The sequence below is a fragment of the Manis pentadactyla genome, chromosome 6 (assembly GCF_030020395.1).
Source record: "Manis pentadactyla isolate mManPen7 chromosome 6, mManPen7.hap1, whole genome shotgun sequence".
NCBI classification, from domain to species: domain Eukaryota; kingdom Metazoa; phylum Chordata; class Mammalia; order Pholidota; family Manidae; genus Manis; species Manis pentadactyla.
Genome location: NC_080024.1, coordinates 19167547 through 19308223, shown reverse-complemented (window position 1 = coordinate 19308223; position 140677 = coordinate 19167547). Strand labels below are relative to the sequence as shown.

At 49.0% G+C, this 140677-nt stretch overlaps 2 protein-coding genes and 2 long non-coding RNA genes across 5 annotated transcripts; 3 read left to right on the top strand and 1 right to left on the bottom strand.

The window, feature by feature from the left end:
- The first annotated feature begins 18717 nt into the window (after positions 1-18717).
- On the top strand, positions 18718-24511 carry LOC118927605 (uncharacterized). Its single transcript, XR_005030897.2, has 3 exons — positions 18718-19117; positions 23117-23363; positions 24290-24511. It is a non-coding gene; the product is annotated as an uncharacterized LOC118927605 (long non-coding RNA).
- A 4455-nt stretch (positions 24512-28966) lies between these two features.
- IGFBP2 (insulin like growth factor binding protein 2) lies at positions 28967-52637 on the top strand. Its single transcript, XM_036916102.2, has 4 exons — positions 28967-29482; positions 49073-49302; positions 50054-50194; positions 52134-52637. Exons 1-4 carry the CDS (start codon positions 29062-29064, stop codon positions 52296-52298), a joined length of 957 nt encoding a protein of 318 aa, XP_036771997.2. The 5' UTR covers positions 28967-29061; the 3' UTR covers positions 52299-52637.
- A 5473-nt stretch (positions 52638-58110) lies between these two features.
- IGFBP5 (insulin like growth factor binding protein 5) lies at positions 58111-79140 on the bottom strand. 2 transcript variants are annotated; one of them, XM_036916081.2, is made up of 4 exons: positions 77840-79140; positions 64572-64801; positions 63789-63908; positions 58111-62654 (listed from the first exon to the last, which is right to left on the bottom strand). In XM_036916081.2, exons 1-4 carry the CDS (start codon positions 78171-78173, stop codon positions 62523-62525), a joined length of 816 nt encoding a protein of 271 aa, XP_036771976.1. In that variant the 5' UTR covers positions 78174-79140; the 3' UTR covers positions 58111-62522. The 2 variants fall into 2 exon arrangements, with proteins under 2 accessions (XP_036771976.1, XP_036771969.1); XM_036916074.2 differs by having other exon boundaries at positions 64572-64804; positions 77840-79135.
- LOC118927594 (uncharacterized) lies at positions 78006-114938 on the top strand. Its single transcript, XR_008998174.1, has 12 exons — positions 78006-78162; positions 78641-78672; positions 90356-90459; positions 100287-100430; positions 100558-100694; positions 105971-108210; positions 109415-109480; positions 109561-109583; positions 109868-109974; positions 110359-110625; positions 113418-113558; positions 114143-114938. It is a non-coding gene; the product is annotated as an uncharacterized LOC118927594 (long non-coding RNA).
- The last annotated feature ends 25739 nt before the right edge of the window (positions 114939-140677 follow it).

Below are 140677 nucleotides of genomic sequence, written 5' to 3'. Positions count from 1 at the left end.
TTTTTGGGTTGTTTTTGTTGTAAGAGTTCTCTACATAAACTGGATATTAATCCCTTTCACACATATGATTTGCAAATATTTTCTTCCATTCTGTGGGTTGCCTTCTCACTCTCTTGATAGTGTCCTTTGGTGCACAAAAGTTTTTAATTTTGATGGGATCCAATTTATCTAGCTTTTCTTTTGTTTCCTGTGCTTTTATTATCATATCCAAGAAATCATCACCAAATACAATGTTACGTAGATTTTCCCCTATATTTTCTTCTAAGTGTTTTATAGATTTAGCTTTTACTTTTAGGTCTTGGATTTGTCTTAAGTTAATTTTTGTATGTGGTGTAATGTCAGGATCCAACTTCATTCTTCCCCATGTGGACATCCAGTTTTTCTAGCACCATTTGTTGAAAAGACCTTTCCCCATAATGGTCTTAGAATCCTTGTTGAAAACCAATTGTGCATATTAAATATCTCTTCTCTTAAAGTCTTGTCTCTTCCACCTTTCCCCCTCTCATCACATTACTGGTATCCATCAGTGCAGAACCTCTGGGTCCCACTTTTGGCAGCATACTCTTCCCCTTTTGCTGCTGTTCACCTCGGGGGCCATCGCTGATGTAGACAATTCCCAATTACTTCCGACAGTGCCTTCTGGTATAACTGAAAGGTGGTGCCTCAAGATCCCAGGCAGTAAGCAGCAGCATTGCTCACACCACTCAGTGTCACAGAGGCCCCTAGGCAAGAGGCCAACAGAGTGGGACCAGGACTGAAGCCCTCCTCCCTCAGCGTTCAGACGACTTGGTGTGCCATTCCTCAGGGTGGTCATGTGATCCCTTGAGAGTGCTTCCTCACTCTGTCTCCATGCCTAAGTTCTCCCCCAACCCTGAGCAAGGGACAGACCTACTGCAGAGTAAGACTTGGATCTTCTTGTCACATTGTAACAGCGTAGGATGTTGTAGAAAAGGCCCGTGGGCTTCTGGGGTTCTGCGAAACCAATCAGGTTAGCTTTGTAAGACTCATGGGTTCTTACCTTATTCTCAAAAGTATGACCTTAATCTTGACTGTGTTTAATGAAATAAATTCCTCATTCCTTAGGGCTCAATTACCAAGAACAAACCTGTCCTCCACACACCATCTCTGCAATATCCATATCAATGATCCGTCTATTGTTCTGATCCATGACAGCACCAAGGGGTACTTTGTTGAAAGCAGGGAGTGGGTTTCTGCCTTTTCTCTGTAATCTTCCTGAATACCTCCCCTAAATCTAAGAGAAAACATTGTTTTCTTTGCAAACACAGCTGCAAAATACATCTACAAGAGCCTCTTCCCACCAGACTGCCCCCACTCTCCTCAACAATCATCAAATTGAGTGTTATGTAAGTTTCCCCTAGATTTTCTTGCTCACTCTTTAGAATCCTGGGGCCACCCTGCCCCACTAATGGCAAAGCCACACCATCTCCCTCTGCTTGCTACCATAACTTTGCTCCACTGTCACCCACCAGGCAGCTGCTCCAGCCCCACCCATGCTCTGGTGACACACTATGTACCCTCTTGCTTCCCTCCGTCTCCTCATTCTACCCTTCATAATCACTGGCATTTGTCCCAAGGGAAAGCAGCCTAAGGCAATGGTGGGGCATGAGGGCTATAATTCTGGCACTGACATTCATTAGCCATGTCACATCATCCATGCCACTTCCCTTCTCTTCCTCTCATCTCCTTCATCAGTCGAGTGAGGACAGTGGAATCAATCATCTTCCATTTGCAGCTCTTCAGGTTCATGGTGGTGTTTACATTTATATGTCAGTATCGTGTTTAGATGTTGCAATGACCAGCCCATTGCTGGGCCTCCATTGCTCAGAATGTTTTCGTCCCTGACTGTCTGCTGTGCCCTTCACGGCCTATGCCTGGCCATAGCTCATGCTGACCACCTGCATTTCCTGGTCTCACCTCTCAGACGGTGAAGTGTTTCTGGAATCTAATGGGATCGCAGTTTTGCTTAGTTAGATCATTACAGATTCACACCCTTGAATCTGAGCAGACTCTCACTGACTCCCTTTATGTATCCCTGAAGAACCATTATTAGACACCTCACCCTGTCTTTTTCAAAAGTTTTTTCTTAACCCAAGTTCCTGTCTCTCACAGATGCTCTTGGTGCTGGATCCATATCTTCTCAGCTGGTATCCTTTCCAGGCGTGCTTCCAAGTGCCTGCATCTGGCAGCCAGAGCCTGCTCTGCTTTCTCTGCCAGTGTGCGTGGCACTGTCCACTAAAGTGTCTGCACATTGTATCCCTCAGAAGCAGCCCTATACAGTGACTGATGGGAGCTGGTAGATAAATTCCTGGGCTCCCTCATCATTCTCGCAGGATAATTTTGAGAATGGTGCTCCTTTCCAGGCCCCAGAGCTCCCCGCCGCTCCCCACCGGCTGGAGCTCCCACAGCGCTCACTGCCCCAAGCGTGCATCCATTTACGGGCCCTCCCCTTCCTGGTCTCGCTTATCTGCTGCCTTACCGATGCTTCCTGGAATCACCTCCCAAATAAACTGCGTCTCTCGAATCTCGTCAGATAGTCTGCTTCTGGGGATACCCAAACCAAAACGTCATCTCTCCTCCGTCTATGTCCCTCTTGGCTGAGAACTTACATCCTATTTAGTGGAGAGCATTGAGGCCAGCTGAGGTTACAAGGAGAGCTCTATAACCCCACCCACATGCCTCTATACCCAAACCTTAAAACTTACAGATTCACCCGTGTGTTTTCACTTTGGAAAGGAAAGGGGAGGGAGAGGCCAGGCAAGCCCTGTCTACCTTTCTTGGGAGTCCTTTCGACCCTGTAGTCTTTCCACCTCTGTTCCTCCAGCCCCGTTCTCCCTTCTCGCTACTGACTTACTCCTTTCTGTATCTACCCTACTGGAGAAAAATACAACTTTCCGGGAGCCAGGGGCATAACCTATTGACCTTCCCTTCACTCCAGCGCTTCTTCCTAGAATTGTACTGCTCCTGTTTTCATTCTGGCACTGCCCGCGCCGCCCGGTATCTACCTAGGTCGCTCTGGGCACGCCAGTGCACGGCCATCAGCGGTGCCTTCTCTTCCAAACCCATTGATCTTTGCTTATCCCTATCATATTTTTCTCGACTGTTCGTCTTTTTCTGACTTTAACCTGTTTTTCATAATTGGCTCCAGGTAATATTGTAAAGCCTGTGGTGATTATATTATCTCCTGCTCAGAATCCTATGAGTAAAAAGATAAAAATACTTTTCTAACCCTTGCATTTCAAGTTCTCTGCAACTGGACTCTCACTTCCCAGTTTAACTCGCAAACTATCTGCTACAGACAACTGGTCTACTAACTTCAAAAAAACGCCCATTCGTGTCCATTCTGGCCTTCTAGAGCCCCCTCAATCCAAGATGCCCGCATTTCCTCTTCCGTCTTCCTTATGTGAGCTGTTCTTTGAGTCTCCATCCTCGGTTATGAAGTCTTTCCATTTTCTCCCTGCCCTGCTTCCCTAAACTCCTGTGGGCGTTGGTCTGTGCTTCCTTACTTGGCCCTTCCTTCTGTGTGCCTTGTCTCCCTAGTGAGGCAGGGCCTGGGTGTAACCCTAGAGGCTGAAAGAGGGAATTCCATGTACATTTGCTGCTCTTGACAAAGATGAGATAGAATGTCTAAGTCAGTCATGAGGAAGTCACAGATTTGCTGTCCTGCACCTCCCTGTCTGGCAGGCGGAAGCCTCTAGACCCCTCCCCATACTGATGACTGGCACAGAGTCATGGGGTCGTTAATGTTTGGAGCTCCCTCCCTCTTCACTCGTTGGGCATCACGCCAGGCTCCTGCCCTAGGTTCATTCCTACAGAGTCTGGTCTCAGCTATTTTCAATGACGTTCCTCTGGGGACTCACGGGAAGTGTGAGCCCGGTGTTATCTTTTGACAGATAAGGGTATAAAAGGCCCCAGGAAGAAGAGCAATTTATCCAGGGCTGCTGTGCTGATGAGTGGCAGTGTCAGGATGAGAATTCATGTCTCCTACATCCCAACCCAGGGGTGCTCTCTTATAGACCTGGGTAAAAATACAACTTCAACCCACACAGGAGGAAACGGGAGACTGCACCGTATCCAGGAAGAGGCTGCAGCTTTGAAGGCATATGGGTCTGTCACTTACTAACTCTTTGACCTTGGGCAAATCATTTAATTTCTTGACCGTCAGTTTCCTCATGTACAAAAATAGGCATAATAGCATCTCCCTAAAGGAGTTACTAAGAGATTTAAATTAGATGACATGTAGAACATTACACTGGGGGGGAGGTATAGCATAGTGTTGAGAACTCAGGCTTGATTTTGAATCTTGATTCTAATTTCTTGTCAGTATAACCTAAGGGGAGTTACTTGACCTCTGAACTAAGGACTTTGATCTCTCTACTGTAAAACAAGGATAATAATTGTGCTTCTTCACAGGACTAAAGGAGAATATGTGTAGATGACGCTCAGTACGGTGTCTGGCCCATGGGGACCCGTCTGCGGTCAAAGACAATCCCACTGTGTCTGGCACACACCAGACATCCCAGGAATGCTAGTTTCCCTTTTTCCTTTATAAGCAAATACTGTAAACACGATAATGGGAACCACACTTTATTAGAGAGAGAGGGGAAAATGTTTTCCGAGACTTTAGAACATTTTAGGCAACCACTGTTACTAATTACCAGCCCTGTTCCATTATTGGTGTTTGTGTTTCTCTCCCACATTTACCTGTGAGCAGCCCTGGGGTACGGTCGTGTCTGTTCATCTTTGTTTCCCCAGCACGGAGGACAGTATTGGGTACACAGCAGGTGATCAAACATGTTTGCTAGACCATTGTCATAAATTGGCTCTTTAGGGGGAAAAAAAATGGAAGCATTGCATGGAAGAGGTAATACAAAGTGGCATGAATATTAAGTTGGTGGACTAGGAATATAAAATAATAAAACCTTAGAGCGTACTGTGTGTATCTAGTACTGTTCTGAGTATGTGCTGTTGTATTTAGTGCCTGCCACAGACCCTCTGAAGTGTATACTGTGATCATGCCCCTGTTATGGAGGAAGAAACAGACACACAAAGGTTAGGAAACTTGCTGGAGGTTGCATAGCTGCTAAGTAGTAGAAAGGGGGTTAAAATCTAGACAGTTTGGCTATAGAGCCTGGGCTGCCAACCACCTGTTCTCCCTCGCTCCTGGTCCACCTCGGGCAGCGGTGAGGATGAATGTAAAGTGCCCTGCCCTGTACACAGCAGATGGTCAGTAACTATTAGCTCCGTACAGAGACACCCCACCTACTCACAGAGCTCAGGCCATGAGAGATCTGTTCTTGGCAAGCTAGTAAGGCAAGAAAGATTACTCTTGTCAGATGTGTTTGCAGCAGTAATAGAATTTCCTTTAAAAAAGGCATTTTTACAGACTAAGTGAACTCCCCTTGCACCCTGTATTTCCGTCCTGCACCCCGTGACCCACACTGCGCACAATCTAGCTCTGTGCTTCCCTGTCTGTTTCCCTGCTGGGTCCGGATGAACTGCTTGAGAAAAAAAGACCTGATCGGGCCTCAGTAATCTTTCCATTTCCTGCCGTGCCTAGGACAGTGCTTGGCTCAGACTGAGCATTCCATAAATAGTTGTGGAATTTTTGGACTAAATTAAACTTTCACGGTGGAAAAACAAGAATGAAATTGTCCACGAGAAAGCAGAATGTAATCTGTAACGTTATAGTGCCAATGATTTATAAGATTTTATACCTTTTCATTAAACAAATAGTAATGTTCATAGTGGAAAAATGAGAAAATATAGATAAGCAAAGAGAAAAATGTTGAAATAGGCAGCCTATGATTCCATGATCAACATTTTACTTCCTTTTATTTCCCCATTTCACTGTCTCCGCCCACTGGTGATCTTCCATACAGAGAATCTGCACGGCAATGCTAGGTACACTTGACCTGTTTTCTGGCCATTTTCCCCCCTTAACTAGGTGTTAGATAGGTTTTACTTCACACCCACTTGTTTAATGGAGAATCTTTACTATTAATATTCATTGTAGAAAATCAAAAGCTGGGGATAAAAAGTCAGAAATAAAAAATCCCAGCATCCACAGTTAAAGTCTGGATCTTCTCTTTCTCTCACACGCACGTAAATGCATATAACAAAGCTGAAATTATACACATAGTTTTATATCCTGCTTTTTTAGAAAAACAAAATACTCTTGCATTTATTCAGTGAGTATTTATTTTCCTGTGTTTTCAAGTGTTCTTCAAAAGCCTGAATGTGCATGCTTGTCCTTCTGTTAGTCAAATGTCACCCTGTGTATTTTTGAAGTACTGTAGGCTATTTAGTGATAGGCAAACTCTCAACAGTTCAAAGTTCAAAGGATGATTCTCCTGTGGGCAAGTGCCTTTTCTTTCTTAAACAATTGAAGTAGTAAATTTATGCAGCTATGCACCCATCTCAACAATCCAGTTCTCAAGTATTTCCATCTTCCCAAATGGGAAATCTTACGCACTTGAGCTGGCTAAAGAGGAGAGGGGTCCGGGACTGGAACCACCTTTCTGCAGATCCGAACCCCAGGCAGACCTCTTCGCCCCAGCAAGAAAGGCACCTGGTGCTGACACTGGGAGTCAGAAATCTGGCTTGTGGGAGTCCTGACAAGTGGCTCCACCACCTTTCTAGCTATGTTTTCCTGGGTTCCCATCAGGGAGGCAGAACTTCCCAAGCCCTGATTTTAATTTTAATTTCTACATTTCACATTCATTTTTTTTCCTCTCCCCTTTCTTGTCCTTCAGCATGTCCCTTCCCCACCCACCGAGGCTCAGACAGGTTGCAGCAAGCTCATCTCTTAGGCATCTCTGAGCATCTTGTTACTTAGACACCTGTTGCATTTTTTCTACTCTTGCCTCCCTGCAGTCTGGTCTTCACCCTGCAACCAGAGGGATCCTGGTCCAAACCTAATTAGGTCCAGTCATTCCCTGAGTCAGAACTCTCCCATGGCTCCCTATCACACTTGGAATAAAATACAGACTCTTGTCGTTTAGGATACCTGCCCAGTTTTCCAACCTATATAGCACTCTCTTCTCTGCTCACTTTTCTCAGCCACACTGCTTTTCTTGCTGTTTCTAGAACTTGCCACATTGTTTAGAACTTGCCCCAGGGCCTTTGCACTTGCTGATCCCGCTTCCTCATTTCCTTTGGTCTCTGTTCAAATGTCAATTCCTTGGAGTTCAAAGTTCAAAGGATGATTCTCCTGTGGGCAAGTGCCTTTTCTCTCTTAAACAATTGAAGTAGGATTTACATACCATTACATTCACCTCCTGGGAAGTTGGAGACTTGTAGTAAAGTCTTGACTTCTTTAACTTAAAATAGCTCTGCACTCCTCCCCCATCACTCTGTATGCTTTTACCTTGCTCACTGTATTCTTCTTTATAGCATGACTTGCAGTTTTATTTTAAGCTCAAACATTGAGTGAATGAATGATTAACTAATGCACAGTTTGCTTTGACTTACGGAGACATACCCATAAAAAGTATGTCTTAGAGGATCTGACCATGCAGTGCGTAAGAAGGCGGCTGTGACTCCTTGTGGTGGGAAGCAGGTCCCGGTGTCTCACTGTCTAGCTTTAAATCTACCACCACTTAGCTGCTTCCATCTATCATTACAGGCCATTCATAATGCCTACCTCTGGGGCCTTTGTGAATGCTAAAGGCCCTAATGTATATAAAATACCACATGCAGGAGGCATTTTAACAAGTTAGCTGTTATTTTCCTCACCATTGTCATCCTCCTCCTCTTCATCACTCTACCTGTCAAATAGGGACCTAGAATCCTGACAGAGCCTTGGGAGAAGCTGCTTTGGCATCATGTAAGTGCGAGAAACACACTCACTGGTCCAAATTCAATAAGTGGACACGGAGACCTAGAACAGTGGAGCGAGGCTTTAATGACGGTTTTGCAAGAGCGGGTGTCTGGTGGGCAGGCACAAGCTGGGGAGTTTGACGCCAATAATTTATTTCCTAGTGCGCAAGTCCCTCCTCTGGTTCCTCATTGGCTGAGTACTACAGGGTTCACAGTCTTCCCCGGACGTCGCCTAAGCCCGCTTTATCTTTCCTTTACATTTGTCTTATTCTTATTGGTAGGTTTAAAAAACTCAAACAGGTATAGCCAGGCCCTTATCAATTCCCCCACCCCCCCTTTCAGCCTGAGCAGCTTCAACCACGTGGCCCTTTGTTAATACCTTACTGTTAAAATGTTTAAACATCCTAGTGGGAATAAATCACATTGAGGTTTTATACTTTTTTCTAACATAAAGAAGCATATGGGAGAGTGGTGTATCCCTATAGCACAGAGAAGTGGTCCTCGGGGTATATTCTCTGGATCAGCTGCATCGGTACCACCTGGGAGCCTGTTGGAAAGGCAGTTCTCAGGGCCATCTCCAGACACATGGAGTCAGAAAGTGGCGTGGGGCCCAGAAATCTGTGCTTTCACAAGCCCTTTGGCGACCCTCATCCCTGCTTAAGTTGGAGAAACACTCGGATGAGGCAGAAAACTGGTACGTACAGGCGGCGTCAGGCTTGCAGATGTTTGGCTTGGCCTCCATGGTGGCTGAAAAATTTGAAATTAGGGCTGAACATTTACAGTTTTGGAGATACCACCCCAAACCTCAGCTTCCGGCTTCTCTGTCGGCAGGAGTGGTAACCACCCCAAAACAGAGCTTGCATCCTCCCGCTGCCCTGTCCTCGTCCTGCAGCTGCTGTATTGCACCCTGCAAGCTTTGCTTATTCCCTTCACCTGTCTTGCCCTGGTAACGCCTGTAACAGAAATGCTTATCTGCAAAGGGTATTAGCGGTCATTCAGCAGGAGCCCCACCTTGTACAGATGAGAAAGCGGAACGTGTGGACAGGAGGCGGCATAGGTACCCGTCATGACCAAGTCCAACCAGAGAACAAGGTGAGAGGACTCTCAGACCCGCACTCCTGAAGGAACGAAGGCAGGTGGATGGGCTGATGGACCTAGTCTCTGAGAGCCCCTTGCCAGCCCAGCCCAGCCCAGACCAGGACCCCAGGGCTAAGCCACTAAGATGTTTTCAAGGATGAGACTCTGGATGACACCTTTTCACTTTGCCTTGGATTTTGGGTGTGAGGAGAGAGCTGGCAATCTGGTGGAGGGGGTTCGTTAATATTCTCTGCTCTCAACCTGCCAGGAACACTGGGTGGGGGACGAGGAACGGGGAGAGGACTGTGCTAGAGGGCCCAGGACATCTGTGGGGGGCCTGGGCCCAGCCCCAGAGTTGGGCTTCACCATGCAACCTGGGCGTCCCTTGGTGCCCTCAGAGCTAAGGCTGGAGGGGGCAAAGCCGCAGGCGCCAGGGGCTAGTGATGATGGCTGCAGCCGAGACAGCTTAACCCTGAGCTTCCAGGTTATTTACTCAGTGGAGGAGGAGGAGGGGAGGAAAAGGGGGGCGGAGGCTCAGGCCAGGCCAGATAAGGTTTCCGGGCCTCCAGAATCCCCGTCCTGCACACTCTGCACGGGCCTTGTGGGGCTGAGCTCCTGCCCCCACGGAGACTGGGTTTCCAGCCTTTCCCACTCTTTCCTTTTGACACATGACTTCTCTTCCCAGCTTGCCTTTGCAGAGCGCCCCTTGGACTCGGAGTGTTTCAGGGACCCCCCCTCCGGGTATTCTTTCCAGGTCTTTCTCTCCTCTTCATCCTCCCACAGATGAACCCCACTCCCGCTGGGGGAGTGTCTTTCCCTCAGAAGAGACCCCAACCCTTACCTTTACTCCCCTCCATCACTTAACCCAGTGCCTGCTTCCTGCGGTTTCTTCTCCTTGCTCTGGGTATAAAAAGCCCCCTCCTCCCCTCTGGGCCCCAGGGATGGCCAATATTTTAGACAACTCCACTGTCTGCCCTGTCCAGCACCAAAGCATCCTCCAGGATCCTCCAGTGGGAGGGACAGGAGAGGAGGAAGGGGCCACCTAGGGACAGGCAGGGAGAGAAGGGCTGGCCTCCCGGGATTCCAAGGAGGAAGGGAAAGGAAAAGAAAGGGTGAGTGTGTGAGTGAGGAAAAGTACGTGGTCTTTGTTGGGGGGAGGAGGGGGCCGGGGGCAGAAGGAGCAAGGCTGCCGAAAAGCAGGAAGGGTAGAATTATGAGGAATGGTGATTTAGCCTAAAACAGTGTTTCAAGTACTTTCACCAGGAGCCACAGTAAGCAATGTACTTTCCATCGCAGTTCCACAGCACGCACAGGCCCCGGGCGTTCCTCCCGAGCACACAGCTGAAATCCTGGTTTCCTACAGTAATATGTACCCTTGTTACATGTAGTACACTAGTATTTTCTATTATTTTCCTCTTTTCTTACATACTTGTTTTTTGTTATGTAGTTATGATAAATACATATGATCAATATGTTTTACAACATATATGATACCTATTAAAGTGATCTCACAATCCACCGGTGGTTCATAACCCATTGGTTGAAAAGTGATGCTCTCTGAGCATCAGCAGTTGAGAGCAAATTTATTATTGGCATCTAACTTTATGAAGGATGATTAATAAATAATGACAGTAAGCAGTGATAGCAAACAGACACATTTCCAAGCACGGTTACAGGCACTATCTTATTCAGCCTTACGAACCTATGAGGTTCTATTATTTCCATTTAACCAATGAAGAAGTGGACACACTGAGGGTTAATAATAGTTTGTTCAAACTGGTCACTGGCAGAGCCAAGATTCAACCCTGGCAGCCTAATGCCAGAGCCGTGTTCCAGTTCTCGGCCACTCCGCACTGGGTGGCGAGTAAACATACAGGCCGCCCATTCAGAGCTCAGCTCAGGCTCCAGGGTTGCACATGACTGGAGGCAGCTCCTGTCACTTCTTGGAGGGCAGTCATAGGTAATCAGACATGCGGCCGAGAAGCACCCAAACGACAGGCGGAGGGAATCACAGAGCGGAGGCAGAGATCACGGATGCAGACCCTCACTCTAGCATGGGGAGCGCAGGTCCCAGGACCCGCAGAGCTGGAGGCGGAGCTTCGCAGGAACCCAAGGGCTCTGGGCAACTAAAGTTATTCTCTTCAAATAGCGCCTGGCGGGATTATGAGAGGCCAAGGCAAGTGGACAAATACTTGGGGTCACCTTCTGGGGATTCTTACAACATCATGAGTCCCTGAAGAAGGGACCTGTGTCCGATTCCATCCTGCCGTCCCCCAGCCCCCAGCACCAGGCTGAGCACCTAGTATACCTGCTGTAGATCTCACCCAGACCATCCATTTCCCACACGCCGTTAGCTGCCTTGTCAAGTCCCTGGGAGTCTTTTCTTGCATCTGTCCTTTACATCTTGTGTTTTAGTTAATGCTCACTGGGCTTTATATGGCCCTAATGGACCAGCACTGTAAACCCCTTGAGAATGCGGAATAGGTCTGTTTAACTTACTACCCTGCACGCAGTCTCTGTGGACAGTGCATACTCCTCTGTGAATTCTGGATAAAGGAGAAAATAGACATTGTGGGACCCGGCTGCAAGACGGGAGCCATATCCTCCTCTTCCCCACCGAAGCACTCCTTCTTGATTTCTTGCTTGAAGAGGCCCACAACTGTGCCCTTGTCTGCTGCCGTGGCAGCAAACAGCTAACTTGTCTCTCACGATCCCCGATGGACTGGGAGAGTTAGAGCAAGGATCTCGGAGGGACGGCTTGATTGAGCCGTGGGGCTTCATCTCAGCACACAGATAAAATAAAATTGTGTCACTGGTGCTGGCAAGTCTGGCCTTCCTAGGTCACTGAAAATAACTGCTTGTTTGCTTTTGCATCCTTTCCCTGCCCCTGCATCTCTGAGGCTCCAGTTGCCCTCTGGCTTCTGGGAGCTTTGGCTGATGGGAGGAACTGGTAGGTCACTGCAGGATGGGAGGGAGGGAGATGCCAGGCCACTTCTCCCTCCCTCCCTCCACTTCCTGCCATGTCCCCAGCAGCAGCTGTGTCTCTCTGCAGCCCCAGTCCCTTCTGCCTTTATTTTAGCTCCTGCTGGGTGTAGGGTGACCAGATTTAATAAATAAAATATAAGCTACTGGTAAAATTTGCATTTCACATAAACGAAATGCAAGCTTATATTCAATTGTTTTTATTATGGAAAAATACACATAACATAAAATTTACCATTTTAATCATTTCGAAGCATACAATTCTGTGACATCTAATCCATTACCTACTAAATATTTTAATAACAAAAATTATTCATATGAAATGAAAATTTGACTAGTGTCTTGTGTTTGACGTGACAGTCTTGCAGGAGAACCCTTGTTCCTCGGCTCCTCACGGTCCTTCTAGCCCAGGAACGCTTTCCATCCCCTCTGGAACCAATTTCCTTCTTCAAGCCTCTGAACAAAGGACCTAGAGAGCACCCCTCTAGTCCCCCGCCCTGCTGACAGACTGTGAGGAATGCCCACGCCCCAGTCACCAAGGGATCAAAATAAGGTCCCAGTGAGCGGACCGGTTCTCAGAGAGCCCTCCCATCTCACCCAGCCCTGCTGGGTCATCAGCCCCTTTCCTCAGCAGCTCCTAATCCTCCTCTGTTCCAGAAACTGCCAGGTGTTTTTTAATTCCCAGGTGCACCCCCACCCCACTGCCTGGGGTAATTGGTTCCATGTGTCCGTCTGCCTTTGTCACATGGCCCCTCCCCTCTCCCCCCAAGGCCGCCTGCCTTCCGCCCACCTGCCTTCCTTCCTCACAGTTCTCAGCTCGCGGAGCCCTTCCTGTTGCACGTCTGGCACGTCCCCTGCGTCCGCAGGCTCTCCTGCTCGCTCCCTGCCCCCATTCAGGACATGACAAAGGAAAGAAAGGGTGGCTCTTGTTTCATTCACTACTTTTATTAATGAATGCATGAACAAAAACAGCTGCCCCGCAAACGTCTCTGCTGAGCTGCGGTGTTACAAAGAAGGCGAATCCTAGTGTTTTGGTTTTGGAAAGGACCTTTAGAGCTAATTTATCTCACTCTCGTACAATACAGGGGGTCTCTCCCTAAGTCACCCAAACCGGGAACCCAGAGCCAGAGTCTCTCAGGAGTCCTTAAAGTTGGAGTGAGCAGTGGAGGTTAACAGTTCAGCCTTCGGAATCCAGACCAGTGATTTTTTTTCAGTACCCAACTCAGTCCTTTGCAGCCTCCTTGCATAAGCAAGTGTGTAGCCAGGCAGATCAGTGCTACTCAAAGCGTTGCGCCAGTGCTGCTGTGCACCCACCACAACCAGATACACGCAGGAACCGAAAGGGTAAGCATGCAGAAACTTTGGAGCATTTTTCCAGCCCTGCACCATCCAAGGGCATGATCATTTTTCTAGTAATTCCTTTTATGACTGTATTTTACAAAAGTGTCAGTCTGTGAAGAACTGGGGGAAACTGGTCTTTCACCAGAGGTAATTTGAGAAGCCCTGTTTTAGAGCACAAACTCTGGAGATGAGTTGGGGTTGGAAAAGCGGTTACAGGTCCTAAGGCATGTGACTTAACATCTCCATATGTATCTCAGTTTCTCTTCTGTAAAGTGAGGATACTAGTGGCTTCTTCCTTGTCCATTGTTTGGAGAATTCTAGGAGTTCACTATTCGAGCACCAAGTTGTGCCTGACCCATAGTGAGGGCCTGTGTGGTAGCTGTTCCTTGATTCTTAGATGCTTCTTGATTTGAGTTGACTGAACCACCCAGATCACGGTCCACCCACCCTCTTTCTGGAGGTCTCTGAGAGCACACCTCTATTCCTGCTCTTTGCTTGCTGTTATAGTAATTACTGATCTTGAAGTTCTCTCCCTAAATGTGGGAGCATTTCCATCCCCACTCCCTGTCTTTAGATCACAGGATGACACACAAAACCCGGAGTTGTGGGGTTAAACCGGACCAGGGGGGTCAGCAACAGGACAGGCTGGAGCAGAAGAGGGATGCCAAGGGCAGCTACTGGGGTCTGAAGGGAAGGGAGCAAGCTGGGGTGGGAATGGTCACAGAACCAGTCACAGAACAGGTACCGAAACAAGGGTCCAGTAGAGACAGCAGAGGATGGACTCAAGAGAAATGAACAGAAGGTGGCAGGCTGGCCTACTCACACTGCCTTTACATGTACCTTCCTGCTTGAGTTTCTGGAAGGCTGAAGATGTTCTTGGTATCTGGCAACTCCTGTTCACACCTCAACAGAGAACTGGTGTCACTTTGAAAATCACCCAGATTAGCTGCTTGGAGCCCTCATTCCTACAAGGCCACAGTCACTTGGAGCTGAGAGCTGGCTGACCTCCTTTGATGGCGTGTGCTCTCCCCTTTGCCACAGTCCCCTCACTCCTTATGACACTCTTTGCCTATTCAACATTCATGTTAGCTTTCTGGTACACATAAACGCTGGAGTTAGCGAAACTCTGGACTCTCACAACGTCCCCACTAAAATCTCTTAACTAATTGTCGGAACTTTCCCACTCTACCCTCTGTGTCATTCCTGGCCCCTAATCCCAGCTCAGTTGGCATAAACATCTGCACAGCGTATCTAAGATATTTAGACCCCATATAGAAGACTCCGGGCCTTCACTCAGCCTGGGTCCCCTACCTACTTGGATAAGTATAAAAAGGTACAATAATGGATGGAAAGCTCTCCACAGTGTCAGGCATGCAGAAGTAGCTCAGGAAATGGAAAACGTGGTTGCTGCTTTTATTATATCCTAGTTCTTCCTAGGACAGGTTCCTAAGCCCTTGAATCGCTCTCCTCTCATGCCTCCCCTATAACTCAAGACCACTCTCTTGTCTTTTCCCCACAGCCATGGCCACAGCTTTCTCACTGGCTTCCCTGCTCCCCGCTGGTCCCCTTCACACCCCTTCTCCCCACACTGGGATCTAGCTAAAATGGAATTTTGTCCATGTTACTCATCTGCTTAAAACCTTCAATATTGTTACACTGTTTTGACATGAGAGAGTCCAAGAGTCTTCATAGGATTTAAACATTTTTCCACGACCAGCCCCTCCCTGCTGTGCCAGCCCCATTTCTCGCCATTCCTGGTCTTGCACTTGACTCCTCAGCAACACCAAGCTCAGCAGTTCCCACAGCCCCGCAAGCTGTGCCTGCTTCACGCCTTTGTCTGTGCCTCTCCAGGGGCTTGGAAAGCCCTTCCCCACCCAACCAACTCTAATCTGTCTCTAGGCTCAGTTCTGGGGACTCACCACCTCCAAGAAGCCTTCCCATGCTGATAGCGATACCCTGTCACATTGCCCTGTGGACCTTTAGCTCTGCCCCCCTCCCCATCCCATAAAGCCTGCCTGCTTTGTTAGCGTGGCAGCACTCTGGGGACAAGAACTGCATGAGTCTAGTTCATGCTTATATCTCCAGAGCACAGTAGGGGCTTAAGCTGTGTATGGTGAGTGATGAATAAGTGAGGGTGCACCTCTGATGTCTCCAGTAAGAAAGTAGCTTTTGAGGCCCCGTCCTGCACTTTTCCAGTGGAAAGGTGAGTAGGTGAGAAGGAGCAGAGCTCTCAGCTGTGCAGATCCAAGTTTGATGAGGCTGTCAGTGTTTTTCTAAAATATGTTTGGCTAGTGACTCACTTCACCCCATTCCTTCTCCAGGATTTCCCATTGCAGTGGCTTCTAGTTTTCATCACAGGTGCAGTGACCATATGACCGGGATTGTCTGAGGTCAAACATGCCATCTTTGTCCCTATTATATACACCTATACTAGGAGGCTACAGGCCTGCGCTGAGGTTTAGGTGCCACTGGCACCTGCCCATCACCCTTCATCCCCTGCCCTTTCACTCTGTAGGGAAAGGATGTTTGCATAGGTCATATGAGAAAATTATAAGAAGAATGGGTGCACGGAATGATGGTAGGAAATGTCATTCATTCAGCAAAGCATGTTGGGCCAGGCCCTGGCTAGGTTCTGGGCACACAGTTGCTGAGTGCACCCGTGACTCCTTGTGCACAAGGGGGGTCCAGTCCAGTGTGAGAGACAGACAATCACTAGACACTTGTGTGACTTAATGAGAAGCTGTAACTCTGCCAAGCCTGTGGTGCTCAGGGATTTGTAAGGAGGGGCTTGCCCACAGGAGGCCAGGCCTTCGAAGGGACTGGATGACTGAGGAGACAGTTGAAGGAGCAGATGACTGGTAGATGGGAAGGGGCTGGAGGAGCTGGCTAGGGACAGGGGTGCTGGCGTGGAATGTGCAGGAGATGACAGAGACCCCCATGGAGGGCCTTGAGGGCAGGTTCAAGGCTTTGGGTCTTTATCCCATGAGCAAAGGGAGGCCACTGAAGGATTTTGAGTAGGGATCTGAATTGACTATGTTTGTGTCTGGAAAAAAATCTTCTCTGTTTACAATGTGGAGAGCAGACCAGAGCTGGTTTGAGCTTCCTTCATAGCAAGGCGATGAGAAGAAACCTCCTATGGTGCCAGCCAGTCATTCCTGTGCTTCCTCCCCACATAGCCTGGTTAGGGTGGGGAGAGTTGTCTGCTTTGTTTGCTGATCTACCTCAATGAAAAGAGTACCTGACATAGCAGGTGCCCCCAAATTCCTGAGTGCCTCCAAACCCCCCAGCAGGTGAGGGCAGGTTTGTGTCAATCTTAGATCCTTGGTTGGCTAAGGAAGGCATCGGTCATCTTACTCTTTTGACCAACTTGTCTTGGGGCCTAGCATGTGCTCATGCCAAGGATACAAAAGATCCCCTTGTCTCAAAGAGGAGAAAGAAGAATCATCCAGGAAATGGTTAAGGCAGGAAAATAATAGCCTGGCTGTTTCTAGTACAGAATGATGAGGTTATCAAAAATGTATCTGTTGGAAGCTCCTTGATCAAGGTCAGTGAGATCTCATTTGGTACCTGCTTTCTACAAGCTGTATGACCTTGGGCAAGTCGCTCTAACTGCTCAGAGCCACACTTGCCTTATCTGAAAAGTGGGAATAAGAACTGCTTTGTAGCATTGCTATGAGAGTAGAATAGGATAATTCAGTGAGACTGTTTTCATAAGTCACTTTGCTAAGGGACTGGTGCCTAGGCAGGCCACCCAGCTATGCCAGTGCCCTCCTCCTCCTCCTCATTCTCCTTCCTGTTCTTCCTCCTCTCTTGATGTCATTATTATTAGCTGGCCAGCCTCCCTGCTGTCTCCAGAAAACCATTAACCATGGTTAAATAAGCCAATCCCTGTTTCTGCTCCCTCATAATTATATAGAGTTGCCCATGTGAGAAGCAGCTCAATCACAACTTTGCACTTCCTCATGACCTTTGGTTTGGGGCTTTATTTGAAACCATGTTTGCTTCCTCTGTTCTCAATGGCTTTATATGTACAGCACATCTCTCCCGATTGGATTGCACCCTGGCCTCCCATTGCATCTCATGTGTAGCTGCATGGGAGAATGCCCATCCAGCCCTTGGGGGTGCCCTGCCATCCAGGCCACTTGAAAGGAAATCTTGCATACTCTTCATAACCTATATTTTAAGACAAATCCTTTGAGGAAAACCTTCCAGAATGGGTGAAAAATTTCTCCAAGCATTTTTATGTGACAATATAAAATCTTATTTTTATAAAAAGGACCACTCTAGGATCTCAAATCTCGTGGGGAAGTGGGGAAGAAGGGCCGTTGGCCTGGAATATGTGCTGTGGGAAAGGCCTGGAGGGACAGGAGTTCAGGCTGCCAGCTTCTGGAAGGCCACATAAAACTGCCCAGCACATCTGCCAGGTCCGGCTGAGAGCACACCTTCAGAAGCAGGAGGTGACTGACTCGGCCCCTCTTCCCCATCCTAGCCAGGGCAGTCTGGGTGAGCAACAGGACCAGCTGCTGTTGAAATGAACCCCCCAACCTCACCCTGGGACTGAGAAGGGGCCGGAACTCAATGGGATGGGGGCAGAGTCATAAACAGCTCCACTTGGCTGCATGACACTGTGCTTATCTCTGCAAATATTGACTCTGGAGGATCAAACAAGTGGCCAAAAAAACAATAATATTTTCCCCCAGAGAGAAGGTCCTGTTCCAGGCTGCCGGGACCAAGCAGGTGGACAGGCAGCAGCAGATGGCACGCCTGCAAGGTGAAGGTCTCCTGCAGGGGCACTGATCTGGCTCAGTGGGTCCCTCCTGAATCAGTAAGGCCAGGGAAGGAAAACTGGGCTCAGGGGCCAAGAAGTGGTCCTGGAGAACACCGGGTACCCCATGTTCTGGATAGGAGTTTTCGAAGTCAGAGGATTGCTCCAAGAAGCAAAAGCCCCACAGTAAAGACCAGCTCGGGTTTGGCAGCCATTGAGTGGAACCCACTCTTTGGACTAGACACCCTGCCAGACTACATCACATGTCACTGCACTCAATCCTTGCCGAAGCCCTGTGAGCAAGGTGTTCTAACCCTGTTTTACAGATGAGGAAACCGAAGCTCTCAGTAGTTCAGTGACTTGTAAAAAGTCACCTTGTAGGTTACCTGGCAGGGCTGGGTTTGGCACCCCCAGATCACTGCCTCTAAAGTAACCTCATTTTGGTTGTTTCAAGCTATAGAGTCCTTGGTGTTACAACTCAAATGTCCCTTTCTACACCGAAGGTCCAGAGACCAGGAACCTGGACAAAGACCAGGAACTAAGGTCATGGCTGAGTCTCTGGGTTGTTTACAAATTTGTAACGATGTGGATGGAAATAATTATTGATTCTCCATTCTGGCTTGTGGGCAGAAGGCACAGTTTGGAAAGTATTGGCAAGATGCCCAGTGTTCAGCCCAGCCATGCAGTGTGTGTGTGTAGTGGCGGTAGGGCATCTGTGACTCTAAACCTTCCCTTCTGCTCAAACCCCAGACAATGATACCCTACAGTCCCGTGGCCACTGATTGTCTTTATGATATAGCAGAGTCCACAGGACTCTTCTCTATAGAAGGAAAGGGCTGGGTCATAGAGGGAGGCGTCAAGCTGGAGGTGGACATGGGGATGAAAACTGATATCCTTAGTGAAGAGAACAGTGATGGAGAAAAAGAAACAGAGAATGCTGAGAGAAAGGCACTGACCCCAAGATAAGCTACAGTGTGACAGGGAGGAACAAAGAAACAGGAGATAGAAATAATTGCACTGCGACACGTTGCAGAGAGGAGAAATGCTTTACAGAAAGTGAAGAAGACAAGTTTCACTGGAGGCGACAGCTGGGAAGATTTCCGTAGGAGGAAGGTACACATGGGAGGGTGTGGGTACAAGGGGGTGAGTGGGGGACTGTGGAGGGCACTTGGAGCAGCAGAGAGTGCTCAGCACTGGGGGACACAGTGTCACTACCTCTGATGGCCCTGATGTCCTACCAACTATCAGCAGTCCCCCCAAAAGCAGATTTCAACCAGCACTTTTCAGCACCATAGCTGAAACCCTAGGAGAACGCAGAGTTGAGATGTGGGAGAGGGAAAAGAGATTCCAGAAACACCCTTACAACCAACAGCCAGAGCTCTGATTTCTGGTATCACCCCCAAGAAGCCTTCCTAGCCTACTGTTTAGCTGCAAAGCTCCCCACAATCCATCCAGAGGCTCACATTCCCCTTGCTTTGCATTCATAGCTCAAAAGAATTATAATCAGGGTTACAGTTCCCTATAGGCTCTTGTATTTGTGTGTTTCAAGTGTTGTGTATTGTTTCTTTTAATAGCCTGTACATTTCTCTACTATTCCTGTTATATCTCCTTCACAGTATCTGGTGCAGGGCTCCTGTTCTTTTGAGTATGTACAACACTCTCTACTTCTTCTTTTAGTAATTTATACTTCAAAAAAAGATTCCCATTCTTATTAAGTTTTATGCCATTCTCCCGGCCATGCCTTCCATTAAAATCTCCCTTCCTACTTGATAGTTCTTTACTGCCTTTCATGGGCATATATTATCTTGTGAAAGTAGAACAGCATTTTTATTCTCATTTTGTACATGAGGGGACTGAACCTCAAACACCTGTCTAAAATACTTAATGTGGCCAAAAGATTAAAATACTCTCTACATTTTGTACCAACATATGTCCTACAAGCTGATTTTAGTGGGTATTCCAAGGAGCATCTTTTATTTGACAAGTTATGTATTTTATTATCATGTGTAAAGGAAAAATAGTATAATAACCCTGTGTTTTCAGGTGTATTATAGCTTGCAGTATTTTATTTAAATAAAATAAGAGGGTTGAGTTGAAGAAAAACACTAAGGAAATAATAATCAAGGTGGTTTAAAGATACAGCAAAAATTAGAAGCAGGCTCCCTGATGACTGATGTTTGGGAAGCTCTGCTTTGTGTCAGCTCTGTACATAATGGCGTTCAGCAAGTGGGTTTTATTGCCTGGCTACAGCCAGGGTGAAGGGGAAGGAATGCCAAGTGGAGTGGCCAGTGCTCAGGGAGTGAAACCACAGGTTTGTCGAGGAGCTTCATTTCTTCAGGTGGCAGTTTTTCCATTTATGCAAAGATGAATCACCAAGGCTGCCCACGTGTAGGCTTGTGGGAAGAGTGGGGTCATCTCCCCCTACTGTGGAAAAGCCAGGTAGATGGGGGTAGGGTATAGCAGGGAGGGCTGTGGTGGAGAGGGGTGCGCAGGAATTGGAGATCAGTCTCTGCCATCTGGGAGAGGGAGGAGATGGATGGAAGACACAAAAAGAAACAAAGTGACATGAACTCAGATCTCAGGACAGCCTAGACTGAGCTCCATTCCCAAATGGAGGTGTTTAGCAGCAAGGGTCCAGGGACAGATGAGGTTTGCCTCACCTTCCGAAGAGTGTTCTGCCAAGAGTGCAGTGAGAATCCTATTAAAGAGAGGCTTCCTTCCCCAGGGAGCTTCCCTCACCTTCCCTCACTGGTTTGGTTTCCACACTGGATGATTTCATCACTTCCTCCCATAATCAAATCTCCCTCCCTGCCCTTCCATCTCCTGGGGGCAGTTGCAGTCTCCCCAGCTTGCTTCTGATTGGAGGAGAGGGGCTACATTTTAATAACAGAGCAAAGGAGAAACGAGGCCTGCCTGTACAATTGCAGTGTGTTCTCTGTACCACTTTCTCCCAGACGGGAAAGAGGTGGGAAGGCAGAAGGGTGTTTGTTTAAACTCATTTTTCACCTCTGCCCCCTGTAGCAATTTTGTAAGAGACAAAATGTGTCTCCAGCAACTTCTTGTTTTCCCTGACTCTCTGCTGAGACAACAGATTTTCTGGAAAGGGGGGAGGGCCATGAAGGGTGTGAGGTTGAGGAAAGGGTGGGAACACTGGAGATGGGAGGCCTGTGTGCTCAGTGGGGCACACAGGTTCTGTACCCAAATTGCAACACGCTTTTGTGGTGGACTTGGGGTTCAGCTGTAGGTGGGGCTCGGTTATTTTTGTTGTGACCACGGTGGAGGCTGGTGCCCTTGAGGAGCAGAAGGCAGGCAGGGCCTAAGAGACTGCGATTTCGCATTGCCAGGGCCTTGGAAAAGCTGGCGGGGTCCCTTCCCATCCTTAATTTTTTTAGCTTTGCCTGCTTCTCAGTGGCTTCAAGGTGGTGAGGGTGGAGGTAATGGGGAGATGGGATGACTGTGGGGGCTTGAGCAAGTTTGCTCAGACAGTTTTGTGAGGCTGAGATCCACTGAGCAAGCAAGAGAGAGAGAGAGACCCACTGGGAAAAGCCGAGGGGAGAGCTGAAAACCAAGCAGAGCCGTCCTAAAAGTAAACGTGAAGCTCAAAGTCAAGAATCTGTTCTTGTGGAGAGGGGCTGAGGGTGGCAAGTGGGAGCAATCTTTCTCCCAGTGGAAGGCCAGGCTGGGGGGGGCAGCAGGGATTTCCAGGGAGGAGAGGGGGTGCCTGCAGACAGATTTAGGATTAAGAAGTCTGCTGAGTTTCAGAAGCTGCCCCAACGGAATGAGATGGGCTGTTGTTTGCCAGGGCCTGAAAGGTTTATATAACGATTCCAGATAGAGTATCGCCAAACAGATGTAGTCTTGTTCCTCGAAAGAAAAGCTACAGCAGGGAGGAGGGGTGCAGGGCCCCTCTAATGGAGGCAGCAGCCTGCTTAAATTTTTTATAGATGCTGCCATGCTTGAAACCTTTTCAGGGAAGCCAGTTTTCTCTCACTCTGATCCAGGGCATCTGCCTCCCCTCCTGGTGCTGCCTGTCCTGTCTTCCTTCTCCAGGAAGTCTCAGGGAGCACCCTGTCTGGCTCTGAGCCCTGCCCTAGATGACCAGGACACTCTGGCTGGGTCTGGCCAAATGCCAGACTGAGACTGCTCTGGTGGCGGTGGGGACCCGGACTCCTCACTGTGGTATTCTGGGAGGCAGTGGGGACCCCAAGAGTGGGGATGGAGAGGGAAGCCGTGGGAGCTGGGTCCCTCATAAAGAACCTGCTGTGTATGGAGCTGGCCTTTCCAATGACAGGCCCCCTGTCGCTTCCTTGCAGTCACATCTAGGGTCCCTGCAATGGCTGTCAGTTGTATTTGGGTTGGGAAATAATGCTCTAGGTTCTATATCATCTCCTAGGCCTGACAGGCTTTGAAAGCCTGCTCTCTATAATTAAGGAGGCCTAGTGCAGGGGTCGGCGTACTGCAGACCTCAGGCCAATTCTGGCCTCTATCTGTCTTGTAAGTAAAATGTTACTGGAATACAGCCATGCCCGCTTGTTTGAGTGTTGTCTTTGGCTGTTTTGGGGCTGTAATGGCAGAGCTGAGGAGTTGTGATGGAGACCGTATGAGGCCCACAATGCCAAAAATATTGGCTCTAGCGTCTTTTACTGAAAACGGTTGCCGACTCCTGACCTAGAGAATTCAGGCTGAAGGATGCTTTGCTCGACACCCCCTCTTCAGGTGCAGTGGGTCCCAAGGTCTTGAATCCATCGGAGATTTCCACAACACCTTGACCTCAACAACCCTCCAAAAGGGGAGGGCAAAGACTGTGATATGTTTAATGGGAGCACCTTTGCCTGAGGCTTGGAGCTCTGCAGTGCTCGTCAAACGGTGAGCCCCAGAGGTTGGGAGGGGCAGGTGACCCAGTGGAGGTGAAACGGTTGATTCATTTTGTTCTTGCCAGCCTGCCTCTGGAAGGCAGCAGTGGCCCCTGCTCTTCAGGCCATGAGCAGAGCACTGGCCTAGCTTCCCCACGGATGTTCTCAGCGGGGAGCTGGGGGCTGTGCCCATTATGCTCTCTAGAGGCAGCCTGCACAGTACCTTCTGTCCCATGTGCCCTGTCTCCTCCCCCTTGAGGATGGGCTGGCCTGGGGCTTTTAGACCAGCAAAACGTGGAGGAAGAGGTGCTGTGGAACTTCTGGATGCCAAGAAGCCTCACACCTTCCACCTGGCCTTTCGGACACTGGCTCTTGGGACACTCTCTCTCGCAACCCAGCCGCCACGCTCTGAGAAGCCCAAACCACAGGCAGAGGGCATCAGAAGGCCTTGCTGTTTACCACCCAGCTCAGCTGCCGGCCAGCAGCCAGACTCCACTGCTGGCCAGGTAAGTGAGCAACACTCTGGGAAGTGAAGCTCAGTCAGGCCTTCAGAGGCCCCAAGTGCCAGATGTCGTCCGCTAGAACATGAAAGAGCCCCTGTGAAACCTATACAACTGAGCCCCCTCAATCCACGGAACCACGAGACATGATGCAAATGGCTGTTTTAAGACTTAAGCTTTGGGATGGTTTATTACACAGCAAGAGGTAATCAGAACAAGGTCAGTGGCATGGGGGCCCTGAGGGGCACCGGGGACAACTGTGGCCACATACCTTGAGGTTAGCAGCAGTTACTGAATTAGAGGTTTTGTGTTCTGGGGGAGTGGAAAGGTAAGGGTGTGACATCTGGCTGTATTATATACTACAGCCCTTTCTCAGTTTATGATCAGGTTATGATAAACCCATCAGAAGTTGAAAAATATCAGATGTTGAAAAATGCTTTTAAATACACCTAAGCTGCCAAACATCAGAGCTTAGCCTAGCCCACCTTAAACGTGCTTACAACACTTACATCAGCCTACAGTTTGGCAAAATCATCTATCCCAAACCTGTTTTATAATAAAGTGCTGAATATCTCACATCATTTATTGACTACTATACTGAAAGTGGAAAACAGAATGGCTACATGGGTACAGAATGGTTGTATGTCAGTTGTTCACCCTCGTGTATACATGTCCCACAGAGGGCTAAGGGCTTCTTGATTGTTTCGTTTACTCTTTGCAACAGCCCTCTGAAATAGGTGGTATTATCATCCCCTATTACAGATGAGAAAACTGAGGTTCTCAGAGGTGAGGTAACTTGCCTCGAGTGAGTGGGGGAGTTGGGCATGAATCCAGCCAGCCAGGCCACAAAGCCCTTTATCTTAATTCCTCCACCAGCCTCCAGGGCACACATTCTCATTCTGATTCTTTTCTTTTGTGTCCTCCCCATTTAGGCGCTTCACAGTCACCCAGTGTGATCCAGTAACTTCTAGAGGGCAGGGCCTCTGGGAGGAGGTGTTTTGTTTAGACATTCCAAAGAGAAAGATGAGGAATGGTGACCGGATCCAGTTGTTGGCCTGGCTCCTGAGGCTTGTATGCAGTCCTGGCCTCTTAGTTATCCCAGAGCACGTTTTTCATTTTTCATTTTTTCCACAGTGATGCTCCTCAGATTATGGAGTTTCCCACTAAGGACTTGGATCAAAAAAGCCAGAGGTCCTCATGCCTGTTTATTTTGTTTCAGGACTCACCAAGGAGGAGGTGGTGCTGGTCTGTAGCAATTCCCAGGGGTATGGATAGAACATAGAGGACACTTCCTCTGCTCAAGCAATACTCGAATCCTTTCCTACCTCTTCCCTTCCTCCAGAAACAACCAAAACTAACAGAAAAGCCTCCATAGTAAAAACGCCTGCAACCCATGTACACAAGATGTTTAATCATAATACATGGATATGACATTATATAGTGTTATATGACATGATTGCCTTTTAAAATTCCTCCTAGTCTACCATGAAAAAGGTGTGTAACTTTGTCAGTCATCAAGGAACTACAAAATAAAACCACAATGAGATACAGCTACATATCCACCTGAACAGGTACACAGAGAAAAAATGGGAAATGCCAAATGTTGGTAAGGAGGGGGAGCATGTGGAACTCTCGCATACTGCTGATAGGAGTATAGATTCATACAGTGAGTTGGCAAAACTTTCTGGCTACATCTATTAAAGCCAAACACATGTATGCCCCTTGATGGAGAAATTCCACGTTTAGGTATAGACCCAATGGAAATGTGTGCACATGCTCAACAAATGACATGTTCGAGGAGGTTCACTACAACTCTGGTCATAAGAGTCAAAATCTGGAAACCACCCAAGCGCCCATCAACAGCAGAATGGATAAATAAATGATGGTGTAGTCATACCGTAGAACTCTACCCAATCATGAGAAGGAACCATAACTACAGCAAGAATATGGACAAATTTCACAAGCATAATGTTGAAGAAAAGAAGCCGGAGACAATGAAAAAGCATATTATGTTTTTTTTACGGGAAATACAGAAACAGGCAAAACTCATCCTGGCTAAAAGTCAGGATAATGGGTACCCTTGGGGAATGGTAATAACTGGAGGGGGGCATGTAAAGAGATCGGAGTGCTGCCAATGTTTCATTTCTTCACCTGGGTACTGGTTATATGGGGTGATCAGTTTGTGAACATTTATCAAGTCTATGATATGTGTACTTTTTTGCAAGTAGCCTACACTTCAATACAATGTTTTAAAAAATATTCCTCTCCTTCTGATGGCTTTTTGGAGAAAAATCTCAGCTTGGGTCTGGCTTGTCTTTAATACTTGTCTTTAGACTGGCTCGCCTTTGTTAACCAGGGAGAGTGTGCCAGGCTCAGTGGCTTCAGTAAGCAACAGTATCCAGTTCAAATGAACTAACGTTGTTTTGTTTTCATTATGTTTATTTTTATGGTTGCTATCTATATAAGGTTGTCAATACTGGTTTTCCATTTATGGTAGTGATATAAAGTTTTTTTGAAAAATAGCTTTAGGTAAAAAAGAAAAAAAAAGGGAATTGACTTACACTGAAAAAAATCTTGCGTAAATAATAGTACAGGTGGTACTTAGTTAAGGTAAACCTTGTGAGGGTGGAGTTTGTGAAACACTTCGTAAATGGAAAAAAGCAGGGATTAGGGGGAGGGGAGAAAACCAGTTTCAGCCTGTCTCCATCTCTCAACAAGTCCTCACTGCCAGTATAGACAGGCTCTCAGGCCTAAGGACATATCCTTTATGAGGACTCTTAAGAAATTTAAAATAAGGTATGCTCCAGGAATGGTGGGCAAAACAGGGGCCTAGGATCAGAGAACCTGGGTTCCTTCACAAATAGATATCCTGACTGTGTGTCAAGCACTGTTATAGGCCCTGGGCTTGCAGTAATGAAAAAAGTGGTGGCCTTCTGGCCAGCCAGCGACCTGGCCTGGGCCTTGGTCAAGCCCCTCCACTTCCCTAGGCCTCAGTCTATGGAGGATGATCTGTGACTGAAGCCTCAGCAGAAGCCGGCCCTTCTGGAACAGAACTCTGAACTTTGCGGGGCTAGGAAAGGACCTCAAAAGAGTGGGACTGGTGGTGTGTGTACACGGTAAGGGGGATAAATTTGGCTGTTAACTGGGGAACTAGGAGAAAAGAATTGGGGTGTGGTCATCAGATGTAATAGGAAGAGAAATGAGTACTTCTGCCTTTGTCAGGTTAGCCTCCTTTGCCTGCTTATCTCCTTAAGTTCTTGGCTAAGTGATCAAGAACTTTAAATGGAGGTGAGGGGGAAGGAATCTCAAAAGATAAATGAGTAGCTGACCAAATGAGTCAATTAGTGACTCTTCTAGCCTCTCAACTGATTCATCACTTTCACCCCAGCTGCTGGGCACTGCAGTGGGGACTGAGAAGCACCTGCCCTGCCAAGAGTATTTTTTAGATGCTGCATTTCATTCATTCAACACATTTACTGAGTACCTACTAAGTGCCAGGCACTATATTTTTGACCTGTGTCCTGTCCAATGTGTTAGCTACTAGTTGCATGTGGCTATTGAGCATTTGAGGTTTGTTACTTCAAACTGAAATGTGCTGGAAGCATGAAATTCACTCAGAGCTTGAGGATTTAGTATGAAAAAAGGAATGTTAAATCTTTCATTAATAATTTTTAATGCTGATTACACATCGAAGTGACATTCTGAATATATAGAGTTAAATGAAGTATAAAAATGAGTTTCATCTACTTACCATATTTTAATGTGGCTACTAGAAAATCTAAAATTGTACATGTGACTCACGTTTGTGGCTTGCATCAGATTTCCACTGGGCTGCATGGGGCTAGACATTGTCCTTACAACTGAAGGTAATCAGATTCTAGTGGGTGAGACCAACGGAAAAACTTACTAAGGCAGGCATGAGACCTGGGGCACACCAAGGAAGGGTGACCAGCAGCCTCCCCATGACCCTTTTGTACTTCTGACAGAAGTGCACAGCTGTAGTGGTTTCAGGAAGTCCAGCACTATTTCACTCCTCTGCTCAAATATGGATGCAGCACCCCCTGCCCACTAAAGTCAGACCTCTACACAAGTCAGCTGGATTTCCTGTCCCGCTTCCTGCCCGCGCCAGCATTCTGCCCGTCAAACTGGGCCTCCTTCCTCCAATCTCACTTTTCCACTTCTGTGTCTCTGCTTTGATTGGTCCTTCTGCTCAGGGTAACTTTGTTTGCAGGGCAATTTCTGCATTTCCCCTTCATTTCCGAGCTTCAATTTCAGTTCTGATTCACCCATGACCCCCAAACCTCCATCACCTATCTAAATATTTTCCCTTCTCAAAGCCTCCAACAACCGGTTATTTGTTCATCTTACCAAACTCTCCCCACAGCATTTTTAATTCCTTAATTAAGATCAGGAACGTGCGTTCCCGGGGCATCTAGCTCACCTTCAGGACCAGGTGGCCACTTAGTAAGTAGCTGTTGAGTCGAGTCAGATGGCTCTGAGCCCTTGTTAGAGCTGGAGTGGAGGGAGGGCTCCGTTGGGGGCAGGGTGGCACAGAAGTACTGAGAAATTAAACCTGGGCTGGAGGCAGCTCCACAGGCCGTCTCTCACCAAGAGAATCTCTCTGACAAGGGTCTTTGTTAGGGGCACAATCCAGGGAGATGGGTGATAATTAACGCCAAGTCCAGCCTGGAATGCTGGGGGTTGGGGGCAGCTTGGATAGATGACTCAGTAAATCAAACGGAACAATGAAGGGAGGCCTTGCCCGGCTGCGTTTTCGGAGAGAGCTATAAATGACTGTACCCCAGGGCGTTCTCTTACACCTGGAAGGCTGATCTGACCTCTTCAAGACCCTCAAAGCAGGGTGTTCTGGGATCGCTCCTGCAGCGAATGCCTCCAGACCTGTGGATGGGGGCTCAGGTCGCCAAGGGATTACTTTTGTGGGGGATGAGGGTAGGGTGGGGAGAGAGTTGGCAGAGAGGAAGGGAGCAGGTTTCCCAGTGTCCACAAACAGCATTTCTGGTAATCGTATGTTACCAGATGCTGGCAGCGCTGAGAACCTGCAACAGTCACTAAGAGGGGGCTGTTCCAGCCTCCTCTAGAGGATGTGAGCCTCCCCCGGACTCACTGGACATGTCAGCAGAGGGCGAAAACCAGAGAATGGAGGGAGCCGGGAAGGGACCGCCATCTACACGAAGGTCAAGACTATGCGTTTGGTCCTCTGCCTTCCCCCAGCAGTTAGCCCAGCGCCGGCCCGGCGCGCAAACTACGTCTTTGCTAACTGAACTAAGTCCTTCCAAATTGAATGAAAAACCGGAGACAAAAGCACCCACTCTCCCCAACTCCCACGCCGATCCACTCAAACCCCCAGGTCATTCTTACACTCCGGAGTCAGGGAGCCTGGGGTGGGAGGGCGTGAAGGGAATGAGGCCGGGGGGGGGGGGAGTGGGGATCACAGCGCAAGGAACCCAGTGGGGGTGGGCGAGCGCAATAGCGCGCACGCACAGGCGGGCGAGCGGGAGTGTTGGGGGAAGGGGGTGGTCTCCAAAAGGGGGAGGGGACAGGCAGGGGGCGGGGAGAAACAGGGCCCTTTAGGACCCGGCTGCGGCAGCGGGGGAGGAGAAAGGAGCGGAGGAGGCGGCTCCCGCGCTCGCCGGCCGTGCCACCTGCCCGCTCGCTCGCCGCCGTCGCGCTCACCGCCGCCAACATGCAGCCGAGACTGGGCGGCCCCGCGCTGCCGCTGTTACTGCTCTTGCCTCTGCTGGGCGCGGGCGGCGGCCGCGGGGTGCGCGCAGAGGTGCTGTTCCGCTGCCCGCCCTGCACGCCCGAGCGCCTGGCCGCCTGCGGGCCCCCGCCCGCCGCGCCGCCCGCCGCCGCGTCCGGGGCCGCAGGCGACGCCCGCGCGCCGTGCGCCGAGCTGGTTCGCGAGCCGGGCTGCGGCTGCTGCTCCGTGTGCGCCCGGCTGGAGGGCGAGGCGTGCGGCGTCTACACACCGCGCTGCGCCCAGGGGCTGCGCTGCTATCCCCACCCGGGCTCCGAGCTGCCCCTGCAGGCGCTGGTCCTGGGCGAGGGCACTTGCGAAAAGCGCCGCGACGCCGAGTACGGCGCCAGCCCCGAGCAGGTTGCAGGTAACACGGGCTGCGGCAGCTAGTGCGGGGAAACTTGGAGGGCGGCGGGAGCATGGCTGGCGGCCGTTCTGCACCGAGGAAGTGTGCAGCGGGACCTCAGGCCGTTTTAGCGGAGGGAGAGCGGAGTCACTGACCAACTCCGGGCGGCGGGGGCACGCAGAAGTCAGGCCCGGGCAGGGGAGCTCGAGTTAGAGCGCGCGCGGAGACGCTGGCCCCGAGTTGGTGGGGGTACACCGGGAGACGAAAGGCGTCCCTGTTACCATGGTCTTCCCCGGTGGAACGTACCCAGAATTCTATTTTGGAGGGGAGACTTGCTAGGGAGGAGGGTGTTGGTAGATGTGTGAGAGTAGGGGCTTGAGGCTTCTTTGGGACATAGCTGGAGTCTGTGGCCGCCGACCGAAGGTGCCTGGAAAGGTTCTCGTGGAGGACGCTGCTGGGGGGCAGAGGTTGGCGGGTGCCGGTGACACCAGGGTCCTCTGGTGAGAGTGGGGCGCTAGGAGGAGGCAGCGGCGCTTTGACGGACCCTTCCGCCTGGGGTTGTGACGAGGGAAGACTTGTGCTTTGTAGGATGGGCTGTTTAGGGGAAAAAGAAAAACGAACGGTGCTGTTACATAGGGAATAAGAAGGCTCTTGCTTCTCTGTTGGGTGGAACAATTAAAAAGGGGCATCTGCGAGGCGAGGAGGAGACCCCAGCGTTTGAGTCGTGTAACTTCGGCCGGGTCGCCGGCAGGGGCAGCCATGCGGCTCGTTGCAGCATCTGGGCCCCAGGCCCACGGCAGGATGCCTGGGCTTTCGGCGCAGCTCCTCTTACCGGAGCGAGGTGTTACCTTCCTAATTTGGGGAAACTACTACTCCTAAAAAAGTTTTGTGCGGGACACAACCAGGCTGGAAGAATTTCACGTGCTTTTTTGTTGCGTTTTCAAAATCACAAAAGCTTGCAGCCCCAGTGGTCTGGAGGGAGCTGTAATTATTTTCTTCTTGGAGACAGTGGTGAAATGTGACCACTGCCTGCTGCTGTTTAAAAAGCAGAAACCAAGTTTCTCTTTAAAAAAGAGAAACCAAGTTTCTCAAACTTAAAAGAAAAAAAAGAGAGAAAAGTGAAAACGTTTGGGCTTGCTTTTCAGCTTTTGCCATCATTACCCCTCCCCCTCTCCCACCCAGCGCACCCCACACCAGCTTCCTCTGGCCCGCTCTTGCTTGTTTTTACCCTGTTCTCCTTGCGATGGAATTAGGAGTCAGAGTTGAAATAATTCTTCCATTTCTTTCGTGTGTTTTGACCTTGAGCACAGAACAAGTTAGGGGTTCCGCGCGGAGGAAGCCCTCATTCCCTTTCTCCCACCGGCTTGCTTCCTTCCCGCCCCAGCCCGCCTCGAAGTTAACCCTTTTCTTCTGCGTCTCTTAGAAAGTCCTAATGAATAATGAAAGGGAGAGACTCCGCAGAGCCCTGTCACCGAGGGGCGCCGGCCCCCCAGTCCCGCGTGCCCCTGCATCACCCCCTGGCACCCCGTGGACCACCAGGGAGGTCCTGTGGTTTCAGAGCTGAACTCTGACAAAGCAAACATCTTCCTCAGCAGGGTGAATTTTTCTAAAGGCCTCCAAGTTCCTGGAATCGTTTGGATTTTAACTATTTTAATAAAGTGTATGGTACACATCCTTCCTAAACACTTCAGTATTTTTTTTGCAGCCTTCAGCCCTCTCCCTCAGCCTGCAAACCAGCTCTCCTGCTTCCCAAGCCCCAGAAGCAGGTTAGGGTCTTCAGAAGGGAACAGATGCAGGAGACTCTACCCATTCACTCCTCCCCTGGAGCCTGAAGAGGGGAGTTGTCAGGGGAGCCTGGGAACAATGGGGTGAGTTCATGGGAAGAATGTCACTCTGGATTTTCTGCCTGGTTATGGGACTTCTTTCCGCCCGCTAGCCTGGCCCAGCTGCCTCGTCAGCCTTCTCCCAGGACCCAGACAGAAGCCTTCTGCCTTTTTTCTCTTGTGTTCCAGTCTGGGAAGAGGGGACACCAAGGTGGGGGGTGGGGACTGGAAGACAGTGGGTGCAGTGGAAAGGAGTGGCCAAGAGAAGGGTGCCTGAGGCTTGAGTAGGGCTGGGGGAAGGGGCACTGCAGGGTGGGAGTGGGGCTGGGCTTCTAGGGGTGCAGGGTAGAGAGGGGAGCAAGTTTTGAGACTTCATTGTGGAGAGGGTTTTGGTCCGGAGCAGACAGGGGCAGTGCATGGAGAGTGCTGGGGTCTGAGCTGGTTGGAGGATGTGGACTAAACGGGGGCCCAGATGAGACCTTGGCCCTGAATGCTGCTGCCTCCTCTCTATCTCCCATCTCTTCTCCCCACTCTGAGGAACAAGCACCCCCCTCCCCGCCCCCACACACACCGTACCCCAGCCTGCATTCCTCTTTAAGCAGGTTGCTTTTGAGAATTTTAAACATACCCTCTTATTTTGAGGCAGCAAACCCCAGCAGTTCCGGCTTTGCTGTTAGCTCTTTTGTCTTTGTTCCCGGGACTCAGGGGCTGTGTTGCTGGCTTCCTGGGGGTGGGGGTGGGCACATTGGCGGGTGCTGAGCCTGAATCCCATGGGGATGATGGGCTGGGACTTGGCTGTTCAAAGAAACCCAGAAGTCAGACTCAGGGTTGCAGGGTGGCCCTGGAAGGGGAACCCAGAGACCTGCTTGATGTCTGGACCTTAAAAGTGTGTGGGTGTGTTCAGTGTGGAGTGGGCAAAAGTGCCTAGAGATGTCAGGGTAAGAAGAGGAAGCGGGCTTGGGCCAGGCCAGGCCCTTTCAGAATTCAAGGCCGCCTGGTTGGACTGGCTCCCTCAGCATCTCCCCTGCTCCTTCCCTGCCGCGTACAATGCCTGGGATTATGCTGAGGGGAGGAGCCGCCCAAGTGGCCGTCTGGCCGGCTGCACTTATAAAGGTGCTATAGAAATGTGCACTCATTCAAAGTCCAAGGGCAGGCAGGCTGACGTGCATGGCCTGGGGAGGCTTTGCATCTGCAGTTGCTGGGGGAGCATAAGTGGGGGCAGAGGCGAGCACTGATTTACAGCGGTTCAGTGCGGCTTCAAAAAGGGGGAAGAAAAGCAATGGGACTTCTGGCTCGCTCGAAGCGCTGCTTTGCATCTTGTCTTGCATAAATTTGCATACTGAGTTCAAAGTTGTAAAATAGACTTGGGGAATGAGTGGGATCCACTGTCACTGATTGCTAACACCACTACCTTCCACCCCCTCCCCCCTTCTGGACTGAACACTCAGAACTAACTCTGCTGGGCTGCTCCGCCCGCGTCAGTCACCACGGTGCAGTGAAGGAGGAGATGTAGGTCCTGAGGGCTGCTGCTCCTGGGTCCCTTCCTGGAGGCATAGTTCCTTGGCAATTGGACTAAGCAGGGTGTGGCTGTGTGCACTCTGGCTTCAGAGGCAGGGCTGGTCTGGAGGGTGTGGCCTGATAGGTCCTGAACCTGTGAGTTGGGCCTTCTGTGGCTGCTGGCTACCACTGTGCCTGAAGTGCTGGGATTTGAGGAAGTCACAGAATCAGGGTCTCTGTCTGCAGTCTCCCTACCCACCTTCTACTTCTGTCCAAAATATTTGCTGGGATAGTTTCGTTTGTGTGGTAATAATGACCCCATCCATCCTTTCATAAGATATTTCAGGAAGCTTTGAGAAAAAAAGTCCTGTATAACAATGTCCAGATCTTACAGAAACAAGAACTTGGCTAAAGAATCTCTGAATAGACTGTGGAGTCTAGGGCAAAGCAGAATCATCTGTTGTGATAGTGAGGAGCTATCTATGCAGTGGTTCTTGGCCAAGTTGGACTATTGAGTTTCCTGACAGGCAAAGGGAAAAGGAAAGACTAGATGATTCTCACCGTTAGCTTACCTTAGCGTAGAGCTTTCAAATAAAATTTTCAGGCAAATCATTCCTTTGCGTTAGAGCACTGCATGGAAATCAGTCCTATAAAAATGTCCTCAGGCTACCTGAGAGCAGGCGCATATTCACTCATTGTCAGACATGTTGTAAGGCCTCGCTTTGAGAGAATCTCTGTTCTCTAGTCCGTTTACCAGATGGCTTCCAGTTGGTTCTCAGATTAGCTGCTTTCTGCCACAGAAAATGAGATGTACAATTGCTAAGTTTTGATAAGAGGAAGTTTCGAAAATTCTTGTTTCTAATGAAATGCAGAACAGGAGTATATAGTACTTGGGGAAATGCAGGCAGGGACTGCTAAAGGAGTGAGTGGGGATTAGAAAATAAACAGGCTGTGCCCACATTTGGTTTAACTTTGGCTCTCCTGACAAACCACACCAACAAAAGCACTCCCATCTTCATGACCATCGTCATCATTAAAGAGACTCCATATCCGGATCTCACTGTTTATAGTTTCTCTCTTCTGTGTTCCCAGCGTCCGCTTTCCTTCCCTGCCTTCTCCATCCTGTCTTCTTTTCCATCCAGACTGTTCTCTGCCATGCTTCTCCCACAATGGCTGGTCCACAAAACTAGCTAGATGCTAAATAGGTGGGCAGGGCTGGAGACAATAGATTGGAAAACACATTGGCCCCAGCCTTCCTCAGAGATCCAATTAGATGGAGGCCATGTAGGTGGCAGGTGATAGCAATGTCTGAAACTATTCCTGAAATAAGGATGGTTGACTGGCAGTGCAGGGGTTGAGAATGGCCATATCCCTCCAAGGCGTCTATCACTAGAGCTGCTTCTGCTGATATACTTCCTCTGCACCAGAGGAGCTGGTGATGTTGGGCGATGTTGGGCGATGGTTGGCGGATGTTCCAGACCCCTCTGCTGTTCATTGCTGTCTCTGGCCAGCGTTTTGCTGAGACGGCAGGCAGCCTCCAGGAGCTCAGTTGTCCTCCCATCTGTCCGCATCCTGTTATGAACTGGCTTCTTTGCCTGCTGTGTCTCCTGACTTGCCACCCACCCTGAGGGAGGATGTGCAACTCCATTCCAAGTGTAGACTCCGGGGCTCAGTCAAGTGCTACCTTAGGTGAGTAATGAGATGAAAGTAACCTGGCTGTCTTTCCTCTCACCCCCCTGCCTCCGTGGCCAAGCACAGGGTGGAAGAGTTGGCAGAAAAATCCCTTGACCCTGTCAGAGGGTTTGTTCCTGGACACCTGCCACATGCAGGTGATGTACAGGCCACAGTTCATCGCTGCCAGGTTTAATCGTTTGCACTCATTTGACTCTATTATAGAGAGGCCCAAGTCCTGGAGCTTCGGGACTTCAGAAATAGAAGTGGCAGCAGTTGGGAGAGACAGAAGGGCCCAGGCGCTCAGGTCAGAGCTGGTGGGCCGCAGACGATGACGAGAGCAGCCCGGCCTTTGGGACGGGTGGACCTGGGGTCCGGCGCAGGCTTCCTGCGAAAGCCTGAGTGGCCCTGGGTGAGGGCCTTCCTCATGTGCCAGCGTCCCTGTTGGTGAAGTGGGGATGGCAGGATCACTGAAATGGGTGAACCTGCAGCCAGCTGTTGGGATGGACAGTGTCTGGTACATGGTGGCTTCTCACACACATTAGCGGCGGCTTAGGAAGTGATGTCTCTCTGAGGGCAAGTTAGCAGGCCTTTAAGACATGAAGGCCAAACTGGCCATGTCAGGCAGGCCACTGCCTCTTAAGGAGTCACCATGGCTTTTCGGGGCCTCGTCCTGGTGTGAAGCCGCTGTGGTTCGAAGCCCAGTTTCCTGTCGTATGCTAGTCATCAGAGGCAAGAGATAAATTCTCTCTGAGCTTTAGTTTCCTTAACTGTAAATCAGGAATTGATAGCAACTCCACAGGATGGTGTCTATGTGTGTGTTTATAGAGACAGTACGTTTCAGGCCTAAGCACTCAGTTGTTTGGGTAACAAGTTGCTTGATTTGCATCTCTTCACCTGTAAAGTGGAAATATCCATACTTGACCTACTTCTCCAGACTAGTGGAGCTGTACTTGAAATGCAATGTAAGCCCAGCTGACAATAAACAAATGGTTTGAGGTCCACGGGCTTGCATTTTTTATGGATGAGTTAGGCAGTGCTCTTTGGTGCCCATGTCCTCGTGTGGGGGACCGACCATTCTTGGTGTGAGAGCTTCACTCTGTAGGACCTGGGTTGGGGGTGGAGGAGCCGTGGGGCACAGAGGGGCCCCGGAGTTTGGACCCTGCCTACTTGTGCTGGCCTTGCTGCTCATAAGCAGGTGACGTGGGGTTCACCCAGCCCTCCAGCAGCCTTTGTTTGGTTTGTTCTGGCTGGGGATCCCTGAGGCCACATCTCAGGGGTGGGAGGCTCCTTTCTCCACGGAGAGCCCTCCACAAGGGATCTGCTAGGACTCAGGCTTCAGAACAATAGGGCCAAGCAGGAACCAAATGGGCCCAGCACACTCAGTCTGCACGGCGTGTGTGCCGGCATGTGCGGGGCTGAACTGTCAAAGCCAGAGGAGACCCCGTGGAGCCAGTTTCCTCCTCCAGGAAAATGGGCTTCCAGATCCCCCCTGCCTGAGCCTAGAGTGCCAGAAAGTTGAATGTGATCCTGGCAAAGAAACGGGATGTTCTATCCAAAAAAGTGACGTTTCCTTACTACGCTGTCTCCAGAGTTGACCTCATTCCCGAGTGGGGGAGCAGCACCTCATGTTGAGGGGAGCTGATGGCTCCTCGGCAGTGTTTCCTGCCCGGGGGAGTGGGCTCTGGGGTCCTGCCTAATGTCTGACTGCATCTGGGGTGCTGGAAAGCCCTATGGGGGATGGCCCGTCTGGGCACCAGGACGAGTTCTCAGGCATCTGAGGGGGCCGAGCCCCAGGCCCCAGAGGAGGTAGATGCTTGTGGTGAAACCCCGGGCAGTAGGGACAAAGCAGGGCGTTTGCCGCTGCAAATCTGGGGTGACCTGTCCTCTTAGGCCAAGGGTCTTCACGATGGGGACGCAGGGGAGAGGGATGGCCCACTTTACTGATGGAGGAGTCAGCCCGGAGGAATCTGGCTTTCAGGCTCCAGAATAACCGACCCCTCCCACCGACCGTTAGTAGAGTGTATGGGCTATGGGAGATTTTTCTTTTCTTCAGGAGAACAGACCATCCCCTATGCCCCACCTCCTGCTTGGCTCCTGCCCTTGACCCTCCCCGCTCAGCCACTCGTGTTCCTTAACAAAGCCAGGGAAGATCTGGGCTGGCTCGGCTCCTGGGTGCCAGTCAGGACGCAGAGGGAGACCTTTTGCTCAGAAAGCCGGCTGCCCCGGAAAGAAATACACAAATACAGAATCGACTGTAGTCAGGAATTGTTTCCCTTCCCTGCTTTTTGTAGAGGGGGAGGGGGAACTTGGCAGCCCCTGAGGCCCCTTCTGGCCTCTAGCCCCACGCCTCTTCCTGGCTTGGGAGGCAGAGCAGGAGTGGAGATTGGGGAGAAGGGGGCAGGGGCTGGTGGGCCCCCGGATGCTGGGCTGCAGAATTGGCCCACAGGCCCTGGTTAAGTTGGCTGGAGCAGAGCCTGGGGTTTCTGATTACTGGACGAGTGTAGGTGTGTCCGCCCATGTCCATTCACGGAACTGAGTTCTGGGCTTCAGGAAGCCAATCTGGGGAGGAGCCCTGAGCCTGGGAAGGCCTTGCGAAGGAGGGGTGGTGGGAGTGGGGGAGACTCGGCATGTTCAGTTCCTGAAAGGAGCTGATGAGGGCCTTCCAGCTTCAAGGATCCAGGTTGGATTGTGGGGGTACCGTAGGAACAAATGATCCTTCCTCAAAGGGTAAATCACAAAATGATGATAATTAAAATTGCTTTTTTTCATCCACTTCTACCAAAGTGCCCCTAGATTTTTTTTTTTTAGGTTTCTTTTCCAGCTGTTTTCTCCTCAGGATTCTCCCCACTTGACAGATGAAGAAATCAAGACTGCATTCAGGTCCAAATGCTGAGGCAGGCACAGACCGGAGTGGAGTCTGAGACTCCAGACTCTCATTCCAGGACTCTGCCATCAGACTCAACATGCAAAGAAGCAGTGACTTATATGCTGCTGCCTGGAAAACCTCCTTTTCCCTGGGAGGTAGTAATTAAGGCATAACTTCTCTAAAATGTTCCTTTTGCAACTCCCCAGGAAGTTTCTTTTAGGTCTATTGCCTTGACTTATGGATGGAGGTGCCAAGCTGCCTCTGGATGGTGGACTTGTTTCCTAAAAGGCCTGAGGCCAACATAAAGTGAAAATGGCAATTCCTCTGTACCCCTGCCCACCACTGCCTGAGGAACTGGGTAGTTTCTGTAGCAACAGTGGCAGGAGGTGGGTCAGGCAGGATAAAGGGGGTAGGGTGGGGGTGGGATGCGTTTATGGATCATGAAGGCCTTAGAAGGTTGGGTGGGAGTGGTGGCATGTGACTGATGACTTCTGTCCCTGAGGGGATGAGGGTCCTGTGGAGATGGAGGCAGGGCAAGGTGATGGGGAGCAGAATAAAGCAAGCCCGGGTGCTGAAAGCTCTTGCCTGAGTCTCCCTGTAGGTATTGCCAATGACCAGGCGTCATTCTGGTCGGTAAGAGCTCTGAGGCTGAACAACCTGCTTTTGGATTTCAGCTCTGCCATTGACTACGTGACTTTGTGCATTTGGCCTCACACCCTATGGCTTTTTTGTCAAGTGTGAGAGGGGATAAGAAATTATCAATGTCGTGATTGTTTCATGATCAAACAAAGTTATGTACACAAACCACTTAGCACAGAAACTCAGGTTCGAAACTCATAACCAGCTGATGTCATACAGGTTCTGATTCCTGCTCTTCTTTCTCTAACCTCAATACAGAACAGAGGAGAATGCAAATGCCTGTTTTTACATGTTTTCTGATTGGCCAAATCTCTTATGAAGAGGCACTTCAGAGTCCCGTTGGGGAATGGGATTCCTTCCATGGGGTGTGGTTTACCTGGATGGCTGCCCTTCGCTTTGGCTAGTCCAGATTGGCATCAGGGGCCAGTGATGGCCTTTGATGCCCTTGTCACTCATTATGGTTTTACCAGTGGCTGATGGCTGACTGCGGCTCATTTAGGCCCCGGAGGTGAGGATTCCCACTAGAGGCTCTGCAGGTTGTCTCTAGTCCGGTTCGCTGCTCCTAAATCAAGAGAGCATAACTGAGGAAGACAGCTGATGCCATGCAGTCTTATATCAGACAAAATCAGTGAACTTTTAGTTGAGGGATAAGAAAAGCCTGGTGACCTATTTAAAGACACTTATTTATATTCAGGACACTTCTTGTGCTGGCTTGAGAGTGTGGCCGGCAATCCTGGACATCTCTGCAGGTTTTCAGTTTCTCTCTTGCAACCTCTGGGTGCGATCCGTCAGGCCTGCGGTGTCTGGGAGTGGTCTCACAGGATGGAGAAGGGAGGGGAGGGTGGGAGGAGAGGGGTGGGAAGGACCCAGCTTTCTCGTTCTGTGGGAGCCGGTGTGTGGGTGGCATCACTGGAACTGAGTGGAGGGACAGCTGTTTGAATGTGGGTCCTGGAGAGAGTGATGCTTTTGCTGACCCACCTCGTGCTTCGTTTGCTGACTGCCTTTCTTTACTCCTAACCACTGTTGTTGCTGTGCAGCCTAGACGGTGAGGGAGAGGCCAGAAGAGTGAGAAAAAAAAGTCATGAAACATGAGACTCTAGGTCAGAGGGTGGTGGGGTACTGTTTGGATAGTTAGCTTTCCTCATGTTTAAACATCGAGCACATATTGTGTGCAAGTGGTGAACTAACTGTATAAGAATGCAGTTGTCATATCCCCTGTAACACATGCTTTCTGGTCCGGGAGAACAAGAAAAGTGTTTTAAAAAGCTCGATATCACCTAAGCAGAAACCAAGTCAGTGAAGATGTATTTAACTTAGGTAAATTAAAGGGTCTTGGGAAAATTTGATGTGAAATAATGAGAGTCCTTTCTGGTGAATAAAGGCACAGAAGCAAGAGAATCAAGTCTGACAGCTGTCTGCTTCCTCAGTCTTTGAAGAAGAAAGCACAGTCTCTCTTCCAGAAAAGTAAGCTGAGCGCACAGAGTGGCCCCCTTCCTGTCCTCCTCTCATTATATACACTTCCCTTTAAAGCTCGGTGGAAGCTAAGTCCAAGCCTGGGTTGTTAATAAGCTCGGTCCTTTGGAGGAGGAAGGAAGAGCACGGACCCATGGCTTTTTGGCAGTGCCCTCAGGCTGGAGAGCTGTGAAGGAGGTTGAGTCAGATTACAGGAGAGCTTTGCGCAGGGAGGCCCCTCGTTGACTCAGTCAAGTGGCCTTGGACATTTGGAGGCTGTATGATCCATTCTTCCACAAAAGATTCCTTCTAACCTGTATCACAGGAAGTCTGCAATTTTATTTCCATCAGCAATTTGTCACCCGTTCTTCCCCTGAAACTCTTGGGTGGCTTCTAACCCGTATCTCCTGTTGTAGATTAAGGCTGCTTCCTTTCTGGTCTTCTAGGAACTGCAACAGGTGTTTCCCATCCTTTGGGCATGATTGGCCCTTGGGCATCTCCATGGCTCTGCACCTGTGGGCACCCCCAGAGCCCTCTTGACTGCACTAGGATGAGCTTCCCGTTCTCGGGCCTGAGCCTTCTCGGTTCCTTCATCTTCCCCTCCTTGACCCTGTGGTTCTTTCACTCTGTTTGGGTCTTGCCTGTGGCTCATTCCCCCGTTTGTGCCCCAGACACCTGGCCAGGAGCCCCTGGTTGGTCTCTGACCGGCAGGCATGTGACCCTCGTGAGCCTGGCCTCAGAGAGGTGGTGAAGTTGGGCACGTCACTACTGTTCTGTGCTCTTCCAGCCAGTGGGGTTTCAGAGACATCCCAAGCTTACTGATAGCCCTGCTTGCCGAGGACGGTGAGGAGTGGATGGAGTGAGAGGTCACTTTTTTAAAAGATTTAAAAAGTGCTGCAAGTATTAAGGATAACATAACACCAATCTACCACCCAGAACTGGGAGTGGTTGATAATTTTGTCATATTTGCTTCAAGTCTTTTTTAAAACTGATAGCCCTCCTCACCAGCCTCCTGTTCCTTGTCCCTCCACCCCAGGAGCAACCACTGGCATGCGGTACTTAGTGTTTTTCTTAGCTAAACAGATTTGCTAAATGATGGCCAATATCAAGTTGTTCTCTGGAAATGAATTGAAAATGTACATAAAAGACTTCATTCTGCAACATTTTCCCTTGTCAACATTACGGTTTTGAGATTCATGTCGATCAGGTCAGAGCTATTCTTTTTAAGTGTATGATACTCCATTGCATTACCCTAGTGATGCAGTTTACGCACTCACCTATTGAAAGGCTTTGGACCAGGTTGCTGATACTTCAATGCTGTAGTGAACTTTGTTGTACATGTGCCCTTGTGCTCATGTTTGAGAGAATTGCTGGATAGGCATATTCTTCCTGTTCCCGCAACCACTGGTCCAAGCGTGCACCAGAGTGCACTCTCTACCTCTCCACACTTGGACTTTTGGCAAATAGGTCACCTTGCCAGGTTCTCAGAAGGCTCACGTAGAAGCAGAGGACAACTGTTTGGGACCCATGGAAGGAATGAAAGCTGATAGTGCTGTTTGCCATCTTGATAACAATTTCTGTGGCTCTTCAAGGACAGCCTGGCTCATAGAGTCCCAGAGGCCCTTGGCTGAATTTGAGCATGTTTTTTGTTTTCTCAAACCGTCTGCCTCAGCCCTGACCCTCCCCAGGTCTTTGCAATTCCAGGAATGACCCTGGTGTTTATAAAGCAGCCCTTTAGAGAGTGCATAAGCAGAGAGGCTGTGCTGTTTCTGCTCACTCAGGGGGGAGCCCAAGAGGAGATGGTGACATGAGGGCATGCTCTAGAAATCTCCATGATGCCTGGCCAAGAAGGGCCCCTCTGTGTGCATCCAAAGATACAGATGTGTCTGTTTATGATTCCATGAGCCAATGGATGCAAAGAGCTTACAAAAGCTTCGTCTTTGCAAAGTGTGTATGTGAAGCCCTATTTGTTGAAAAGAGGAGGCATTTTTCTCCCATCACTAAGTCCTTCAGGAAACCAAGGCAGGAGGAGAGAATCCCAAAGGAATGGGGCCCTGGAAATGCGGCTTGAAGGGGAGTTGAAAATACAGAGTCCTTGACCCTTGCCCAGGCTTGCTGTCTCTGAACCTCTGGGGTTGGAGTCCAGGACTATTTTTAGCAAGCTCTTCCGATGATTTCTGATGAACAGCCGTGGTTGGAGACCATTCACCTAGTGCAGCTTCCTGAATTTACAGATGAGCACACTGAAGCCTCCACATCTTAAACACCCTCCCTGGTAGCACTCAAGATTCCCAGGCATGGCAGGCATATTGGGATCAGAACCTTGACCTCTGGCTGTCAGGAAGCACTGATCTCCCCATACTAGAGCTGGTTGGCCAGGCTTTGAACTTAAGAGCAGGTGTTGCAAAGGAAATCTAGAAGGGGGTCAGGGTGGCTTGGCAGGTGGTCTGCTCTCTGCCCTTCTTTTGTGTGTCATCTCCAGCAGCGATGCGTGTGTGTGTGGGGGTGGGGTGGGGTGGGTACGGTACGGTGTGTGCTTCCTGGCCATTCTGCTGCAGAGTTTACTGAGCCCTTCCATTCTTAGTGGTGGCAACTGCGTGTGCAGGGAGATGATCCCCAGGTGAGAATGGTCAGTGCCTGCACTTGAGTGATAAAACCTGGAAGACTTTACCTGGAAGACTTGTGGATCTAGAGCATCTGAGGGGGCTGTTGGCAGTCATTTCCTCTCATAAGGGGATTCTGAGAGGAGGAATTACCCCCTTTTTTTGAAAACCATGCTGAGGAGCTAGCGGTCTGTTCCCAAAGGGATTTCTCCCAGAACATGGTGGCATCTGAGAGACGTCAGGTTTGCTGAGCTGGCTCCTTGTAAGGAGCAGGGGGCACAGAGGGTGGTGAAGAACGGGAAGGGAGTTTAGAAGGAAGCTGGGTGTCAGAAGGGAGCAGATGGACCAACCAGGAGAATGCCATTCATTGAGAGCTGGAATGTGTCCTGGGTGCCAGTGGATGCCACAGCAGACATCCATGCTCGTGCTACTCAGAATCCTGGCTTGAGAGGCCACTACTGCTGGCTTGCCTCTGACCTTTTGAAGAAAAGGTGGAGGAAGACACACAATGTCACTCACCCAGAGAGACTAAGGACCTCAGGTTAAACCTGAGCTGAAAAATAACAAATAGGCACCCCCTCTCCCCATCTCATTTCTGAACTCTGCCTCCCTCTCAACCACCCAGCTTGGCCTGAGTTATCCACCCTTCCTCTTGGTGGGCTGTGTTATTAGACATAGTGACTACATGCTAGATGGAGTTAGGTGACCACAGACAGCCATCCAAGAGACTGGCTTCAAATTATCTCCAACAAAAGCCCCTTCCCTTGAGTGCTTGTGTGTTTACCTATGAACCCTGCCTCACCTGTGCATGCATGGCAATTATGAGTCACTGCCTCTCCCACCCTCCCTCCCCTAAATCCTGTAAACAAGTTAAAGTTCCCAAGGACTTCATCAAATGGCAGAGAGCTTTGAGGTTTAGCACCATACAGAATTTATACAATTAACAAAATCAAGCTCTAGAAGAACTATGCAAATAGTATTGCATAACTCTCTTATACTGCATTTCCCCCCCATGCATGTGGCCATCCCACAGATCACATACCCCCAACCCTTCCCCTCTACCTAGCAACCTTTCATTTACCCATTTAAAAAATAGATAATCTGTCTGCATATTTCTTCTAAAGCTTGATTTTACCCACATTGGAATTTGATGATAATATATCCTATTTAAGTAGCAATCTTCACTTTCATAGGATTATTATTTCCATTTTTCAGACTTGAGAAATTAAAGCTCAAAAATGGTTAAAGGGTTTGGCCAAGATTGCGGGTGAATAAGTGGCAAAGCCAGGACTGGAATTCAAGGCTCTGGACTCCTGGAGTTCTTTGCCCATTCAAATTTGTTAATCAGTTGTCCACTGCCATGGTTATTAATAGAGAAGTTGTCTGGGAGGGAGGAGGAAGATAGTAGTATTCTGTTGCCCAATATATGTCAAAATTAAGTGTGTTTGGGGAGAAATCAACAAAGAAGGAGCCATGTGCGTTCTGTGCCCGGCCAGGGTGGAACCAGGAAAGCAGCCAGAATTCCCCTCGCCTGTTACTCAGACTCCATTCTTGAAAGGCTGGGAATGCTGTTACCTGTTGAAGGAGGTGTGCCCACTGGAGGGCATGAGAGACTCCAGCCAGGTTGGACTAGAGCATCTCTGTGGTGCTCCCAGCTCTTAGATTTCCAAATAATCATGAGATCAACTAAAGAGAGGGTTGGAAAATAGTCAGGATTTCTTCAGAATAAAGAAACGAAGAAAGAAAGATGCATTAGCCTGTTACGAAGATGTGTGGTGGATCTGGGAAAAGGTCTCCTGCCTAAGAACAGACGCCTCACATTCTAAGCAAGGAAAGAATAGGGGGTTGCTTTTAGATTCTTGGAGTTTATTTTCCTCAGCATGCTTTAAAGTCTTCCATAGATCAGGATGGCTGACTGTCAAGTGGAGCACTGAGATCAGCATCGCACTAGAAGAGAGTCAAGTTTTCACGGGAGTAAGGATCTCTTGGACACAAGGGTTTTCATTCGTTGCGTAAGGTGGTTGATGCTACAATCAAACAAAATTACACTGCAGCCAAAAGGGCTATGCCAAAATGAAGTTTTAAAATCAGGGTACTGATGTAGACATAACACTCTTAACTCCTGGAGTGTCAGTTTCCAGCTGCTGTCCTTGGCTAGATTATCAAGGCTAGGTCAAGGGGTGATGTGGGGACCCCATGTCAATTAGGAAGCCCCTCGGATGATAATGGGGAGCTTGTGTGTAGTTCTCTGTAGACCCGGATGGTAGTCCTCTGGGCCTCGGGTTTGCTGTCTGTAACATGGGATCACTTGTCCCCTCCTAATTCCATCTGGTGGGAGGAGGTGGGAAGGTGTGGCCGTGCTCCCGAGGCAGGGCGAGACTTCTCCCTGTTCTTCAAGCCCTCCACAGATGAGACTGGGACTCGACTCTTCTTCTCCAGTCTCCCTGACTACTATTTGGAAAAACTTTACCTTTTGTATATAAACAGGAAACTCCCTGCTTCAGCGTTGCCCCGTTCTGCAGGTCGCTGTGTATAAAACAGCTAATGCTTACTAATCCTTACAGGAAAATCTCTTCAGGGGCCCTAGAGGTCCTGATCAGTCATCTCTAAGCCTGCAGCCTTTTCCAGTTATGTGATTTGGGTTGCTAAGAACTGTTTCTTAGCATGACCTGTGCCCTGCAGCCCATGGAGCTGCAGACATAAGTGGTTGCTTAATAAATATTATTCTGAACCTAACTCCTTGGCAGAAAAAAAAATGCAACTTGGTATTTTTGTTCTGAAGGCAAATTCCATCTCTAGCTGGAGTTCTTCAGCTGGAATGTTTTCCTCTGGACTATTCCTGTCACCTAAAGAGAACATATGGGAAGAACTTGGTACCATGTGATAATGCCCATCTGAGTGTGGGGGGTGCTGTGTGGGTATGTCCCTGAGCATGGGGGGAAATAGGGGCAGCTAAGAGCGAGCCCCACGTGCTCCTGTTGTGTCCCCATCCTGGGTGTGCATGCAGCATGCATCCCTTTGAATCCCCCAGCTGCCCATTGGAGGTGGGTGCTGTTTGTCTGTGTATAATGGGTGAACAATAGAGGTACAGAGCTTGAGTAACTTGTCTAGGGCCACACAGCTAAGTGGTAAACCTGGGATTCAGTCAGGTGATTCGACTTTGGGAGCCTGAATTCTTGAACTTCTCTTGTCTGGAAATAGTAACAGTCCAGGAATCAAGGCTCGGCCCAGCCTGCAATTCTTTCTGATCTCCACCCTGTCAGCTATTTCATTTCACTTTCCTGGGCTTCTCCTTCAAGATGTGGAGTGTCAGCGTGCGCGTCAACAGAGCAGGCCCATGGATTTCCTCATCTCTTTGGCAAGTTTGTGGCCAGTGAAGTGATTAATAAAAGAATGGGATGAAATATACCTTGAATGCGGATGGCCTCTGTGAGTGTGTACAAACTGACCCTCACCTCAGAGAGGTCGGGGCCGTCTTGGGACAGGAAGCCAGCCCTGTCCTGGGAGCAGACTGCCCTGTGGACCGACCCCCACCTTCGGGGACCTGGAGCAGGGCCACATTATGGCTTGTGGGCTCCAGACACTTTTGCCTTTGTGGGCCCCTTCTTCCATAAAAACATCGTATTTTATAACTGCCCTATAAATGCGCACATATCAGTAGTAAGACATTTTCTTTGACCTAAAAGCTCATTTTCCTTCTGATTTTAAAAGGAACTAAAACATTTCCTAGGCCCTGGGCACTGTGCCAGCTGAACCAGGCAGCCCTGCCCAGAGCCTGCAGGCTTGAATGCATGTTTATCTGCGTGGGTCAAATGTGTTCCCAGAGCTTGTGGAGGGCCGCCTTCTGGGCATTAAGTGTGGACTGACCTCTAGGACTCAACCGAGCGATTTTTCTTGGCCCCTGTCGGTGCCCAAGAGAGCTTGGGGGAGAGGGTGCAGCAGGCTGAGTGTCTGCAATGCCCGGGGGAGATGGCCATCCCCACCCCCTGCGCAAGAAGGTGGACTGCTAGTAGGCCTGAAGTGTGCCTCGGGGAGAGAACGGCGGTGGAGGGGTCTTAGCCGGCAGGAGTGACAATAGTAGAGCTTAGATGTGCTTTAGGAGGGGCCTGGGGTCCTTCAGCGTGGTCTTGGGGGCTTCTGAGCTTTTGGATAAAGCCTAATTCCTGAACAGTAGTTTCAGCTGGGGCAATTTCACCTCCAGGGGGCCATTTGGCAATGTACCAATGCATTTTTGATGGTCACAACCTGGGGGAGGTGCTACTGGCATCTAGTGGGTAGGGGCTCAGGACTCTGCTTGGCCTCCTACAATGCACAGGAGCCCCCCAACAAAGAATCGTCTGGCTCCAATGTAAATAGTGTTGAGACTGGGAGACCCTGATCCAGAGGATGTTCCAGACATTGGTTTCAGATGAACGGACATAGTTGGGCAGAGAAAATCTATGCAGCCAGGCATATCCCATTCTGGGGAACCTGGCAGGCAGCTGAGCTGGGGAGCTGGGGATCTATCTACCGCCGCTTCTGAATTTCTGCTGTTTCAGCCTCAAGGAGCAGTAAGGGGAGGTCAGAGTAGGAGAAGAAAGTTTGGGGTGGGTTGATGGGTCTGATCGAATGGTGGCACAGGACTCCCACCAGTGGAAAGTGCTTTAAATCACCCTTTCCCTGGGAGTGGTGTTAGGGCTTCTGGAGCAGGGTTTTATATGTGCTAGGTTTACTTATGGTAGAACCCAGGCTACCCAGAGGCCCCGGGGTAATAGCCATTCTAGAGAGAAGAATTTTCTGGGTTGCAGAGGGCTTACTCATTTAAACATTTCAGTAATTTTTGTAAAGTTTAGTAATTTTGGGTAGAATTTTTTTTTTTTAATGCTGAATACTTGACATGTTAACCCTTCCCCTTTTTGTCATCCCAAAGCCAAGATCATTATCCACACAAGTCTTGTTTCAGGCTCCACAATGTGCAAGTCCTCAGGGGTCACTGATGGGTGTGGAGTTGTTTGCCAGGTACTAACTGTCCACACAGTTCTGATGCTTGTTTTTTAGTGTCCTCTTTCCTCCCTGCCATTTGATACTTCTTGCCACTGTTCACACGCCTTGCTTCTTTCTCCTTTTTGTTTTGTTCAATTTATTCTGCTGTGGCCTCAGAAGCCAGATACCCAGACACCAGGCTCACTGGCGCAATGCTGCTGTGAACTCTTAGTGCTCTTCACGTGCTGATCGTCCCCACGTGGCGGTAGCTATTCTGATGCTCAGAGCCTCATCTTCCCCGCTTCCTGCTTCTGGGTCCGGTTCCCCATTGCCAAGGTAGCAGATGACTGAGGCAGCTGTCATCTTCATCAGACCCAAGCAGTCGCCAACCCCCTAACATGACAGTTTCCATGTTCAGGCTGTACCTTTAACTGCTGCACCTATAATGGACTCCCCACAGTTGTGTGAAGTAAGAACTATGATTATCCCACAATTTACAGTTAAGAAAATGGGGGCACAGGGAAGTTATATGGGCAGGAGAAAGACAGCCAGTATACAAAGTGGCAGAGCTGGGATTTAGCCTCAGTGTGCCATCCTACCCAGTGCTTGCTGGTCTGGAGATAATGTCCTGGATTCAAAGGGATGCTGCTATAGCTGGTGAGAACTGAGAAGGCCTCAGGTGCCCAGTCACCTGGAGTCTGCAAGGAGCACACTCCACAGAAGCAGGCGCCAGCCCCACCAGGGCACAGAAACCTGCCCCACCCTTTAGCTGGTGAGCCACTGGACGCCACAGCTCACAACTCGGTGGGTATCACGGCCTCCCCTCTCCAGATCAGGGCCAGCCCGGGACTGTAACCGTCCGAGCCACCACTCTGTGCCTGAATTCTAAAGGGACTGCTATGCCTGAAACTGTTGTGTAGAGATATTTTAAGAGCCATTCTGTTATGTTATCAGGGCTGTAAGTTTTTGGAGGTGCGTTAAAGGGGAAAGGAAAATGTGTAAGATTTGTTTAGAATCCCCGCCCGCACCCCCAGTCTAGTTGCACGGTTTGAGATCCTTTTGCTGTGCTGTGTCTACGAGGGGCCGTTGGAGTGTGGGCCCTTCCAGAGCCCGCAGGGACCTGTTTCCCTGGTATGGCACTTCCATACTCTTGTTCCTCTGGCTGCCCCTGGCTGGACATGCCTAAGCCAGCTCTCAAGGCAGCTGCGCACACACTGGGAGCCTTGCCTGGCTGTTGACTGCCTCGTGGTCTGTGAAAGGGGGAAGAGACTTGTGGACGCTCCGTGGACAGACATCTGGGCGAGGCTGCATACTCTGTGACGAGGTGAAACTACCGAGTTGAGGTTATAGTTCCTGTATCTGGGCTTCTTGGCGTAACAGGGGCTAGGGTGGCATGTGGAGACAGAGCGAGAACAAATGGGCAGTGCCTTAGCCGCCGCAGGCGTGCAGCACTCGGGAACACTAGAGGGGCAGACCAGCAAATGAGTAACAGCAGCAGTTGTTGGAAATGGTTTCTGGCGGCCGTGTGGCTCTCCACCTTCTCACTCCTTGCCAGACTGTGTGGCCCAGTGATGTCTGTACATGAATTCAGAAATCTCACCCAATCTGTGCCCTTTCAGACCATGAATGATGAAGACCTGAAACGGGCTAGTGGTGGGGGGAATCTTTCTAGGGAAGAATGTTGGGCCCCAGAAGGGAGTTAATCCCATTGCATGGTGAGGGCGTTGCAGACATACTCATCCTTCTGTGCTGCTCTGCTCTGCCCTGGCCTCCTGGGTTGGCGGCAGACCAGAGTAGGTGTCCCAGGCATTTTTATGGAGTCAGCCTGCATGCAAATCCTCCATATGTGATCTTGGTCAAGTCCTTGACCTCTGTGCTTTTCAATTTCTCCATCTGCAAAAGTTGGGGGAGGGTGCTAGCAGTGCCCACCTAAGAGTCGTTGTGAAACGAAATTGGTTAGTGCATGGGCACAGCTCACCACAGTTGCTTAGCTCTTATAATCCCCACCCTTGTTATTAGCGGGGATCCAGACAGTCTAGGGCCCACCTCCCTGGGAACTAGACCCAGAGCTCTTCTTTGCTGCCTCTCTCTTCAGACAATGGCGATGAGCACTCCGAGGGAGGCCTGGTTGAGAACCACGTGGACGGGACCATGAACCTGTTGGGAGGCGGAGGCAGTGCCAGCCGGAAGCCCCTCAAGTCAGGCATGAAGGAGCTGGCCGTGTTCCGGGAGAAGGTCGCTGAGCAGCACCGGCAGATGGGCAAAGGCGGCAAACATCACCTCGGCCTGGAGGACTCCAAGAAGCTGCGGCCGCCCCCTGCCAGGGTCAGAGGGGTGGCGTGCTGGAGGGACGGGAGCACATGCGAGGGGCCTCAGGGCAGCGGAGGGCACCCCACCCCATAGGGGGAAGTCCTGTGCTGCCTGCAGGCGAAGCACTTTCCGGTTCTGCCACCAACATATTCGGTGACCTTCCGGCCGATTAATATCTCTTTGGGGGCCTCAGTATCTTTGGCTGTGGAAATGGACTGGCCGTGTGATTTCTTGAAGTCCCTTGCTTCTATTTTTCTGCTTGGCTTTGGGATGTAGGCAAAGAAAATGGATGCTAGAGTTGAAGACAAATCCACTTGAACTTGCTCGCCCTTGTGACGTGCTCCCCACACTCAGCTACCCCCTTCTCTTGCCAGCCCAGCTCTGCTGTCTTGGGTCTTGACCCTTGTGGGGTTGTTGGAAAATAGTGAAGCTTGGGTCACTGGGCTGGGGTAGAGATATTTGAGAGACAGTCACTTTAATTCAGTATCTGCAAGTAGATCCTGTTTTGACCCTTGAAAACCATTGCCCAAGAGCAAGGAGAGGAGTGAAAACTTCCATCCATGCAACTGTGTTTATTATGGGGTGGATGGGGCACAGTGACATGATGGTGAGATCACTGGGCTGAGGGTTAGAAGACCCTGGTCCACCAGTCAGCTGTGTGGCCTTGGAAAAGTGCCTGCCCTGTGCATTTGGAGGTTGTTCCAGGGCCAGCTTGTAGTGAGTTCCTTCCTGCCTAAGCCTCCTCCTCTCCCTGCCGTGCCCACAGACCCCCTGCCAGCAGGAACTGGACCAGGTCCTGGAGCGGATCTCCACCATGCACCTTCCGGATGAACGGGGCCCCCTGGAGCACCTCTACTCTCTACATATCCCCAACTGTGACAAGCATGGCCTGTACAACCTCAAACAGGTAAGAGAGGACCTCACCTGGGCACCCTGTTCCTGATCCCTGTCCACCTTCATCCTCTGAAGCCAAGATATGAATGGTGATGTCAGCCAACGGACCAGGGAGGGTGGAGGTGGGGCTTCCGTCCAGGGGCTGACTCCACGTAGCCAGCCACCTGCCATCAGCACTGGGTGTCCAGGCTGGAAGAGAGCCTCTTGGAGAAGAGATGTGGGCTTATACCAGTGTTGCTCAACTTGTGTTGTGCATTTGAATCACCTGGAAGTGATCCCCAGAACTTATGCCCAGATTACCATTCAGAAGGTTAGGTGGGGACCAAGAGTTTGTATTTCTAACAGCTCCCCGGGGATGCTGATGGTCCATGGACCACACTTCCAGGATCACTGGTTTAAACCATTGAACAAGTAGCTTGTCTGGTTTTTAAGTATCTCAGGAAATGGAGAATCAGGGATGGAGAAATGCCACTTAAAGCATTTCTAAAAACAGTAATAGTACAGAACTGTATGTACATTAGAGGAGATTAAGAAACTTCAAATAAGCCACCCAGGAACCCCCCTGTCTCCCCTGCCCTGCCCCTTCCACTCTGTCACATGCCTTCTGATGACCAGTGTGCATAAGAAGTATTTCCCCTTAACACTGCCAGTATTTTCACATAGACATGTGGAGTTGGAGTGATGATTGCTAGTGGCTGTTTAATATTGATGGGTTACCTAGCTCACCCATCACTTCTTCTAGCTGGTATTGTACAGGGAGAAGGGGTTTATGTGCCTTTCACCTCAGGCAGAGAGAGAGGAATTGAGGGAGAAAGCGGGTAGTGAGGGAGAGCTCCACTGGCCATTCTCTTTGCAAGCAGAGGCTCTGAGCATGGCTGCACACCAGGATCTTCCTCTTCTAGGGAGCTTGGAAACACGTGCGTGCCAGGGTGCCAGCCCAAGAGACTCGGACTTTGCGAGGCTGGGGTTCTTTCAGGGCATCAGGATTTTCGAAAAGCTGCCCTTGTGAGCCTAGTGGGATCCGTGAATGGCTTACAGGGGGGCTGTGTGGAGTCAGGAGAGGGGTACAGGGCTGTGCTGACCCCCAGGGTTCTCCCTGTCCCACCTTCACAGCACGGGCACCTTGCCTGTCTAGATAGCAGTCTGGCATTACAAGCTCTTCGTATACATGCTCTCTAAATGTAAGCCAGCTACCTCATTCGGTGCTCAGGAAATGGAAGAGATCTCTTCTGATGAAAAACAGGCTGTGTGCTGCCCTGGATGTGTAACTAAGGGGATTTGCAAGAGTGAATGTAAGAACAGAGACCCTGGGACAGGCATGCGTGTGTGTGCATCTCAGCCATGCCTCTTACCATCTGTGTGATGTCGGGCAGATTACTTAACCCATCTGTGCTTTCTTCTGATCATCTGTAAATATGAAATATGAAATAACAGTACCTAATTCACCAGGTGATTGTGAGCATTGAACGAGTATATATATGTGAGATACAAACTGTAAACGAGCAACAAATAGATTGCTTGCCGGTGGCTGGCACACAGCAGGGCCTGGCCTGCCACTGACCTTATCACCAGGTGCAGGTTTCACCCCATGCTCAAAGTCCCAGTATACTGGGTCCTCCAGTGGCTGGGACCACCCTGTGGGTGGGGGCTGAGTCTTTCCAACTCTGGGTGTCTCCGACAGCCTTGGTAACCAGAGTGACCACCAGCACCAGCATGGTGTCAGAGCTTGGCCATGCAGAGCTCCAGGCCCACCCCTGACCTCCCAAACGGAAATCTGCATTTTAGCCAGCTCACCTGGCGCACATTCAGGGTGGAGAAGCACCCCCTGAGGCCAGTGGGGCGCATGCACACTGCATGCTCAGTAAGTCTCGGGTTCAGTCTTGTTTCCCGTTGCAGAAGAGGAGTGGGCGGCTCTGGCGTGTCTTCCATGTTCTCCCTTCCTTTCTCCTCAGTGCAAGATGTCTCTGAATGGGCAGCGTGGGGAGTGCTGGTGTGTGAACCCCAACACTGGGAAGCTGATCCAGGGAGCCCCCACCATCCGGGGGGACCCCGAGTGTCATCTCTTCTACAATGAGCAGCAGGAGGCACTCGGGGTGCACAGCCAGCGGATGCAGTAAACGGCAGCCAGCCGGTGCCTGGCACCCCTGCCCCCAGCCCCTCTCCAACACCCGTGGAGGGAGGAGAGCTGCGCGTTTGGCAGGTGGGGGAGGATTTTCCAGGAGGTTTGACACGCATATTTATATTTGGAAAGAGGCCAGCACCGAGCCCGGCACACCCCGTGCCTCCCCACTCCCCAGCAGGAGATGCCTGCGCCCTCCTCTTACAGTCCCTGCCGGGGTGAAAGGGGTCATCATGGTGGCAGAGCTGGGGGAGAGGTTTGGGAAGGGGGAAAAAGAAATTTTTATTTTTGAACCCCTATTTCTCTTTTGCTTAAGATTAAAGAAAGGAAAAATAAAGCGTGTCTTCTGCCTGTGTCTGTGGGGTGTCCCTGGGAAAGATTTTGAGGCCTGCTAGCCTCCTGTCCTGCTTTGCCTATGACACCAGGGTGAGAAGGATGGAGCAGCAGGAAAGGGATCCTCTGTCCAGTGGCCTTAGCCTATGGAAGTGCAAAGGCCCCGAACCAGGGGGCCCTTCCAGTGCAGCCCCAGGACTCCTGCTCCGGCGTTGGCCCCCAGGTGCCCCCTGGGTGGGCTCCAGGGAGGAGAGGTGAAGCGGGCACCTGTCTCCCCGCTCCCACCCAGATGATACCACAGAGGGAGAAAGGGAGCAGGGAGACATTAGAAGTGGGGTCCTCTGGCTCTGGAAGTAAGGAGCACTCCCTGCTGTGCAGGGGGTGCTGTCAACGCAGCCCCCACTGAAAGGGGGCGGAGCTCCTGTGGCCCAGCGCGCTCCCAAAGGTGTCATCTCTCAGGATTCAGGCGCAGAGTGAGGGGCTCTGGGTGTGGGGGTGGAGTAGGGGGCTCCCTACTTGGAGTGGAAGAAAACCAGGCCCCTGGAGGCGACAGAGCCCTGGCTGGGGTGCTGTAGGCTGCACCAGGCCAAAGCTAGCAGGCCACTCGGTTACCAGACAAGTGGCTAGCCACCCCGGAGATACACTAATTTAGTTAATCCTCATAAATCCATACATGAGGCACTATTATTAGCCCCACTTTACGGGTGAGGCAAAGGTCTCCAGAGGGGACTAATCTCCACTCCCCAGGGGCTGGGGCCCCTACCAGCCTGTGGACCCTGCTCAGCCCTGAGTTGCGTTGCCCCCTGTGGGCAGAAGCTGGCCGAGTGCATGGAGAGCACCTGGGTGCTTTGTGCCCCAGTTGGGTCTGCGCCCTGTGGGCCAGAGTTCCTAGCTGGGGTCGGACTTCACCACTGATGGATGCTCCCACCACCCTTCTCCGACCCCCTCACTGTAGTCAGCAGCTGGTGGCTACTGTCCCACAGTGGGACACCCCGTGCTCGCTCTCCAGGCAAGACAATAGTCCTTAACCTTGGCGGATGTCCGAATCACCTGGGTCACTGTAAAAGAACACCCGTGCCATGCTCCGCCAGCAGAGATTCGGATCCGATTGTCCTGGAGCGGAGCAGGGTTGGTTTATAAAATGTTCCCAGGTGATTCTAATGCAGAGCCAGGGATGAGGCAAGAAGGATGCTGGAGTCTGGATACCAGGGTTCAAATCCTGTCCCACCACCTCTGATTCCATTGTCCTGGAGCTACGTAACTCACTTTCTCTGAGACTCGGTTTTCTTCGTCTGTCCAGTGGGGATGATTTCAGCCTAAATAGGGTGGTATCAATGTGAGCTGATGGATGTGACCGTGCTTTCAAAGCTGTAATGGTATGAAATGGGAGGGATCATCAGGGCCCCATTGCTGGATTCAGCCCTCATGCCAGCCCCCAGGCCCCAGGGTGGCCACCTCTCTTGGGCCCTCTCTTGAATATCATTGCAGAGTGCACTAGAGGGTGCTACAGTCCCTGTCTATTTCCATGCCACTTGCCCACAGCCTCTTTGTACTTAAAATCGGCTGAAAAGGTGGATCTTAAGGGCATTGAGCAGCACCTCCGCTGTGACTAGCTACAGAAACCACACTAACTGATGTATGGTATGACCTAGAAACGTTTGCTGAGGGAAAGCAGAATGGACCCATATGGGAAGATGGTGGGCTGGGCAGGGATCTCGAAGATGTCAGTCAAGACCATCGCTCACCTGAACCGCCGGCGTCTGCAGTTCATATTGACAGTTGACAAACGCTGAGGCTATCCTGCCCCTGTGTGGCAGCATGGGGAACTGCAGCTGAGTTTACACTGGGTCATTTTCCTTAGGAGGTGGTGGCCCCCAGGCGTCCAGAATGAGTCAATTAGGGATACTTGCAAAATTTTCACAGCAGGACCTATCCCAAATGCCTGAGCTAGACACTGGGGAAGGGGCCTAGGAGTCTGCATCGAAACATGTTCCTGGCTGATTCTAATTTGTAGAATCACCCCATTTCTAGGTGACCTAATTTGTAGGATTCAGGGCAAAACAATTCAGAACTCCTTGTTTAGAAATTAGGGATTTCAAGACAGTGACAGCAGAGCATAAAGGTGAGCACAGGGCACAGGACCTCGAGTGACTGAGCAGGTTGCGTGCCCACAAAGTTGCCCTGTTCTCACGCCCTCTGAACTTGAATCACTACTGCAGGGCTGCATCAGTCAGATGCATCTTGCATGTACAGATGATACGGTCGTTGAGAGCATGGGCTTGGAGGTGAGGCAGTCTTTGAACAGGATTTGGACTCTACTTATGATACATTTCTAACCTCTGACCCTTATTTATTTCATCTTTAAATATGGGGATAACATCTATCTCCAAGAATTGCTTTGAAAATATAAAATCACTTCTGTCACATAGTAAGTGCTGCCTAAATGTAGTTAGTACTGTGTCCTAGGCTTCCTGTTAGGGTTTTAGAATAGGAAAATGAAACAGATGGTGGTCCTGTCCTGAAAGTCTGACATTCTACTGGTGGGAACCACCACAGAGCTCCATGATGACCCATGGCTGTGGTGGAGATGTGCCCGGGTGCAATTAGGAGTAACTATGTCTCAGAGCAGGTGCAAAGACAGTCCTAAGAAGGAATTTGGGAATAGGAGTGGTGTGTGTGCGTGTGTGCACACACGCATGCACACGGAGTTCAGAGAGAGGGAACAACATGAGCTACACAGTGACCGTGGAGACTTGCATGTGGCTGAGGCCACCTGTGGCAAAGGGAGGCCGCGGGTGGAGGAAGCCAGAGGCGAGCTCATCGGGAGGGCCTTGGGTGTCTTGCTGAGGGGTTGCAGCTTTGGCTCAAAAGCTCTCAAGAGTCTAGGAAGGAATTTAGGCAGAGGATGGGTGTGACTGGGTTTGCATTTCACAAAGTGAACTCCAACTGAGGTGTCTGGGATGGGGACACGGAAGTGGGTGGAAGGTCCCGGCAGGGAGGGGCTGCAGTGACCCCCATGAGCAGTGCGTGTGACCTGAACCACCCAGGGAGGTGCAGGGGAGGGTCAGGTTTGAAAGTTGTCAACGAGGTGGCTTATTCCTGGGACATGGGGACTTACTGGATGCAGGGGTTAAATGAGGAGTCACAAGTGATGCCTGGGGGTCAGGCTGGGGCAGTTGGGTGAGTGGTGGTGCCACTCTCTGAGATGGCAAACCAAGGAGGAGGAGGAGATGAAGAAGGGATGGGTTGGGGGAAGATGAGGAGTTCAAATTGTGTTCTTGATTTTGAACTTGTACTTTATAAAGCATAAGAGAAAATAAGATGAGTACCCGAGCCAGCAGGAAGAGTTCAGTTTTGGGCGCCCTGAATGTGAGTTGCCCGGGGGACGTGGGGTGGAGAAGATAGCCTTGACTTTCCCCTCAGCCTCGTCCAACGCCCAGTTCACGGACAAGCCACATTGGTTCTGTCTACAAGGTGCTGTTCATGTCCCTCCCCTGTCTCTGTCTCCTCTGTCACCCGTACAGCAGGTGAGGGGATGGTTGATGGGGCGTGGGAGCCAGGTGGGGACAGCAGGGGATGGGGGCTGTCCTTGGAAACAGAGGAGGACTGATTCAGGAGGGAAGGGGCTGCCACAGCGGGTTTGTGGTTGAGGCGGGGAGACAGGCCATTCTCACAGGTGTGTCCTGCTTTTCTCAGAAGGGGACGTGCAGGGAAGGGTGCTGTAGACAAGAGGGGACATGGGAGGGAGACAACCCAGTTCGAGGTCCCTAGTACGTTCCCCAGGCAGGATTGGGGGCTTGGGGATTCTGTATGTTGCCCACACGCTGGTGGCACTTTGTCTCCCAGGCTCAGCAGGGCTGTGACAATACTGGCTGGTGAGGTTTACCCAGAGCTGAGGTGCCGCAGGGCAGGTGACACCCAGACAAGCCGAAGGTACTAGTGGAGCTTCCAGTCTCCTGAGAGAAGGAAGCAGAGCCACACAGGCTTGTTGCATAAAAAAATACAATGGGGGAGGCCAAGGACTCACTCCCCTCAAGGGAAACCCTGGCATTGCAGCTGCCAGCCCATGCTGCCCACTGGGATAGAAACTACCATTGGAAGGGGAGAGTGGTTTTTATTTTTATTTCATATTTTCTATGTGGAACCCTTTAGGGCACCCAGGCTCAGAGTGTGGCTTCAGTGGAGGTGAGACTGGCCAAGCTGAGAGTGGAGCCCAGCAGTGTTCCTAAAAGTGTGGCCTTGGACCAGCCACCACCTCCAGGGCTGAGGGTGGGCGACAAGCAGGCTCCAGGCCCTGGTCCAGGCCTACTGGACCTCAAGGACCCCGGGTGAATGTGTGATCACCAAGGTGCTGGGGCCACCGCGATGAGGAGTAAGGGGTGGAGCAGCTGGGAGCCCGGATAGCAAATGACTGGTGGGTGAGCAGGGAGTTGGAAGATGAGGCTGTGTGTGGGGGCAGCAAGGGGAGCGGTGGAGCGCGGAGCACCGGGCAGTGCCTGGGCCGGGGGAGGAATATGGGGAGCAGAATCCTGGGCACAGCCCTGAGGTGGTTCGCGGGTGACAGAAGGGGGGGCAGCTGCCATTGCAGAGGCCAGGAGGCAGTCTCAGGCAGCTGGTGCCACGGGGCCTGGCCCAGACCAGCATGGCCTTTTGCACGTTACTCTTCCCATCCCTCCACCCACCAAGGCGCCTGCAGAGGGAAGTGGGGAAGGCTGCCCATCCCTCTGTGCCCCCGCTGCAGCTTTCCACCTCCATCTTTGCCTTCGCTGCTGGGCGTTGGGGAATGCCCGCGGGTCTGTAAAGCCCTGCACGGGCTGGGAGGGCTCAGCAAAGACAGTTTCAGCTGCCCTTCAGGAGCATGCGCGCCCAGTGACCAACCAACAACCCCTTGCTGGCCAGGGTCGCTCCCAATTATTCCGCTTGCCAAGCGACTCAGATGCGGTGGGGCACTGGGGTTCAGAGCAGAGATGCCACCATCTCCCTTTTCCCGGTGTGCCCTGGACTGGGAGGTGCAGCAGGGGACATGCAGGGAGGCACTAGCCTTTCATAGCTTCCCGCCTCGGGGCCAAACAGCAGGGGGCTGGGGAGGAGTAGGAGGTAGGCTTCCCCGTGGCCAGAGAGAGGTTCCCAGGAGCAAAGAGCTTATGAGGCACTGGAGACTCAGGAACACTCTAGAAATGCCTTCCTGAAACTCTTCTCCAAGGAGAGGAGGCCATCATGTGATGTGGGCAAAGGAAGGCCACTTATTAATAGTGGTTCAGTGGTGGAACGGGCATTGATCAAACAGTATTTGTCTACATTATAGGGCATTGTCTACAGTAACTCACGGAGACGGTTTTGAGTGATGATGGAGAAGGGGGCGTCCGAGTTCTGGACAGGGGGCGCGCGTCGGGGGTCCCCGCAGGAGGGAGCAGCCCTCTTGCACTCGCTCGCCCTTGGCCTGCCTTCCCGGGCCCTTGGAGGACGCTGACGCCGGCTAACTGAATGCATAACTTTATTAAATAAATGCTTTGTCATGACAAAAGACAAAGATCAAGGAGTAACATAAATTATAAGTTGAATAAATAGTGTACAGCAATCTTCACTTTTTTAATAAAACGTGAGATTCTCTGGGTGTTTTTTTTTTTTTTTTATTTCCTTAGGTACAAAATGCTAAACAGGAGGCACTCTCTTCTGCCTTCAGGTGATTTCTTGTTCCACTTTTTTTCTTTTTTTTTTTTCCCCCACAAACTGGTTTTGTTTGTTGGTTTATTTTTTTCATCCTTTTCACCACTATTGATTATGAGCATTTACTTTTTTTTTTAAAGTTGAAAACAAAAAAGGAGAGAATAGAGCTATGGTATGTATGACTGTAACGCTACGAAGAACCCCAACAATGCATGCTGTGGTTATTGCTGACATAAACAAACGAACAAACCAGTAGGGAACTCGGAATCTGAAGGAATCTTGTCTGACTACTGTCTATCCGTGTGGGCTACACTGTGGAGGTGGTGTCGGGACTCAGGCTGGTGGAGGGGACAGAGACGTGGGGGTGAAGGGGTGCAGGTGGCTGACTCTCCCCACCTTCCCTTTGCCCATCCAAAAAGAGTTAAAGAGAGGAGGCCAGTGTGTGCAGAAATGGCTAAACTACAGACTCCATTAGAAAACCAAGAAAGCATGTTTCAAAAAAAGAAGCAAAAACCTAAGAGAAAACAAAAGTGGAGAAAAGTGCAAACTACGTCTTGCACTTTAGTGGTTTTAAAAATAAAGACAGTACAACGCCCAGGCTGCTGGCTGGTAAACCCCGTTCCCTCGTCCCACCACTTCCCAACAGTTAGTCTCCTTTCTCTTGGAAGCCAAAATGTCCTCTCTGAGACCGGAGGGTTGCTCCCCCTTGGCCCACTCCTCTCTGAAGTTCTGCTTGGAGCTGGGGCCCTCGCTGGGCCTGAGTGGACGGAGAGGGCAACGCACTGTCAAGGTCCACTCTCCAGGACAGGCTGACGCTGCTGGTCACCATGGAGACCACCGAGGTGGTGATGGGAAAACGAGCAAGGAGGCAGGAGGTGGATGACACTGGGCCTCCTGGGCCTCCCGTCCTCCCTGCACGTGTGGGGTTGAATGTCTCCAGGCCTGTGTGTCCAGGCCTGGCTGTCTGAGAAACTTTAGAGGCTCTGCCTTCCCAGATGCCTTGCTTTGCCCAGCAGGAAGGGCAGCCCTGGGGGAAGCAGGATCAGTCCTGTCAAGGCCTCCCTCGATCACCTGGCAGCAGTGGGAGATGACAGACATCGTCTCCACTGCCAGAGTGAGGCATGAGTCAAAAGGGGATGGGAAGAGACCTGTTGGGGTGCGGGTCAACATTTAGACATGAAGCCCTAGAGAACGCAGAGCCTAAGGCCTGCAGAGCCCCAGACAGGGGCCAGAAGGCAGCCTGCAGTCTGAAGAGCCCTGATCAGGGCCTCACAGCTGGCAGCATCCTCACCTGCTGCCCCACACCCGACCCAGGCAGGGGCTCCATCTTCGTCAGGGACTCCCTCCCCAGGGTCTCCCCACTTCGGGCTCAGGCCAGACCTCCCTCTTAGTTCCATCTGCCATGAAGGTCCAGCATCCTGTAGAGAGTGGCCAGTTGACCAGAATGAGCCCCTGTGAGCGCTGGAGACTCACAGGCTTGGGTTAATCGGCATGAACTTCGGAAGCCTGAAGAGACTGGTGGAGCTAAATCAGGCCGTAACCCCCCACCGTATGGCTAATGGCAAAGAGCTGGCGTACGGGGCTGAGGTCCATCCAAAGTCCAGTAAACAGCAGAGTTGGGGGTGAGGGGTGGAGCCTCTCTCAGGAGCCAGGTCCAGGCTTGGGAAGGGGTAGAGGTGGGGAATGCAATTCCTGGCTCAGTCTTTTCTTAGGGGGAATGGCACCCCAGGCAAATCCCCGTTAGATGACTGTTCAAGATCCAAAAAATGAGTAGGCAGACAGCGAGGCGGTGGGAAAGGTTTACGATACTGGCCTAAGACATAGAAATGTGAGTCAGGGGTTGGGGACACTTGTGCAGAGAGATGGGGTGGCTGACAAGCAAGGCCAAGCAAGTCCTCATGGCTGCCGTCCCCATCGGGCCCTTTGTCCTGCGAGGATCGGCCTCCTCTCCCACCCCAGCCAGCTGTCCCATCTGGGAGGTGGGAGACATCTCCAAGTTTCCCACTAGCCCGAACAGCTTGACTTCTCTGCTGTCCGTCTTCATTGTCCCAGGTTCAGTGCTGGGTGGTCTCCGCTGTGTCACGCCATCAGGAAGGAGTGGGAAGAGCTGCATTCACAGCCCAAAAGGTCTCCTTGCCAGTGTCCAGGCCCCCTTTCCTGGCAGGCTAGCTCCAGCCTCAGGACAGTCCCAGGGCTGCCAATGTGTTGCAGAAGTCGGTGAGAATGGAATTCTCCTTGGTTCAGAATCTGGCTGCCGAATGATGGTGCCCCGGAGCACCCATTCCCTGGTTGTCCCAGGCCTTTCTTCTCTCCTCCACCCCAGGGAGGAAGCCTGCACTTTGCCAGAGTGGCTGAGGAGCTTGAAAGGCACTCTGGCTTCAGCCCCCCATTGCAGGTGAAGGTGGGCATTGAGAACACAGTCTCGTCTCTTCAAAAGCCTGGTCAGTCTCTGCTGATCCTTGCTCCTATCCAGTTGCTAAAGTCTGGAACCCACTTAAAATTATCTTCTACCTTCCCCAGCTCCAAGGCCTGGAGTAAGCTCACTGCCCTCTTACATCCTCTCCCCCCGTTTTCCTCTCTCCTTCCCCTTGAACCCCCAAGGGATTCATGGAGAGCTATGGAAGTTTCTCTCCTCCGTTCTGTTGCTTTGCTCCAAAGCTAGAATGGGGCAGTCGGCTCCCTGTTCCTTCAACCCTCGGTCCCTTCCCTCCATCTCCTCTGGCTTGACAGTCACTTTTTGTGTTTCCCTGTATGTACATACACCTTTTTGTCTCCATCTCCTGCTTTCCTGTCTCTCATCTCTCCTGCTCTGCCAGCATGAAGACTAAAATGCAGGCTCTGCCCAGATGGCATGGAAAGGCTTGGCAGGACCAGGGTTTAAACTTGAACCTGTTGGGCTCGTTTGGTGTGGGGTCCAGAGACAGTTACTTCCAGAGGGTCTGATGGCTGAAATGGGATGAGCTGGGAGTGCCTGGTGGGCGCCCCTCTGAGGGCTCTCATCTACCTGGCTTGGTGAACATGTGAACATACATGGAAAATCATGAAAAATCCAACAGCGTGTCTCACAAACTCCCATGAATTTGTTGCCCCTGGGAGGCAGGAAAACTGGGTTGTGTTAGAAGAATATGGATTTTCTTGGTTTTCCCAGAATGAGGAAGCTCCTCAATGCCTCCCATATAATCTACTTTGAAAAGTTAATGCAAACCTTTAAAGGAAGGGAGAAAGAAAGAGAGAAAGAAAATAGATTTATATGTCTATATATGACTATTTGGAGCCTTGTAGATAACTACAAGCCCACATTTAATTTTTCTCAGCCTATCCTCCCACCAAGGCTGTGCTAGTTGCAAATGGAACGCAAGGAGGGGCTGGAACCACACGCGTCGGCCCGTAGTTTTACTCTCCCTGGAAGAACAAGTCTTCTCACTACTGGGGTGTGTACTGATATCTAAAAGTCTGCACAGGGAGTGAAATATGCACACAGATTCAATATTTATGTGTCTGCTTAGGGAAACCTAGCTATCTAATATCACTTAGTTATTAATTTGCTTTGTTTTGAGAGGAACGGAATGCATTTTAGTTTTCATAAATTTGCGGGAGAGAGAACATGGCTGGATGAGAGGAAGGACAGGGTGCAAGCCGTCTAGATGGCTGGCTCGAGGGGATGGAGCCAAGAGAGGAGCTGCCTGCCTTTTCCTTTCTCCTCCTGCGACCAATCCAAAGTGGGAAGTATCCAAGTGTGTCATCAATGCCACATCTTGGGGCACACCTTCTAGTGCCCAACCATCTCCCCAACTCGGCCAGGGCTGGACACAAAAGATGGCTCCAGCCGTGACCCAGTGACCTCTCCTTCCCGCCCACATTCTTCTTCTCCTTTTTGTAACTCTGTTCCTCCTTCCCTCTCTTCTACACACGTGCTTTCTTCCCCTTTCTTCCTCTTGCTCTTCCTCTCTTCCCTTCCCTGTCCATTCAACTTGTCTTAAAAAGAGAATTGTTTTAGGGGGGCTCTCCTTAGCTTTTTGTATCTCTGTTGTCGCTGTTTTCAAAATTGAGACCTTGCTAGAGATTCCGAGGTCCTCAGTGTCCTCAAATAGATAGATATATGTAATTTTTTTCCCTTAAAATGAGATGAAATGAGTGGCGTCCTGGGGTGGAGGGAGGCATTGGCTGGAGGCAGGGCTGGGGGTGGGATGGGGCAGGGGAAAGATGGGGTTGGGGGGACGCATCACTCAATGTTGCTGCTGTCGAAGGTGTGGCACTGAAAGTCCCCGTCGACATACTCCATGCCTGGCAGCTTCATCCCGTACTTGTCCACACACCAACAGATGCCACGTTTGCGGCCACGGGAAGGCTTGCACTGGGGTGGGAAAGTGACAGGTAATGAGGATGGCTGTGCCCGAGGCGGCTACTGCCCAGCCCTTTGTCTTCCCCAGCACCCCAGGAGAGCCTCTCACCCCCAGAGAGCCGAGGGGTTTTACCCAACCCTCAGGGTGCTGGTGTCCCCCTAGAGGGCCCAGGAAAATGCTGACTTAGGCAGTCTGCCCTTGACTGGCTCCTACAACCTCTTCTTTATGTCACCCATTCAGGGTCTTCCAGCGTGGTGTTCTCCAGAGAGCTACATGATCTCATGAGTTTGATGAAAATAATCATGAATAATAGTAATAGAAGACATCAGCTGTACAGGTTTATCATGAACCAGTACTTACTATATTGTAGGTACTGTTCTCAGTGCTTTACAGTGATTAATCCATTATTCCTCACAACCCTATGAGAACAGGTACAACTATTCAGTTTACACAAGAAACTGGAGGCAGAGACATTAAAGAACTTGGTAAGAGGACATATTTAGTAAGTGGAAGGCTGAGAATTGACCCAAGGACCTCTGGGTCTTGAACCCTAACTTAGATGAAGGGTATCCTCATGGAGCGTCAGGGTCACCAGGGAGGGAACTTGTGAGAAATGCAAAACCCTCAGAATGCAGCCCAGACCTACCAATCAGAAACTCTCGGTGGGGCCCAGCAATCAGTCTTTTAACAAGCCCTCTATGTGATTCTGATGCCCCACATACTGAGAGAGCCATTGTTTAAGGTCACGTGGGCCCCTTTAAGAGGCTAAGTATTACTCGTTGACCAACAGTAGTGTCACCGGTAGCCTGGCTGAGAGTGGGGAATGAAATGATTTTAGGTGGTACATGGTGTCTTAAGGTCATATATATGTGTCTGTGTTTCAGAAAATAATGCATACAGCATGTGACATGAAGCAATGGTATGTTTCCTTTTTAAATGAATTCATGTAAATAAAGTGAATCATCAAAACTTAGGTAGATTATAGTATAGGAGGCAATGGGGTGAACTATGACTGTGGTAATGTGTGTGGATGTTGGAGGTCAGGATGTTGGTGATGAAAGAAATCTTAGGCATTAAAAGGTGGAGGTTTCCTGGCAAATGTCTTTTCAGGAGCTTTCTGAACTTGGGGGCAGAGGGGTGCATACCTGCTTTCTCTTGTAGAATCCTTTGCGGTCACAGTTAGGCAGGTACACGGCACGGGGCACCATGCGCGGGCTGGCTTTGAGCTCCTGCAGGGAAGCCTCCATGTGTCTGCGGCAGGGCCCCTGTGTGCAGACCAGAGGGATGAGAGGTGTGGCAGCACCCACGTACAAACCACCTAGGTGTGCAGAACACGTGGCCCAGGGGGTGGGGGCTAAAGGGTCGGTGGAGAAAGCCACCACCTGCTGTTCCAATTCATTGCTACCAAAGATCTTTCTTCTCTCTCACATGTCACACACCGCAGGTGTCTAAGGTGTGCAAACTGTGCATTTGACCAGGTACAGAGGCATTTCGTACCATTTGTCTCCTGTGCCACCCTGAGCGTTTCCATTCTGCGGAAGTTAAGGCCAGAGGTGGTCGTCTGGAGATGCTCTAGGAGAATGTTCAGCTTCTGCCTAGGCGAGGACCCAGCTGCAGGCTGGTCGTACACCTACGTGGCTTGTGCTCACCATGGCTGGCCGGCGGGCACTTTGCTTGAATGTGCACTGCCTCTCTTCCTGCTCACTCAGACAAGTCCTGGGTCCTGATAAATATAAGCTCTGAGAAAGTCCTCCCGAAATCGAAGCTGAGCTACCATGATAAGCAGTAGATCCTTTTCTAGATCTAGCCTAAGTGGCTCCTGCTGCCATGTTTGCTTGTTTAGACAGGGAAAGGTCAAAAGTCAGGGTGGTAACAGAGGCTGCTGGGTGTGATGCAGAGGCAGATGGGAGAGACTGTAGGTGACCCACCTGCTCAGATTCCTGCCTCATCTCAGGTGCAGAGATGACCCGGGGGTGGGCAGTGTTCTCAGCTCCCCCAACAAACTTGGACTGGGTCAGCTTCTTTCTGCGGTCCTTCTTCACTGCCTCGGCCTTCAGCTCAGAGATGCGGGTGTGCTTGGGCCGGAAGATCTTGGGGGAGTAGGTCTCCTCTGCCATCTCGGAGGTGGTTGGCTCCTCGTGCTCACGGGAGTCTCTCTCTGCTGGGAGAGGGAAGAGGATCAGCCTCTGTGGGCTGAGACACAAAGGGGCAGAGCCCACGGCTCGGAGGATTGGGGCGAGGAGATGGCGTCTCTGGAGCTCATCAAACTGGGGGAAGCCCGGAAATAAGGACCCCGACGTCAGAGTTGGCCCTGGTAAGTGGAGGGCAGTCCTGGCATGGCTGGAGCCCAGCAGAACCAGTCTAGGAAGACTCCAGGGAGTGGAATAGTGTTGAGAAAATCAAGCTGGTGAACAGGGTGGAGGAAGTTTCTAGGAAGGGGGGCATTCTGGGGGCAGGAAGGGGGACGGAGGAGGGAAGTGGCCTGTGCGAGGGCTCTGGCTGTGGTGAGGGGCTGGCTTGCTGGGGGGCTGGCTAAGCAGGTGGGCGGGGGCTGGAGGTGGCGCTGTCATATAAGAATACAGACTGAAGGTCTGGGTGGTCAGAGGAAATAGGGCACAAGAAAGGCCAAGTCTATCCTCTGGTGAGGTCTGTGCTTTCTGAACTGCTGGACTTGAGAAGCAGTTGGACTTGGGGGCCTGTGGGCAGGAGGGTCCTGGGGGTCTGCACTAGCAGGGTGGTGGGGACCCTCATGAAGAACAGGGGAAGGGGGCCAGAGGAGCGGAAAATATGGGGCCTGGAGGGGAACAGTGCCAGCAGGTGGGAGGCACAGAGCCGGAGGCTTTACTTCCTGCTCTGGCTCAGAGCTGGCTCAGCGCTCAGGCTCTGGGAGACTGGAACATAAGCTCCAGGCCAAGAGAGGTGACAGCTGGCTGGGACTGGGGCAGTTATATATAGGAGTGACTTGGTGACAGTCTATACTTAGCTTGACTTATGACCTTTAAAGAAGTGGACTTTGTTCATTTATTTGTTGATCTGTTTAATTCCACCTGTCCGTCCTTTCCTCTGTCCATAGATTTCCATTATCTTACAGACCCTCTTCTCTGGGTCCCCATTTCTCCTCTTAGCTCCTTGACCCCAGCAGCCTTGGCAGACCCAAAAGAAGGTCTGAGATGGCTTTTCCCAGGTGGGCAGGGTGTGGCAGGGATGCCCACAGTGAGATGGGACGCAGGGCAGGGGCAGGGGCAGGGGCAGGGAGGCCCTGTCTTCATTGCCTTCTTTTCTTTCCCAATTCTAGGAAAAGAAAATAGAGTTTTGGGGTGACCCCGAATAACTCAAATGGGGTGAAGGAAAAACCTTATTTCCACCCCCTCTGCTGGACTACCCAGGAGCCGTGACGGCAAAGCCTTGGGATAGGAAATGCAAGGAGAGGACTCCAAGGAGGAGGGGTGACAGGAGGTGGGGGGGGACGGCACAGCTGGGTGAGAAGTTGTGTCCTTGGGGCAGGAGGTCCCTTCCAGGGGAAGTTCCAGGTGTGTGTGAAGGGAGGCATTTGGGGACCTGGCCTGCCTAACCTGGTCAGGATGGCAGGTGGCAGGAAGCCCCTGAGCACCTGTTTGTCTCCGGGCTCAGGATTTGTCAAATGTAATTGAATATGTGTGTGGCCTGTAAGGCCCTGGCAGGGAAGCCCCCACCCTGAGGAAGCCTTCACAGGTTTGCTGTGTTTTGGGTGGGTGGTTGATTTGGGTATTTGCACCCAGGAGAGGAAGGGAAGTAGTCCTTGGAGAGGAAGATGACGGGGAGAAAGCAAACAGCAGGGTGCAGGGAGGTCCCCATCCCCCGCGTTTGGCCCCTTTACTCCCTCTTTCTACCGTGTGTGGACTCAGTGCTCTGACTGTCAAAACCTACCGCGATGGTTCATCCGAGTGGTGGTGTGCCTGGTAGGCGGAATGCAGCCTTCAAGGGAGTAGCTTAAAGAGTGCCGTTTTGGGGCCAAGGAACTTCTCTCGGTGGTGGGATGAGGTAGAAAGGGGTGGGCTGCAGGGAGGAGCACAGCTGGTTTGGGGGACTCTGTGCAAACTGAAAGCCTAGGGCTCTGTTGTCTAGTAATGCAGGCCCAACCTGAGGCTTAGGACTTGGGCAGAGGGGTGGGGAAAGGAAAAGCTAGCCTGGCACGGAAAGGTTGCTGAGCCCATCACTGAGTGACCTGATGCTTGGCTCAACCCCTCTGGGCATCAACAAGCATTCTGACTCTAAGAAGCACTGGGGTAGGGGAGAGGGCAAGAGATGGTTGCCATTGAAAGGGTGGGAGCACTCTGGGGGTTCATGGCCACTCCCCACCCGCCAATCAAGATTGTAAGCAGATGAAGTGCAGGGAGGAGAAGAGGCCTGGGTGCTGACAGCACAGGAAGAAGGGTGAGCACTTCCTCTAGGGGCTGCTCCCAGCCTGGCCTGGAGGGCCAGCACATTGTCCTCAGGGGCAGCCACAGAGCTGGGCTCAAGAAATTGCCTCTTCAGTGGGAGAGTTCGCAGGAGGCTGCTCACCTCCAGCGGCTGGCCGTACCTTCATCCTTCCAACAGGCCACTAGTCCACATCTCTGTGCTCAAGCAGAAACAAGTCCACACACCATCCCAGGGGTGCTCTTTCTAGTTCTTAAAGACGCCCGGGATGGGAATGCCACCCAGCCTCCTCCGGCCACCTGTCTGGGGGGCCCTGTCCCTCAGTCGGGCGTGGCTTCACCTTCTCTCACGGAGCTTCTTTCTGGCCTCGTTGGAGGTGGAGGCAGATTGCCTCACTGCCCTCCATATATCAGCTGCTCTTCTCCAGACTCTGCACGTTCTAGGACATTTTCTATAAAGTGCTGTGGGTTGTGCTTAACCTAGAGTCCCCTTTCCTGGGAGGAGGATGTGGCTGTTAATGGTTCAGTAAACTTTGGGACAATTTCCTTTGGTCTCTCTTTAGTCTGAAAGTGTTCAAGTACTGCCTTGGGGCCAAGCAATGGTGACACTGGAAAACAAAATGTGGATTCCTCTGTCTTCTGTAAGGAACTCAAAGCCCTTTTGCAAACCCCCTCTCCTTCTCCCAGCCCCTGCAAGGCAGGGTTCCTGAGGGCATACCTGCGTCTGTTTGCAGGCTCTTTGGCTGCTTCTGAAGGGCAGGCTTAAAGTTCTGATGTGCCTCCGGTTTTTGGTGCCACTTAACCCCATGGGACCTACTACTCAGGCAGCGGGAGAGTCGAGTATCAAAGATACCAATCAGGGTCTTGGGGTCACCTGTAGGCTCCAGAGAGATAGTGGAAACTTGGCATGGAGCCAGCACAGAGTCACGAAGATTAAAGCGCTGAAAAGTAAGACTGGAGCTGGAATGCTGCAGCCATCTAGCCGTACTCAGCTGCTTTGTGGCCGGGTCAGAAATAGGCTTTCAATTTTGGAATGACTTGTTTTTGACAAAACAAAAAGGCACAAGTAGACTGGCAGCTCCTGAGCTATTTCATCGGGGCTGATGTTGCAGAAAGGATTTAGGTGGGATATAAGGAGGGGGGACTTCCTGGTGAAGTTGGCCTGCGAGAACAGCAACTGAAGCAACCCAATGGTGCAGCGAGTTCCTAAAGCTGTTGGACCAACAGGTCATTACCTCCACATGGCCAGTAGATGGCAGGGGAGACTGACGGCCACACAACAATTCCCAGGGGCTTTTTCTAGGGATTGTAGCAATTTTAAAATACGGAATTAGCATGTCTCCCTCTCCTACTTCTCTGACAAGCACTCAAATCCTCTCCTTCTCTGTGTGTCTACAACATGCATTTAAAGAGTCAGAGGCAGGCAAGGACTAGAAGAATCCCACGTGAGGGCAGGATGAGGCAGGGGTGGGAGCTGGAGGCAAGAAGGGACAAGGCTATGGGGTGCATAGTCCCCTGCTTTTTCTTTCCTCTGCAACTGAAAAATGATCAGGGATAGCAGAGAAACATACTGGGAACTCCCTTCCTATCTCTAGATGTCATTTTGAAAGGATTCTGCAGGGATAGGATGAGAAATGTGGAATGCACAGAATCTGTTTCTCCTCTGGGAAACTAATTCCATGATCTTACCCTATTGCTAAGGATGTGAGGGCTCTTGTATTGTCCTGACTGTTCCCTTAGGGTGGGTTCTGAGTCTGCTCTGGTTTCTACCCTCAGTCCTTCCAACCAACAATCTTATGGCCCCGGCCCCTGCCACGTTGGGGTGGCCAACGTACCTCCTCTCTCACAGGGTACTCCCCATCCACATGGTTTAGCAGCAGCCACCAGGCCCACACAGGCACATGGCCTTCCTGGGGCAACACGAACACCTGCTTGAGGACTCTGTCATTTTCATGTCCAGCAACAACAAAGGGTATCTGGGTTCAGGGACCTGGAGGCATCATAGGGTGGGCAGTGCTACTCCCAGGGCAAGTACACGGCGCGTGCCCCCTACCCAAGCTCTCCCACTCCCCAGCCCCACCCTCCTGCTGCTACTCTTCTCTTGCAGGAGAAGGATGTTTGACCAGCAGATGCAGGCCAAGCTCTTAAAGAAGGGTTCTGGTTGCCCCTGGTCCCCAGTCACAGTGTTGGACGTGCTGGGGACCCACTGTTCCCTGCAATCTGGCCTTCCACCCTGGGACTTTAAGTCACACCCTGGCACCATTAACAGCCTGGCCCCAGGTTGGTGGTGGTTTCTTGTTCTATCCTGACCTCATGGTCAAGCTTAAGAGAAAACTGGGTGGCCCAGATATTGTGACTTTGCTTACAGAAACAGAAGAAACTGAGGCATAGTCAGAATTCACAGCTCAGGAGGAATGCAGGGCTTTGCCAGGCCACCTTGACCTGGGGAGAGGAAAGTCTCTTTTTCAAGCCAGAAGATAAGATGGGCTCACCCAGGATCTCTCTACAGGAAATGAAAAGGGGAGCTGGGTTTCTTCTGGCCCTCATTCTAGCTTCTTCTGTGGAATTCAAACAGTGAATGTCTTAAGGGCAAGGCTTTGTCATTTACTTTGCCTCTCCCGCATATGGCATTCAATAAACAATCATTAAATGGAGAGATGTATAGACCAGCTTAAGAGACAAAGAGAAATGGGTCCCAAAGCGTGTCTGTGGGAAGTTGGAGCTCCTCGGATGCCCTGAGAGGACACCTCACCCACGCCCCCTGCCATCCAGCATAGCAACTGCAGGTGTGGGAGACAGTAACCCAGGAGCAGGAAGAAGTAAGTGTTCCCTGGATTTCCTGGGCTTCCTTAATCTAAGGCTATGCAGTCCAACACAGTAGCTACTAGCCACATATGGCTGGGTAAATGGGTAAATATTAAATCGAATTACAGATTCTGCTCCTCAGTTGTCCTGACCACATTTCAAGGGCACAGAAGCCACATGTGGCTAGGGACTACTGCGTTGGACAGCACAGATATAGAACATTGTCATCTTTGCAGAAAAGTCTGCACAGGTGGTCTGAGGTCACTGATCCATGCCTGGGTATGGCTAGAGGCTCCTCATCCCCTCTCCACCTTGCTCTGTTGCCTAGCTACCCTGCAGCTCCCTGTTCTTTGCTACCACACAAGGCTTATGGGAAAATGATGGACTGGCTGTACTTGTTTAAAAAACTATAAGACACGTCTCAGTCTCTTGAAGTCCGACTGCTCCCCAGCTGTGGATGCCAAATGACTCAATTACACTGTGTGTGTGTGTCTTTGCATAAAGAGGAAGGGAGGGGCTGTGCACAGTCCCTGCTCCTGCCCATCCCATCCCTGACCAGTGTCAGCCCATCTCTCTCGGAAGACACTATTTTTTTTTCCTGCTGTGGTCAGTCACAGACGTGCATGTTCTGGGCTCTTTTTACTCTGAATTATGGGCTGAGAAGGAAAGGAGCATTGACTTTCCAAGAGGAAAACAAACCCCAAGCCACCATCGTCCTAATGAACAGCTGCAGAAAGGGAGGAGTTGCAAGCAGACACAGGAGGGGTGTTTTGCTGCCTTGGGGTGACTGGCAGAGGTGGGGAGCAGATTCAGAGTCAGTGAGTGGACACTGAGGCCAGTAGGCTTACCCTGCTGAGCTCCTTTACAGCCCCCATCTCAGGCTACACAAACTAACGTAGTTCAGTGCTCTAAACCACCAGCCAAGTTGGCCTTTGGGTATATAACATCTCAATCCTGAGCAGAGACATAAATACAGCATATAACACAGCGGGTGAGCATTCAGGACTGGGAGTGAGACAGCCCCTCCCCAACCTTCAGTCATTCTTGGGAGGAAGGGAGGGCTGCTAGCAATGGTTCGATGAGCCTTGGGGGACATCTCCTTTGACCACTCTCCTTGGTTTTCTCATCTAGTCATGGGCAGGCTGAGGACAGCCCCTCCACAGGGTTGTGATGAGGACTGAATGAGTTGATACATGCTAATTAACTCTCAGCACAAGTCTCTGCCTTTATTGTCTCTGTTGCCTCTCACCCTCCTAGTTCTAATCATCAACTAAACATTTGGTTGCTGAGGCACCTGGTTGACGGGTGTCTACTGCAGATCACAAGATCTCAGGCTCCTTGGACTGCAGAAAGGTCTGCTGAAAAGTGATGGCTCTGCCCTTCTCCCTTCTCATCTGGGGAGTCTGACTGCCAACCCCAGGTGAGAGGGCCTTTGCACAAGCGCTCTGAGAGCCAGTCTGAAATTAGAGAACTCACCCTGGGAGTTTGTCCCTTTGTCTAATCCCAGTCCTTCATGCCGCATTACAGTATCAGGTCTCCTTCCAAAAGATGGAGAGGAAAAAGGTGACCCATCACCCTCCACAGTATAGATGTGGCAGGTGTCAATCTGGTGATACTCCCCCAGAATGAAAGGCTGGGGTCTCACTCATACATCCCCCACTGTCCAGGGACTAGAGGTAAAGACAGGATCCCCCTCCTTTTTTCCCCATCTAGGGCCAAACTAGAATACAGCACCATGACTCCTGCATATACTTCTTGATCCCTGGGAGGCAGCTGGTGATAAGTTTACATATAGGAAACACGTGCTGATGCACAGCTCCCAGGGTTTCTCTAGAGCTGGGAAATGTGGAGCCTTCCCTATACACACCCCCAAACAGGGTGATGGAAGGGCTAGCCTCTGAATGGAAGAGGGGGAGATGAGCACGGGAGGAAGCACTTGTTTCTCTGCCTGGATACACTTCCACTTGTGACTCATTACGGCCTACTGAGAACACTGCAATCAGGCAGCCACTTCCCTCGGCAAGTCCTGGATGACCAGAAAGGGGTAGCAGGGAGCTGGCAGCTAGAATTTCTTTCCCTGGTCCCTCTAAGAGGCTTCCGAGGGGTCAAACAAGAGCCCTGTGGTATCTGTCAATCAAAGTGGAGAGTCTTCCTTTTGGCCTCTTCAGGGGCAGGAGGAGAGAGTAGGGCCCCGGTTCTCTTCTCAGGTGGACATGGGTCTTGCTGGTGGCCAGTAGCCACATGTGGCTATTGATGATTGAAACGTGGCTAGTGGGACTGAATTTTAAAATTCATTCCATTTAAATGAATTTAAATTTAAATACCAATACTTGGTTTAGTTACTGGAAAATTTTTGAGTATGTTTGGAACAACTCAGGTATATGAATTTACTATTTCAAATGTAAATTTTGACACCTAAAAATACAGAACAAGTATTTGTGATGAAAATTTAGTGTCCAAATTGAGATTTACTGCAGATGTAAGATACATCTCCCCTAGGGCTCACCTGGTGTGTCTAACCTATTGGAAAGAGGGCCTTATCTTATCTCTCTCCTTCAGAATCTACAAGGGAGGAGCTGCCACAGCCTCCAGGTTGTATTAGGATGGCTCTCAGCAATTCTCAGTTCAACCTGAGGCCCATAGTCTGGAGGCCCATCTCTCCTCTTCTCAAAGATATTCCACATACCAGCCTCTTTTAAAAAACCCAGTGACCCTCTTGCTGTCTTATTATTTCAGTGGCTTGTGGTTTTCCCCCCCTCATCCCAGCCCACCTGACCCAAACTCATCTGCATGCCTGGCTCCATGAAAGGCCTGTGCTAGTAGAAGCTGGTTGCCATGGCAAGCAGGCCACTTCTGGGCTGTGTTCTTAGAGACGATGGACCATTGCACACAGCCAAGGGGCAGCGAGGGCTTGCCTGCCTTTCCACATCAGGGAAGCTCCCTGCCATTCAGAAAATGAGGTTTGGCACATGGACCTGGAGTTTGGGCTGAACCACCCTCTCCACCCTCCTTGCCCCCATCCCTCACCAAACCACCTGCCTAAGCCAGCCTTGTTTCCAGGACTGTGTAGAAAAGGGGCAGAACAGATTACGACTGAAAATAAAAGGGGTGCTGCATTCTCCACCTTGTGGAGACTTCTTCCCCTAAAACGGAGTTCTAGGGGAACTCCCAAGTTCTGAGCCTTCATACATCCTCACAACCCCTGCTATGGGATGAGAGCATTGGCAAGATCTGCTGAAGGTCTTATTGCAGGTTAGGCCAGGTCTAGGCAGGAGCCTGAGTGACTAGTGAAGAAAGCCAGGAAGAGCAGAACCTAGTCCTTGAATCAGTACAGTTCTACGACTGAGTCCTGTCTCTGTCGCTAACGCTGCACCTGATTTTGGCCAAGTGACTCCACACTCCGGGCCTCAGCAGCGTCATCTGCAAAATGAGGGCCTTCCCTTTGATGATCATTCCTTCCAGCTTTAGCATTCCTTGGCCAATACCCACACAATTCCTGGAGAGACTCTAGGACAGAGCTAAGTTGAGCAGCCAGGTGGGAAAGGCCACTTCATCTCTCATAGAGATTTCTAGTCACTCCTCTGGATTTATATTAAAAAAAAAAAAAAAAGACATAACAGAAATCATGGAAAGAAATGGAATGGGAAACAGAAAGTTGGAGATTCTCTGAATGTGGGGGAGAGAGGGGTGGAATCTTAGAATCAGTTTCCTTGTTAATTTGCTTATTAATTTTTGCAAATATGTAGTAAGTCTTATAGTTTTGGAAAACATATCCAGATTTTAATTTAAGAATGGTCTGGGGATTGCAACCTTTGGATCAAACTGTAGTTAAAAGTGCCAAACAAACCCCTCCAAATGGCCTCCCTCTCACCCCATCCATTCTTCGTGCTCCTCACTTCTGCCTGTGGGTCCCTTGTTGGTACCTGGTCCGTTTGTGGTGTTCTTCCAGTTTCTGGATGCAGTGGGCTTGGAGTGTGGTGATCCCTTTACAAGGTTTTATTTTCCACACATTAAATATCTCAAAGTTTCAAAGGTCTTGCTCAGGTTCAAAATAAAAACTTTAGACAAAAATCACCTTCCTTTCCCTTTAGCTCCTCCCTGACACCCCCCACCCCCCATCCCATGAGGTGCACCAGGGCTTCTGCTGCGATTCCTGCTCCCATGCCCTTTGCTATAACCCTCAGGGTGACCTCTGGCTCCTAGGTCAGCCAGGCTTCCCTCTGCAGCTGCAGGCCCACCTGCCTACTCAAATCCAGCCCCAGCCCCAGGACTAACTCACAGCTGCTCTGGCTTAAAACTCAAGCCCTCAGGGGATGCCTTGGAGTTGGGGGTGGAAGAGGGGGAAGGAGGAGGAAGGGATAAGAAAGGGGAAAAAAGAAACGGAAAGAAAATGAGAGCTCTCACTGTGGCCAACTGCTTGCACTCCCGGTCTGAGCTGACACAGCAGAAAGGGGGTGGAGGCGGGGAGGAGGCAAGAAAAGTCAAGTTAAAAGCACCATCTCGTGTCTTCCCGATTCTCATTTTGGTTGGCTCAGGGCACAGCCAGCCTCTCAAAGGCTTGTTTCAAAAGGAAAGCGGGCGGGTGGGAAAGGAATCTGGCTCCTTCAGTTTTCCATGATCTTGTTCAACCCAGACACAAATTTGGCCAATAAACCTAACTCTGGAACTTGACTTTAACATGGCATTTGGACCAGGCTTGGAGTGGAAGCCAGGTGGAGGCCAAACCCCTCAGAGGAGCAAAGGCTCAATTCATTTTTATTTAGGTGTTTTTTTTTTCTTTCCCAGAAGCATATTTTTTTGTCCTTTTTTTTTCTCTGCTATTTCTCAGCGACATGGAACTGAAACCCAGAACCCACTTGTATCCCAAACGCAATGTCCCACAGACACAGGAGAGGTCTCCCAGACCCGGGCAAGTATGCGCGCCACCCTCCCGCGCAGAAAGCCGCCAGGCTCCTTCTCCAAACAAAGCCCAAAGCGAAGCCGGGTCCTTCCTTGACTCCACCCAGCTCACCATATTTATGGAGCTTGGCCAATAAATAACTCCTGTCTTCCGCCTCCCCTCAGGCTCACACACATGCCTTCTGTTTTCTATACCTTTCTAGGCCCCTGAACGGGCCAAAATAAAACGCAGGACCCGGCGCGCTCCCAGCACCCAGCTCGCGGGCGGACTCCCTCTGCGGTTGCTCAGCGACGTGCCCAGCAAAACACCAGGCTCCGCCCGCCCGCCCTCCGCTCTTCCTCCCAGAAGCTTTGGCTGCTTGCCACCTCGCTCTCCTCAGCTCCCCGTTTCTGATTCTAGAAATGCACTTTTTTTTGGTGTAAAAAGAATACATCTCTCTCTTAATATATATATGTGTAAATATATAATGGGTGTATGTATATATCTTCATATACATGTGATGTGTGTCACGCACACACATATCACCTATGTATCTGTATCTTTATATGGTGGCGACTGCGGGAGGAAGAGGTAAACCCAGGTTCCTACTGCAGATTTTGGTAGGGGTGGTGGTGGTGGTGTGGAGTTGTGGAGCAGGAATTTTGGCCAAAGGAATCCACACACCCCTCCCTCTCTCTGTTCATTTTCCTCTCTTTAAGAAGTGTCTCTGCGCCATCTCCGACTTTTGGGGCCCACCCAACGGTTTTGGAAGAGAAAGGCTCCGGCCAGGAGCACCCACTCATCCTCTCGTTCAGGAGGAAGGGGTCAGCCCCCGCCAGGGATCGAGCGCAGCCATCCCGCAACCGCAATGGGTCAGGCACCTGCCTTAGGCTGGAAGGAGTCGCCCAGGGGGGATAGGGCGCTGGCGGGGTGGGGGCGAGGCGGGGAGGCTGTTCTGCGTTGGCCCAGAGGCACCCTGAAGGTGGGGGTTGAGGAAGGGGCTTCAGAGAAATCTCAAGGGCATCTAGCTTGGGACAAAAGCGTGTGTGCGTGTGTACTGTAAAGTTGGATGCGCCAATTTGCTTTCCCAGCAATTGAGCGCGCGCGCGCCCTTCACACCAACCACACCGTTGGGCACATAAAAGTGGGGCCTGAATGCGGCTGAGTGATAACTTACGTACTTTCTATGTGACCAGATTATTCCCCAACGCGCTCGCTTCCAAGCCAGAAAATCAATTCATACCTTTTTCCCCCTGGTGCTAAGCTTTTCCAAATTCACATCCACCAAGATAAAGGCAGGCGGAACCACCTTCGAAAAGTGGCTTTTAATAAAAATAACTCCACAAACCCGCCTCTGGGGCCTCCAGGGCCTGCATTTTCTTCTCGGTCCCTTCCTTTGCAGGCTGCAATTTGAAGAATTCCCTTTGCAAAACTGAAGGGGCGGCCGCCTGCGACAGGCAAAACCTTCAGGGTTTGTGGGCATCCAGGTTTACCTCCCTCTTTTAAAGAGCCAACGCTACGTTAGCGTCTGTAGTTGGCAGTTAGGAAAACTCATGTTGGGGTGCTCGTAATGGAAAGGGATAGGAGGGAGAGGGCATTGTCCCAATAAGAAACTACACAGAATAAACGTTATTTAGTCAAGTCCTAACTCCTTTTGGAGAGGAGCAATAACCAGGTTGACGTCTCAGACTCAGACTTTTGTGTATAGTTCATTAAACTTAAAAAAATATTAAGGTCAGGTTAACTCCAGAAAGAAACATTCTAAGGGGGACGGAACTGTTCTAACAAGTACATCTGTCAACCTTTTAAACCCTAGACTCCTGGCACCGAGGATTTGGGGGCGGGGCAACTCGGGGGGCGGGGCTACTTGGAGACGGAGGGGAGGCTCCTGGAGCGCTGCTTTTCTGTCTCCGCCCCTTGATTTTGCATTCGGTGTTTCCAGGCCAGCTCCTGCATTTACACCACACCCGCTTGTGATCGGGTTTGAGAGATGGGCGGGGGTGGGTGGGGGGTGTTAGCACTGGCGGGGAAGTTGCGATGTCTGAATTTCACATCCCTTGTTGCCTCCCAACCCTCATCCACCTTTTGTCCTAGGTGAAATCTGAATTTGAATTGAGGAGCGGAAAAGGAATTGGAGTCAGGGACGAACACCCAGCACAGGAACATCAAATCCTTCCTTCCTTTCCACCCACCCCCCCACCTCCCACACACCAGCGTTCCTCCGCCCCACCCCGCCCCACCGCGTCCCCACCTCCCGGCCGCCGCCGCCAGTGCCTAAAGCATTCTTTTCTTCCTGGGAGGAAAACAGGTATTTTGTATATTAATATGTTTTACCATTTACCACAATCAATCATATCAAGTTAAGAGCAATGGGTGTGCACGTGGGAGGGACATCAAAGCCCCTACCCAAAAGGCATTAGCTACATAGGGTGTGTGTGTGTGTGTGTGTGTGTGTGTGTGTGTGTGTGTGTGTGTGTGTAAAAGGCATTAGCTACATAGGGTGTGTGTGTGTGTGTGTGTGTGTGTGTGTGTGTGTGTGTGTGTGTGTGTGTGTGTGTGTGTGTGTGTGTGTGTGTGTGTCAGGGTAGGAGGACAGAAACGTCAAGAGGGATTGGTAGTGGGGCCGGGGGCTGGGAGGGACAAAGGTGGAAACAGCACGGAAGACCTGTAACGCCCCTCTCTCTCCAGGTCCCCAGTTAAAGCAATATTTTAACAAAAGAGATTTCTTTTTTCAAGTTAAGAATACAAACGCAGTGGGTGGGTGGGTGAGGGGTGGTGGGAGAAGAAGTTGATACTGTAACATGCACCCTTCGGACCTTGAGACCGAATCGGAGCTCAGAGTCACTGCTTACACCAGGGGTAGGGGTGGGGTGAAAAAGGCTGAGGGCAGGGGCTGGAAGGAGCGAAAACCGCCAGAGGCTCGGCTAGACAGCAGCCCAGGGTAGCAGGGTCGGCCAGGGCGCCAATTCCTAGATGCAAGGACCCTCCTTGCCCTCCCCACCCCCGGGCTGCACCCCGGCTCTCAGCCACTTGCTGGGCAAAGCGCGCGGGGCCAGCCTGTCCCGTGTTCCCGGGCCGTGCGCCGTGAACTGACTAGCACACTGAGCGCGCTCACCGATCTTGGCTTGCTCGCGGTAGCTCTTTTCGTTGAGGCAAACCCCGCGGCCGTGCAGCAGGGCGTGCAGCGGCTTCTCCTCGTCCTGCCGCGGGAGGCAGCGCAGCCCCTGCGCGCAGCGTTCAGTGTAGACACCGCACGACTGCCCCTCGGCCAGGGCGCAAGTCATGCAGCAGCCGCAGCCCGGCTCCTTGACCAGCTCGCAGCCCAGGGGGCTGGGGGGGCACATGGAAAGGGCTTTCTCGTCGCAGGGCTCGCAATGCACGAAGGAGCCCAGGCCCTGCGCCGGCCCCGCACAGGAGGCCAGCAGCAGGAGGACCGCGGTGAGCACCATCTTCCTGAGACTCCCCGTTTACCTTGGGGCGGGGCAGGAGGGTGAGAGTGCAGCGAGAAAGGGGCCGAAAGAGCGCCCGGAGGGGGTGGGGGAGATTTTTTTCTAGCAAGTAGAGCAGGTGCCCTCTCCCAGACAATTGCAAAACATAGAGAGAGATGGAGGGCGGGGGTGCCTGCAAGCAAGTCCAATTTCAAGGATTAAAGACTAGCAACAGGTTGGGGGAGTAAGCAGCGCCAGGTGCACGCAGAGGGAGATGAGGCCGGAGAGACAGACGCCCAGGCGGACCTGGTCAGAATTGCAGGGGGAGAAAAGACAAAAATTGTTCACCCCAAAGCAACCACCGGGATAATGAGCTCGGAGGCTGTGGAGGAGAAGGGGGTGTGGGAGGGGGGGAGAGAAAAATGGATTTGCCTTCAAAATTTTTGTTTAAAATCTAAAATAAGCCCTGCTTCTTTCTAAACCCTCAGCTGCCAGCGGCGCGCGGCTGCCCGCGGAACAGGTAAGAGGCGTCGTCGGCTGTTGCGGCGACGGTGAGGGAAAATGTTGAAATCAAGAAATAAAAAAAAAAGAGCCCCAATCCAAAATCCTAACACCTCTTTGCTCCCACTCTGCCACCACCTCTTCGAAATTCGCAGGTTCTGCGTGAAGCCCGGAGAAGGGTGCAAACGGAGGAAGGGGTAATTAAAAGGAGCAAAAAAAAAAAAAAAAAAAAGAAAAAAAAAAAAAGGAGAAACCCCACAGCGCACCGCTCTGCAGCTTTTTCCTAGCTCTTTCCCCCGGCAGAAGTTTCCAAAGAGACTACGGGCTCCGGTGGAGCAAGCGCTTTTAAATAGACGGCCCCTGGCTGCCAGCCAGTTCGTAGCTGCAATTTGAGCTCCCCAACACCCAACCCAGCGAGGATGCCAAGGAGCTTTGCAGTACAAACTCACACGGCGTGGGGGTGGGGAGAGGCCTTCTAGACACACGGGGGCTCCCCTTCACTCCCCGAATAGTGCCCTCCTCCCTCTGGAATGTACGAAGGGGGCATGGGGGACAGGGCTGGGGCTGCCGAGGCGGGGAGGGATTGGAAGGGGGGGGCCGATGGAAGAGGTACTTCTTGGGAGAAGGGTGGACACAATGAGGAGTAACCCGGTCTCCTCCTCCCTCTTACCCCTAACCAGCCAAGCCCGGGCGCAGGGAGAAGCATTTTCTTACTAGCCAGCTGGACATATAGAGTACCCAAGAAATTCTTCCCAAGCTTTGGGAATGGCTGTCTGCTAGTACCTAAGTTACCACGTAAGGTGTGTATGTGTGCGTGTGTGTGGGGGAGTGTGGGGGTGTGTTAATGTGGGATGACCAGCCATGGGTGACGAGTTGCATTAAAAAAAAAAAGAAAAAAAGGAAAGCTGCATTTCCCCACAAAGTCTGGGGAAGGGGATATAATGAAGCGTGTTTCTCTTGCTGGTGGAGTGAGAGATGGTCATTCTCCTTCAGCTACATTGTGGGCCCAGGGAAGCTGTGTGTGTGTGTGTGTGTGTGTCTGTGTTGTGTGTACTTGGAGGAAGGGACATTCACACAACAGCAGTGAGGGAGCAGTGAGTTATAGAGACTGGCACTTTGGAGAAAATTCTAAGCCTGAAAATCTTGCCTGGTGTCTTAAAGCGTCCTGGTGTGGGGTTTTAGATAGGAGGAAGGGATTGTAGTGCCAATTTCCCTCCATTCTCTTTTAAAGGGGCATTTCTATTGGGTAGGATCTCATCGCTGGAGGGAATGGGAGGCGGATGGGAGGGCTGGCCACCTTGTTATAAAGTTAATTGGCACAAGCAGGCACATCCCAGGAATATGAGCTGACAGGGCCACAGGTCTTGCTCTGAAAAGATCCTGATCAGGAACATCATCCCTCTTGAAACCTCAGGCAACCTATTCAGACACTATGTCTGCAGCCCCCTTTTTTTTAGCTAAAGACTTAAAGGAAGGAAGGTGGTGATTTCAGTTTTTTCTGAAACTGACATGGATGGGCTATGGACTGTGCAGCCAGATCAGAGAACTCACAGGACCAGTCATTGCGGCCCCATTCTGAAGTTCTCGGGGTGGGACTCACCTCTTTTATTTTTTCCTTCCTGTTTAGAAAATGCTCTCTTTCCTTTAGAGAAGGGGCTGCATTTCATGAAGTTTGCCACTAGACTGCACCCTTATCTATGATAAGGATTCTTTCTGCAGGACCGCCCTTAAGAAAATACTTCTCTTGCTGGTTTGCTTCAGGAGCATCTCGTTCTAAGCTGTTAACACTCCAGATCCTGCTCTCTCTGCTCACTTATCTATTTGCCAAAAGGCACATTTTGAAAGAAGACTAAAGTTTAGAGTTGTGCCTTTGTTAGTATCGCCAGAAGGGTTTCAGGTGTTGGCTGGGTGAGAGAGGAGAAGCTGTGTATAATGATTTTTAAAAAAGGCAACAGAGCCCTTCATGTTGCCTCTTCCCTCTGGGGGCTTGATAAGGTCAGGAGAAAATTAATATTAAAAAATTCGAGGAGCCTGGGAGATGGTGTGTTATTTTTCCTTTTGCATCAAGTTCAGACTAGAAGAGTGGCCGAGCAGGGTGCGGCCTGTGTTCCGGTCCCTGCTCCTATTTCTGCACCAACTCCACAGCAGACCCGGCTGCGGGCACGCTGGTAGCATTTGAGATGAATGGGGAAATTGTGGCGCTCCTTCCAGAGAGGCTTGAGTTGCCTGGTTTCAGCCTCCCTCTATTCTGAGACGGCTTCTGGTGACATGTCTTTTTGTCTAGCCGACTTCCAGTGGCTGGAAAATAAAATGTGTGAGGACAGGTAAAAGAAAGAGGGACATGATTCATAGGGAAGGCGAAAAGGCTGTACAGAGAAGGAAAGAGGAGGTGGTGGTGGGAGCTAGTCCTTGGGGTAGGGCTCAGCGGGGCCATGGAGACATTGTACCCTGCAGGGCTATAATTGGGAGTGGCCACTCTGTGTGTCACTTAGTAATGGGCTTATGTCATGAGGGGTTGAGAGTTGACTGATTGGGCGGGAGCTGCTGTTCAGGGGGGCCCTGGGGAGGCTTCCTAATAGGGCATAAGAGGAAGAATTCTTAGTAGCCTCGGGCTGTGTACAGTGGTTTGGTCCAAATGTGGGGACTGGCCGGATGGGTTTGCTTTTAAGAGTCCAGTGGGAAGGTCTGTTCCAGGATGCTGGATTATGGGGTATGCTTATGAGCTTTCCTTGATTCCATTTCCACCCTCCTCCTTTCTGAAGGCCTAGATCTGTTCACTTTCAAAGATTGATTCTGGAAAAAAATAGTTTGCATTAATGAATTTAGTCAAGAAGACCGCATTTATTCCTGCCAGATGCCAGTATTGGAGACCAGGTTCCTTTCCCTCCCTCATTGCTGACTGGCTTTCCCTGCCATGACCTCCCTACTCTTGAAAGACCTGAAACTCTTTCAACCACAGTTTTCTTGTAGAAGAAGATAAATATCATCCACTTGTGTCTGCCTCTCTAGAGATCACCTCTCCCCATTCCTTTAAAAGGCTAACTGCATATCAAAACCAAGTTTCAAGAAATGCAACTGACTAAAGATTTGTGCTTTTATATTGACAGCTTTACAAAACACACATAACATTATAAAAAATCATGAGTCCTTTTCTCTATTTTTTGTGAGTTTTCTGAATGATTTTCAAGTCCTGATAACATGGTTTTGGAAAGCTACACTTTTACTAGGACACAAAGTATCATGGATGCCCCTGGCTAGAAAGGAAAAACATTAGCTAAGGGTCTTGTCTTCATTCTTTCCGATGTGTTGCTCTTTCTACTGTCTCAGACAGACTTGCGGAAACCATTCCACACAGTGAGTAATTATTCAGTTTTAAAGACCTTGTGAGATTGACATCAGTCCCTTTCCCAGAGGCCAGCATGCATCAGGCATACTAATTCTACCGCTTCATCTTGGTGCAAAATTAAGGTAGGATGACCTTCAAGAAATAAAGTACCCAGTGCTTAGGTCCCTCCCCAGGTAAGGGAAGTTCAGCAAGACAGGTCTGCGCAGGAGAGCTGCTCCAGTCGGCTTTGTTGCAGGGACACAGCTGAAGGCTAGGTGGCAGAATAGATACACCATTGAAAACACGCCTCCTTTCTCAAAGGGAAAGAAGCACTAGTGGAAGTCTTTAGCCACGGAGACAGTGGTGGGGTGGGTGGTAGTGGGAGAAGCAAAAACACAAATGCGGGTCACAGGAACACCCCGTGAGTCCAGTATGCGCCACCCAGCCGTGGGACTGTTCTCTTGCTATGACAGCACCAATCCAGCCAGAGACAGGAGATCCTCTAGGTCCCACGAGCAGCTATATTCATAAGCACTTTACACTGCAGACACGTACAGCCAGGTCAGCACTAGATTACTCTGGGTTCATGAAAGGATGCCTTAAAGCTTCTCTGATGAATAATTAGAATATGACCTTCAGCCAAAGTACATAAAAATATCCTTTAAAAATGTTTAAATGTTAATTATGGTATATTTCAAATATTCAAAGAGAAGAAGATAATATAACAGATATCCTCTACTTGCCACACACATTTAATATGTTAATATTTTGCCAGGCTTGTTTGAGGTTTTGTGGAAAAGAAATGCTGTGTTACAGAGAATAGCTCATCTCCTGCTCTGGCCAGTGTCCATCTTCTCTCTTCAGAGGTAGCTCTCCTGAAATAGTTTTGCATCCTTTTTGCATAATATTTTTCTAGTTTTTTTTATGAAGTTTTCTTATAGAACAGAGTTGGAGCAATTCTGAGGGTAAAACCACATGCTACTCAGAGTTAATTTTGTAGTAGTGCTTGCTATGGTAGGAATTTAACTAGAGTCTAAATTGATCTTAGGGCTGACTTTTGAAAGAGCTCAAACTAAGTACGACTCAGACAGAGTGACTTTTTATTTCTAAGTGAGCAATATATAATTTAATAGTTTTAAGAATTGATGTTTAGGAGGCTTCTGGAAAGAGATGGGGGAATAGGGAGAGCTCCATAAATAAAGACACTGGTTGGAGGCTTCCTATCTTTCTGGAGCATGGAATCTGGCATGTTCCTACAATGTCTTTGAATTCTGGAAAAAAATGAGATTAACCAGGAAAACTGGCCTGTTGTGAATGAGCAGAGTGTTGGTAGATTCAGATCTAAGAGGGAGAGAGATGGGCTAGGTAGGGAAGGTGAAATCACATGGGTTAGGAGGAGAGACAAAGAGTGTGAACTGCTTGAAGCAAGTTTAATATGATGCATTTGAGCTGTGAAAGGCCAAATTAAATCTCAGCAGACGGCTGAAATCTAGGTTTCATCATATTTCAAGAGGGAGAAGCCATAGAACTAACTTACCACCACTAGCCCATAGGGCATCTTTGTATGAATTAGGAAAAGATGGCCTTCCTGAAGACACTTTACTTCTGTTTGTCATAAAATTATTATAAAATACAGATTTTGTTAGAATAAGAGACTTTACTACCCTTCCAGGAAATTGTCATATGAGCATGTAACTGTGACAGCTGCTGTGTGAATAGCCCCACTTAGATGGGGCTCTTATTGTGCAGTGCATAACCTGCACAGCTCTGTGTGGTATCCCTGGTTAGAACAGTTGATGCTGGTTTCCAAAACATCAGGAAACACTGCTTTTCTACTACTGTGGAAAGGATCGGTCCAGTGACATGGTTTGATCCATTACCAGGGTTGAGGGATGGGCTTGAACCCCTTTAAAAGAGCTGACTCTGGCCATGTTCTCGGCTGGGCCAAGATGCACCTTTGTGCCATTCCTTAGAGAACCCCTGCTTTTCCATGCCTCCATGTTTTTGCATAAACTGTTCATTTTGACAGAAAAACCATTCCCCCTCTGTGCTGACTAGTGAACTCCTAGTCATCCTTAAAGACCCAGATGAAATCACATCTGCTTGGAAGATTTGCCTGACTCCTATGTATGATTTCCTAAGGGCACCTAGCTGAGTAGCAGCTCTTATCCCACTTAGTCCTCTGTGTCCTCGTCAGTAAAACATGGGAATAATCTTGTCTGCCCCATAGGGTTGTGAGCCTTGAATGAGGCAGTCTATGTGAACCATGTTAGTGCTTAATATTATCTGTTGAACTGGATCTTTCCCACTTGACTGAATGTTTTGAAGGACCCAGGGTCCTACTCATCTTGTTATCTTACTTCTGCTTTTCATTTTTTCCCTATCTCTTGGCCATGAGCCCCTAGTGTAGTTCTTAGGGCAGAAAGCACTTAATATATTATTTTTGAATGCGGAATATTTACTACCCCCTAATTATTCCTACATCTTCCTGAACACCTAGTTTTATCTCTGTGTCATTCTGGCTGTTGGTAATGTCCATGTTAATGTATTCCTATTTTTTCCTTTATATACTAATCTGGTCAACCCTTTGTGTCTCAAATGTGACTAATTTATGGACTCTTAAGATAACAGTAAATTCCAATATACTCCTATTGTTGGACTTAAAATATGTTCATTGTAATGTAACCTAATTATATACAAACATACTAAAGCATGAGCTCCATGAGCTTATCTTACTGTAAAATTTAACAAATATGTAAATAAACGCAATCAAAACTACAAACCCAACAAAATGCAAAATGGCAACATTAATTTAGTGTGTTGGTTGATGTCTGTTTGATGCTTTGCCGAAAAGAAATCACTAATGTAGTGATTATGGTTTAACGGCTATGGTGCAAGTTTTTTGAGTTTGGCATGCACATGTTTGATGTCCTGTCTGATGATTTAATTCTCTATTTTTTTAAAACTATAGTGGAGTCATGGCTTGTGTAGTGGTTAAAGTCAGCTTGAAATACAAACATTGAATGTAATCAAAATTACCCACGAAAACCCCTTAAGTCACTTGCATAACAAAACAGTACTGCAAAACCTTTCTTGTTCCAATGCAGCATAGCGTCCCCTCCCTTTGCTTAGCTGCTATGTATCATCTCAGGATCAGGTCCATGTCTGCTCTTTAGCTCATTAGCAAATGGCAGTGAGAGTGGTGTTACTTGGCTCCCATGCCTTTGAACATGGAACATGTCTTCTTTCGCTGTGTAGAACAATCTGTACTGTTGTGGCTGGTGTTTTGGTTTGCGTGTCTGCATGTGTGTGTGTTCGTGCTGGAGGTCTCACATAGAGAGAGCATGAGGCCAGGATAGTTGGTTACCAATTTGTTGGTCAATGGGGTAGTACTCACTCATATAGCATGAATGTCACAACTCACAAGGTCCTTCTGTTTGTATAGACTTAGAGCAGGTAAAGGCACCAATCTGACCACCAAGCAGGCATGGAAGCATTTTAACCAAGCGCCAAGCAGAGACAACATCTGTTTGGGGCATGGATCAAAAGGCTGAGTGGAGGGAGAGGTGGGATTTACCTATTTAGGGTGAATTGGATGTGGAGGGCAAGTTTCCCTGAGCTTTGAATACCACTGTTCTCTCAGATTAAAGCAACCCAACCTTGAGCAAGTTATTTAACTTACCTCTGGTTCAACTTACTCTTCTATAAAATGGGCCATGGTACCTGTAAGTGGGTTGTGAGAGTTAAATAAGATGGTCTGTGTACTGTGTTAATTTTCTTGGGCTGCTGTAACAAAGTAGCACAAACAGAAATGAATTGTCTCATAGTTTAGGAGCTGCAAGTCCCAAATCAAGGCGCCCTGAGGGCCAGGCCCCGTCCGAAGGCCCCAGGGAGGGGCTGCTTGCAGGCTTCTCCCGGCTTCCCATTGCCCCTTGGCTTGTGGCCACCTAACTTGTCTTCCCACGGCGTCCTCCCTGAGGGCCTGTCTGTGTCCAGATTTCCCTTTTCATAAAAAGGGCACCCACCAGTCCTACTGGATTGGGGGCCTACTCTATTTCAGTTTGACCTTATCTTAACTAATTACATCTATTTTCAGAAGAGATCACATTACGAGGTACCTGAGGTTAGGACCTCAGCATTTGAAATTTGGGGGGGACACAATTTAACCCATAACACATGGTAAGGACCCAAGTGATAGTTATTATTATTTTCAATACCTTCTTCAATTACTTTTCCATGAGGTATTTTTATAGGCAGAATCTCTGTTCCTATTGTCTTCCCAGGCCTTAGTTATGTCTAGAAAGTAAGTGCCACAAGAGCAGGTGGTTGGCTGTGTTTGTCGTGGTGTTGCCCAGTGCCTAGAACTGTAATGGGCACACAGCAGACACTTGTGGGTGTTTGTGGACAAATGAAGGAAATCTGTTTCTTTCTTTCTTTTTCCTTGCCTTTTTTGAAAAAAATTTCTCAGTAGCCAGCCTCTCTCTCTAGTTATCTTTCTCAGATTGCCAAAGTATTAAAGGCAAAAGAAATGAAACCAAACAAATTTTAATTTCCTTTGTTGATAATTATTAAATCCTCCTTAATCACTTGTTCTCTGCAGCCAGGTAGAAGCCCAGCCAGAGGGCAAAGGGCACCATGGGTGCTGGTGGTGGGAGAGGTGGGGTTACAGCTCACGCTGGGCACCTCCTGGGGCTTGACACTGGCTAGGGATAGGAGTTCGGAATGAAGGGGACCCAACTCTGCTCTGAGAGTCTGGGAAGAAACCAGTGAGGTTCACACTGACTCCAGAGGTTGAAAGTCAAAGTTTAAATGAGGAGCCACCATCCTGGAAAGGTACAGGGGCTTTATTTGGTCCTCAGATGGATGTGTTGCATATCCCTTACATCTCGTACAATTACTCCCTCATCCACAGACCACCAGGGGCAGGCCCGAAAGATGTGACCACCTGGATCAGGTGGCTTCTAGTATGAAAATGTGTCAGGAATTGTATAAATCTTGGTTTCAGGCAGGAACTGGAATGTGAAATGTAGGGAGGCAATGCTCCGTACTGTGGAGAGCCATAGATGAACTGTCAGAGGCTAGGTAGCTCTGCGGCAGTCTCTGGACTCCATCCCCTACCCCCCTACCCTGAAAACACACTGGTAATTTACTGGCATCATCTGTGTACATCTGTATCTACCTAGCTACCTAGACATTTTCTTGCAGCATAGAACAGATGTCACAGATGCACACAATCCCTGGCAAGAAACAGGGAGGCTCTAGGCCCAGTGGGGACTGGGCAGAAACATGGTTTCAAGAGGGGCAGGTGTGATTCCCTTTCAGCTTCTTGGTATCATTTGGAACTATGAAAGCAGTGTTGGGCCCCTGACCTTTTTTTTTTTTCGGACTGGTTATTTAACTTTATTGAAGAAACTTTTTTATTGTGGACAATTTCTAACATACCCAAAAGTAGACAGAACAGTATGATAACCCCACAACGAGCCCATCCCTCAGCCTGACCACCATTACGTCATGGCCATCCTGCCCTCTATCCCAAACTGCTCCCTTCACTGCCACTGGCTGGATTTTGAAATATAATGAAAACATAATTATTCATCTTCAGGTTACAGTTATGGACCTTCTGTCTTCTTACACCTGAATGTTCATCGGAACATTCCTGAGTAATAAGTAGGGAGATAGATGATTTCCTTCTATATTGTAGAGGAAGACTTTGGTGACCAATAAAATAATATTTGGGGAAAAGGGGCCAGCGGGGGATAAATGACTCTGAGGTTCCAGACTCTGGGCATCTGAGAGGATGGGTGGGAGGCAGGTGATCAAAGCAGAGGAACCACTGACAGAGGGTGGAGAGAAGCAGGTGTATCTGGTGAAGCTACCCCGAGTACAGAGAATACAGCAGGTCTGGAAAGAGCAGAGCTGGTAGTAGAGATCTGAGGATCATCTTAAAAAATGTGATATAGGCACAGACTCTCAGAGGGAAGGCTCTAGGCAGGGAAGAATGCCTTGGTCTGGGCTTTGGAGGAGAACTCAAGTTTTGCCAGGAACCGTACTCAGTTTCCCAGGAAGGCCAAGAAGTGGGGCTGGGGAGGGAAGAGGGGTAGAAGGGCACCAGCTTGATTTGGTCTTTGTAAAGGAGGTCACTTGCTGGTCACCATGTCAGGGTGGGAAAGAGCCTGCAACAAGTGGAGAGAAATGAGCATTTGAAACAGCTGGGCGGGACGGGGCTGGCGGGGAGACTCCTAGGGAACTGCCTGCCTACCAAGAAACCAAGCCCGAAAAGTATTCATTCCAGCTCTGAGAGAGAGAGACGAGAGACAGGGAGCCTCTGCTGGTTTGAGTTTCTGACTTAAGGGAACATCTACACCCTCTTTTAAAAAATCTCACCTGATTAGGTCAGGCCCATCCAGGATAATCTTCGGATTGACTCGAAGTCAACTGCAAATTGATTACATCTGGAAAATCCCTTCACTTGTGCCATATTTACCAATCACAGGGTGATGTTCTATCATCGTTGCCATATTCTAGTGGTTAAAAACAAACTGTAAGTCCCACAAACACCCAAGGGGAGGAATTTTTACAAGAGCATCGGTCACTGGGGGTCATCTTAGAATTCTGCCTACACAGTGCTTGACAGATCAGTGCCATTTTGTCCTCAGGATCCCCCCCAGTAAGAAAAATAAGATTGAATCCTTGGGCCAGTGCCAAGTGTCACGCATAGACCCAGTTGTGGCGAGAGAAAGGACCTGAGAGAGGAGGAAACACTGCCTCCCACTTGTCAAGTTCTGTGGTGCTTCAGAAAAGTCAGAGGGGGCCACCCAAAAATGAACTCAAGTCAGTAGACATTTTAATGAGGGCACTTTAGCATCAGGCACTTTGTGTTACGAGGGCCACAAAGATGAGTGTGTTTCCTGATTGCAGAGATCTTCACAGTTTTCTGCAGGAGATGGACATGTATAGTTAGTACAGACAGGCTATAAAGGTCACATCTTCAGATAGGGAGGCAGCCAGCCTAGGGTCCCTAAGACCCAGGCCCAGGGCCATCCCTGTAATACACATACCTTGAGAGTGTCTTTTGGCTCCTGGTCACTTAAGCACCCGTCTCTCTGACTGCCCCAGAGAGTATGATGAAATCCAGGGAAGAACATAAGACTCAATTGTTGCCAGGCTGTGCTAGGGCATTGGCTGACATCTGGTCAACCCCATAATAATAAAGCCACACAGACCTGCAGTGCAGAAGAACTGACAGCTCCAGTGAAAAATTGGGTTTTCTAATTCTAACTTCCAGGGGTTGTCCAAAATGTCAGAGAGGTGAGAGGAGGGGAAGGCATTCAAGAAAACTGGTGAGGAGTGTTTGGGTTGGGAGTGGAAACTGCTCCCATCCTGAGGCTGCCCAGCCTATCCCATCTCACCCCAAGTCTTTGAAGTGTGCTCCGTGGACAGTGAGCTAAGCCATGCTCGGCAGGAGGAGGAGGGAGGTGGTGCGGTCTGGCAGAGGGCAGAGCAGAGGGGCAGAGGGTCGAGCGTGACTCTGCGGCTGACTCCCAGCGCCTCTCATGCCAGGCATTTCTCCGTTCCGTCCAGCTGGAAAATGAAGAAAAGACCCAAGTCAGGATTTCGCTGAGAAATGCAGATGCCTTTTCAGGAGAATAGACAAGGCAACGTTCCTCTGTGCTCTGTTTCTCTGCCTTCGTGTGAGGGCCTATGTTCTGGGTCTCAGATGTGCGGGTGTCTGTCTGCTTTAGCTTTGGTCGTTTCTTTCTGTTCCCCTTCCTCTTCCTTTCTCTGTGGATCAGCCTCAGGGCTTGATTTTGGTCTCAACCTCCGTCACTGTCTTCAGGTATGGCTGGGCAGAGCCCGTAGTGCGCGCTCCCCAGCCCAAGCCTTCTTTTAGCTTCCTTTTTAGTTTAAGGGAGGGCTGGGCTTCTGCCACGTCTCCCGAGTGGTATCTCAGCAGGTCTGTGCCCTTCATCTTGACAATGGAAATGTTGGCGGTGGGGGAACAGGAAAAGCTCTTGACCTGGCCAAGGTCTTCCAGGGCTCTGGTTCTGCCCGTTGCCGGAGCAACAGCAGATACTTATATATTTTTTAATAAGCACTTCCTGCACAGGAACAAAGAACAACAACAAAAAATCAGTCCTTGAAAGAGCACTTCTCTATGGCCTTGGATTTCAGCTTCTCTGCCACCCCATGCCTCGCTCCCAGGGTCGTCAGACAGGCCAAACTTCTTCCACTGTTACCATTTTATCTTTATTTACTCAAGGAAAACAAATTCATTTTTTCTCCTGGTCTTCCTCTCCCTTCCCATTTTCCTCATTTAGGGCGATTTTGGGAGTAGATTGCCTTTTATTGTCTGCATTTCATTTGACTCCACTTTTAGAGGGAGAACCTTACTCAGCGGCTGTCTGTCTGGAAACCCTGGCTCAGAGGCGTACAGACCTGAGTCGGACCACAGTGCCTCCACCAGTTAGCTGAGTGACCTTGGTGAGTAAGCTTTCTGAGCTTCAGTTTTTTTGTAAAATGGAAGTAATTTAGCTTACTGTGCAGGGTTGATGGGAATACTAAACAGGGTAATATATGTAGAATTCTTAGCACACTGCCCACTAAAAAAATATTGGACCTTCTGACCTGAAGTTCCAATTTCTCAGACTCATTGTGGATAATGGAAAGTGTTTCCTCTTTTAAAGATAGCCATGGCTTCCCTATCAAGGAATTCTTTCCCTTCCTCCTAGGCTTAATGGCGATTGCCCTGTCTCTGTTCCTGGGTCATGATGCTCAGTGCCTTGAACCCTCCGTGCTCCATCACAGGGATTCTCAGGGTAGGACACCTGACGCCATCAGGACTCACCGTGGCTGATGCTGAGCCAGTTAGATTCTCTCTTTCATGAATGTGCATGAAAGACGCAGAAGGTGGTGGTCGTGGGAGCTGAGAAGCCTTAGGAGACTGGGATATTGGGACAACAAGACGAGCACATATTCAGTACCAAGTAAGGAGGATGGAACAAATAGGCTAGACAAGTGAGAATGGTGCTGGGTCAGGGGGCTTTGGCTTTCTTGTTCTGGGTCCCGTAATACTTTCCCCATGATTCCATGACATTCCTGGTACCCGTTCAACAAACATTTTCTCCCTTTGAACTAGTTGGAGAGGGTTTTTCTTTGCAACCAAACGAGGTTTTTTCAAATAATCTTCATGGATTTTCTGATTTTGGGTGGTGCAGGGCTGTCATTAAAGTCCTCTTCTTCTACCATCTTGACAGAGTATTGGGACTGTGTGTCTTCCTGAAATGTTGACTCTGAAAGAGGCTATGGAATAAGAGTTCATTATTCTGTCAATTTGCATGCATAGAGATCTTTCACTATAGGGAAACTCCCAGTGTCGAACACTGGTCCTTTTGCTGAAGTTTGACTCTTCTTCCATCATCCTTTTTATTCCCTCGGGAAGCATTGTAGCTCTATCTTTTTTCTTCAAATTGTTTGGTCTCTGGGAGACCAGGGATATTTTTTTCTGCATCCTAAACACCTGTGGTTCTCAACATAGAGGTCTGGAGATTTTGAAAAGCTTCAAACCATATCTCATCCTTGGAAGATGCCTGATGTTTCAAATCTCGACCTTCTCCTGAGAATTCAGTGTATATTCACAGGCATTGTCTCTTTGGTTCTCTGGAAAATGCCCATTCTACCAACCTGGAAATAGAGGGTCAGAAGGCTATTTGGCAGTATGGATCTCTGAGGCAAGTCAGCAAACTGGGTTAGAACGCTTCCTTACCCCACTGTCCCAGGCTCACTGCCAAGTTGCCAGCTAGAGAGACCTGAGCCTTGGGCAGAGCTCATTTCAGAGTGAGTCAAAAGCATGAGGGAGACTTGTTCACACGTGCCCAGCAAGGGGAAGGCCCCCAACAGAGATGTTTCAAGGAGCCCCATCAGGGACTTAGGGATTGCTCTTCTGCATTAGGAGAGAGAGCCCCCCAACTTAGAGGATGCACAGCTTTCCAAGTGATGAGCAGGGAAGGACTGAGGGATGTCCTGAGACCTTGTCTTCATGGCCATGGCCAGTCTTTGTGGAGTACAGGGTTGGCGACTCTGCAGAATAGACGCAAAACACGTATCTGGTCCTTTAACAACAGATATGCTAAGACAGCCCCACTGTTGTCCTAGATGTCTCTGTGATGTTGCCTTAGGAACCAGCTAAGCCATTTCTTTGATTTTTCTCTAGCACCTGGGAATTAAACTCTTCATTCAAGCCAATGTTTCCAACCTTTCCTAACCCAAACCAGTACTGTTATGGGAGAAAAATTTAGAATGAGTAGGATGCCTTTTGGGATACCAAAGGTCTTTGACATTTTATGAGTTTGAGTACCCCTAAGACCCCTAACCTTTGAGTCACTGGCCACATTCCTGAATGAGATCAGGAGTAAGGCAGATGGTGAAGGGCCTGAAAATAACCTGCTATTCCCTAGATCCTCAGTGCTGGTAATTTTCAGCTGACTATATGAAAATAGGGGGAATTCACAAGGTTCATGTTCATGGAAAAGCATCTCTGTGGGGCTAGATGAGAGGACTTCTGTTGGGGATTTAGAGATACATGCCTTCGGGTTAGGGCTGGCAGATAAAATACACAGTGGCCAGTACAATGGGAATTTCAGATAAACAATGTATAGATTTTAGTATAAGTATGTTCCACTGCAAGGATGCAATATTTGAGACATACATTAAAATTTATTTGTTGTTTATATGAAATTAAAATTAAACTGGGTATCTTGTATTTTTATTTTTATCTGACAACTCTACCTGGGCTGGGCACAATCCCTGACCTCTCCAGATCTGTGTGGGGGTGGTATAAGATGTGTGTATATGCACGTGTACCAAAGCAAATGGGAAGGGTGTACATGTAAAAGTGTGTCTGTATCTTAGGAATAAACAATATCTGGGTCAGAAGTCATGTCAGTATTTTTATTTTTTGTTTTTTGCATGATTCGCAAAGTATTAATTCTCTATTCCCAAACATTTCCCAAGACCTTGGAAATCGTTGAAGAATTCCAAAGGCCTTCCTGAAACTTGGGTGATTGATCTTCTAAGTTAAATTTCCCCACGAGGTCATTTGGAAGAAATGAGCTAGTTAGGATTCCTAGAGTAGTATGTAGATCTTTCCCCCTTCTTTTTATCATTATTTCGGATTGTTCTCATCACACTTCTCTTTCTTCTCTTTGATGAGCCACTGAGGAGATAAAGTATGAAGACAGAAGGTGTAGGAGCTTAGGCGTGGTTGGAGAAAATACACCGACTCTTAGAGGTTCCAGCACAAGAGAGAGGGGCATCCAGCAAGGGCTTTGTGGGTGCGGTGAGAACAGGCTCTGGGCTGGGACTCAGGAAATCTGGCAGCGGATGAATCAGCTGCGGCAGGTCTAGGAAAGGAAGACTATGCAGCTGGCTCCAGGCTGTGCAGAGGGAGCGGTGAGTGAGCGCTCTCAGCCCCAGGCTAAATCCTGGGGGAGGAAGGGGAGGAACAGGCAGCATTACAGGTTGCAACGAACTCCAAAGCCTTGCCCAGAGCTCTTTGTTGCCCTGGAATGGAGGAGTAAACTCCACTGCAAGTCTGGGGCTTCTGGATCTGTTTGTTCAAGGCAGGTATGCCGCTTTCTGATGCTAGCTGTCAGGGGACTTGACCAAGATTCAACAGTGTGAAGTGAGGGGCAGGGTGAGGAGGAGGGCTGGTCCCAGGTTTCCAGCTCTGGCAAGCTCTCCCTGTTTGCCTGGGTAGGACGTGTGTTCCGGAACCACGGGTTCCTGCGGCATTCAGCACAAGCATCTGCTACTCTCTTTCTTGGCGACCTTCCCTGGGGGCACATGGGTCTCAGCTGCAATACCTGGGAGCACATACTCTATCTCAACATGGGGCCACTTGGGCCAGGGGTGGCTGTTTAGCCTCACCAGTGCCTCATTCTCCAGATCCAGACAATGCACCTGGCTGCAGATCCTGGAAAACTTGGGATCGATTAAGCTGGAGACTCAACCTGTCAGTGCAAGTGAAAGGGCATGGTTCCTGCTAGCTTTCCTGAGCCTCCAAGTTCCTGGCCAATGCAGGCACCAGCCAGCTCTCATCAGACCCTGCCAAGGCCTTTCCCTTCTCTTTGCTACATCTTTGACTCCTATTTAGCTGAGGGCCACAGACAAATGGATACAGCCTTTTGGCCTCAGCTTCCTTATCTGTAAAGTGGTGGCATTTTATCCACCCCCAGCCTCAAACTAGGACTTCCCTTCCTTTATATCTATGGTGAAATGGAGAAGATGCAGAGCTAAGAATCTCTGTAAAGGCTCTTGGGGTTGCCCCTGACGTTTCCATTTTCTTAAATTTGGAGATTCGTGAAGGTCTTCATCTATAATTCTTGGGAATGTCAAGGGTTTACTGTACATCAAAATATTGATAGTGTATTCTCTGATTGCTGGGACAACAGATGGTCTTAAGTGTCTTCTTTTTATCTTCTGCATGAGCATGCATTGCTTGTACAAGGAGAAATACACATTACTTTTAAAGGCTGTCTGGAGAAGTCCAGGCCGTTCGCTCACCTTTTTGTGAAGGATGCTGATGGGTGAGTGGTGATTTTGTGTAATGGGGCAGGGATTTGATTCTGTGACCCCTGGAAGGTCCTTCCAGCACATGAGTCTGCTCAGTGCACACAACCAACACACACCTAACTGAAGGAGTGTGTGGCCAGGAACCCGAGAAGGGGGAAGAAAAAAGAGTGGGGAAGGGAGACTAGAGGAGAGAGAAAGGAGAGTAAAAGAGAAAACCGCACTGTCACAGAAAACTTGAAACTTCCCTTTCAACCTTTCCTTTGTAATTAGTGAGTGCAGCCGGAGGGGACGGCCTCTTGGTGAGTTGCAACTTGTCAGGTTCTAGTCCTCAGGACGTTTAAGGCTCCTTCACTGTTTGGGGAAAGCTTAGTTCTCAGGTGGCTCCTCCTCCCTCTCTGTCTTTTTATTTGAATTCACTGCCTGGGAGGTTTATGAAGGGTTGGAAACTTTCTAGTGTCCTGGCCAAGAAGTCTTCCCCCGAGGGCTGGCCTGGAGATGCTGGGAAGAACTTGGTTGAAGCAGATTTCTTTTTACCAGCGACTTGGGGGCCAACTCTGCAAAGGGGAGCAGTGAAGAAGGTACAGTGAAGAGGGGGGCTGGGACCCAGCAGGGGCAAGCACAGTCTAGTTAGTCCTCCCCAGGCAGCGAGCCCCTTGTGATTCCCAAATTGGCATGGGAGCATCTGCCTCGTCTCCACATTGGAGGGTCCATGGCCGCCAGCAAGGGCAATTGTCCTGCACGTGGGGTCCCCAGGGCAGCATGCCTGCAGGGCTGGTGGGGAAGAGCAGGCCTCCTGTCAGATGGTTGGGTTGGAATCCTGATTCTCTGCTCACTGCTTGAGTAAACTGCAGCCAGTTACTTAATTTCTTCGTGTCTCAGTTTCCTTATCTGTCAAATGGGTATAATGGTAATATACCTCCTTAAGGTTGCTCAGCAGAGCCTCTGGCATGTGAGGAGCATAGGTACAAGCTTTTATTATTCCTGCTGTGGCAGGAGATCACATGGGTTTTGTTTATGGACAGGGCACATCTGCCTGCTCGCCCCACCCAGAGCTGGGTCTCAGCAGGAATCACAGAGAGCCTGTGCCAGTGAGCGCTTCCAGCGGTAACCAGCGGGGATGGCCCCTGGAAGTGGATGCACCGCCTTTGCACTGGACCACAGTGGGGCCGCAGGTGCAGCTGCCTGGAGGTGGCTGCACAGGGAACAGGGGGCCCTGGGGCCCTGTGTGTGTGCCAGCTGGCACTGCTCCTGGCTTGGTAATTGTTCCTCTCCTACTTATCCAGTTGGCCATGACTGGCAGGGAGTGAGAGCTCGGTGCCTTTGCCATCTCTCCTGAGCGGGGTCAACCAGGTGAGAGCGCAGGTCACAGGGCAACAGAGGGATTCTTTGGCGTCATCTCCTCTGCATCTGGTGTGAGGGGCTCCTCCCTACACATGGGCCGGCCAGTAACCATAGCAATCGCTCTCATTTACGGAGTCTGTGGGCCAGGCACACTGCCACTGATTCATGTCTCTGTGTTCACAATAACTCTGCACACAGGGATAATCACTTCTATTTCATGGATCTACTGATATGAGTGAATTCCAACCACACACGCAGGGCCAGGCTTCTTGTAAGTGTGCATTGCAAGGAGGGGCTGGAATGAACTCTATGATTCCACAGCTTGGGTTCTTAAGAATAGTACAAATAAGTGACGTTAACCAAGCCACTGCTGCGTGGATTATTTACCTGAAATCCACACACCAACCGTGGAGTGGCTGCTCCCTATGGATGGGGCCATCGCGGTAGAGAGACCCCACCAGACTCTGCTTGACTGCCTTCTTTAGTTCTGACCAGCCCCCTCGGAGTGGCCGGTGAGGGAGGTCTGTTCACTCCCGGCAGCCCCACTGGAACCTGCTCCGGTCCCCCACCGGAACACAAACTCATTAAGAGCCAAGATGGTGCCTGGCTATACTGCCTTATATATAGTAAACACTTAATAAATGCTTTCTAAGCCGAACTGGTCCCTCTAATGATAGCCAGCGTTTATTGACTGTTCACTGTACGCCTGCTGTGTAGAGTACACTGCATGCCTTCATCATGCCACCCTTATGACGATCTCATCTGACAGACGAGGAAACAAAGGCTCAGGGAACTGAAACTGATTCTCAAAGTGTCGCTAAGCAGCAAGTGGCAGAGCTTGGCGCTGGTGAACCTTTTGTGCCTCAAATCCTCTGCCTGTTTTTCTTTACAAGCTCTCCATGGCAAGTCCCCTGCTACAGCCTCCCTTGTTCCCCCTCTCCCCTTCCCCAAGCTTTCAGGAGGTGGTTTCCCCTGGTCCCTTTCTCTGCCCTTTCTCTGAGGGGAGAGAGAGGTTTGCAGAATTGTGTGTCTTGGAAGAGGACCACCGAGGTCATCAGGAACCAGGCAATAAAATTTTGTATCTTGTCAAGCAAAAGGCACTTTAAATCCACAAATCAGACTAGTCATCTTCAGAGCCGCTCTAGCACTTTGCTTTCTATGTGTCCCTATCCCTGTTTGACTTTGAATCCATGCCTCTTGCTCAGGGATCCTCAGCACCCCCAGAATTTTAGCTGTCCCCGTGTCTGGGGAGCAGATGATGGTTTCTCCTGATGCAACTCGGGGGACAGTCTGTTCCTTGTCTATTCCGGTTTCAAGCTGCCTGAATACCTTAGCTTCTTGGCTTCTCGCTGCAGTGCTGATTTCTGCTTCCAGCATCCCATTGCCTTCTCCCCTCTGTCTCTCTAATGCTTGCTTCGTATAAGGATCTTATGATTGAACCATTGAGCCACCTGGACAGTGCAGGACAGTCTCCCAGTCTCAGAGTCCTTGGTTTACATTTGTGTAATTTGCTTTTGCCATATATGGATGGTGACATATTCATAGGTTCCAGGGATTAAGATGTGGACATCCTTGGGGGGATATTATTCAGCCTGCCACAGGGAGGGTTTGTTCTACTAGAATAGTCCTCCACTGATCTGTCTGCATCCTACCGGTAAATAAAGCCACCATTTACCAAACACAGACTCTGTGCGTGGAGCTGGACCAAGCTCTCTGCACTGCACCTTGCTGACTCCTGACAACCTTCTATGACACTGAGACTATTGATTTTATTCTCATTTTATGGAGAAGAAGCAAGAGCTCAGGCTTTCTAAGTGAAACTGGCAAGTACTTAAGTGACTTGCTTGAGGTCACACGGGGAGTAGGTCAAGGACCTGGCATTTGAACCCAGGTTTATTTGATTCCAAGATTATTCCCTTTGACATCCCACAGTCCCTAGCATGGTAGCCAGCCCCTAATAAGGCCTCCAGGGATCTTGATCACTCCCATATGTAGGCCTCCTCCCCTGCTGCTCCAGGATTGCCCAGTGTGACCCATAGAACACCGTGAATGTGAGGGTGTGTGCCTTGTGAGGCTAGGGCATCAAAGACATTGAAGCTTTTGCCTTGCTCTCTGGGACACTCGCTCTGGGGAGCTAGATGCCATGCCACGAGCACCTTGAAGCAGCCCTATGAAGAGGTTCGTGTGATGAGTAATGGAGGCTTCCTGCCAACAACCAGCACCAACTCGGCAGCCGTGTGAGTGCGTCACCTCGGCTGTGGATCCCCCAGCCCCAGTCGGGCCCTCAGATGAGACTGGCCAGACTTTGACCTACAGGCCAGACTCACGTCTTCGTGACTTCATGAGACACCCAGAGTCCAAACCACCCAGCTAGGACACTCTCAGACTTCTAACCCACAGAAACCATGAGCTAATAAACATTTCTTTTTGGTTTTAGCTGCTACTTCTTGATGTGATTTGTTAATGTAACTGGATATGACTAATACAAGACCCAAGTCCTGGAAGTCTAGACAGGTCTTGCTGTGAGCTTTAGCTCTGTCGAAGGAGGTGCTAGTCAGGCCCTGACCTTCCAAAGCCCATGTTCCATTCCATCAGGCTAGCTGCCCAGTCCTGGAGTGGGGAACCCAGCCATTCCAGAATGTTCCCTACTCCTGAGCCACTTCCCACAAAGAACAGAGATGCCTTATATCTCCTATTCTACTGCTCTAAAAATGTCAGTGGCTCTCTGAATGACCTACCAATGGTTCTCTGAAGCCCAGACTCTGAGCATGGTACCCACCCTCCTCCCCCCCCTCACAGTCCTGCAAGTCCCATTTCTCCTTAGGCCGACCCTTCAGGCCTTGTCAGGCCAAGGTGGTCACCACTGTTACAATCTCTTCCCTAGTCAGCTGCAAATAAATGAACAACTACAGATGGAGGATCTGCTAGGTACCAGGAGCCAATGATGGATGATTCTGTATGCAGCACCTCAGTTTGTACCAGAAGCCATTTTTACAGAGAAGGAAACTGAGGTTAAGTGACCTGCCCTAAGTCCCAGGGGAAGTAAGTGAAGAAGTAAGGAAGTACTGATGGGGTCAGGCCCGCCCAGCCCCGTGGCCGTTAAGTTCAGCGTTTTTCCACCACACCATATTGCATCCGACTGACATTTCTATGGAATTTTACAGTTTATAAAGTCCCTGCTTATTGTATTTATTGAACTTCACAACAGTCCAGTGTAACAGATGGAGCAGGAATCGCTCACCCCATTTCACAGATGATAAGCTCCATGTGAGGACAAGGATTTGTTCTTGTGGGACACGTGTAAGAGCTGTGATTCCAACTTAATCTCTGTCTCCAGACCCACTGCAATCTCTTCCACCTTCTCTTTGTGCCTCTTCCTAAACCTACAATAGGTTTTTGCATATAAATGATGCCCAATGCATATTTGTTGGCTGATTGATTAACTTTTTAATGTGTTCTTAATAAATGGTGCAAAAAGGGATCTGGTACCTAGAGAATTATTTATGGTGATTGAGACTGACTTTAAAAAAGACCTAAAAAAAGTGTTGCAGAAAGGTATGAGGGTAGATTTCAGAAGGGACTTGATGCTGGAAAGGGTTGATAGTCCCTGAACGGTGAGCAAAGGGGGCTGTGGAATTATCTCTGTGGGGGAATCTCTAAGAGTGACCCACCCTTGCCCAGGTTCAAGAAAGTGCTTTTATTCTTTTGGGGCAGAGGGATGGGCAAAATGAGCCATGAAGGGCCCAGAGAGCGCAGCATCCAAGCCTCTGTCCTGTGGGTGTCGTTCATAGCTCGGTCGCTTTAGCAGAGCAAAGAGGAAAAGGAAGAGGCAGAAGCAGATTGTGACACTTTCTTTGCCGGTTCCTTCTCATCCCCAGTGCCCAGGGCTTCAGCTGAAGCAGAAGCTGTGCTACAGAGAGGTTCCTTGAGGACACTCACAGGATCGGGTTCCTTGGGCTTGCGAGGCCTCACATGTCATCCTGCCCGTGCACCTGTCCCTAAATACACTAAATACACCAGTAGGCACTCAATCAATATTTGCTGAATGGTTGAATGTTACATAAGTGGGTAGTTGTGGCTTTCTCCTGTCTCTGCAGGGTTGTAATAATACTTCACCCTGTGTTGAGCACCCATTCTAGTTCCAACTGACCTTGTTAGGGACCCTTCTGCCTCTAATCCTATTCTAACCAAATCCAGTGGACTCTTGTCCTGGCCTCGTGGGCATAGTTCATGACTGGTCATCCCCAGCCTGTGACCATCTTGACCTGGGTTATTAAAGCCCCTTTTCATTCAGATTCAGAACGTATTTGGAACAATAGAGGTGAAGAGACTGAAGTATAGCAGGGAAAGCAACCTGGGTACAGGGCACCTTTGTGCACTGAGCTTTCTGCATTCAGCCTCCCTTCCAGAGTCTACACCGAGGTGTGTGTGGACATGCAGGCAAGGGGGCCGGTCCCAGATCACAGCCTGGAGTGGCACCAACTCCTTCATCTGGAAGCCAGGAGATGTGGGGCCAATTCAGGACCTGTCCACATGAGTTGGTGAGTATGACCTTGATCTAGTCCCTCCCACCCTGGGCCTGGGTCCCTCACTGTGAATGAGAGGGTTGGAGCCCTTCATCCCATCATGTGCTTAATAATTGTTTCCTGAGAATCTATGATGTGCCAGACACTCTGATGACACAGCAGTGAACAAAATACAGTTTCTGCCATCATGGAGCGTATGTGGAGGGGAGACAGACAAAAACCAAATAAAGCAGCAAGTAGGTGACAGACGTAATGACAGAGGAGGTGAGTGTGATGAAGGTAAGTCTGGCAGACTAAGTGGGGTGGATGGTGCGGGCCTACTTTAGATAGGTTGGCATGGAGGACGTCTCCCAAGAGGTGATATGTGGGCAGAGATCTGAATGAAAGGTGGGGGGCAGGTCACGCAGGTATCTGGAGGAGTGGATCCTCAGAAAAGGAGCAGCAAGTACAAAGGCCTTTAGAGCACAACCAGTCTGTATATTTAAGAAACAGAAAGAAGGCTAGGTGGGGACAGGGTGCAGAGGTACAGCCAGGAGCAAGGCCGTGCTAAGGACCTGGATTGCATCCGGGCTGACTGGGGAGACTATGGGGGCTCTGAGTATAAGTTGATCCCTGGGTTATAGGGCCATGGGCTTTTTCTAGCCCCAGGCTAGGTGGGTTTGGCTTGGCAAGGGAGGGGGCAGGGTGGTCCCAAAGCTAGGTGCTGCCCGGGAGGCAGATCCTGCGAGCCGTACCAGGACAGGCTGATGGGGCCTGCCTGCTCATGTCTCATTGTGTCGCTGCACCCGAGCCTCAGCCCCAGCCCTCACTGGTGTGCAGGAACACAGAGCTAGCTGACGAATTTACCTGCACCCCCAAACCATGGGCCACAGTTGCTGCTAGGTTGGCGTGTGGGGTACCTACTTAGGGTGTCAGATGTTTGGTGTCTCAGCCACTCCTGAATGATATATCTTTCCTCTTCAGAAAGCCCCTCCTCTTTGCCCCCCTCTCCCTTCTGACTTTCCTCTTCCCCATCTTGATTTATTCCTCTGTTTAGTTCTCTTTTCTTCCTTATTGATCCATCCCCCAAAGACAGAAGCTTACCAAGAAGCCAGAAGCTTACCAAGCAAAACCTATGAAGCTGGGCCCCCTGGCCCATAGAACAGCTAAGATACTTGCCTTGGGTCTCAAAACTAGAAAGGGGTAGAGTCTTTATTTGACATCAGAGAGTGTGACTTTAGAGTCCTGCTGAGACATCTCCATTTTATCACCTCCCAGCAGGTCCCAGAGAATGGCAGGCTGTGATAAAACCAAGGATAGAGATGCACCCAAGGCCCCTGGGAGTGCAGGGAAGGGCAAGCTGGTCCCGCTGCAGAGGGAGGAGGGCAGTCAGGGAAGTCTTCCCAGCAGAGGCAGCATCGGAAGTAGGTTTAGAAAGCTGAGTGGGATCTTGCCAGGCAGAGAAGAGGCAGTATGGGGGAATGTGAGGAAGCGCTGAAAGCAAGAAGGCTGGGAAACCCCGTGGTGTGTTGGGGAGCAACCAGTCAGTTATTTAAATTAAATGCAGAAAGGAATTACCTTAGTGGAAAAATCAGACAGGCTGGCTGTTTGACCCAATCCTGTAGTTTTTGTTTTGTTTTCAAGTAACTGCCACTATATAAACTGAAGAAGTACACATAACTTTCAGTTAATAAATGAGATTAAATGTTTGTTTTATGTTCAGGTCAAAGGGTAAATAAAATGGGAGGAGAAAGGAGGAGAAGGTTGGTGTCAAGGTTAGCAAGTTTCCTGCTCAGACAGAATGGTGTCTGGTCAGTCGGTGACATTTGATCCTGAGAGGAAAAAAAGAGTTTGGGAAGCCTAATTAAAAGGATGCAAAACTCTCCACTCAGTTGGAAAAACACCTCTCAAGTCTCCTATTCCCATTTCCTAGAAATGGTTTATTATAAGAGTATCAAGTGGAGAAGGGCTTTAGAGAGAAAAAAATCTGATTCATAATAATAATACTTGGTATTTATGCCACACCTTTCTCCCAAGAGCTCAGATTGCTGTAGGGAAATTACGTCATTATTCCTCACCACCTCATCTTTGCCTCAAAGTGGTTTGCCCCCAAACCACGCCCCCCTGGGACAACCTGGAGAGAAAGAGGTAGCCTGGGTATTACTTGTGGGGTTAGCATGGTACTCCTGTGGGCTCTGCTGGGATGGTGAGGCCTTGACTTCTAGGACTTGGGTCCCAAAGCTCTGCTGTCTGCTCTCCTTCCATCCCTGGCCTGCAGAAGAGCACTAGACTGGTGTCCATCTGCAGTGGGCATATCATGCCATAGAAATCAACTAGTGTACACCTTCTGTAAAAATCTCCAGAGAAGAAAGCACAGTGACTTTCTTTGAAAAGTATCAGAGCCCCAGTAGAGAGAGAAAGTTCTTCTCAACACCTAACTCAAATCTCTTCCGCTGCAGTGGAGCCCCATTCTTTTGGGTCTTGTCTACAGTTGACACAAAGAACAGGTGCTTGTCCCCATCACTTCATGAAGACCCTGGAACTTTCCCTTAACTGACCAACTTTTAAAGTTAATTGGCTGGATCCTCCATCTTCCAAATCAGAAAGCTAGGCTTTTCCAAAGCTGACAGAGGAGAAATACTTACATCCTACCTGCTAGAGGACATTGGGCAAGGAGTCAACAATAATTCTTTGTGGACTACTCCGAGTGTAGAGCTCTGTACTAGGTATGTAGAAGATAACAATTAATTATGGCACAGACCCTATCATGAAGGGGCTTATGGGAGAAGAGGGTAGAGCATGTATCCACAAAAAGCTAAATGTCAACTTAAAGTTATGTGTCAATGCAAGATAACCATGACTGGTATCACAAGGAAGAGGATTATTGTAATAATTATAACGATAGTAACCAACTTTTACAGAGAACTTGCTATGCGCACTGTGCTTTATATCATTAACTCATTTCATCTTTACTGCTTCCTTCTGAGGTAAGAACTATTGTCTTATTTTAGAGGGGGGAAACTGATTCATGGAGATATTGAAAAACTTGCCTGAGGTCACAGAGTTAGTAAATGGAAGAATGCACAGTATGAACTCAGATGATTTCATGCCAGAATATGAAGGATTAAATCCAACAGGGAGAAAAAGCAATTTTTATCATGACAGGACATTGGGCAGATTCTGCTATGTGTGCTTGTCTGATGGAGTCAAAGCACTGGGGAAGTTGGAGGGGGCTTTGCATTCCCAACTCTTTAAGACTGGCAGGGCTACTGTGCCTTCTTCAACTTCAGTAGATTCCGTCTTTTAGCTGATATGCAGAAATACCTGGAGTGCTCCCGAGGCAGATGGGTGGAGAGAGCTGCAGGCCAGGGCACCAGCCTGACCAGCCTGAATCAGCCTCCAGCTTGCTATACATCCTTGGACAAGTCACTTTCCATTTGGGCTTTCTTCCTATGTGGAAAATGAAAGGGTGTTGGACTCAGCCTGTGAAGTCCTATCTAGCTCTAAATGCCATAGTTTTTATGCCTCTTGCATAAGCAGACAGTATAAGGCACATAAATGATTCAGCTCAGCTCAGGGCTGAGCATGTCCTATGCCAAGTGTTCTAAGAAATGGGTGTTGATTTGATTGAGCTGCATGGGGAATACTGACAAGGGGCATCCCCAGGGCTGGCATGATGGTCAGGGCAGACTTCATGGAGAGGATAGGACTGGAATGCAGGATGTATAGCAGAGGTAGCTGAGGTCATCCCTTCCTGCCCTAGAGATGTGACTCTAAGTGTCTAAGTTAATGCACAGATGACTGTCATTAGTCATTGTATCAGGATGTGCTCAGTTGTAAGCAATAGAAAATTTCCCTGAAATCTGCCTAAAACCAAGAAGGGGATGTTTTAGCTTCTATGATCAGTAGTCCAAGTGCATGGTGGAGTTCAGGCTCAGCTCAGTCAGGGCTCCAGCTCTCTGTGACTGCGTGGGTTTGTCCTCAGGCTAGCTTCTCTCATGATTGCAAGATGGCAGCCTATGGCAACCATGGCCATGTGCTTCCTGTTCTTGTCTACTCTCAAACAACCAGTTAAAGTCCTGGCAACGTAAGCTGTGGGATCCAGTGCGAAGGAAAATGCAGGTATACTGGTCAACAATTACGAAGAACTTCAAGAAGGCAAAACCAGAGCATTAACTGAATCATGAGACCTTAGTAAGTGCAGGGCCCTGTGTGACTGTATGGGTCACATGCCCGGGAAATTGGCCCTGGTCCTGGGCTTACTCTCATTTGGCCAACTTGAACTAATTACTCTAACTCCCAGGGGCACCCTATGAGCCAGTTGGCTTAAGTTTGGATTATTGCTCATCCTTGAACCAATTCTTACGATAAATCGGATGGAATTTTCTGATTGGCTTAGATCAAGCAGGGCCCATCCTGGGAGTTTGGGCGGGTGTTGCTCCTCCTAGCCACAAGTACTACAAAATAAAGGAGGAGGGGCCGCTCCTTGGCAGCAGTTGCGCAGCAGCAGCCCTGTGCGCGGCTTCAGCATGGGTGGCTGACGCAGTGTCGTCCCCCTGGAGGAACATCCGAAGTGGGCTCCCACCCCAGCAGGCAGACTTGCTGTTTTCTCCTCTGCCTCCTCCGGCTTCTCTAGAGCAAATCATGCTCCCCTCTGGTGAGCTGAGAGGAGCGTGGATTTCAGGCAGTGTGGCGTTATAGGGAGAACTCTGAATAGGGAAATGGAAGCGGGGGTCTCAAAGAGAGACCTGCACCACCCTGCTCACTGCAGCATTCATCACAACAGCCAAGACCTGGAAGCCACCTAGGTCTCCACTGACCGATGTATGGATACGGAAAATATAATATTACATTTATGTGAAACATACAGTGTAATATTACTCAGCCTTAAAAACAAAAGGAAATTCTGCTATTTGTGATAATGTGGACAAACTTGGAGGACACTATGCTGAGTGAAAGAAGCCAGACACAGGAAGACAAATATTGTGTGTCATCACTTACCTGTGGAATCTAATATAGTAGAACTCCGAGCAATCAAGAGTACAAAGGTGGTTGCCAGGAGCTGGGGGGTGGGAGAAGTGGGGAGATGTTGGTCACACTGTATCAACTCCCATTTCTAAGATGAATAGAATAATATTCTGGGGATCTAATGTGCAGTGTGGGGACTATAGTTTGTAATACTGCATTATATACTTGAAATTTGCTTAAAGAGTAGATCTTACGTATTCTCACCAGACACACACAGATGAGAGCTATAGGTGAGGTAATGGATGTGCTTGATTATGGTGATCATTACACAATGTATGCTTCTATCAAACCACTACATTGTACACCTTAAATATATACTTTTAAATGCGTTAATCGTACCTCAATAAAGCTAGAGAAAAAGATACGATTCTGTGTGTGGGCTACTTGTGTACAGTTTTAAGGTCAGTGTTTTTTCAGTGAATGAATGTGACCACCACAGGGTAAAACTTACAAATATTGTTTAAACATACATGTATACATAAAGATGCTTTCAACTGTAAGAAAGAAAAGAAGTTCGAGATTAACCCTTCTACTTTGTTCCCTACTAGGTTCATCATCTTGCACACAGATCTTTATGTCTCCATTGTTATTTTCTTGGCTTTGAAGAAAAACAATGCCAGTTTACCTATTTCACAGGACTGATGTGACAACCACCTGGGACTGTATAAGTGAAAATGCTTTTCAATCTGGTCAGGATGATATACATGAAGAGGACTGCTGTTATTTATTTTATTTTATCTCCCCCTGCTGTTATTTATTTTATTTTATTCTGCCACCTCCCCTGTTATTTACTTTAAAACTTGGTGACATTATGGTGACATAGTGTCTGTGGGTTTTAATGCCTTAAAATGTTTATTATGTAAGTCTCTTGTATATTTTAAGTAGGAAACAGAAATGGAGAGGGGAAGGAAAGATCAGTGGGGCAGGGCAATTTAGGAAAGTCATTCGAAGACCCTTGAGTGTTACAAATTAGGAGACAGGTAATTGGAGAATAGAATTTCTTGTCTGAAGTGGAAATTTCAGAGGAAAATCATCCTTGTTTTTTACTGACATGCAGATCACGTCTTGGTCTCTGCTGCTGGGCCTGCCTGTGCCCACTAGCTCCCGCTCCCATTACCACTCTGCTCCCTGCTCTCTCTCTCTTCCCCACTCCTCTCCCATAATACTTGAGCCTCTCGTACGACCTCTTCAACCCCTTCTCTGTTGCCTTGGCTGGGATGTCCTCTAGGCAACCTGGAAAGCATCAGCAATCATGGGGTCCTGATAGTCATGGATGAAGAGAATGGAACTAGGTTCCACCAGGTTCCCAGAGCTCGGGCCTCTTGTGCAGGCTCTTCCTACCTGAGGTGGCAGCACCCATCATTCCTGACAGTTGCTTGCAAGGGGAGGCCTCTTCCAAATCTGTAAGTCCCAGGTGCTCCAACAGGGAGGGCAAGTGCCTCCCTCATAGCAACGTATCTAGGTGTCTATTTTGACATAATGCATCTACAACACTGAAGGTACATCTACACATAAATTAGATGCCACCCATTCACCCTGAAGTTGGCCATTCCAAGAGCCCCTCCCGTCATGCCCCCCGCCACCCCCATCACCACCACGCCAAAAAATGAAACGGCATGATTTCCTATCTCATATCAAACCTTCCAGGCTCCCTTGGGGGTCCTGTTTGGTTCTTACAGATCTAGAAACAACAAAAGATGTTACTAGCTTATTCTCCTATTCCCAGTCATTAATGCTCCACTCAGATAATCTCATATACAGGGTTTGTATATGATTTTCCTCAGAAATTAGCCCAGGAGGAGGCTTTGTAGTGTTCTTGGGTCACTCGTTTATTACTTTGCATTCTGACAGTTTGGCAAAGCTTCATAATTATAGGACGCTTGTGCATCGGCTGCTCGGCATCCACTCTCTCTTTTCTGATAACACCATCCTAATTTCACATGGCATAATTACCCATGGGTGTAGTTTTAGTCCCAATAAAGTCATGTCCTTGGCTAACCGAGAGGTGTCCTGTTCTGGTCCAACCAAGAGGCGGGTCCCTGCCCCAGGCTACGCCAGCCAGATTCTCACTCCCAGGACTTGGCTGAAATGAATCAGCAGGGTGAACTGTGCTGCTGTGTTCCAGCTCTGAGCACACCGGCTTCTTTCCTGCTCCACACAGATGCCCTGACAGACTCTGCCTCTCTAAACCCAGCTCCCGGCTTTTCCTCTGGCCCTGAGAGCCACCTATGTTAGCCCCAGAAAGAATCCCTAACCCCCAGGTGGGCTTTGTTTTTGTTTGTGTGGTTTGGCCTATGTTTTTGGTTTTTTGCTTTCCCTTCAAGCCTGCCAGTGTTCATTCTATTTGTTTCTAACCAAAGAAACTGATTTACCCTTAGGATGCTTACACTTTAATATGCGTATGTGTTTATACCCATAACTCCAACATACAATCCATCTATTGGAACTTAAAAATCTTATTTTAAGCTCCTGATCTTTTTCCCATTTCCAGACCCATAAATACAACAGGACTAGCTTTTCCAACAGGATGCGCACAGCCATGCCTTATATCCAAAACGTATACATTTCTTTAACAGATCATGCTTTAGCATGTGCTAGGTACCAATATCATGCTGATACCAGAGATTTAGCAGCAGGCCCTTTCCTTAGGGGGCTTCTGTTTTGTGCGTGCATAGAGAAGCAAACATTCCACTCAGTGTGCGAAACGCTGTGCCTGGAGAAACCCCAGGAGGGCTCCTGACCCCAGCTACAGCTTCAGGAAAGGCTTCATCAAGCAGATAATATCCAGGTAGAACCCGAAGACCAATTGCAGCTAGCCAGATAAAATATGGGAGTGGGGTTTGGCTGTCACTGGCTCTCATTGCCTTCTTTACTTGTTTCTTGTCTGAAATTCCCTCACTTCCTGCTGGAATGTAAACAGCACCGTGAGAGCAGTGAGCTTGTCTGTTCACTCAAGAGAGCCTGGCACACTGTAGATGCTAAGAGAATTCTGCGTGAATGTGTTCTGAATGAGGGTACCTCCTAAATGGGCACCCAGGTCCCCCCTGAGGGACCCTGCTTTCCCTGCCTCTGTGCCCTTTGCCCCAGCCACACTGGAGGACTTTCCCTCCTCTGCCCGCCTGGCCTCTGTCACCTTCCACCGCCTAAACATCCTGTTCTCCATCCACTCCTCCAGGACCCTTTGCCTGGCCTTGCTCTTCCTCCACCGCTCTCAGGCTGGGTCCAGCTCCCCATTCCCACACCATAGGACCTCCTCTGTGGTCCTTTCAGGAACAGGAAGCTGTCATGAGCTTCCTGCCAAGGCTGCCAGACCTAGCCAGTAAAAATGCAGGATGTCTAGTTAAGTTTGACTTTCAGAGAAACAACTTAAAAAAATAAGTATGCCCATGCAATATTTGGAGATACTTGTACTAGAAGATTATTCCTTGTTTTCCTGAATTCAGATTTCACTGGGTGTCCTATATTTTATCTGACAACCTTACTTTCTGCACTGGGTTTTGGCCCCTGATTTTCCCATTTCTCCCAGTTCACATCATATGAGCAACTGATTCATTTCTTCAAGCCATATTTTCGGATAAAACAAATCACTGCTAACTCTGGTAAATGCAAAACATTTCTCCTGTCTCTCCACCGCATACCGTAACCCACTTTCACCTGTGGCCCTTCAGCCCCTATCTGCTACACGTGCTTCTTGGCCACTCAGCAGGACCAGGTTAGAGCCCAGGTCACCTGTGGGGGCACCTGCTCCTCTCTGCCAGCTGCCCACTGGGGATTGTGGGGCACAGTAGGTGTGGAGTGCAGAGAAGAGGAAAGGACTCTTTCTTTTGGCTTATCACAGGGGATGATTTTCCTTCGGGCTCCCTCCCTTCATCATCTCCTCCAAACTCAGGAACTCCGGAATGGGCGGTCCTTCACTGTTGGGATGGGGCTGGGCGAGGGCAGCTCTAACTACAGACGGTGATGTCTCCTGTTGCTAAATTGTTGTGTTTTAGTTTCTGGACACTTGACTGAGTCTTTACTAAAATCACCTCGCTTAATCCCTGTAAGAACCTTACGAGGTAGGTTAATAGTTTATGATTATTGTTATATGCATATATTATTGTATAATATACAGATTATTATTCTGTCCATTATACAGATGAGGCAACTGAGCTTAGAAAGGTAAGTTATTGGCTCCAAGTAGTGCAGACTGAATCAGGAGCTGGGGTGGGACTTGGAGCCAGACCATCTCTGCTATGCTAGACCTCACGCCCTCACGTTCCCACTCTGCCCGCTGGGCACTGTGCTAGGTCAGGGCTGCGGAACGTGGTGGGAGCACCTTGGTGCCCCTCCCCCCCCATCCGATCCATACAACGGGTTAGCATTTTCTGGGCTATATCAGTTCTTATTTTTGCCTGCCTCCTCCACCCTCTTACCCCCTATCCTCTTCCCTCTTCCTCCATCAGTTCTGACCGGCCCGGGGACTTCCCATGCCCTGTTAGGAAGTTTTGGAAGCCTCACCTAGAAAAGATCCTGCCTCTCCAAGGCCCTTGTGGGCGCAGAGCCATACTGGGTAGGTGTGACTTCCCAAGGTCTAGCTTGAGTGGGAGCTCTAGGCGCCCCCTCCCTCAGCCCGACAGGTGCTGGGCAGGTGGAGCCCTCCTTTCAGGTGGGCGGATTCCCTAGGGACTAGACATCCTGGCCTCACTCTGTATTTCTAGACCTCAGGCAGCCATCCAGCTCCCAAGTGCAAATGCACCCACTTTTCACAGCTCTGACTTTTGCTGACTGCCAAGGCCGTTTCTATCTGGCTCCGGTTTGACTCCCACAGAAACCCTGAGTGCCTTCTCTCTCCCCACCTGCTGCTTCTCCGGCAAGGCTAAGCACAGGAGCCCAGTGTTAGTCCTGGATTAGATTTCAGTAAGAGATCATCTGATCTAATTTTCTCATTTTTCAGATGAGGTAATGGAGGCCTAAGAAAGGTTGGAGATGTAATCAAGTTCACAGAGTTAGCAGTGATCTGTTTAATCTGAAAATATGGCTTGAATAAATGAATCAGTTGCTCAGCGAGCGGGCTGGGTCGCCCAGATGGGAGGGTGTAGCCCAGTGGCTGTGAGAGGGCAGAGCTGAGTCTCATGAGTGCTGTGGCCGTGGTATCAACCAGGTTCTATGTCCTCGGGGAATCAGGACATCTGTCCCTCACGTGATTGACATTTCCAAAGAGGTTTGCTTAACATCTTTCTCGGGATCTGTTGATAGAATGGGTTCTTTGGGGAGCCAGGCAGGTGTGCTCAGATGGAGCTTGGAGGGTCTCCGACGGGGATGCAGGAGGGGATTGCATGTGAGCTATGAAGAGGGATGGGAAGACCCCTGAAGTACCATCAAACCCCAAATTCTACAAACCTCTATAAGCTGGGACTTGAACCCAGGCCTGGAGATGTTTTGTTATTTGCTTATTTTTCAATTATAGCATGCTGCCTCTGCTTAGGCCGTCAGGGTCACCAGAAGTCACTGTGGCCATCCTTCTTCCTCTTTACCCCTCCAATACTGAACGAAGTCTATCATGTTGAGAAATAAATAAATCTCCAGGGACCAAATTCAGTCTTTCTGGAATCCATGCTTTGATGTCCCAAGTCCTCCCAAACCTCCTCCTTGCGGGCAGTTTTCCTTCTTTCCTTCTGTGTAGGTCATCTGTGGAAATGAAAATCATACTAGTAATTAAATACTTACTATGTAACATTGTGCTAAATTAAGGGAGTACCGAGATGAACAAGTCGGGGACTCACACTTACTTTACGTTCCAGCTGCCCACGGGCTGCCGGGCCATGACACCAGCTTTCTGATCCAGCAGGACGCTCGGCCCTGCCCTCCCACCCACCCGGATACCAGTCAGTTACAGCCCTGGTCCCCAGGCAGATTTGATTATGTCTGGGGCATCCCATCGCCCCATTCCTTTCTTCCCAGGGTATAGCTCTGGGGAGCACAGTTGTGTCCAGGCACTGGTGGGCAGTGTGGGTGACTTCAGAGAGACTGTTCCCTCTTTTCTAACTATTCCCAGCCTGCTTGCTGATGAGAAATCTCTCTCCTTCTGTTTAGGAATTTGCTGCTTATTAAAACACAAATCCTTCTAAGAAAGGTCTCATTTATGTTCTGGTCAGTTATAACTGATGTTTATGTGATTGATAATGTAATAAGATCCTTTTCTTATTTTTATATAATTATAAAAGTGACACCAGATTACTGTAGAAAAATTGAAATATATAGAAAATGCATAAATAAGGAAGAAAAATCACCCATGTTCTTGTAACTCAGAGACAACTATTGAGGTTTTGTTCTAGTTCAAACAGGCATATTGATTAGTTTACTGACAGGCATAGTGATGTATAGAGGTGAAAAGCAAAATCTCTCAGCCATGTGCTAGGTTACTAGCTCTGTGACTTTATGCAAATGACTAACTTCTCTCTGCCTCAGTTGCTTCATCTGTAAAATGGGGATAATCATGGTACCTATGCTATAAGGCTGTTGGGAAGATTTGGCGAGTGGATACATGTAAGGTGCTTAGAGCACTCCCTGGCTCAAGAGATGATAGCTGTTAATATTATTATTGTTGTTGTTTCATAACTTACAAATAACTAAGCCTCCCTGGGCTGCCTCAGTGGTTTTTTCTGAGCTCTCTGGAGGGCAACCATTGCAGATCCCAATTCTATACAATTCCAATTTCTAAAACATTGCTGAGTAATGTAGATTTTTCTAGAATTTTTTTGGCCCTGGGAAATGTTTGCAACCTATGCAACAAATTCTCCTTTCGCCCCATACACCTGAAACGTCTGTGTGCTTTCCTTAAAGTCTCTAAGGTGTTAATCCTGGTGGAAAGTGTCTCTCATTCTCTGTTCTCTCTCTTTCCCAGGAAACTCTTCCTTGGCCTCTCCAGCCACCTGGCACTTAAATCCTCTACCACCCCCTTCTCTCATCAGCTTACAAAACTAGCAGGCGTACTCAACAGAACCAAAGAGTCAAATCCTGACCAAGCACACCTGTTGGGGCCTCATTTTATCTGGCCATGTGTAGGTCAACTTACACACATGTGCAATGTGCATCCTCCAGTCAGTGCTCCTGTGTAGATCCAGCACTGGAACCATACTGCATACACTGCTTGCTGTCTTGCTTTTTTCACATGCCAGCATACTGTGAGCACTTACCGTTACATTATGGCACACCCACAAGGTGGAATACTATACAGTCATTAAAAAGGTTCAAAAGAGATTCTTTTCTTAATGTCAGTTTCTTGTTTTGTTTTGCTTTTGTTTTTTAATACGGAGGAAACTTGAGGCCACAGGCACTTCAGGCAAGAGGCTGACCATGGAGGCTGTCAGCAAATCAGCTTCCCTGCTCACGCTCATGGCCTCTGGAGTCTGGCCCACATACATCTGCTTTGCCTGAATGTTCTCATCAAGACCATTGATTGGAATGTGTCTTCAGAGATTGCTGGCAACTCTCATCATTATCCTCTGCCCAGCTTTCCTCTTCTACCCACCCTTAAAAAGAGGTGCCCCTCAGGGTTCTCCCTGGGCCGCCTCCCACATCTGTATGCACAGCTTCCAGAGCCCCTCCTCCTCTGCAATGCCCTCAGTATCACACACAGCTGGCAGCCCATGCGATTCCTCTGACCGAGACCTTTCCCTCAGCTCCGAATCTCTGCGTTCAGTCCTGGCCTGTCCACTCCGTGGCTCCCAAGCCCAGTCAAGCTCAACATGTCCATGTGGAATTCCTTGTTTCTGCCCCAAACCTGCTTTCCTGCCTGGTTCTCTATTCCATCAAGTGCCATCCTCTCCAACCCCTCTCCTTCCACGTCCAATCAGTCTAGTAAGTCTTTCATAAAATTTTATGTATTCAGTCAAAACTGCTACCCTTTATTTTGAAATTATATTATGCAATGTCTTTGATATCAAAGTGCTCTTAAAAAAAAGAAACATAGGAGATGATAGATGGTAGTTGTTTTTGTCTGTATGTTTTCAGTATCAGTGAAAGAGATTCCGCTGATTGCTACTGAAGCCCAGGCCCCTTTCCTTTGTCCAGGAGAATCCAATTTTGTTCAGATGTCTACACCATCCCCCGCTTCAGAGGGCAATTTTGATCAGTTAAACCAGTAGGTCTCAGGTATGGCCATGAGTCCCTTCCAGGGGGTCTGGGAAGTCAAAACTATCTTCAGACTCAGGTATTATTTGCCTGTTTCACTCTCATTCTTTTATGAATATACAGTGGATTTTTCCAGAGGCTGTCATGTGATATTGCAACAGACTGAATGCAGAAGCAGATATGAAGCCCAGCTGTCTTCTGTTAAACTAGATGTTAAAGAGATTTGCAAAAATGTGGACAATGCCACTCTTCTCACTGAACTTTAAAAAATAGTTATTTTCAAAACAAACATGGTATTTAGTTAACATGTAATGAGTTTATTATTTTTAAATGAACAGATAAAAATTTAAAAAATTCCCTACTATTCATTTATAATACAAAATATATCAATAGATATTACCCACCTAAATAAAAGTTCTGTAGAGTCCTCAATAAGTTTTAGAGTTTTAAAGGGCTCCCAAGCTGGAAAAGTTTGAGAACCACAGGTGTGCTCTGGTGATAGCTATTCATTATGTAAGTGACCTAAATTAGCCCAATCAGATTAGATCATGGAAAGATTTATATTCCATGCCTGGGACGGTGATTTCTCTGCTTTCTCTTCTTAGATGGGAAAACGCTTAGGCTCCACTGCCTCTGGCAGCCTCTTGCAACCATGAGGGAAAATACGGACAGGACGGTGTGGGGACAGGGCAAGACCACAGGGCCTTGAGGACTTCCCTAGGCTGCTGCTGTGACCTTACCTGCAGCCACTCTGGTCTTCCAGTGACATAGGAAGGTAAATCTCGTTGCTGAATCCCACTGAGTTGTGTTCTCTGTTGCCTGCCTCTGAGAGCTCCCTTCCACGATGCAGTACTTACTCGATGTAATTCTACAGCCAATTCCAGTGTGTGGGTGCATTTTCCAACACCACCAAGTAATTAACTCAGTTCTGACACTCCCTGGAGAGAGCATCAGATCCCACTGGTTAAGGGCTCAGTCCCACAAGCCTGGCCCCTGCCCCCAGCTGCAGATGACAGTAGAAAGTCCAGGTTGTAACCTGTGCTTCTGACCACTGGCTATAGACTGGAGCTTCTAGCCATGTCCTCCTTGGGTTCAATTAATTTGCTAGAGTGGCTCACAGAACACAGAGAAATATCTTACTTGTGAGATGACCAGTTTATTATAAAAGGTTGTAACTCAACAACAGCCAGGTGGGAGAGACGCACAGGGCAAAGGTTCATGCCCTATGCCTTCCATGCCCTCTCTGGGTGCACCAGTTTCCCCGCTGTCACACGTGTTTACCAGCTCTGAAGCTCTCTGAACCGTCCTTTGTGTTTTTATGGAATTTCATTAAGCAGGCATGACTTATGAAATCACTGGCCACTGGTGACTGAGTCAACCTCCAGCACCCCCTCTCCTTCCTGGGTCAAAGGGATGGGACCAAAGGTTCTGACCCTCTGATCACAGGTTGGTCCTCCTGGTGACCAGCCCCATCCTTAGGACCTATCCTAACATCACCTCTTTAACATAACAAGAGACACCCTTCTTGCTATTTTCACTTAGCCAATTCCAAAGGTTGTTAGAGGTTTGGGCCAGAAATGGAGACAAAGACCAAATATATATTTCTCATTGTAAGTCACAATATCACACTTGGGAAATGAGGAGTTGCATTCCCATCCTGGCCCTGTACTTTGGAGGACGTTTTACTGTTCTGTGTAATCTATAAACCACCACGTTAGGTGATCCTTGCGGGTTTCTTTGCAAGCCTGAGAAACTATCCACAAAGAGGAAAGGGGCTGAGAAGGAATGGGTAGCAGGGAGCTGAGGCCGTGCGACATAGAAGGTTCACCACGTATAGACGCTCTAGTGCAGACAGAGAGACAGATTAGAAGTAAGGATGCTGAGGGAGCTGGAGAGCCAGGCTCCCTGAGCCACCTCCCTCCACGTCCACGTCGCCCAGCCCCCGCTCTTCCCCTTCTTTAGTTCTCTTCCAAACTGTCCACATCTGTTTGGGTGAGCTGACTCATGGTGACAGCTGGGAAAGTTCGCTCCACTGCTTGACAAGCGGTGGATTCAACTTCAGAGCCCTGGGACAGAGGATAGCTTCTACCCTTGATATTCATGCCATCCCCGAGCACAAGGGGTCAGGATGGGCCAGAGGCATCTGTGGCACCTGCATAACTGTCCCCAGTACCTTCTCCTTCAGTTGGCAATTGTCCTAGTCTCTATTTGTCACTTTGTTTAGGTCTTTCAAAGAATCTTGCAGGGTGCAACAGGGGGGAACGCATGCATGGTAGAGAAATCACTTCTGATACCTTTTGAAAACAGCATTCTTGTCAGTTTAAAATAAGTTGGTGTCAAGAGGCAATAATTGGTGCCTTTCCTAATGGGATGGTCTGTGTTCTCACTGTGTGTGTGCTAGAGCTCCTTGACCTCCGACATGTCCTGGAATTGCTGGAATGACCGCCACGGACAGACACCTCTTGGGTTGGAAATCTTACTTGCAGGGAGGTTGTACAGAGGCTGAAAAGGTTCATCTGGTTTTCACTTTGTGTTTGGTGGGCAGCAAAGTGGGAGAGGATGTGGGGAAGGAGCATGGAGACATAAAAGGACAAAGTGGACTTTTCTCCAATAAATTGCTAGGCTACTAAAGGTCTTGTTAGCAAGAGATCAAAGCTGGATAGAAGCTCCTTGCACTTTTTTTTTTTTAAACAAAAACCTGCTACGAAGACACAAAGCACACTAGACTTGGGATAAGCCCCAGGGAAACTTTATGTCCAAGTTAGGATAATCAAAAAGAGCTTAATTTACTCAGTTCTGGAATAAAACCAAGGCTGCATTCAGCAGTATTTGAAACCAGTTAAAGGTCAGTGGATGAGAAGCCCAGTTGTACTGAGATGTTTGCTTCTATGTTTTACATTGTGCTTTAAATTATGTACCTTCTTTTTTAATTAACAAAAAGATAATTGTCATGCCTAATCATTTCATCATTTTTAATTTTAAAGAAACCATAAGGAGTGCAAAAGGCATTTTCTAATCTTCATTATTTACCTCTTCACTCTGAGGGGCCCTTAATGCCAAAGAGAGTGTCTGTTAGTGAATTAGAATAAAACCACAAGATAATTACTTTCTGGGTTACCAATGCAACATGAGTTGCTTTTCATTGGGAGAATGCTGAAATGTTTGCCACAAAATTAAACCAATTAGGATAATAAGGGAAGGAGAAGAAGATTAAATTTATTTCCATCTGATTTAGCTTATTAATTTCTCAGGGGAGAAGGATTTCCCTGCCGTTGATCTCCAGGTTTTAACCCATGAGTTCCTTCTGTTTTCAAGAGGTACTTGAGATTTAATTCATACCCAAAAGGCTGGGCCACTGTGATTGGCTCAAAAGTGTCTGACCTTAGGAAGGAGGTTTGAAGGGTGAGAATCAGTGAACAAGTTAATCAACAAATTTGTATGTGCCAGGCATGTTCTGCAGTCTGGGAATTCAGTGTGAACAAGTCAGGGCTCCTGCCCTCCAAAAGCATATGATTTAATGGGGGAAAACAAACAACAAGCACATAAACAAATAGTATAATAATTGATAAGTGCTACAAAGATAATAGAATAGGGAAATGTGATAGTCACTTCTGAGCAGACAGGACAGCAAGGGCAAAGGCCCTGGGGCAGGGACAGACTTGGTGTGTGTGAGAGAGGGAAAGAAGTCCTGCACCACCAGGGCTAGGGCAGGAAATACAGAGCTGCCCCTACCTCCTCTTCCTTGACCACTTTGTTGTGGCCTTGCACTCCAACCTTTCCTCTCCCTGGTGAAACGGCAGAAGCTTACTGGGAAGGAAGATGCCCTGGAGGGATTTGCTGGATGTCTTGGCTCACCCTGCTATTGCTACTGGCCAAATGATAAGGCGTCTGGTGTCTCCTCCTTGCCAGCACCTTAGCGAATATCATTTTTTCACTAGGTTCAGGCCTGGGTTCACCCATAACTGTATGTTAGGGGTGGTCAGCTCTGAATAGGCTCTCCTACTTCTAGTTGTAGAAGATGGTATCCACTCCATCCAGTGAAGGTGAAAGGGATTTATTAAGAGGTACAGATGTATCATGTGCCAGCTGGGAGGGCTGAAGAAAGATTCCCGGTTGAACTTCCAAGAATGAGTCCCAAAGCCACACTGCAGAGCTGGGCCCCTAAGGGAGCTGCAGCCTCTGACACGATCAGAAAGCTGCTGCTGAGTCGGGAGGCCACGGCCGCAGCTGGCTGCCCCGGGCCCGTATGCCCTTGCTTCAATCTGCTCCAATTAAATGGGCATCCCATACTGGTCCTTTCTTCTCTCATAATGTGATTCCAAATCAAAATTTTGCCTGAGTGTATCTAATTAATAGGTCCCAAGTCATCGCAAACCTGAAAGGTTTGGGTGTCTGAGAAATGTAGTTTGGGGGGTTCTAGTCTCTATAGTAGAGGAGAGCTGGCTAGAAGCTGGAATGGGTGCTGAGCAAAGCAATCTACTTGAACCTGCCACCCGAGCTAAGGTTGGCTTTAACCATCTGCATCGTGAACACTGGGGCTTTTTCCAGGGACTCTGACAGTTTTTGGTCCTGTACTCCACGGCTGGGACAGCTGTAAAACCACAGGCAATTTTCCTTTTCAGAGGCTGCATTCAGGGGTGGGTGCCCTGAGGCAAGGTTTTATCTAGGTTGGGCTGGTTTAACCTGACAGAGATTTGGAGGTGCTTGGAGGAAAAGCTCATCAAAAGAACTGACATTTAGACTCTAAGCCCCAAGAGTGGGCAGACCATGGGGGGTTTTGCTCTTTTTTACAGCTGCAGTATCAACACAAAGCTTGACATGTAGTAGGTACCAGACACGTATTTACTGAATAAATAAATGCATGAAAAACAAGAACAGGATGAGGGGCCCTTTGGCATTAAACACTGGGCACATTCATTGGAGCCTGTGTGTTTAAGTGCTAACACTGCTTAGATATGCTGGGCACTGTTCCAAGTGCTTCACCAATATTAACTCAATTCTCATAACTGCTCTAAGGGATAGTACTGATAGCAATCCCATTTTAAAACCAAGGTCTGGAGAAGTCATGTTACTTGACCAAGGTCACTCAGATAAGAAGGGGTCGGGGTAGGAGTCCCCTGAATGGGTTGCCCCAAATATCTTCTGTTGTTTAAGATTTATCTTTGAATGATCTGGCCCATATAGATAGTCCTACATGCCTACATGTGATAATGTGAAAGTAGATGTGTATAATAAGGTATAGGATTTCATGTCGTTAATACAATGAAATCCATCTGTCCTTATTCCCACTTTATACCACCTCCCAGCCTCTTCCAGTCTCCTCCAGGCCATGCCTGGTCAGGTCTCTTCCCTCTTGTCCCTCTCCCATCCCAGTGCTCAACTGGGTTTCAGTTTTAGTTCCCAGGTGAGCCAGGTGGGCCTCTCAGGTGCCCTGCTGAGCCACCAGGAAGCTATACCTGCTTGATTGAATCCCAACACAGTGGTGGCCTGTGGGTGACACCCGCAGCCCTCTTGGTTTAATCCAGAGTTGCAGACCTTTTATTGCCCTGAATGTTGCCACATCCAAGCCCCGTGGTTTCTTTTGGGAAAGCTGGTGAGACCACGACACAGCCCAGAACCTCCTGTCTCCCACTGTCCCCAGGGCCTAGCTGCCAACCCCTTCCTTGGCTGCTTTATTTTAGGGTAATGGGTGCCTTGGAAAGGCTGAGATGGAGTACTGCTGAAACGTCTGGCTCAGGAGAACATGGCATTTGTGAATGCTCTGGAGGGCTGGCGCTCTTTACAGGGACAGAGTGGATTATTTGCAGAAACAACAGATAATTTGCTGGCAACCTCACAGAGAGCACAGGGCCACAGGGGACAGCATCCCCTTTGCCAGCGCAAGCAGCAGGGTGGGGGAGCAAGGCCAGGGAGGAAGGGTGTGCTCTTCAGATTTCTTTCCATCCCACCCCCTGCTTCCAAGCTTAGACGGCTCTCTTGAGGCAATTTCCTTCTATGAAGGTACCTGGCAATGGGGAAACCCTTCTGCTATCGAACGGCTGTCCCTCCTGCTTAGGACTACCCTCTGATTTCCATGGAGTTCTAACCTGATGTGCTTCAGGTGTAGGGGAAAGCCAGCCATGCACGGATTGCTTCCTCTGACAAAGGATCTCCCGCACTGGGAAGGGCTTGAGGCTCCCTGTGCCCAGGTTGGAATGGCCCCTGAAACCCTGCTGCAGACCCAGTGGGCTCTGAGCCCTTTAGCTCTTGACCTTGCCCCCTCTTAGAGTCACAGAACTACAGACCCTTCTCCATACCTTGGAGCACAGTTTTTCCCTTGGATTTTTTTTTCTTTCCCTTTAGTGTTTACATGAACTGGTTGAACTGTCACGTGGTGAGTTCGTGTTTATATTTGCAGAAGTACTGCCCAGGGAAGTTTGGTTTGTACAGAGGTCACCCCATCTCTGGGGCTTGGCTGCAGCCCCACGTTGGGGTTTCAGGAGTAGCTGAGCACACAACAGGCCACCCTCTCTCTTTTTACTTCTCTCCCTGCCCCAGGCTTCAGGATCCTGGTCCCAATGGCTCAGTGCCTCCCAGAGGAGGAGGACGTGGCAGACTTAGGGGAGAGTGGGGCTATCTTCCACCCTTTTCATCCTCAGCCTAACTCAGAGTTTTCCCACGACTTGTCTATCTCCTTTCCTGGAACTTAACTGTCCTGCATGGTCTAGAGGCACACTTGGGTTGGTGGAGCAGATCATAGAATTTAGAGATGGGCTGCTCTGTTGCTACCCTCCCTTCTACTGGGCTGATGATGCAGTCAGAGTCTTAGGATGGTTGAGACATTGGCTTTGGAGTCAGAGGAAACTGAGTTAGAATCGTGCCTTTGCCAGTTCCCAGCTGTGTGACCTGGGACAATACCTCTAAAGCTCAGTTTCCTCATCTTAAATGAATATAATAGTACTTTACCCTTAAGATCATTAGGGGAATGAATTTAGGGCATGTATACAAAATGTTTTTAATCATGATATCAATAAAATAATATCATGATGATGAGATAATAATATTTACTATATTATAGCAGTTATATTGGGCAACTTTCCCCCACCCCAGTTTCCCACCTCTGTTAGAGATGTGTTTCTCAACTTTTTTCTTCTTACTCCCCTAAGGAGCCTTGTTAAGCATTGATTTCCTTATCATTACCCTCTTCCTCCACATACTCTGTATCTGTTCATGTACTGTGACCTTTTGGTGGCCCAAATCATTGTAATATCTAAGTTTTTTTTATCCCCCAGAACCCATTTTCCCAGTATTGCCTCCACGGAGAATACATGTATTAGAGATATCCAGGGAGTCATGCAGGTTATTACAAAAGTCTTTTGATTAAAGGGAGAAGCAAGTAAACCCCAGTGTAGTCCTTCCGTGGGGATGGCTGTCCTCAAGAGGGAGACCCAAAGAAGCCCTGTGTCCATGCAGTCTTGGGCACTCACTGACCATGGGGGTGGACCAGAGCCTTTACTCCTTGTGGTTTAAATGGTGTCTCTTTTCTCCTCTCCCCCATTTACTGTTTGCTTTGGGGCAGCTCTCCCTGGAAGGAAGGTGGGGGGATCCAGACTCACTCTTGCTCATGGACTGGGGCCTAGTCTTCTACTGGTGTCTTTGAGACTCAGTGCTGACCAACATGCCTATGTTGTCCATGTGGCTGCATCTTTAACTGTACATGAGGCAGTGAAACAGGCGTGATTCAGGGAGCGGAGGCCTCATTGTTTGGAGAGTAGCATTTACGATGCAGAAACTTAAACAAGTGGGTGCTTGAGGCCATGTGAATGATTTGAGTGTGGATGGTCAGCACAGGGGTGAGGCAATGCCCTCTTTATGGTTGTGTAGGCCAGGCCCTGCACAACTCCAGGGGAGTCATTACAGGGACTGCCAATGGTGCTCCCAGGAGTTGTGCTATATGGCAGACCCGCACGGATGACCTCTTCTTTGCAAAAGTCTGATCACTAGATGCCTTCTCTTGGGAACTGAGAGAGTCCATGTTCACACTTCACTTGAAATTTATCCAACCTCAGTGATCATTTCTTTTTTAGTTTTCCCTGATTCTTCAGCAAAGACATTTGCATATACTTCCACACTACAACAATGGTTGGTGTGTTAGTCTTGCAGTGGCCAAGGGAACGAAGAGGGGGTGTTGTCCCATTTCAACTCATCCAGAATTTCAGTAGAGAAGGGGTAATAATCTCTTGGAAAGGATATGGTTCCAAATACTTGGGGTGACCAGAGGGCGGGCCCAGGTAAAGTCTGTGGCAGATTATCCTGAAAGCACATGCACAAGAAATCACATTTGATCCTGCAAATACAGGGGCCAGCTCTCCTGAGAAGGGACGCATTATCAGGGGTAACTCCTGTGGTACGGTCCTCTGTTGAGGGCTTTCTGTATGCCAGGCAGGCTGCTAAGTGCTTCGATTTACTTTCTTGGTCCATAATGTAGCTGATGATAATTTGCTTCTATTATTATTTGCTTCTAGACTTAAAAATGTTTTTCTGGAGTAGGTTTGCAGTACTCTGTCTTGGTCCTTTCTAGCTCTGACATCTTTTGGAATCTGCTTGAGCTAATTTTCAGTCAGTTCTACTTTAGTGTGGATGTGCCTATCAGCTTCTTTCCTGAAAGGAAATGCTGCTTATGGAGAAGAGAGGCTTGATGTCTGAGAGAGGAAAAGGCAGAGAAAAGGAAGGAAAAGTTTGAGAGCATGGAACACAAATGCTTGCGTTTAATGGCTCTGCCCCAATTCCATAGGAAAATCTTTAGGATTCCCTCAGTGTTACCAATCTGGAACATGCCCAGTCTGAAGAACATGCGGAGAAGAGGGTGTGTGTGTTTAGGAGGTGGGAGGGTGTCGTTCTAGGAAATGAGAATGTATGTGAATGGATTTTACAGCGGAAAGCAGGAATTAGAGAAAAAAATGATCAAATACTGACCTCTTTTGCTAAGAGGAGCCATATTTTGTGCATCTCTTGGCATCTAGGAAGGACTGACCACAGTTCACCCTGAATGGAAAGATCCAGGGAACTTTAATCCACTTCAGAGTATAATTATCTTTATAGTCAGCAAAATTTCCCTTACAGCTTCAATTTTCACTGCTTTCCTCTTATTTTATTTGGACTATACTGTATTTGGAAGTAGCCATGCATGAGCTTAAACACAGTAACCCAGATCTCCTTTGGTCCTCCCTGCCCCACTGGGCTCATCTTGGACCCCTTGGACAACCAATCCTCCAACTGGGTTCCATCCTGTAAGAAGGCTCGGTGGGAAGAATATGTAATAACACAGAAAAATGCCTGTGGGATAATGTGAAGAAAAAGAAGACATCACAGGACCCAAGGAAATTATATACATATTATATATGTTTAAAAAGTTACATCAGGGAAGACACTGGAAGAAATATACCAGAATGCTTCCCGTGATGAAATAGTGGGGGTTTTTCTTTTCCAATTTTCCAAGAGTTTAAAAATGTATCTCTTTTGCAGATCGTGTATCTGGTGGAAGTGGGTTTGGGCTGTCTCAGTCATGTAACTGTCATCCTCCTTTGTGAGGGTCTGTCTTCTGGATTTAAGAAAACTGGGTGGAAACCAGGCATTTTTCTGAATAGAAGACCTGGGGGAGGTTTTCCAGTCAACCTCACCTCAGATTTTTCCCTAAGCAACTTGCACACACACACACACACACACACACACACACACACACACACACTCATTCCCTTCCACCTAGGCTGCGTGCACAGAAAGCATAAAAGTGTTGCTGGAAGAGGCATCTGTGGAGACATTATTTAAGAACAGCCAGCTGGTCTCAACCCTTTTTCTAGCCACTTGAGATGGTGGGAACTCAGTGGTTGCTGAGTTGGACGTGGGAGAATTGCAGAATCCACTGGTGAATTGTTCCTTTGTTCTCCTAATCTGCTAATCCTGGAGAACAGAGAAAGGAGTTTTCCTGGGACTTGGGGCTCAGCCCTCCAGATCTCTCTGTGTCTGACCCCACCCAGAGGGTTGGATGGGGGAGGGCAGGTGGGAAGACACTGGCGAGAGGGTGGTGTCCAGGTTGTGAAACATCTAACAATGGCTCAACCATCGGCTTTCTCAAGGAGCTAGAGTTACACTGACCTCATGTTAGGACCCCTGTCTTTCCTGGTTCTGGGTGATAGCACTGTCTTAGTGGTCTCTGACTGGCTTCCCACTTCACCTACCCTTCACCCCATAGCGTGCAGTGGCTGGGAGCCAGGGAGCAGGAGCAGACCTTTTATATGTATGTTTAAATCTGTAATTCCCCTGATTTACTAGCCAATCAGCATCCCAATAATCAATTATCTCTTGGCCTAAACATGTTGTAAGTGCTGGTTTCCTTACTTACCTGGTTAGAGCCAAATGCATGGCTTAGTTTCCTGTAAAAACCATTTAGTTGCTCAGCTCCGTGGCTGCTGTCTGCTGCTTCCTTAAGCTCAGCATTGACTTTAGCTAATGTGTGTGGCCAGCTGCAGTGGTAACAAAAGCTAATGTTTATTGAGGGCTTGATGTGTGTCAGGTACTGTGTTGAGAGCATTCCACGTGTTAACTCATTCAGTCCTCATCTCCACTCTGGGGGGGAGTTCTGCTATTGGCTCCATTTTGCAGATGCAGAAGCTGAGGCATGGAGAGAAGCAACTTGCCTGAGATCCCCAAGCTGGGAAGCAGCAGAGCCTGCTTTCGAACATGAGCGCCATGGCTCCAGAGTCCACTTCCACCCATGTGCTACTGGGCTTACTGCTGCCCTGAAGAGGGTGCACGGGTGATCTGGGGGACGCATCCCTGACCCTGAGAGAACAGTCGTCCCAGATGGCGGGGAGGAAAGGGGCTTGATGCCACACTGGCACACAGAGGCACCACCTCGCAGAGGCCACATCTTTTCATTTGCATGTCCTGGTGCCAGACGCATAGCGAGCTTGTTAGGTTAACTGAATGAATGAATCTCTGAGTCATTAAATATCTGTCTGAGTCAGGGATGGTGCTTTGCGTTCCTGTAGGGGCAGGAGCAGATGTGTCTAATATACTCTGCACAGAAGCCCTTTGTGGATGAAGCAGAATGTGGAGATCATGTTCTACTTTTTTTTTCTTATTCTTCTTTATATCCACCCCTTCCCACCCACCTGCCACACACATTCATCATCATTCCTTACGATTATTCTCCTGGATATTTTCTTGATGTTCGCTTCCCCCCAGTGTGTGCCTCTCCTTCCGCCTGCCCTGGAGAAGTTGGCTTTTCCCAGCTGCCCTCTGGAACGGGAGCTGATACCTCTCAAGCAGCAGCCTGGGGGAACTCTGAGACACTGGGACTGAGGCCTAGGGCTCCTCGTGCCCGTGTAGTTTTTGGCAAGTTGCTTACCCTCTCTGAACCCAAAGAGGGAGGTGTTGTCTCTTGAAATTATGGAGGGGAGTGGAAAAACTCCCCCAGTCTGGGTTTTGAGAAAGTTCTCTTGCAGCAAAGAGAGGCTGTCCTCATGGTTGAAGGCTGGCCTGAGCTGGAATGTGAGGGGGCGGAATTGTGGGATGGACTTGGTGAGCAGCATGTGGACCTTGAAAGCTGGTCAAATGGCTTCAAATTCATTTCTTGGTGCATCTAAGTTTCTTTTTGCCTTGTGCCAACTTGAGCCATACTAGCAGGACTTTGTCAAGGGAACTGAGGCTGCAAGTGAAGCAGCTCCTTCCCAATTTCAGCTGGCATGAAAGCAGACGCATTGCCTCTGAGGGACACCTAGCTTTGCCAACTCCAGGCTCCGGACACTGGCAACAGCTGTCTAATGTGTCTAATGGCTCTGGCATGGAGCAGCAGGGTATTCTGGGTATTGATATGCAAATAAGTGGGGCATAATATGTGTGGGTGAGCAGAGGGATGATCTGCTCACAAGATTTAGGGTGTTCTTTGCCCCAGAGGACTTTCAATCTCTCCCTAATGCAGTGACTTAAGAGTAGGAGATGGAGGCAGGGAGAGGAGAGTTCAGAAAAAGGAGAAAGAGAGTGGGTAGTGGGAAACCAGCTGCCAGGACACAATGCCAGCTCCTGTTTCAGAGGGCTGCTTGAGAAAGAGCTGGGCCTGATCTCAGATGCACCCTCTGGGCTGCTGGGCTGCAGCCACACAGGCACCTGGCTGACACCACCCTCAGGAGTCTTGTAACTCTCTTTGGTCACTCCAGGTGATCCTTGTAAACAGAATTATCCCTGTCCTGAGGACTCTTGGAAGCCTGTCTCCTGTCTCCCCGCCTCCCAAGGACTTGGCTTTGCAATCTCCAGCCTCTCTTTTGTCCAGCTCATTCATTCACACTATTCAGCACCCTGCCCTGAAGGAGCCCAGGGTCAGTGGATGAATGGATGTCAAGGCTTCTCTAAGCGTGCCTGGGGACCCTCTCCCTGCTGACATAAAATAACTCCTGCATTGTTACCCCAAGTATGACTTTGAAATCAACCATCTATGGAGCACCATTTCCCCTGGAGTAGGCTACCTGTTTTAGCAGTCAGCACCTGCTTCTCAGTGGCCTACCACAATAACTACTGATTTCCTGCACATCTGCAGGGAAGAAAGTGGGGAGCTGTCAGGGCTGGGGTGGGAGGCACTCTGCTCCATAAGGTCACTCATCCATCTAATGGCTCTTTTCATCTATAGCTCCAAGTCCTCCACGGAGCCTCAAAGCCATGCAATGGCTAGTCTGAGGGGAGGGAGAGATTTGAAGACCCCATGGGCAGTTTTCTTGGTCTGGGTCTGGGGGGGTATTCATCACTCTCCCTGACATGTGTTCAGGCATGTGGCCTCACCTATCATCTGAGAGGCTGGAGATGTAGTGCCCTGGAGGTGAAGGCCAATGGTGAACAGCTAGGCTGTCTTTGCCACAATTGCTTCGTGTTTAAAAGCATAATCATTGGCGTCAGAAATACTTAGGCTGCAAGCTGAGTCCCACCACTAAGTAGTATGTGCTCAGAACTTTGGAGAAGCAATTGACCATTGGAGTTAAGTAAGGAAGAAGATTTTAAAGTGAGGTCATTTTGACACCAGAGCTGTGTGACTTGGGGCTGGTTGCTTATTCTCTCTGGGCCTCCAAATTTTTCATCTGTAAAGTGAGGCTAATAATACTCACCAAGGTAGTTATAGAGATAAAATGATGATGTGCTTAAGCCCTAAGCACAGGGCCCAGTCCATAAAGGCTTGGTCAGTGTCATCTGTCACTGTTACTACTACTTAGAGTCATTATGGCCACCACTTCAAGCTAAATCCTATAACAGGAGCTGGGGACTGTTAAGCTAAGCAGAAATTGTCCCCTGTACTAAAGGCCTCACAGTCTTCTAGGGGAGACTGAATGTCAACCAGTAATTTTAACATTTCTTCCTCAAGGGAGTGGCCATAGCGTGGAGGAGGAGGACTTCACCTTAGTGATTCAAGCAGTTGGTTGCATCTGAGATGTAGCTGAAAGAGGGGAGGATTTTGCCAGGTAGAGAGGTGGCAGGTGGGCAACCGGCTGAGGCAACGAGAAGGCCTGCGGGTGGGCAAGTGCTGGGCAGCCCACGTGCAGTGATGGGTAGAGTATGGTCTGTGCCCCTGGAGAGGTGCTGGGTGGGAGTGGAGGATAAAGGCTAGGCTAGTGGGAGCCCGATTAAGAAAACAAATGAAATGAAACTTGATTTTGGCCTGCGGACAGTAACGGGGCCCCTTTGGCAGCCTCCGGCCTGGCCTTGTGTTTGCCCAGAAAGCAGCCTCAGCAAGCTGCTGTCACTTCCAGAAGCCGCACATCCTAAGGCAGGGAGAGGCCTGGAGAGGGCCCATCACTTCCTGTAAAACAAAACTGTCTAAACGTCCTCTTCACCCATCTCTCCTCTCCATCTGGTGGCTACCATATTCTTTTTCTTTCTTTCTACAAACTCTCCCCTTTAGTTTCTATTTCCCTGCCCCAAAGGAGGTCCAAGCCTCTTCCACCCACCCAGGACTCCCGGCCCTTGCGCCTGGGTCCATCTTACTCTTACATAGAGCCATTCAGTGTTCCCTGCCTTCTCACTGTGTGCGTTCCTACTCACAGAGAACAAGGGTCTTCTCCATGCTTTCACCATCACGGGCAAGGTAGTGGCTTTTTCCCTATCAGATAGATAAACTGAGCTCCAACTTCATGGAAGACACAGTGTGTGGTGGTCATTAGGGCTGTTTATGTACAAGGGTAGATTTATTCTTTAATATCCACTTGAGTCCAGATGTGGCCAATGATTTGTTTTGGCCAGTGGGATGTATTGGAAGTATATGCCTCAGTTCCTGTTAAAAGCTTTAAGAGCTGACGTGGGATTGATACCACCATGCTCTTCCCCTTTGCCCTCTGTCACTGCCACTGACAGTGTTTGAGGTGATGGCCACCTGGGTCATCTTTGACTGGGTCCTGGAGGTAGGAGAGGTGGGGCATTGCAACAGATCTGCAACATGCATGTAGTATGAAAAACAACTTGTTTTTTTTAAGCCTCTGCGATTTGGGGATTGTTTGTTACAGAGCATAACCTGCCTGTCCGTCTGGACAGATAAGCCTGGTGATTGGCACTCAGTGGGATCCATCACAGAAGTCATCCACCTTCAGAGGGCAAAACCCTAGATCTCTGGCCCATGACACATTTTCTGATGAGTAGGAAGACTGTTGGGTGACAGGAAGAAGCATCCCCCACCAACCCCAACAGAGAAGATGCCCTAATGTGTGTTCCAGGTAACTTTGCCATCTGAGGAAAAGGGGGTGGGGATGCCTAGGATGCGCCGTCCTCCAAGGACCTCAACCTGGAGACCTCTGCCTTTCCTCTTGTGGATCTTGGGCTTTCCTCTTCTGCCTGCATGTTCTCTCTTCGGCCACTGAACTGTACTGAGGGACAGTACTAGGGCGGGAAGCCATCACAGGAACAAACTTTATGGAGTTATGTAGGGAGATAGTTGGCTCTTCAGCCTTAGATACGATGGGGGGCTGGGGCTGGGGAGAGGCTGGGAAGAGGAAAAGTGAGACAAGGACATAGAAATAAACCAGTGGAGAAAGAGAAGCATCTTGCATTCTGCAGGGACAGAGAATCACTTGAGGATGGTTTACAGTGGGGTGGGGAGGGATGGGAGCATGATTAACAACCTTCAGTGCCCAGAGTTCTCCAAGAGATGATAAACTGTATCCAGTGTCCTTTTATTCATTTATTCATTTAACCTAATGTCTACTGAGAGTTGCAAACACTGTGAATTCAAAGATAATCAAGATATGGTTCTAGGCTTCCAGGAATTCTCAGACAGATACGTCAGTTCTTGATTAAAACTCAGTGTGGTTAAGACTACTGGTGTCCACAAGTGAGTGGGCATAAAATGACTGAACAGTAAAGCTCTCAAACTGCTAAAGGTCCTGAGAGCCATTTCTAGTCAAGTCTCTATGCAGGAACTTCCCTTTCCCACCAAACGGAAGTCAAAATGGTCTTCCCTGCCTGGCAGCAGAGGATGCTGGGAGTCTGAGACCTTAATGCTTGGATAAAGAGAAAGCTGCTTCTAGAGAAGCAGACCAAAGCTATCTGCAGTTTGTTACTAAGGCAAGTTTTTTCTTTTTAAAGCAAACTAAGCACTCTGAGCACCAGTAAGCAGGAACTGGAGAAGTGGAGTGAGCCGTGGGGCCCATGTGGGAGGACAGACGCACAGAGCTCCGAGGGGAGGCCAGGCTGGAACAGACTGCTCCCTGGAGTGTGGGTCTCTCACCACTTGGAAGGACAGGGGCACTGGTAGAAGACGCAGGAACACCGCCCTCAGCCTTGTGGTTGTATGGATAGGACAAAGCTAACTTAGTGAAATGTATGTAGAGCTCATTGCAGAGTTTGGACTCTCCTTGTCTCATCAAATCCTTTGCACATCTTCAGAAAGCTAAGAGGTAAAGTCTTTCAGGTTCAGGTTATTTCCAGACTGTAAAAGACCTGACTTGACAATCAGGCAAGATTCTGGCTCCTAGTTGCACTATCACGTAAGCACCCTCTTTCAGGGTTCTGTCTTGGGCCCGCTTATTTGGGTGCAAGAGGGCTGTAGTTGAGTGCAGGAGCTGGTGTGCAAAGACAGCAGTGGGCCTGGGGAGGCAGTGACCTGCTCCTTCTGGGCTGGCTACCCCATCTCCTCCTCCAGGAGATCAGGGAAGGTTCTCCCAAGACAGTGGGGCTTGAGTTGTACTTTTTGGCTGAGATGTTGCGTTTTAGGAAGATAAACTTGCTGAAAAGGTGCAAAAGGGCGAAACAGCCTGGTGAGGTCAGGGAGCTTGCATAGTGGCTATGAGTAAAGCATACATAGTGTGCTGACTGTAGAGGCCTGTTTTCCCATGTCAAGATGGCATGTGGTCTAATAAAACGATCACAATTTGGCAATTCTAGTCTGCTTGTCCCCAGGGTGGCCAGACTGATTTCATCATAGTCATAGGATATCTATTCTCAGTGTTCTAACTATAGGCCTTGGTTTTAGGGTGAAACTGCCTTGTATTCGGCCATTCTTCGATTCCTTCTAACCCAGAGTCTATTCCTGTCCAGAGTCTCTTTAGCAAGACTTTTTTCCTTGGGCCTTTGGTCTTCTGAACCATCTGAATGTTGTATGTAAGTGATAACATCATCTGATTATTGGCAGCTTTTTTTCTTTCTTAGCAGGACCTAAACTAAATGGTGCATCTTAAAATGAACGCACTTTAGATTCAATGAGCTATCATTCAGTTGGCTGATGTGCTTCTCCGAACCCATTGAAGTCATACCATAGATAGCCTTTCACCTGAGTCTCTTTAGTTTCCGTTCTTGCTCCTACCACAGTTATCTGCTTAAATGGATGTCAGTTAGCTACATGTTGATAATCCTGAAGTTGGCATGCTTGAGGCTCACTTTATGTTTGATAACCTTTTTCTCAGTAATGAATTATAGATTAGGATTCAACAGGCAACACTTTTTAAGAAAATAGTTTGAAGTAGTGAAAAATTAGAAATGGACTAAACTTCCAACCGTAAAGGATAGGTTTAATAAACTAGGATACACCCGTATGATAGCATGTTATCTACCATGAAAAATTAGGTTGGCAAAGATCTACTCATAGGGAAGGTGTTGAAAATCATACCCATGTTTCTCCTATCCCAACCCTGCATAGTTTCATAATTGTCTACCATATAATCGCTCAGCCTCCATATTTTCCACAATGAGGATCCCTCTGTAAAAGCAGATGGAATGTCTTCCATGACCTGGACCAGGGGGTGAGTGACAGGAGAAAATGGCAGGAGAAAATGTTCACATCTCATTAACATGTTAAAAAAGCAGGTTAGATCCAGTATGATCCTGGTCATGGTAAAATATTTATATGCAGATACATGTACAAAATATGAGTTTTGTGTTCTTTGTGCTTTTTATCTATTTCCCAAATTTTTCCATTGAACTTGTATTGCTTATATAATAAAAAAATATGTCAAATTCACTACACATATTGGAAATTCTTCACCATGACTTTTTAGGGCCAAACAGGACTTCTTTAACTTTCACTGGAATTTTGCAGCCCAAAAACAGAAATTAAGAGTCTTCACAGACTGTTTCCTAGAGACAGAGCCATTAGCTATGGCAGAAAGAAAGCCAACACGGTCCTTTGTCAAGAAGGATATTGAAACCAGAATTCATTGCCCTGACCTCCTCGTACAGACTGTGGTGCCAACACATTCTACTTGCTGGGTCTCAAATAAAAATAATAGAGAGACTCACCCCACTGGCCCAGCTCATGGAAGACATTCCATCTGCTTTTACAGGGGGATCCTCATTGTGGAAAATATGGAGGCTGAGGGATTATATGGTACACATTTATGAAACTATGCAGGGTTGGGATAGGAGAAACATGGGTATGATTTTCAACAGCTTCTCTGTGAGAAGAAGGGAACATCCCTAGAAGCACGAAGTGGGTAATTTTAGAAAGGAATTTAAAAGGGCACACACTTTACAGAGCCATTAATATCTTCTATAAAGATTATGACCTTCCAAAGGTGGTACAGGTAAGTGGAGTTAATGGAGTGAGAGTATGTCCCTAACCTGGTAGCTTCCAGCCTTTTTGCACTTGTGTCATAATAATGGAAACACACTTGATATGAATCTCAAGATAGCACTTAATGAGCCAGCAATTATTACAATGCAGTTACAATGACTGCAGTGTGATGATGTCTTACAGTGTCTTTGAAAGCATCCAGTTTCCTCATTCATTGCTTGTGTTCCTTTCCATGCTGTGGTCCTTAGGAGCAGAACTCCTTATTACCCCGACATGCTCCCTTACATTCTCTGCAGGGGGTTCTTCCATGTTCCATTGCACATGTGTCCACCTTGGAACTCCTCTCTGTCATTGTTATGGGCTGAATGTTTGTATTCCTCCCAAATTCGTAAGGTGAATCGCTAACTTCCAACGTGGTGGTATCTGCAAGACCCTGGGAGGTCATTAGGTTCACACGAGGTCCTCAGGGTGGGGCATCCGTGCTGGAGTTAGTGGCCTTACAAGAAGAGAAAGAGAGAGCGGAGTGCACTGTCTCTTTCTCTCTTTAGGCACAGGCACGGAGGAAAGGCTATGGGGGCACACAAGGAGAGATGGCCTTCTGCAAGCTAGGAGAAAGGTTTCACCAAAACCTGACCATGGTGGCACGTTGATCTTGGACGTCCAGCTTCCAGAACTGTGAGAAAATAAATGTCTGTTGTTTAAGCCACCCAGTCTATGGTGTTGGGTTATGGCAACCCTACCAGTCTATGACAGTCCCCACAGCCAACTTTACCTGCTCTAAACTGAGTTACATGATATAATCAGCTCAAAGAGCCACACGACTATCACTGCCATGCCAGTGTGCACACTCCAGGGCAGAAAAAATGAATAGGTTTGTGGCTCCCTCGAAGGTCAGGGGGATATTGGTTGAGCACCAGTACCCCAGCCTGTGTTGATGGCCGGCTCCAGCATACGGTCAGAAAGCTTGCTGGGCTACATGTACCTTTGGTCTGACCTGGGGTGACACCATTCTTATGTTTTTGCAGAACAAATATTTGTAAAATGAATGAGTGAGGTATTCTTGGCATTTCAGAGGTCTCATTGTCAGCAGAATATTTTCTTTGGTTGTATCTCTGGAAATCTCTGGGGTTGTGACAATTCATCCATTCTCCTTCTGTAGCCAAATGCCCAACCCCACGTATAGAGTGAGCAGATAGGCTGGGGCGAGGAATGCCTCACTCAGGTGACAGGGGCAGACCACGGGTTGGAGAAATCTGGCTTCTTAGGCTTGGCTTCATGCCAAAGCCCAACTAGGTGGTAAACTAGTGGATCAAATTAAAAGTGAATATGTGTGTTTTGGTGGGGGAGTGGTTTTTAGGCATGTATTTGCATTTTGGTTAGGTTATATGTTGATTCCCTCACAGGTTAAGCTCTCAAGGCTGTGATCCTCATAGAATCATGACAGTTCTGATGGAGCAGAGAATAGGTCTGTCGTGTGAGCTTGTGGGTGGCTGAGGGTGCCATGCATGTAGAGGCTGAAAAAGTTCCCCAGGTAATTCTGACTCACTCCTCACTTGGGAACTACTCAGGGAATTGTCAGCTCGCTTTTGCTCCCTCGTGAAAGGGTTGTTTTGACGTCATTTCTCTGGATCTCCTTGATCCACACCCTAGGCTCATCACTTTCTAAGGTCATTATGAGAGAGAAATAAAAGCACAGCTCATTAATATGCTAATGAGCAACAACTGCCTGATTTTTTGCAGAGCCGTCTCTGCTGTAGGAGGGGCAGGCCACAGGGGTTTCTATTTATTAAACACTAAATCCCAGTGGACAGACAAGCCCAAATTCCACAACTTCTTTAAGTCTTTATCATAGGTAGAGCTGGGCTGAGGTTGGGCGGAGACTCACAGGGCCCTGAGGGACAGCGGTGGGGGTGTCCTTTGGGAAGGAGGACCAGGCAGCAAGTCTGGTGTGGGAAGGGAGAGGCCTGAGCCTAAGGCCAATCAGAGTATGTAGCCACACAAAGAAAGAGCAGGGGTCTTAAACCAAGTCCCCTGTTCTCTCTTCTCCCCTCCATAGGCAAGCAGCTGGACTCGGATCAGTAGTAAACTCAGGGGGATGAAGCCCACATCGAGGGCTCCTGGTGTATTAGTTTTCTATCTGCTGCTGTAACAAGTTACCACAAACTTGGTAGCCTAAAATTACATGACTTTATTATTTTACAGCTCTACAGTCAGAGCTCTGACATGGTAATCACTGGCCTGCAAAAACCAGGACTGAGTTCCTTCCTGGAGGCTGCAGGGGTGAACCTGTTTCCTGGCCTTTTCCAGCTTCCAGAGGCACCTGCGTTCCTTGACTCAGGGTCACTGTCCTCCTCTTTAAAGCCAGCAACATTTAATCTTTCGAGGGCTTTCTTCCATAGTCCTATCATTCTCTGACTCTCCTTTTCTACTTTTAAGGATCCTGCGATTACTCTGGGTCCACCTGGAACATCCAGGATGCTCTTCCATCTCAAGGGCAGCTGATTAGCAACCTTAATTCCATGTGCAACCTTCATTCCTCTCTTCCACATAACCTGACATATCCACAGGTTCTGGGGACTAGGGCAAGGGCATCTCGGGGAGGGGACCCTTATTCTGCCACCATACTGGGTGTTGCTCCAGGTCCACCTTCACCGTCCGGGACAGGTCCAAGGCATGTGTGGTTTTGAGAGCAACTCAGCTCTGTGAACTGAAGTCTTGAAGACTCCCTCCTTCTACTGCCAACTTCTACTTCTGCTCACCTCTCAGCCCAGAACACTCCTAAAAGTGTGTAAAGAAGAGTTCAGAGAAGAATTTTAAAAGGTGCACTAATAAACATGAAATTCTCACAACTAAACATGCATTTATCATTGGGCTCAGCAGTTGACCCCAAAGCATTTACCCCAAAGAAATGAAAGCTTATCTTCACACAAGAATGAATGCTTATAGCACCTTTATTTGTAACAGGCAAAAGCTGGAAACAACCCAGACGTCCTTCAGCAGGTGAATGAGTAAACAAGGTGTGCTACATTCATATGGCAGAATACTACTTAGTAACAAAAAGGAATGAACAACTGGGACATGGAACTACTTAGACCAATCTCTAGAGAGTTATGCAGGATGAAGAAAGGCAATCTCGGAAGTTAACATACTGTATGATTTCACTTATACAACATGCTTCAAATAACAAAATTTTAGAAATGGAATGCAGATCAGTGGTTGCCAGGGGCTAAGGTGGGGGTAGGTTAGGAGGGAAGTGGGTGTGGCTATAGAAGGGTAGCCCTAAGAGACCCTTGTGGTGATGGAAATGTCCGGTATCTTGACTGTATAAATACCAATATTGTAGTTGTGATGTGGCACTATAGTTTTGCAAGATGTTACCCACGGGGGAACTGAGTAAATGTTACAGGGGTTCTCTGTGTATTATTTCTTACAACTGCATGGGAATCTTATCATTTTCTCAAAACTGTAGATTCCCATGCAGTTGTAAGAAACTTGAATTAAAAACAAAAGGCTTTCGACCTGCAGAGCCAGCACTGGCCTTGGAGAGGTTGCCAGCTTCCCAGGTGGGTTAGGGGAGTCCCAGGGGACATCATGTGTGCACTGTGGGCAGTGGGTGGGCTCAGGGCAGGTCTGTAACTCAACTTGTGTCACTTTGGAAACATTCCTTTTACTGAGTTATGAATATGGGCAACTAATTCATTTCTTCCCATGCCAAGCAGTTATTTTTACATACAGCATTAAGTGTAGGGGACACTGAGGGTTCCAGCCACCGGGAGGACATATCCCAGGTCAGCCACCACCTCAGCTGTCTTCCTTTGTCCCTTGTCACACCCTGTCCTGCATCCTGTCTCCTTCCACAGGCTTCAGCAATCCTGCTGGGTAGAGGGTGCCTGGTGCTGGGGCCTGCCCACCTTGGTGGGGCCTGGCAGAGGGGTGTGGGAGAGGGGTGGGGACCCACTTTCGCTTCCCTCCCCTCCCCTGTTGACCAGACAGCCATGTGCAGGCTGTGGGGGAGGGAGTTGGGTCAGCAGTCTGAGGCGGCTCCTGGCTGGCTCCTGGGCCTGGCTCTGCTCAAGGCAAGAGCTGTCAACTCTGCCCTTTTGAAAATGAGCAACAAAGGGCAAAAGGGAAGAAAAGAGAAAGGGAAGTGGGGGGAGCCTGGTGGGAGCGGGTGAGGCAAGGGCTGAGAGAACAGGTGGGGAATATTTAAACAGAAGGCCTGACTCAGCTGTTTTCTTTCACTGAATTTCCAAAGGACTGTTTGTTTTAGCTCCCCCAGGCCTGTGACAGGCTCGAGGCTGGGGGCCCATCCCTGGGGAGAGGAGCCCGGGCTTTGGACGGGAGGAGGCCGAGCAGGCATCATCTGGGCGCACGTCAGCCATCCTACGGCAGGGAATGGGCTAAGGTTTCCCTTTCTGGTTTCTGAGCTCCAAGGCAACTTTCATCAAAGGGCTTTTTACCCAGGAAATCTCTGGGCACCGGAGAGGCTGGAGAAGTGGGAGAAGTTTGCAGAAGAGATGTGGCCACCCCCTGCCCCCCAAGTGGAGAAGAGAAAGTAAGTGCTGTATGTTAGAGATTCTAGGTATTGATCTAGAAAATGTGTACACAAAAAGAATGACAAAGTTGAGGAAAACAGAATTCTCAAGCTCTTCCCAGTCTAATTATTGTAAGACCCCCCAAAAGTCACTTTTCTCTTCCCAGAAGAATGCCTATGCTTTCTGAAATCTTAGTTCCATGATGATCTTTACAAATAAGGCAGGGCTTGGGACTTGTAATTAGCTCTTAACAGACCACACCTCCTATAGGAAGGCCTCCAGGTCACCTTAAAAGGAGTTGTGTTTGTATTTGGTCTCCTCCAGTTCTCTTTTTCTCAATGAATTCACCCTGGACCTGCATATATAACCCTGGATGTCAGTGACATGGTCTGTAGTGGAGAAGCATAATTTGTAAATCCAGGGAGGTATTTCTTTGTCTAAGCTACCATTTTGAAAGCTAATTGCTTCCAAAAGGTTCTGCCTTATTGGGCCACCATTAGTGCTTATGAATAAACGAAGCAGTTTTAGGATTTGATAGATTTCTTCCTGGGCAGTTGGGTTCAACCTGAATTCAAGCTTGGAATACATTTGGTAGAGCGCAAAGCTGCACTTAAACTAACACATGATTAGCATTCAAAGAAAAGTGTGATTTTCAAATTATACTTTAATTCTTGAATTTGCTAATTAACCCCCTCCAACCTCCAACTGCACTTGCAAGACTGCAGTCCAGCCTGATGTTAGCAGGTATTGTCCACACTGTCAGTCTCCCCTTGGTATTGGGCTCCTGACCCCTCCTCCGTCTCCTCCTCTCCCCTCCACCCTCTATTTCTTCCTGGGACTGCCTGGAGGTAGCTCAGCAAGACTTTGCCTGGGCTTGTCCACTCTCAGAGGTCAGGGAGTCCTGCATTCGCCCTGCACAGAACCCAGTGCAGTGTCAGGGATATGTGCTTATTATGAAATGCCTTTGACTTCGATGAAGCAAGCAAGGGAAAGAGGTGGGTCTGGGGCAGGCTTGCAATGTTTTACCTGGTGGTTTGTTTGACATCCAATCAGACTCAAGAGACAAAAAAGCAAAAACAAAACAAAACAAAACAAATTTCCATATTTAACCAGAGTCATAATCCATCCAGGGGAATATTCTCACACCCTAAAAGTGTGTCAGATCCAACACCTATCCCAATCACTCTACTTTAGCAGGGATTTGCCTGAAGTGGGTAGGATCTGTTCCTTACAGTTCCTCTGTGACTCTGGACATGCCACTCACTCCTCTGCTCTGAAAAATTAAGAGGTTGGATTACATGAGAGGTTCTCCTCCTTTTTTTTTTTTTTTTAACCACTGAGGTCCCCAGGATTTCTTTTATTGTTTCATGAACTCCACGTTGTGGGTATTTGCGATTAGGATCTTCAAGGCTAATGTCCTGTGTTCTAAATCTTCAAAATCGAAAGCTTAGCTGCCAGTTAATGCATAACTGGTATTTGCCATATGGAGTGTATTTAATGTCAGTAAAAAACTGCAATTATTCTAACTTGCTAAGTGCTAGGTCCTGTACTAAGCTCTATATGCTTGATCTTTATCCTCACCAAAATCCTTTAAAGTGAATGTTACCTTTTCACCCATTATATCTATTTTATTATTTATTCATTTTATATTAAGGCTTAGAGAAGTTAAGTGACTTGTCCAAAGTCACACAATTGGTAGAGAGTGATACAATTGGGATTTGAAGTCAGACCTATTTTAATCCAAGTCCTCCATTCTTGTCTACCATCACTACTGCCTACATTCCCAAAGACAACGTATTACCACTGTTTCATTTAGCGTGTTGACTTTTTTCTGTTCAGTTCCTATTCTGTCTTTTAACATGCAAAACATAGCTCATGAACCCTCATCAGAAGCCTATTTGGGACAAGTGCATAGACAAGAGTTATGCACTAAAATAGAGTTAAATACTAAAGAATTAAGTGCTAAAATGGATAAATTGGATTTCATCAAAATTAAAAATTTTTGTGCTTAAAAGAATATCATCAAGAAAGTGAAGAGACAACCCACAGAATGGGAGGAAATGTTTGTAAATCATATATTTGCAAGGAACTTATATCTAGAATATACAAAGAATTCTTACAACTTAATAATAAAAAGACCCCATTAAAAAATGGGCAAAGGATCTGAACATCCATTTTTCCAAAGAAGATATGTAAATGGCCAATAAGCACAGGAAAATACTCTCACCATCATTAACCATCTGGGAAATGCAAATCAAAACCACAGTGAACTATCACTTCACCCTCATGAGGATGGCTGTAATCAAAAAGTCAGATAAGAATAATAGTAAGTATTGTTGAAGATGTGGAGAAATTGGATGCCTCAGACATTGCTGGTGGGAGTGTGAACTGGCAGAATCTCTGTGGAAAATAGTCTGGTAGTTCCTCAAAAACTTAATGCAGAGTTACCATAAGACCCAGCAATTTCAGTCATGATATATACCCAAGAGAACTGAAAATATGTCCACACAAATATTTGTATATGAATATTCATAAGAGCCCAAAAGTGGAAATGACCTAAATGTCCATCAACAAATGAATGTATGAACAGAATGTGGTATATCCTTACTGTGGAATATTACTTGGCAATAAAAAGGAATGAAGTACTGATACATGTTAAAGTATGGCTGAACCTTGAAGACATTAAATTAAGGGAAAGCAGCTAGACATGAAAGATAACAGATTGTCTAATTCCATTTATATGAAAGATCCATGATAGAAAGATCTATAGAGACAGAAAGAAGATCAGAAAATAGATTACTGATGCCTAGGGCTAGACTGTTGAGAAGGAACGAAAGGTGACTGCTAAGGGCTTGGAGTTTTTTTTGTGTGTGTGTGGCAAAAATGTTTTAAAATTGATTGTGATGTTGGTTACACTCTGTGACTAATTAGTGACTCCGAATATACTAAAAACCACTGAATTGTACATTTTAAATGGATGAATTAAATTTCAATGAAGCCGTTACAAAAAAGAAAAAAAAGGAGTTAAGTGCTAAGGACCTGTAATGTTGGTGAGAGAAGAGCGTTGGAATAGTCAAGCATAGCTTCCCAGAGGAGGTGGAAGTCAGGCTGGGTCAACAAGGAGTAGGATTGATGGTGGAGAAGCAGTTTGAGGTCTTTCCAGGTTTAGGGGGCCAGTATCAGGAAAGGCCTGGAAGCAGGGGTGGCCTTGGCATGTGTGTGGGGCTAAGAGATGATCTCCCTGGCTAGAGAAGAGCATTCACTGGGGAGCTCCTGTGGGAGATGCCACCAATCTACAGGCTCTGAAATCTAAGGTAGGGGGAGACTCTCAAGGCAGGGAGACACTGAAGTTCCTTGATTAATTTCATGAGAGCAGTATTTTTGGGAATTTCAGCTCTTCATTTGACAGAGAAGTGCAGGCCGAGTTGGAGTGGGGAGAGATTAGAAGCAGGAAAATAGATAGCTTGTTCGAGTAAATCGAATGAACGGGGCTGTCATATTTCCTCTGTCACTCTAGTCCTATCTCTTGGCAGCCCCTGCCATCCCCCCTCTGTGCCAACCAAGGAGGCATTCCTGACTCCAAATACTCCTGCTGTCTTTCCCCTTGGCCCCTTTCCACATACCTTCCTCTGACCTGGAATTCATGTCTCTTCTCCACTTGGTAAAGTTGGATTCAATTTGAAATGTGTTCACTTCCAACCTGATGGGGATGCAAATCAGGACGGGGGTCCCTGGAATAGGAACAGGACATTTGGGGCAGTCGTTGCCAGTATGGACAGCTCACCATGGTCTGGTGAAGAATCGTCATGATGTGACTCAAAGACAGAGGACAGGGGGCTCCAGACATCGTGGAGAGCCCGTGGCCAGGAGAGCCGAGGTGGGGAGGCTCGGGGCGCCGTTCCTTATCTCAGTCCAGAAGTGGCTGTGCAGTGGTTATGGAAGTGGGTGCTGTTAAGGACCAAGCTGGGCTGAACAAATGATACTTCCCCGGGCTCTCCTTTCAAAAGCCTTTCAAAAGACATGCTCCCTCTTTGCACTTAACAATTGTTGCACTAGGCATTCAAGTGTGGTGCTAGTACTTGCACTCTCTGTCCCTTCATTTAGACAGTAGACTCCTGGAAGCTGGTGACCTCCACGGTTCTGCCCAGATCCCAGTATCCTCCCGGACACATTGTTTGTGCGCAGCCAGTACTTCTTTCATCCTTTCCATCTGTGCTTACCCCTTCAATTCTCAAGGCCTGCAGGAGGAAAATTAATGGCTCTAAGATGACTCTGGCCAATTTCCTAAAGTTCTTTCATCTCACTGCTCAGCATCTACTTACTTGATGTGGTCTAATTAGTGACATGAAGATGGTGTCTCTCCAACTGTCTTCTGCCCCGGTTATCATGACCTAATAGTTCCAGCTGACTTCCAATGGTAGAATCCCAGGTAAATCACAAGCATTAGTACGTCCTTTTTTCTTTCCATGACTATGTTTGGGAGGGTTTGGTGTTTCTGGGTCATCTGCCTCTTTATCTGTGGCATGCTTTATTTCAGTCATGTCATTATCATTGGCTGCCTTAAATAATGTGAATTCAAATACACA

Excerpts from the sequence above, each read along its gene's own strand:
- IGFBP5 (XM_036916074.2), bottom strand. The coding sequence starts at position 78,173 with ATGGTGCTCACCGCGGTCCTCCTGCTGCTGGCCTCCTGTGCGGGGCCG. Across the intron at positions 64,805-77,839 it reads CCGCGAGCAAGCCAAGATCG|CAGAGAGAGACTCCCGTGAG; the intron begins GTGAGCGCGCTC and ends TCCCTCTCCCAG. Across the intron at positions 62,655-63,788 it reads GATTCTACAAGAGAAAGCAG|TGCAAGCCTTCCCGTGGCCG; the intron begins GTATGCACCCCT and ends TTCCCACCCCAG.
- IGFBP2 (XM_036916102.2), top strand. The coding sequence starts at position 29,062 with ATGCAGCCGAGACTGGGCGGCCCCGCGCTGCCGCTGTTACTGCTCTTG. Across the intron at positions 29,483-49,072 it reads CAGCCCCGAGCAGGTTGCAG|ACAATGGCGATGAGCACTCC; the intron begins GTAACACGGGCT and ends CTCTCTCTTCAG. Across the intron at positions 50,195-52,133 it reads GCCTGTACAACCTCAAACAG|TGCAAGATGTCTCTGAATGG; the intron begins GTAAGAGAGGAC and ends CTTTCTCCTCAG.